This window comes from Macaca mulatta, chromosome 5, assembly GCF_049350105.2.
Source record: "Macaca mulatta isolate MMU2019108-1 chromosome 5, T2T-MMU8v2.0, whole genome shotgun sequence".
In the NCBI taxonomy this organism is placed as follows: domain Eukaryota; kingdom Metazoa; phylum Chordata; class Mammalia; order Primates; family Cercopithecidae; genus Macaca; species Macaca mulatta.
This window is the reverse complement of record NC_133410.1, coordinates 81,412,793-81,556,971: the sequence shown is the minus strand read 5'-3', so window position 1 is coordinate 81,556,971 and position 144,179 is coordinate 81,412,793. Positions and strand designations below refer to the sequence as shown.

The window sequence follows — 144,179 nt, the reverse complement described above, 5'->3', positions numbered from 1 at the left end:
TGAGTGTGGGGCTTTCACTCCTGTCTTGGCCACTCCTCAGGGTTATGTTTGCGGGGAGTAGCCTGAGGGATGAGGAAACATCTTCCCCTAGACAGAGAGCAGGCTTGCTGTGAAAGAGTTCTCCCTAAACTCAGTGATTCCTTGGCCATGACACAAATCTTTCTCATTCTGCTCCAGTCTATTTGGTGAACTTGATGAGGTTTACTGAAATACTTTGGCAGTTGATGTGTAGCATTTATCACTTTTCTTACTGTACGCAGCTTTAATCTGTAGTTGTGGTTGAGCCAGAACATGTACAAAGCCAGGTGGTTAATTATTTCTAGAAAGAACTAGTTGTTTATTGGCTTCCTGGCTCCAGACAATCTGATTCATGATTTAATATGACCACCTACAGACTAGTTGGAGGAAGATGAAGCACTATGAACTGTGCTTGCTTTTAAAGTTTGCAAGAGTTTTTGTTTATTTGTTTATGCCAGGGGTAGGCACTATTCCTCGAAAAGATTGTTTTAAGGTAGCAAAGTGGACAAAGGTCACGTGTTAGATGCAAGAAGGTATTTGGTAGGCTGACTACACCCACAGTCCCAGTTTTGTGGAATAAGCCACTGTACCAATACAATTATGTAAAACTGCTCTTTACCCTTAAGGAATGGTAAAACTCCCGGCAGACCCATTGATGAGACCACAGAGGATTGTAATAAAAGCCTTCCTCTGCTGTGCGACTGAGCCTTTGGGCACGTGTGTCATGCAGAAATTGGGGTTGTGTCAAAGTGTGGGTGAAAAGCCCAGGCAAGTACAGGACTTTGGTTGAAGCACTGGAACATGCCAAGTAAGGTATGCAGACTCAAGAGACTAAAGTGAAGTCAAGGGTGAGCTAGATACCACCAGGGACCTAGAATCCCCAGGAATCCTTACCCAATTCCTTTAACAATACAATGACAGGTGCATTTCCTTTCACCAAAGCATATAAAAGTTGGGTCAAAGCAACCACCTTCCAGTGGTGAAAATTGTCAGTATTTGGTAGCTCCTCCTCTACCGAAATTTTATGAAAATGTTTTAAGCAAAGAAAAAGACTGAGACTCAGGCATAGTAAACATTCTGCTGAGCCTTCAATTTTTTGGAACATGGAGATGCTTCCCATAAAATCACATAAAGTCATTAATAGGGTCAGGCGTGGTGGCTCACGCCTGGAATCCTAGCACTTTGGGAGGCTGAGGCAGGCAGATCACGAGGTCAGGAGATTGAGACCATCCTGGCTAACATAGTGAAGCCCTGTCTCTACTAAAAATACAAAAATTTAGCTGGTGTGGTGGCAGGTGCCTGTAGTCCCAGCTACTCGGGAGGCTGAGGCAGGAGAATGGCATGAACCCGGAGGTGGAGGTTGCAGTGAGCTGAGATTGCACCACTGCACTCCAGCCTGGGTGACAGAGTGAGACTCCATCTCAAAAAAAAAAAAATAAATAAAATAGAAAATAAAGTCATTAATAAAGGAGATTGAATGCATTTTTCTTCAGTCCTTTCTGAATTTGGACAGTCTGAGACCTCATTCCCATCACTAATATGTGTGTCCTTTCTAATATAGTATGTTGAAAAGCATTGTTTCTAAATGGTTTATCTGGAGCCAAAATTTATTTGTTGAATCCACAAATGTTGACTGAGCACCAGTATACTGTGTGCCAGGCATTGTCCCTAGCCCAGGAGATGCTGTAGCAACCAAGACAAATAAGATTTTTACCTTTATTGGGAAGACGAATAATATACAAGGAAACACTTCAAAAACCAATAATTCTGTAGATCATTTTAGGGGGTAGGAAGACAGTAAATGCCAAAACATGATAGAGAATGTTTTGAGGTGGGTGTGCTACTTTAGACAGGGTAAAATGGAAAGGTCTGTGTGCACAGGTGAGATTTAACCTGAGATCTTTATTACAATAAGAAACTGGTCTAGGAAATATGGACAGTGCATTCCATGCAGACGAAATGGCAAACATAAAGGCCCTGTAATGGCCCCAGCTGGGATGTTCCGGGGCAGAGAGAAGCCACTGTGGCTGAAGCGGTGAAACAAGGAGAATAGCAGGCTGGCAAGGCGGTGGTGGGGCAGGTCACATAGGGTGTTGTGGCCCCAGGAAGAAGCTGAGTTGAAAGATTTTCTACATGACAGCCACAAGATCTGGCTACCCAGTGGAAAGTTTTGCTTTGTAAAGAAAATGATATTTGTTTGTGAATGGGCATTGTAATGAGAATATACATGCCATAGTAAACTATGTACGTATTCAGGACAGTAAAGGAAGACAAAGTGTTTTAATATAAAAATGAGGATTACTTAATTGTTTTGAGACAATTACTGTCAGCTACAAGGATCAATAAGACAGGCAGTGCCAGTTTGAGGCTGGATAGGCAGTTATTGGGTAGATGTCCTTGCAGAAGTAGTTTTGGTGTGTAAGACTTTGATGGAAAGGTTGTGGTATTTGCAGAATCTTTTGTGATAGTTCTTGTTATCCGGCATTCATGCACAAAAACCCTGCATGCCTTCATGGCCTTCTCTGGCTCCATTTTGTCAGGGATTTTAACATAAGTGACTCCATTTTTATTTTGACAACTTTCACAATGGAAACTTGTGCGTGAAGGGCTGGCCTTTCCAGTTCAACTTGCAAAGTCCTTCACGCTGGATCTGTGTGCCATCTGCTGACAGGGAGTCTGTGGGAAGACAGTACTTCTTGAAAAGTGCAGCCTCCTGCATGCCCATGGAGTTCTTCAGTTTCATGGTTGCTCCTTTAGGGCCTACTGAGATTTGGGCATTCTCCTTTCTCATTCTTCTTCTTTTTTTTTTTTTTTGAGACAGTCTTACTCTGTTGCCCAGGCTGGAGTGCAGTGATGTGATCATAGTTCACTGCAGCCTCCAGCTCCTGGGCCAAGTGATCCTCTCACTTTAGTCTCCCAGTAGCTGGGATTACAGGCATGTGCCACCATGCCTGGCTAATTTTTTTTTTCTTTTTGTGTAGAGACAGTGTCAGAACATGTGTTGCCAAGGCTGGTCTCAAACTCCAGGGCTCAACTGATCCTCGTGCCTCTGCCTCCCAAAGCACTAGGATAACAGGTGAACCACCAACCACACCCAATCCTATTCTTTTGAAATAAATAATATGGCAGAGGTTCCGAGCTAGCAATGCTTTAATGAAGAGTAAAGAAAAGCAATCTGTGCATTCACAGTCAGAATTCACAATTTTTTAAAGGAAAACATTTCATATTTTGTGTGATGATAATCTTATTTTTATACAAAGGAATGCACATTTGCATTTCTTCCGGTGTGTTGAATTTTGCTCATGTATTGCAGTTTGTAACATTACATACTCAAAGATAAAATTTCCATAAGCTTTCATCTGTAGATTTAGACTGTCCAAAGTGGTTAGGCCTTCATAAACTAAATGTATATAAAAGCTGGTTCATGACTTTGTAAATTGATTTTTCTTCTACTGACTCACATAGGGCCATAGCCCACTATATTCTAGTAGTTTGGGATGTAATTTAACATCTATTATTTAGATATGTGGCCTAAACAACACATTGGCGTTACTTCTGCATAAATCTATATATTACTTTAAAATACAGACAAAAGTCTTGCATTCATATAGTCCCCACCTCCCTAGGCTCTCACTTTTACTTCCTCTCCTCCATCCTTCCCTTCCCAAACATGGAGTTGATCTCTCTGGGCAGCATACGTTTGTACTTTTGGTGTACAAGTTTGCCTTGGTGAGTCTTTCCGAAGGATTCTAAGCTCTTTGAGGGCAGGGCTGTATTGGTGCAGCCCCTACCTCCATTCTCTCTCAAACCTCACTCTCCTCTCATGGCTTGCATTGCATTTTGTGCAGTAGATGTGTTCGATTGAATTGAGTGGTGAATATTTTTCATGTGTGTGTGTACAATTGAGCAAGCCAATGTAGTGCTTATATTATTTTTTTTTAAATGCATCATGGAGTTAACTGAAAGTAATTCCTTCTAGGCCGCTGAATCAGCCAGAGTAAGAGTGGCTGCATTTTGAAGTTGTGGGGATGGTAGTGGTGGAAATTACAGCATGCAAGATTCTCAGGAAGCCTCATCTTTTGAAATTCTCCAAGCTTTTACATAATCCACACTCTCCCTGAAAGTGACTCTCTGTTTCTGTGCAAGAAAGCATTTTTGCAAGTATTTTGTATTTTCATGTTTTATTTTGTTTTTCCTTGGCAACTGCAGGCAGTACTGAATGCTCTGGGTTTTCTCCCCATTGGATTTGGGTGTGAGTGAATTTATACTTTTACTGTTTTGTAAATCATTGCCTAGGCTTTAACAGAGGCACTTTTGTAGGCAGGGGTGGTATGTGCTTAGCATCTCATGCAGAACATACCAGACATGTAATCACTTCTTTGCTGCAGTGGATATAACTCAGCAATATTCACTTTCCTCCACCCTAGCTGGAACTGCAGAACCTTTCTGCACATTACATAGAAGGCTTTTTAGTTCATTTTATTTGAATACTAAAGTAGTATTGCCAGATAAAATACATTTCACCCAGTTGGATCTGAATTTCAAATAAACAATAAATAATACATTAGTATAAATAGTCTCCAAATATTACATGGGAAATACTGAAATACTAAAAAAGTATTTATCATTTATCTGAAATGCAAACTCAACCGGGCATTCTGTGTTTTTATTTGGTAAATCTGGCAGCCCTAATTAAAATCACAGTTGCAGTCAGCACTGCTGGCTGATATTCTCCCTCAGTAAATGGGAAGAAAATGTTTGATGGAACATGCTGGGTTGAAACTGTCTTTAGCAGGAACAATTTCAGAACAAACACACTACAGCTACTTTTTAAAAAGGCAGTTGAAGGCCATTTTTTGCTGTTACTGCTCTTGTGAATGTAGAGATTCCCTGCTGCTGGCTGCAGGGTATGCCCAGGTAAACTCAAGGGAACGACTGTGTGGGAAAGGCATTGTGTGGAACTGGAAAGGGTGAACTGCAGGGAATGGTGGAGAAAGAAGGAGGATTGGGAAGTGCTCATCTTTGAAGCTGGCTATGTAGAGTCAATCTCAGATGTCAGAAAGATGAAAATTCAGGCTGGAACTGTGAACAGCACAGGCCTAAATACAACTGCATGATAACACCCACACATGGTGAAGGGAGCAGTTAGGCCATCAGATATGGCATTGCCGCTACAGGCAGCCAGTTCTCTTGGAAAGGAGTGTCACAGCAAGATGTTACAGCAAGTTACATGTGTACAGATGTACAGCAAGTGTTACAGCAAGATGCTGTAACATTGTGGATAGAATGTTTTCTAACTCCTGAGTGGCAGGGCTTGCCTATTAAGTGGGCAAGCCAGCAGGAGACAAACAGCAGGAGTGATAGATGCAAGGATAAAGATTGTCCTTATTGATGGGAGACATCTAAGGTAAATTCTGGTTGGAAACAAGAACTAGCTGGGTGACCTTGGGCCCATACATTTACTAATCGGTGCTTGGGTTTCCTCATCTACAGAATAGGTTGGTCAGAACGGTGGGCTCTTGCAAGTCTCATTTCATTATACAACTGGAAACTGCTCCAGATTGGAACAGCACTTCTTCACCATCAGTTCAGTTACCTACTTTAATCATAAGAAAGAGCAGAATGACAAGTTTGGGGGAAAAAAGGGGAGGGGGGTAAGATTTGTTATTCCCTGCATAATTCTCAACATTTCTCATCTTCCAGCATCAGAAGCTCATTCTCAGTGGCTGAAGGATGTGTGGATGACATTCAGGGAATTTGGTAAACATGAATGAATTGATGCTGAGGGAAAAGAAAAGATGTACCTATGGTGGTTTTGGTGTTTACAAGGTGTCCATAGATAATATTGTTTCAGATGGAAGATATTTGTGACACAGTATGCATATTTCCCTATGTTTCTGAATTTTATGGACACCTTGTATAACTACTTGATTTCATGTATATATATGTGTGTGTGTGTGTGTGTATACAGATATATTTTTATATATTTATATTTATATAAATAATTTCTTGTTCAGAGACAGAAAAATATAATTAGAGAGACATAGAAAGAGAGGAGGCACATATGGCAGAAATGTTAGTGAATGTCAAAATAGTCAATGAAGGTATAGCTTTAGGTTTTCCAGAGGTGTATTCAGGTAACTACTATTTATATGGTCATAAAATTGAATTTGTATGCAAAATCAGCCTTTAAATCAATGAGCTAAAATAAATGACTGCAATATTAAGGACAAGTATAGAGAAAGATGACTTTACATGAATTCAAATAATTTATGGAAAATAGCTAGTATTAATAAAATGTTCTCCTTTCCAATAATAGACACTTAAGGAATAATTTTTGTTGTTTTTGTGGTTCATTTTGGAACTTTATATCTTATTTGAAAAGCATTTCTAATTCCTACACCAAAATCTAGGCAACGTTGTAGGGATCATTGGGTCCCATTCCTCTCAGCTACATCTGCATGGAGTGAGTCACAGTGCTCAACCTAGAATCAGTTAAGGCTCTGCTAATTCTCCTTGTTTATTAGCTAAAACCTTGCTGCTTTTCATGAAAACTAAGTTTGATGAGATAATTTGCCAGATCAGGATTATTTGAAATTTGGCCTTTCATTGAGTTCTGTTTTATATGTGATACTGTAATGTAGAGGGCAGGATAAATGTGCAAAATGTGATCCTTGCTCTCAGTGACCTTGCCGTCTAGATACTGGAGGACACAGGTGACACTAGTCCGAGGACTGAAGTTTTAGTTCCAGAGATGAAATTGGAAACAGGTTGTTTATCCTCTCCTTTCCCTCCCTCCCTGGCTACCTCCTTCCTTCCTTCCTTCCCTCCTTCCCTCCTTCCCTCCTTCCTTCCTTCCCTCCCTCCTTCCTTCCTTTCTTCCCTCTTTCTTCTCCTTCCTTCCTTTCTTCCCTCTCTCCTTTTCTCCTTCTTTCCCTCCTTCCTTCCTTTTCTTTCTTTTTTTTTTTGAAGCAGGATTTCACTCTGTCATGCAGGCTGGAGTGTAGTGGCGTGATCTCAACTCACTATAACCTTCATTTCCTGGGCTCAAGCTATCCTCCCACCTCAGCCTCCTGAGTATCTGGGACTACAAGTATGCACCACTGAGCCTGGGTAATTTTCATAGTTTTTGTAGAGACGGGGTTTTGCAATGTTGCCCAGGCTGGTCTCAAATTCCTGGACTCAAGGGATCCACCCGCCTCAGCCTCACAAACTGCTGGGATTACAGGCATGAGCCACCACGCCTGGCCAGGTTCTTTTTTCTCTAAAAGAGTGGACCTTTATACTACCCCACAAAGAATGAGTAAAACCCAGCAAGTTTCAATGCCATAATTCTAGGCTTTTCAGACAGAGCATAGTAGAGTATTCGCAAAGAAGGGAAGGTATTCTATGGTGTGTCTGTACCACCATGGCACACATTTACCTATGTAACAATCCTGCATGTTCTGCACTTGTGTCACAGAACTAAAAGCAAAACAAAACAAAACAAAACAAAAAAGGAAGAAGAAGAAGGAAAGGGAGAAGGAGTTGTTCTAATAACTTGAGACTTCCAAGCATTAGCAGTGGGACCCAGTGCACATCCTGTTGCCTTGAGCTACTCTGCAGAGAAAGCAGAGAGCCCTGTCTATTTGCAGGGTCAGTGGTGTAGTCCTGGCTAAAATCAAGAGAAACCAGGTTTCAAGGCCTGGGTGGCCCCAGCATAATAGCACACCTACCTATAAAAATACAAGGCAGGAAGTCAAATTCACTCTTACATTTCAAACATAACATTAGGGCCTAAATTTAAACTACTATTGTTTTCCAGTTGCAAACTTTTTTTACTTATTTATTTTTTATAACAGTATTTATTTATTTATTTATTTTAATTAATTAATTAATTAATTTAAATTTTATTTTAAGTTCCAGGGTGCATGTGCAGGATGCACATAGGTTTGTTACATAGGTAAATGTGTGCAATGGTGCTTTGCTGCACCTATCAACCCATCACCTAGGTATTAATCCCAGAATGCATTAGCTATTTTTCTTGATGCTCTCCCTCTTGCCACCTCCCCACTTCCACAGGGCCCAGTGTGTGTTGTTCCTCACCCTGTGTCCATGTGTTCTCATTTTTCAGCTTCCACTTATAAGTGAGAACATGTGGTGTTTGGTTTTCTGTTCCTGTGCTAGTTTGCTGAGGATAATGGCTTCTGGCTCCATCCATGACCCTGCAAAGGACATGATCTCATTCCTTTTTATGACTGCATAGTATTCCAGGGTGTATATGTGCCACATTTCTTTATCCAGTCTATCATTGATGAGTATTTAGGTTGGTTCTATGTCTTTGCTATTGTGAGTAGTGCTGCAATGAACATATGCGTGCATGTATCTTTATAATAGAATGATTTATATTCCTTTGGGTATATACCCAGTAATGAGATTGCTGGTTCAAATGGTATTCCTGGTTCTAGGTCTTTGAGGAATTGCCACACTGTCTTTCACAATGGTTGAACTAATTTACATTCCCACCAACAGTGTAAAAGCATTCCTATTTCTCCACAGGCTCTCCAGCAACTGTTGTTTCTTGATCTTTTAATAATTGTTATTCTGACTGGCATGAGTTGATATCTCATTGTGGTTTTGATTTGCATTTCTCTAATGATCAGTGATGTTGAGCTTTTTTTCATGTGTTTGTTGGCCCCATGAATGTTTTCTTTTCAGAAGTGTCTGTTCATATGCTTTCCCTACTTTTTAATGGGGTTGTTTTTTTTGCTTGTAAATTTGTTTAAGTTCCTTGTAGACTCTGGATATTAGACTTTTGTCAGATGGATAGATTGCAAAAATTTTCTCCCATTCTGTATGTTGTCTGTTTGTTCTGATGATAGTTTCTTTTGCTGTACAGAAGTTCTTTAGTTTAATTCGGTCCCATTTGTCAATTTTTGCTTTTGCTACAATCGTTTTTGACGTTTTCATCCTAAAATCTTTGAATGTGGCTATGTCCTGAATGGCATTACCTAGATTTTCTTCTAGGGTTTTTATAGTTTTGGGCTTTATATCTAAGTCTTAAATCCATCTTGAGTTAATTTTTGTATAAGGTATGAGGAAGGGGTCTAGTTTCAATATCCTGCATATGGCTAGCCAGTTTTCCCAGCACCATTTATTAAATAGGGAATCCTTTCCCCATTGCTTGTTTTTGTCAGGTTTGTTGATCAGATGGTTGTCTGTGTGCAGTTTTATTTTTCAGTTCTCTATTCTGTTCTGTTGGTCTAGGCATCTGTTTTTGTAGCAGTACCATGCTGTTTTAGTTACAGTAGCCTTGTAGTGTAGTTTGAAGTTGGGTAGCATGATGCCTCCAGCTTTTGTTCTTTTTGCTTAGGATTGTCTTGGCTATATGGGCTCTTTTATGGTTCCATATGAATTTTAAAATAGTTTTTTCTGATTCTGTGAAGGATGCCAATGGTAGTTCAGTTGGAATAACATTGAATCTATAAATTACTTTAGGCAGTATGGTCATTTTCACAATATTGATTCTTCCTATCCTTGAGCCTGGTATGTTTTTCTATTTGTGTCCTCCCTGATTTCCTTGAGCAGTGGTTTGTAGTTCTCCTTGAACAGGTCCTTCATTTCCCTTGTTAGCTGTATTCCCAAGTATATTATTCTTTTTTTTTTTCTTTTTTTTTTGAGATGAAGTCTCGCTCTGTTGCCCCGGCTGGAGTGCAGTGGCACAATCTCGGCTCACTGAGACCTCCGCCTCCCAGGTTCAAGCGATTTTCCAGTCTCAGCCTCCCAAGTAGCTGGGACTACAGGCGCACGCCTCCATCCCTGGCAAATTTTTTTTTTTTTTGTATTTTTAGTAGAGATGGAGTTTCACCGTGTTCCACAGGCTGGGTTTGAACTGCTGAGCTCAGGCAATCCACCCGCCCTGCCCTCCCAAAGTGCTAGGATTACAGGTGTGAACCACCATACCCAGCCTATTTTATTCTTTTTGTAGCAATTGTACATAGGAGTTCATTTGTGATTTGGCTGTCTGCTTGCCTGTTGTTGGTGTATAGGAATGCTAGCAATTTTTGTACACTTATTTTATATCCTGAGATTTTGCTGAAGTTGCTTATCAACTTAAAAAGCTTTTGTGCTGAGATGATGGGGTTTTCTAGATATAAGATCATGTCATATGCAAACAAATATAATTTGACTTCCTCTCTACCTATTTGAATATGCTTTCTTTCTTTCTCTTGACTGATTGCCCTGGCCAGAAGTTCCAATACTATGTTGTATAGGAGTGGTGTGAGAGGGCATCCTTGTATTGTGCCTGTTTTCAAAAGTTATGTTTTCAGTGTTTGCCCATTCAGTATGATGTTGGCTATGGGTTTGTCATAAATAGCTCTTATTATTTTGAGGTATGTTCCTTCAATATCTAGTTTATTGAGAGTTTTTAACATGAAGAGATGTTGAATTTTATTGAAGGCCTTTTCTGTGTCTATTGATATAATCATGTGGTTTTTATCTTTAGTTCTGTTTATGTGATGAATTACTTTTATTGACATGTTTATGTTGAACCAGCCTTGCATCCTGGGCATGAAGCCAACTTTACTGTGGTGGATACATTTTTTGATGTGCTGCTGGGTTCGGTTTGCCAGTACTTTATTGAGGATTTTTGCAACAGTGTTCATCAAGGATATTGGCCTGAAGTTTTCTTTTTTGTTGTATCTCTGCCAAGTTCTAGTATTAGGATGATACTGGCCTCATAAAATATGTTAGGGAGGAGTCCCTCCTTTTCAGTTGTTTGCAATAGTTTCAGAAGAAATGGTACCAGCTCCTCTATGTACCTCTGATAGAATTCAGCTGTAAATCTGTCTGGTCTTGGGATTTTTTTGATTGGTAGGCTATTTATTACCGCCTCAATTTCAGAACTTATTATTGGTCTATTCAGTGATTCAGCTTCTTCCTGGTTCAGTCTTGGGAAGGTGTGTTTGTCCAGGAATTTATCCATTTCTTCTAGGCTTATTAGTTTATTTGTATAGAGGTGTGTATAGTATTCTCTGATGGTTGTTTGTATTTCTGTAGGGTCAGTGGTGATATACCCTTTATCATTTTTTATTGTATCTATTTGATTCTTCTCTCTTTTCTTTATTAGTCTAGCTAACAGTCTATCTATTTTATTATTATTTTTTTTTTTTCAAAACAAAAACAGCCCCTGGATCTGTTGATTTTTTTTTTTGAAGGGTTTTTAATGTCTGTATTTCCTGCAGTTCAGCTCTGATCTTGGTTGTTTCTTGTCTTCTGCCACCTTTGGGGTTTGTTTGCTCTTGGTTCTCTAGTTCTTTTAGTTGTGATGTTAGGATGTCGATTTGAGATCTTTCTAGATTTTTGATGTGAGCCTTTAGTGTTATAAATTTCCCTCTTAACACTACTTTAGCTGTGTCTCAGGGGTTCTGGTACATTATCTCTTCTAATTAGTTTGAAAGAAGTTCTTGATTATTTCTGCCTTAATTTCACTATTTCCCAGGAATTATTCAAGAGCAGGTTGTTCAATTTCCATGTAGTTGTGTGGTTTTGAGTGAATTTCTTAATCTTGAGTTCTAATTTGATGTACTGTGGTCTGAGAGACTGTTTGTTATGATTTCAGTTATTTTGCTTTTGCTGAGGAGTGTTTTACTTCCAATTATGTGATCAATTTTAGAGTAAGTGCCATGTGGTGTCAAGGAGAATGTATGTTCTGTTGTTTGGGGGTGGAGAGTTTGGTAGGTATCTGTTAGGTCCACTTGATCCAGAGCTGAGTTCAAGTCCTGGATATCTTTGTTAATTTTCTGTCTCGATGATCTGTCTACTGACAGTGGGGTGTTAAAGTCTCCCAATGTTATGGTGGAGAGTCTATATCTCTTTGTAGGTCTCTAAGAATTTGTTTTATGAATCTGGTTGCTCCTGTATTGGTTGCATATATATTTAGGATAGTTAGCACTTCTTATTGAACTAAACCCTTTACCCATTATATAAAGGCATTATGTAATGCTCTTCTTTGTCTTTTTTTTATCTTTGTTGAGTTAAAGTCTGTTTTGTCAGAAATTGGGATTTGCAACCCCTGCTTTTTTCTGCTTTCCATTTGCTTGGTAAATTTTCCTTTATTCCTTTATTTTGAGCCTGTGTGTGTCTTTGTATGTGAGATGGGTCTCTCTAATATAGCACACCAAGGGGTCTTGACTGTTTATTCACCTTGCCATTCTGCTGTTTTTTAATTGGGGCATTTATCCCATTTACATTTAAAGTTAATATTGTTATATGTGAATTTGATCCTGTCATCATGATGCTAGCTGGCTATTCTGCAGACTTATGTGGTTGTTTCATAGTGTGATTGATCTGTGTACATCAGTGTGTTTTTGTAGTGGCTGGTAATGGTTTTTCCTTTCCATATTTAGTGCTTCCTTCAGAAGCTCTTGCAAGGCAGGCCTGCTGGTGATGAATTCCCTCAGCATTTGCTTGTCTGAAAAGGATCTTATTTCTCCATCACTTATGAAGCTTGGTTTGGCCAGGTATAAAATTCTGGGTTGGAAATTTTTTTCTTTAAAAATGTTGGACATTGGCCCCCAATCTCTTCTGGCTTGTGGGGTTTCTGCAGACAGATCCACTGTTAGTCTGATGGGCTTCCTTTTGTGGGTGACCTGGCCTTTCTCTCTGACTGCCCTTAACATTTTTTCCTTCATTTTGACATTGGAGAATCTGATGATTATTTGTCTTCAGGCTAATTTTTCTCATGGAGTATCTTACTGGGGTTCTCTGGATTTCCTGAATTTGAATGTTGGCCTGTCTTGCCAGATTGGGGAAGTTCTGGATAATATCCTGAAGTATGTTTATCAACTTGGTTCTGTTCTCTCTGTCTCTTTGAGGTACCCCAATAAGTCATAGGTTCAGTCTTTTTACATAATCCCATAGTTCTTGAGGGTTTGGTTTGTTCCTTTTCATTCTTTTTTCTCTAATCTTGTCTGCCTGCCTTACTTCAGCAAAATTGTCTTCAAGGCTGAGATTCTTTCCTCCACTTGGTCTGTCCAGCTATTGATACTTGTGGTTGCACTGTGATTTTATTGTGTTGTGTTTTTCAGCTCCATCAGGTCATTTGTGTTTCTCTCTAAACTGGTTATTCTGATTAAGAGCTCCTGTAACGTTTTATCATCGTTCTTAGCTTCTTTGGATTGGATTAGAACAAGCTCCTTTTGTCCAGCAAAGTTCATTATTACCCACCTTCTGAAGCCTACTTCTGTCAATTCATCCATCTCAGCTTCAGCCCAGTTCTGTGCCCTAGCTGGAGAGGTGTTGTGATCATTTGAAGGAGAAAAGGCACTCTGGCCTTTTGAGTTTTCAGCAGTTTTGCATTGATTCTTTCTCATCTTTGTGAGCTTATCTTTGAAGCTGCTGACCTTTGGATGGGGTTTGTGTGGGATCTTTTTTGTTGATGTTATTGATGTTATTGCTTTCTGTTGTTTGCTTGTTTTTCTTTTAACAGTCAGGCCCCTCTTCTGTAGGGCTACTGTGGTTTGCTGGAGGTCCATTCCAGACTCTATTTTTCTGGGTCCTTCCCACACTTGAAGATGTCACCAGAGGTGGCTACAGAACAGCAAAGATGGCTGCCTGCTCCTTTTTCTGGGATCTTCATCCCAGAGGTGCACTGACCTGATGCCGTGGGAATGCTCTTGTACAAGGTTTCTGACAACCTCTGTTGTGGGGTCTCACCCAGTCAGGAGGCACAGGATCAGGGACCCGCTTAATGAAGCACTCTGGCTGTCCCTTGGCAGAGTGGGTGCACTGCGTTGGGGGCAAATGCCCCTCGTCCAGACTGCCTGGACTCTTCAGAGCCACCAGGCAGGAAAGACTACGTCCACTGAACCATGGAGAATGTGGCCACCCCTCCCTGCAAAGGGCTCCATCCCAAGGAGGTCAGAGTTCTGTCCTTAAACCCCTGGCTGCAGTTGCTGAAATTCACACAGGGAGGCCCAGTCTGGTGAGGAGGGATGGATCTGGTTCCCACCTAAAGAAGCAATCTGGTCACGATCTGCCATAGCCGCTGTACTGTGGGGAATTCTTCCCAGTCCAAACTGCCCAGTCTCCCTGGTACCTGCAGGGAAAATTGCCGACTGGAGCTGCAGTGATGGCTGCAGCCCCTCTGCTCCGGGAATTCAGTCATCTTAGGCAGTCTCCAGCCTGCTGCCTAGAGTCTGCATAGCTATGTTCTTGGGACCCAAGGTCGTGGTGACGTGGGCTCATAAGGGGATCTCTTGATCCACAGGTTGCACAGATCAGTGGAGAAAGTGTGGTTTCCCAGGCAAGGTAGCACCATCGCTCACCCCTCCTCTTGGCTGGGAGCGGGAGCTTCCCTCTTCCCTGTGCAGGTCCTCGGTGGGCTGTCACTCCACTCCACCCTGCTTTTCCTCGCTCTGCATGGGTCCCACCAACCACCTAGTCAGTCTCAGTGAGAGAACCTGGATATCTCATTTGAAGGCACAGGATTCATTAGCCATTTCGTTCTTTTCCTGTTTACTTTTAATTTAGAAATAAACATTGTACATTTTTATCACATGCAGCATTATATTTTGAAATATATACATTGTGGAATAGCTAAATGAAGTTAATTAACATATGCAATACTTCACATACTTATCATTTTTTTTTGTGGTGAGAACATGTAAAATCTATTCTCTCCGCAATTTTCAAAACTACAATACATTGTTGTTAACTATAGTCACCGTGTTGTGCAATATATCTCTTGAATTTTGTTCTCTAATCTAACTGAAATTTGTATCCTTTGACCAAGGTCTCCTTCACCCTACAACCACCCCATTCCCCAATCCATGCTAACCACCATTCTACTCTCTATTATGAATTCAACTTTTCTATGAGTTTTGGGTCTTATATGTAAGTCTTCAACTTTTTGGGATTCCACATACAAGTGAGATCATATAATATTTCCCCTTCTGTGCCTGGCTTGTTTAGCATCATGTCCTCCAGGTTCATCCATGTTGTCCCAAATGACAGGATTTTCTTCTTTTTATAGTATGAATAGTATTCTATGTTGTATTTTCTTTATCCACTCATTCATTGATGAATACTCAGGTTGATTCCATATCTTGGCTATTGTGAACAATGCCACAGTGAACATGGGAGTGCAGATATTTCTTCAACATATTGGTTTCATTTCCTTTGGATGTGTACCTAGTAGTGCGATTGCTGGATCACATGGTAATTCTATTTTTTATATTTTGAAAAACCTCCATACTATTTTCCTTAATGGCTCTACTAATTTACGTTCCCACCAACAGTGTAAAAGGGTTCTCTTTTCTTCACATCTGCTCCAATGTTTGTTATCTTTCACTTTTTTATAACAGCCATTTTAACTTGTGTGAGGTGATAGCTTTTAATTTGGATTTCTCTGCTGATGAGCAATGCCGAGCATTTTTTCATAGACCTGTTAGCCATTTGTATGTCCTCTTTTGGGAAATGTCTATTCACATTTTTTGTCCATTTAAAAAATTGGGTTATTTGCTTTCTTGCTATTGAGTTGTTTCAGCTCCTTACCTATTTTGTTTATGAATCCATATTGTATTTTCTGCAAGTTGTTTATTCACTCTTGATTGTTTCCCTTGCTGTGTAGAAGCTTTTTAATTTGATATAATCTAATCTGTCTCTTTTTGCTTTAGTTGACAGTGCTTTTTGGGTCATATTAAAAAAATCACTGTCAAGATCAATGTCATGACGTTTTTCCTCTATATTTTCTTATAGTAGTTTTATAGTTTGGGGGTCTTATATCTAAGTCTTTAATATGTTTTGAGTTGATTTTTGTATATGGTAGGAGATAAGGGTCTAATTCATTCTTCTATAAGTGACTATCTGATTGTCCCAACACTATTTATTGAAGAGACTGTCATTTGCCCACTGTGTTTTCTTGGCATCTTTGTTGAAAATCAACTAACCATAAATGTGTGCATTTATTTCTGGGCTCTATTCTGCTCCATTGGCCCATATGTCTGTTTTTATGCTAGTACCACATTATTACTATTATTATTATTTCTCAAGATTGCTTTGACTATTCAGAGTTATTTGTGAGTCCATCACATTTTAGGATTGTTTTCTGTTTCTGTGAAAAATGTCCTTGGAATTTTGATACGGATTCCATTGACTGTAAATTGATTTGAGTAGTATGGACATTTTAACAATATTAATTCTTCTAGTCCATGAATATGGAATATCTTGAGACCATGAACAGGGTCTCTCTCTGTCACCCAGGCTGGGTTGGAGTGGTGGGATTGCCCCTCACTATAACCTTGTACTCCTGGACTTAAATAATCCTCCCACCTCAGCCTCCTGAGTATCTAGGACTACAGATGCATGCCACCATGCCTGGCTAATGAAGTCATCTTTTAAAATAAAATGTCTGGCATACAGGCTGGAACGTATGGGACAATTGGAGCAAGTTGGCAATCTCTGTCTTCATGTGGTTTCTCCACGTGACTAAATTGGGCTTCCTCATATATGGTGGACTTAGGGCCTGGTGACTGGCTTCATCCAGAATGAGCATTTCAAGACACCCGGGTGGAAGCTGCAAAGCTTCTTATGACAATCTCAGAAGTGCTGAAGTATCACTTTCTCTGAACTCTATTGGTTAAAGCAGTAACAGGTCATTCCTCACAGAAATAGAAAAAAAAATTAAAAATTAATATCGAAACCACAAAAAGACCTTGAATAGCCAAAGAAATCCTGGACAAAAATAATAAAGTTGGAAGCATCACACTAGCTCACTTCAAAAAAGTGACTACAAAAAAGCTTTGTAGTCAAAACTATAATAGTCAAAACATCATAATACAATCATAAAAGCAGACACATAAGCCAGTAGAACAGAATAGAAAACCAAGAAATAAACCTACATATGTACAACCAACTGATTTGAGACAGAAGGGCCAAGAACATTCACTGGGGAAAGGAAAACCTCTTCAATAAATGATGCTGGGAAAACTGGATATTTATATGCAGAAAAATGAAGCTAGCCCTCTATCTCTCACCATATATGAAAATTAACCCAAAATGGGTTAAGAATTAAATGACTACAAGACTTAAATGACTAGAAGAATGACTAGAAGAATTAAATGATTAGAAGAAAACATAGGAGAAATGCTTCAGAACATTGGCCTAGGCAAAGATTTCATGGAGAATATCTCAAAAACACAGGCAACAAAAGCAAAAATAGACAAATGAGATTATAACAAACTAAAAACCTTCTGCAAAGCAAAGGAAACAATCAACAGAGTGAATAGACAACTTGCAGAATGGGAGAAAATGCCTGCAAACTATTCATCCAACAAGGGATTAATATTTAGAATACACAAGGAACTCCAACAGCTCAAGAGCAAAACAACAAATAACATGATTAAAAGTGGGCAAATGAGCTGAATAGACGTCTTTAGAAATAAGAAATACAAATGGCTAACAGATATATAAAAAATACTCAACATCACTAATCATCAAGGAAATGCAAATCAAAGCCACAATGAGATATCATCTCATTCCAGTAACAATGGCTGATATCAAAAACACAAAAATAACAAATAATAGCAAGGATGTGGAGAAAGGGAAACTCTTATACACTGTTGATGGGAATATAAATTAGTACAGCCATTATGGACAGCAGTTGTAGAGGTGCCTCACAAAACTAAAATTAAGCTGAGTGCAGTGGTGTGTGCCCATAGTCTCAGTTACTCTGGAGGCCAAGGTGGGAAAATAGTTTGAGACCTTCAAGTTGGCAGTGTGCAATGATCATGTGTGTGAATAGCCAATGCATTCCACCCTTGAGTCATGTGGCAACATAGTGAGAACCAATTCTTTAGAAAAATAACAAATAAAAAATAGAACTACAATATGATCCAGCAATCTCACTACTGGGTATATATCCAAAGGAAAGGAAATCAGTATGTTGAAGACATAGCTATACTTCCATGTTTATTAAAGCAGCGTTCACAATAACCAAGGTATGGAATCAACCTACATGTCCATCAACAGATGGATAAAGAAATTATGGGGACTGGGTGTGGTGGTTCATGCTATAATCCCAGTATTCTGAGAGATTGAGGCAGGAGAATCACTTGAGGCCAGGAATCCAAGATCAGCCTGGGCAAAAAGTGAGACCCCATCTCTTCAAAAAGGTTTAAAAAATTAGCCAGGCCTGGTGGCATGATGTACTTGTAGTCCCAGCTACTTGGGAGGCTAAGCCTGGAGGATGGCTTGAGGCTAGGAGTTTGAGGCTGCAGTGAGCTATGATCATGCCACTGCACTGTAAAAAAAAAAAGAAGTGAAAAGAAATTGTGGTACATATACACAATGGAATGTTATTTAGCCAGAAAAAATAACAAAAATGTCATTCATGGCAACATGGATGAGCTCGGAGGACATTGTGTTAAGTGAAATAATTCAAGCACACAAAAAAGATAAATACCACATGTTCTCACTCATATATGGAAGCTAAAATATTTGATTCATTGAAGTAGAGAGTAGAATGGTGGTTCCTAGAAGTTGGGAAGGGTAGAGGATAGTGAGGGAATAGCTAAAGGTTGGTTAATGGAGGAAGAAGCTCTAATGTTCTATAGCACTATAGGAGGACTATAATTAACAACAATTTTATTTATTTATTTATTTTATTATGTAAATTAAGCCATTTATCATAGACTAGTAATGTCTCAAATTGTGGAGCTTCTATTGGTCTTCCAATTTCTTCAGTATTCTGATGGCAACTTTACCATGACAGTAGAAGTGGTGTTATAGGTCCGGGCACCACCAGCTACCATTTCCATGCAGGAACCACTGTGCCAGGTTCCCACAGTTTGTCTCTTTATCTTGATTTTGCCACAGAAGGAGCAAGTGTCCTTGGCATGCTGGTAAATTAAAATTTTCTTCACTATTTTCTGGAGGGAGGTACCATAGTGGGTCCTGTATTTATTGATAATTCTGACTTTCTTATTAGCTTTAATCATTTCACCACCAACTGGGTCTGAGCCCAGACAGCAACAACAATTTATTGTATATTTTCAAATAGCTAGAAGAGCAGATATTGAATATTCCCAAAACAACAACAAAAAATGTTTGAGATGACAGATATGTTAATTACCCTGATTTGATCATTGCACATTGTATACATGTATTGAAATATCACCCTGTACCCCATAAGTAATTATTATGTCAATTAAAATTAATAATAAAAGGGAAAAAAGCAGTCATAGGTCAGCTAAGATTGGAGGTGAAAGAATAACCTCCACCTCTCAATGTACCTTGTATGGTCAAAGACAGAGGTAATTCATGATTTCACAAATTCATGTGTTTCTAGAATATGATTAGTTCATATGTGTAGAGAGACTGATGTCTATGTAACCGAGAAGTCATGTTTGATCAGATCAGGTTTCTCCTGGGCAAGGGGAACCAGAAGAGCAGGAACAGAATCACAATTTTCAGCAGGAAAGGGAAAACACCACATCTCAGCTGCTGTTCTGGGACCAGGATTCTTTTAGCTGCATTTTAAGAAAATGAAAAATGACTGCCAGCACGAGGCTCTCTGGGGAGGCCCCCAGTGGTGTCCCAGCCTTGTGCCACTCTTGCTTGGTGCCTGTGCCCTGGGAGCTTCTGGCTTCGAGTTCCTTCAGTGTGCATTGTTCCAGCACCCCCAGCTCTGCTCTCACAAACCTGTGGTCAGTGTTTCCTCTCACTGGCTTAGGTGAATTTTTAGTCTCTACAGTTGTAGTCTCTAGCCATGCCCAGCTGCCTATCTGGAGCATCCAACCTACCAAGGATTGTTTTTCTTAGTGTTCTGGTTACAAAGTTGACTACATGTGGAGTGGTTTTCCCCACTTCATGTATCCCATAAGCTCGTGACTTTTAGTGTTGATTTTGCAGAATGTGAGGCTTTTCAGTAATGTAAATTTTATATGATAGCAGAAAAGTCTGAACTATTTATTCACCATTCATATAAAGCACCAGCCCTTGGAGAGAAGCTGCTTCCATTCTTGGGGTAATATTCTAGACTGGTTTGGAACATTTTTTGCCACAAAGAAATGATGCTTTAGAAATCCTGGAGAAAGGTATCAAAACCAACTTAAAGGAGAATCCTATTGGCCAAGTTCTGATAATTTAAGTATACAAAATAAAATAATTATAGTTAATTAAAATATGTTGGGTCATGAAAAGCCAGAGTCAACAGTATTTAAAGAAAAATGAGAGCTTTCTTTTAAAATAACACATGATATACTTGGATAGCATTTCTTCAAATGAGCAAAGATGTTATTAACTTTTAGTTGTATGAATAGTTCAGTATTGTAGATACACACATACACACACAAACACACACACACACACAAGTGGACAAAATACATGTCAGCCAAAGACTAAAAAGATTTTATGCCCAGATATGGGACGTCCTTGTTCATTATGGCAACTGAGATACATTCATCATATGCTGAATTATTAAGACAATCTGCAAAGCCTTAAAATTCACCAACACTTCCATATCACCTAGAAATTATAGGTAGCAGTAAAACATTAAGGTAGGAATTTGAAAAAAATAAACTGGCTAAGATATTTGCAGAAACTAGACTCAGACAGAGGTCTTGTCCTCAAGCTGTCATGAACATGAGATTATCAGGCAACAGAAAGATGGGACTCGTCCCCTTACTCTTGAGTGGACAGGCTCATGAAAGCACTTGCTTTCTTAAGCCTGTGGCCTGCCACTTACATTTATTTGATGGCATATTAATCTAGTGTAAAGCACTAATCAAATTCATCAAACCTTTTCACTCATAAGATGTAAGAACCCTTTCTCCCCCTTCTACATTTATCTCCCTTGGATCTGAAGGTACTCAAATAAAACATGTATCCTTGAGTGGAGTGGATTTTGTCTTTTAAACAGACAACTACATGGACATCTGCTTGCTGGCATTTATTTGCTGTTTTGTGATTCTAGCAGCTATTCCTGGTTACTCTTGGTTACTCCCTTGATTTTTTCCCCTTGTTGTGCATGGTCACCAAAAAGAACTGGACAAAGACTTCCCAGGAAGAAAGAGAGAATCTCAGGCCTCACACCCTGGACCACTGTAGAGGGATAGGGAAAAATTTTGTCCATCTAATCCCAAAATGACTTTATGGAACCTGAAGGGTTTTTAGGGAGGAACATTGAAAAGACAATTCATGTATGGCATTTGCTGCTCTTCAAGGAGAATAAGGTTTTAATGTTTCATATTTTGGGTTTGTGCCCAAAGGACCAAGACATATAATGGTTTTAGGAACATGTAAAGGTAAATTATACCAGAGATTTTCAAAAAGTATTTCTTGGACTAAAATATGCTGATGCAGAATTGTTAGGCTCATAAAAACGTGTTTGAGTTACTCTGATAAAGAAAAGGAAAGGGGGAATATGTTTTAATGAAAAAATTAAAAAGGAATATGTTTTAAAAGTCACTTATGTAATAACTAGAGACATAATTGAGACAAGTGAAACTAAAACAGAGGGGAAAACTGGGGTAAAGGGACTCTATAGAACTTAGGTAAAGTTTGAGGCAATTTGAGAGCAGAGTCCAAGGGTGAGACATTTTAAAAATCAGAAAGTGGAAGGCTTCAAATATCACTCACATCAAGTAATTTTAGCCAAGCTTATGGCAGGCATAGTGACAAGGATTTTTAAAATTTGTTTTTGCAAGAAACAAGAGGCTTGCTGAGAAATCTGCAACACCTACACTATAAACTGTGACATTTATGCCACACTACCAGATGCTTCTTTTGGAAGTCTAAACAAAACAAACAAAAATAGTGGATGCTGTATATTCCTTTTTTCTCTGTGTTGATGAAATAGGAAGTAATTTTTCACTTTATGAAATACCTGCCAGCTCTGAGATGACTTTATGGACTCCACATTGGGAGTGAACTCTTTGCAAAACTGAATTTCACCTGAGTTGGAAGTTGGCCAATAGAAGAGTCTCTAGCAGATCTCAGTAAAGTCATGTGAAGCCTTGTTTCTTTTATAATACACAAAACGGTACAGTGGAGATCCCAGGGAAGAAGGAAGTGATAGATACTACTTGGGTGGAATGAGGTGAGAAAAACTCATGGAGGAAATAATCCACAAACAGCTTATTCAAAGAAGAGCCTCTAACCATGCCCAGCTGCCTATCTGGAGCATCCAAACTACCAAGGATTGTTTTTCTTAGTGTTCTGGTTACAAAGTTGACTACATGTTGAGTGGTTTTCCCCACTTCATGTACCCCATTTGCCAGGCAGATGAGATGGGACTTGGTGGGGAGGCCAGAGGTACCACCCAGAAAGCAGGCAGCAATATAGGCCAAGACATAGTCGAATGATATATATAGTCTGGTGAGTTTGTAACTGTAAGCAGTTATACTTGGTGCACCGGCTTGAACTTTGGATGTTAGGAATGGGGCAAAGCACCATGAAATACAATCTGGGTGGTAAGCAGGGACAGATGCTAGATGTCCTTGTACACTGCACTAAAGTTTGCTCTTTCATTTATTTAATGAATGCATGTATTAAGGACCTACTCAGTTCCAAGTCTTGGGGAGACAGACACAATTTTTTTGTTTGTGTGGCACTTACAGTATTAAAGGGGCAGACAGACATTAAACCTAATTAAACTAATTATTTATTTTTACTTGTGATAAGCTCTCATGTAGGGAGGCCAATGCTGTGTAATGACAGAATTTGTAACAGGGAAATCTAACTTAGTGTGGGGTCTGAGATGTCCTCCCTGAGGAGACAACAATATGGCAGACACCTAAGTGGGAATGTGTCAGCTAAAGGAGTGCTTGTTTGTGAAAAAGTGCTTTGGGCGGAGCAACATGGACAGGAACGGGGAGATGGACAGGCATGTGTATAACCAAGTACCCCCTCTTTTCTAAGAGAAAAAGAATGGATTATGTTTTATTTTTTTCCTTCTTTCCTCTTCCCCCTTTTCCCTTGTTCCTCACTTCTTAGCTCTTTATAAATGAAATTATAACCTTTACCTTCCCTTCACCAGACACTTCCTACAGAGAAAACTTATCTATTAGCTTGGTGCCAAGGTAATCTGGCAAAAGTAATGGCAAAAACTGCAATTACTTTTGCACCAATCTAATAACTATGCACCAGAGAGGGAATTCTCCCACCAAGAGATGGCCTCAAGAGACAACAGTCAATTTACAACCTGAAGTGTTCTCGCAACAGAGCTCTCTCTCACCTGGAGTGGATCTCAAGACGGTGGCCACCTTACAACCTAGCTCTGCCCACGATGGTGCCAGCTTGGTATATACAGCACCAAAGTGAGTCATGCAGACCCTACACCTGCTTGCTCCCTCTCCTGCATGCCATTCATGCCAAGTCCCTGCTTAAAAGCCTCTGCTTTCTGCCCCAAAAGTGAAGCGATATCCTTAAAGGCAGGAATCTGTACTTCTTCCCCTAAGCTATGCTTTGGAATTAAGTCACTTTCTTTATGTCAGACTCAATCTTGTTAATTGGACTCTGCAGGTGGTGAGTGACTGAACCTCTTTCAGTTACATGTGGAGATTTAGGGAAACAAAAAAAACTATAGTCAATGGATGGTCTCTACTCAGGGAAGCCACATAATCATATTTGCATTTTAGAAACCACCCCCTGGCTGCAGTGTGAGGAATAGTAAACAGATGTAGGGCGGGAGGTGTGATGGTTAATTTTTATGTGCCTACTTGATGGGTAAGTGATGCCCAGATGGCTGGTAAAACATGGCTTCTGGGTGTGTCAGTGAAGGTGTTTCTGGAAGAGATTAGCATTTGAGTCAGCAGCCGAATAAAGATTGCTCTCACCTATGTGGGCAGGCAGCACCCAATCCATTGAGGGCCTAAACAGAACAAAAAGGTGGAGAAAAGAGGGCTTTGCTCTGTCTTCTTGAGCTGAGACATTATCTCCTCCTGCTCTTAGACATCAGCACTCCTGGTTCTCAGACATTTGGACTTAGACTGCAACTCACAACACTGGCTCTCCTGGTTCTCAAGTCTTTGGGCTTAAACTGGAACTCTACCATTGGCTTTCCTGGGCCTTGATCTTAGAGACAACAGATTGTGGAACCTCTCAGCCTCCATAATTACATGAGCCAATTCTTCATAATAAGTATTTTTCTATCTGTATGTATCCTATTGATTCGTTTCTCTGGAGAATAATGACTAATACAGAAAATACAGAAAGCACTGTTACGATAGATCTCAGAGTGTCAAGGTGAAAGCTTGTCAAGGCAAAAGCTGTGGCAATGTGGACAGAGAGGATGGGATACGTTTGGAAGGTACTTAGGAGCTAGAATTGGCTGTAGTTAGTGACTAATGAGTTAGATAAGGGAAAGGAGGAGAGAGACATCAAAAGAATGACTCAAATTTCTGGAAGGAGCAGCCGGGTAGCTAGTGAGATGAGAACACAGAGGATCAGATTCTGTGAGTGGGGAGGGTTAGGGAGAGCTGACGGGTTTCGTTTTGTATACACTTAGTTTGAGGTGCCCATGGAGATAGCTAATAGACAACTGGATGTGAGTGTAAAGCTCCAGAAAGATTTCAAAGCTAAGAGTTATAGAAAGGGGAAATATCAACACTTAGCTAGTGGTTGAAGCCATGATGATTGATAGCTCACATGGAGAAAGTGAACTGAGTGAAAAGACCAGAGGACCAAAGACCAAGCCCTGAGAAACACACATATTTATGAGGTTAGTATAAGAAGAGGGGTCAGAAAAGGAGCCTGAGAAAGAATCACAGAGAGCCAGAAAAATTAGGAGGAAGTGTGCACTGGATATTCTGTTTGCCCCTCCAAATCCACTATCCTTCTCCATCCTGCTCTGTGGCCTGGAAGGCTGATTGCTGTGGACCACATCAATGCCTCTCTTGTCCTCTGGCTTCAAGAGTTCAGCCACTTGGGGTCATGGCCAGGAGATTGGAGAGTGAGAAGAGAAAGGCTGGGGTGATCACCTTCTGGCTTCCTTCTGCTGTAAATGGATTGTTACTGGCTATGGTCTGCCAAAGACCAGGGCTCCTGCTAGGCAACCTCATGGTTGCAACTTTGCCTTATCTCTACAGGTCTAAGGGTGTCAAGGCTGTCCCCTGCTGCTAGCCTATAGGTCCATCACCTTCCCTTGCTAGTTTACCTTAATCCTAGATCTTTGCAAATGATTCCTTCATTAAACTCTCTTCAGTCATCCCTGTTTCTTGTCATCTGTGTACTCCTGAGACCTCATCTTTACAGAGATGTATCACAAAAGCCACTGAAAATGAGTTTCAAGGTGGGAGTAGTCAACGGTGGTCAAAGAAGGAGCCTATACTTCTTCCTTAAGCTAAGCTTTGGGGAATGCTGAAGAGGTTTTCCTTGGTGAAGACTGAAGGGCCCATTGTATGTGGCAACTGGAGGTTGTTGGTGACCTTTACTGGCACAGGTCAAAAGAAAAGTGAGCCAAAGTCAGGCTGCAGTGTGCTGAAGAGGCCATGGCGAGTTGCTGACCATCACTTTGAGACACCTAGCTATGAGAGAAGAAGGTGGCATTTTGAGGGAGCAGCAGGGTGGCATTTTCTTTTAGTATCCAAGGGACTTGAGCAGGCTTATCCTGTGGGAAGAATACATTAGATAGGGGGAGGTTGGAAGAGCATGCAAGAGAAACATGAATGGACCCATGACCTTGGGTCATGAGAGGACACGAATGAGGGTAGGTGTGCACATAAGAAGTGCACATAGCTATGGAGTAGGTGAGTGAGGAGCTTCTTCCTAAATATTCTCAGTGAAAATTCAAGGACAGTGAAAGTTCAAAATAGCAATTGGGGAGAAATTGATAAGGGGCCCAGAAAAGGTCTAAAGGGTTTGCTGAAATAAATAAATGATTAATGTTACATGACATAAACCAGAATGTAGAATGTGCAGTTGAGTGACAATGTGATGAGATGAAGTCGGAAAGGTAGGGTGTGTCTAGATTATGGAATTTGGTTTTTATACAGGCAGTGGGAGTCATCAAAAATTTTTGAGCAGGATCATGATGGGTTAGATATAAGATTATTTAGGGGTGAATGAGGGTCAAGGAGAAGTACTAAAGGTCACAATAATCTAGGTAATAGACAAGGGATGTGCTTTATTTGGGGATTGAGAGCACATGTAACAAAGTTAAGAGTCATTGAGGAGTTAGATCTGGTTGGACTAGTGATGATGCCAACAGGTGGACTAGGGGGCTCTTAAGGCCCTTCCACAGAACCCCAACACCTTCAACCTTAGTCTACCCTAAATAAATATACACTGTAAGTAAAAACAGTGTGTTTTCTATGCAAACAATGGTTTAACACAAATTGGAGGCTAGCCCTCCTCCATATTATCAAGCCTAAATGTCCACCTGTATAGACATTCAGGAACTTCCACCACACAGAGCTTAGAGGCTGCTCAGATATAGAAAATGAAAAGGAGACAGATAAGTCAGAAATTTTAACTGGGTTTACTGGGTGGATGTTATGATACTGTTGACCAAGAAAGGGAATATGAGAGATTATATTTGTGAAAGAAAAAGATGAATTTGGCCAGACACAGTGGCTTATGCCTGTAATCCCTGCACTTTGACAGGCTGAAGCAGGAGGACTGCTTGAGCCCCAGAGTTCAAGACTAGTCTGGGCAATATAGGGAGATTTTGAGTCTATTACTATTTTGTATAAAAAAACAACAATGAATTTTAGATGCTCAGATGACCTATATGAATTTGGGCAACTAGGGTTAAGAATGCGAGTCTGGAGCTTGGGAGGGAGGTAGGACTTGCCATGCAGGTCTGGCGTATCTGTGTAGAGCCGGTTGCTACACAGTGAGGTTCAAGGAGAAAGGAATCATAAAGAAAGACTAGGAATAAACAAACACCCTTGAGGAGTGCTGTCTTTAAGAGGGCAAGCAGAGGGGGGATATCAAGAAGGAAGATGAGAAAATATTGTGAAGCAGAGGATGAACAGAAGGACACAGCTCATGATGGCTAGAGTGTAGCAAGTCATGCCAAGGAAGGGCTAGGCAAGGATATGCCAGAGAATCTTTTTCTTTATAGAAATCATCAATTCTTTTCTTGAAAATTGATTTTTTAATTTACACTTCGTTCTAAAAAGTGGTCCCACTTCTCTTTTAACATAACTTATTTAAAAACATTTATAATTACTCAGGATTTTCTCAATTTTGCAGTTTCATGATCAGCCTCCAAAAAGTTGTGCTAGTGTGTGTTCAGAATTCATTAAAATCTATCCAGCATTTCCACTTAAGTGCTTCAATATGTATGAAAAAATGTCACTTGAATTCTCTTTGATGATAAAGTTGAACATCCTTGTCTTTGTCATCCTAAAGCTGTTCTTTTCAGAGAGCCAAATCCCATCAGATTGCTCCACGTCTGTATTTGAGAAGGAAAGTTAGAATCATTTTGTCTAACTGCAACAGATTATCTTCTGAATATTTATCCCAATCTATTGATGAAGTGCTCCTGTGTTCTTAGTGAACTGGTTTCATTTGGGAGCTCTTATAATAATGGTGCATGGTTCTTGGAATGATCTCAAAATATTCCCCTCTTTCTCTTTCACACTGAAGAGCAGGTTCATCCCCACAGGATGTTAACAAGTGTGTTTAGCTTATAACCCTTCTAGAATCATCCTCCTCAAGTGGGCCCACAAAACCCTCATTTGCATCAGTGTCCACCTGGTTGGAATTCATGTTGTCTCCTTCAGGATCTTGTTGTGAAGGTTTTAGTTTTCCCCTGCCATGATCATTAAAGGAATATTGTTTAGAGCTGTGAATATTTCCTTAATGAAAGTTTCTTATTTTAAAATGTCTGAGTCTCTTTCATGGAAGGCAGCCTTATCAGGATCTGAGGGAACTTCAGCAGAACATGGTGGTGTTTGTTGTAAAACATCCACATTAGAAAATTCTAAGTCTCTAAGTGAGCAATGCCATTCTGCTGCCTTGGATTGAAAAGCTGTGTCATAATTATAAGTAAACATGCCCGGAATCTTATCCCCTCAGTGACTATTCCCCAGTGACCTGGGCCAGGGTGATGGGCCCTCAGATCTGTCAGTGTCAGAGGCATTTTCCAGATAAGTCTTGTACACACCAGAGTCTGGAGTGGAAATGAGAGATTTTTCAAAGTGATCTTCCTGATTCTTGCATTTCCCTGCAATTGTTTGGAAGGTGACATTGTCCTCAAGACTGTCTATAGCCGTCACATTGTCCTTGCTTGCCCCTGAGCTCTCGTCCTGCAGGGGCTCCTCGTCAGGTGCTGCCTCTTCAGTCTTGCTCCTCGCACCTTCTGAACTTATGGAGCTCAGAGTGAACAGAGACCCCTCATCAGAGTCACAGTCACTCTCCAACTCACAGCAAGTGTCAGAAAGAGTGGATTTCTGCACTGGTTCCTTGTTAGCAGGAGTGATATCCAGGCCACCATCCCATCTTGGAGGAAAGACTGATGGATCCATGTCTCTTGGGTCACCGTGTGGAACCTCGCTGTAGTGGGCTGAAAGTGCTCCCTCAGCACTTGCCCCCGAGAGCCTTGGCTGCTGTATGCTCAGCAAATCAATGGATGAACTCACTTGCCTTTCCTTAGAAAATTCCATCTGCAAGTCCCAAAGTGACTGTTCGGTGCCCCCTCTTTCCTTACTGTCTCCAATCCTCTGTGCTTCTGCATGTGTTAGCATTTTACAGAGGGAAGCTGTCATTTCTCCGGAGAGGGACGGGTCTAATTCATTGGAATCATAACAGCTTGAGCCAGAGACAGCATGAGAGGAGCCAGAGACAGCACGAGACGTGCCAGCTACAGAAGAGACGCCCACTGAATGTGCACTGAGAGACTCTTCCTGGGCCACAGTTTCATAAGTCCGTTCTCCAAGAACATCATTCCTATGGATGTGATCCTGTGTTGCTGACATTAGTTCATGGTTACCAGCATGTGGGTGTCTCTGGAGAATGGAATAGACTGCACTATCATTTCCACTTCCTGTCCCGGTGTTGTCCCTGCACTGTCCTGAGCTCTGCGGACTGCCAGGATCCTTCCTGCTGCTTCCCAGAGTTCTATCAGGAATTATGGTGGCATGTGAGTGTGGCTGTGTCGCCCAGAAAGGGGTCTGGTTCTTGTAGAGGCTTAGATGAGGAAATGCTTGGCGCAGATGGGACTCTGGGTGTGGTGTGTGCCCCACAGCTTGGATGTCATCGTAAAAGCCCTCGTTTGAACACGCGTTGTCCAGGCTAGGGCTTTTGTTCTGGCACTTTTGTTGCCACAGTCTGTCAACATAAGGCCTTGTGAAAGCCCCCAGACAGAAGGCGACAAGGAATGTGATGAACACTGACAGGCACACTGCCAGAGCCAGGTCCTGGGGAGCGTCCTCCTTTCTGCCGGCAGCCTGCACATCGCGGGTGCTTCTAACACTCCTTGGCAGCCATCTCTGCTTCTCCCTGAGACCAGAGCTGGTCCTTGCCTTCTTCCCCAGAGTGGAAACACCCATGTGCCTTCCTCCCTGGGGCCTCTCTGCTTTGCTCCTTATGAGGCTTTTCACGGGATGCAGATGAATGGGAGGAAGGCTGGTTTCCCTGGAAATCCTGCTCTGGGGAGTACCCCCATTGGCCTCCTCACTCCCTGAAAGTGGGATTAAAAAAATACACATTAAGCAAACATTGAAATAAGATTGCAGGGGCTTTTCTTCTTTCTTTTTTTCAGAATTGGGGTCTCTGTCACCCAGCATGGAGAGGGGTGGCACAATCATAACTCACCGAAGCCTCAGACTCCTGGGCTCAAGCGATCCTCCTACTTCAGCCCCCAGAGTAGCTGGGACTACAGGTGTGTGCCACCACGCCTGGGCTGCTTTTTTTTTATTTTCCATTTTACAGAGACAAGGGTTGTAACTACGTTGCCAAGGCTGGTCTCAAACTCTTGGCATCAAGCGATTCTTGTCCCTTGGCCTCCTGAACAGCTGGGACTACAGGTGTGAGCCACTGCCCCCAGCTCCAGATTCTAGGGGTTTCAGAAGCTTCTGTGAGTCCTCCTCAGTCCTTATCTAGCTACAAGTTAAAGTGTACATTACATCACGATCAGCAGTTTAAAAATATTATTCATTCATTTGTTTTTGTTTAATGCCAACAGCATGTTTATGGTTGTATGCATTTATACATGGCCATCAGGCTGAGGTCTGTTGCTGAGAGGTCCTGGAGGTTGTATGTACCTTAGGCTTCCTGCCTCACTGCTGCCTGTGGGAGGAAGAAGCCAGACTAGAGGGACAGCCACATGTACATGGCTTCTCCTTCCTCCATAATCTTACCTACTCCATGTACTAGTAAACAGCAAAAATATTCCGTTTTCTTTATTGGTTCCTGACATTTTGCTCTCTACCCTCAGAATGTCAGTTGTGGAGTGAAACAAATGTAGCTGATGACATTAAGACTTCTCTCTGATCTTCATGAACTTCCTCTAAACCTGGTAGGCATGGCCATGTTCCTACTTGAATGGCAGTCCTGAATAGAACAGAATCTATGACTCATTTTTTTTCATGGACTTTTTTTTTTCTATATATGAGGTTGAGATTTAGCCAAGGTAGTTAATGTAAAAAAAAGCTTCCCAGAATGTTCAACCCCAGCAACATATTCCAGCACTTTGGGAGAGGGGCAAGGAACAAATTAAAGGAAAATATGCTTTTGTAATATGTGTGTGTGTTTTGTGTATGTAGAGGATCACACCTTTAGAATGTTAGCAAACATCTAAAATAATTATGTTTCTAATTTTAAAAGTTCTTTCTTTAATAGGTTATTTGTTAGGAATTTGGATAAAACTGTGACATTAAATTTTACTCAATTTTTAATTCTTGTCTAATGCCAACAGCCTGTCTAGGGTTCTTGAGAATAAAGTTTGGTGTGTCAGAACAAAACTCTCTTCTAGTGGAATTCCTCCTTTTGACCAAATCCAATTGATGCTAAGTGAGTTGAACTGTGTTTCTTTGACCACATGAAGAAAATAATTGATGAACTGAGGAAAACAGTTATTTGGCACCAGTGATTTTTCTATGACACAGACTGACTAATGCCAAGGATCAGCACTTTTGCTTTCAGGGGGACTGTCATTATTTCAAATGAGACTAAAATGTTTATGTGCATTTTTCAGTATAAACGGAGCCTTTCAGAGAGATGTTACTGACTTACCTATACACCTGTTGCAAATGACATTCCACGTTTTCCTCCAGGATTCAGAAATAAAATTTTGAAAGACTGTCACACTATCATCACACTGCCAGTGATTATCAGCCAAGTCAACCACTAGATGGGGAAATTCTAAAGCTATGATCATCATTGGTAGGATGGTGGACAGATCATTGTTGCTGAGGTCTATGACCTGTTTGAGAAGAAAGAAGTTTAGGATGGTCTGTGGATAAAGACATTTAGAGATAAAATAAATGAGTTACAGAAAAATACTGTTTATGTCTCTGTGGAGGCAATATGGATTTGACACTGGTTTACAAGTCACGGAATAGTGGGTTTTAAGTCTCTGTTCTACCCCTAAAAAGTTTACAAGTCTTGACAAATTGTTTACTTTCTATAAGCCTCCCTCCCAGGGTTGCTAGAAGCATTAAATGTATGTGAAAGCTTTAAGTATCATGCCTATATTTGATGCTTAATGATTTTCTCTTCCTTCTTTCCTGAGTGTAATTTGTATTGTTAAATAAAACCTAGATGCTCATGTTATCAAGGTCTAGAATTGGATACCAGGTCAAGAATTTCTAGAACTACACCAATCTTGAAAGCAGCAGAAAATACTGGATGATGAAAATGTAGAACACAGAACTGTGGTTGACCAGAAATCTTATTTATTTATTTTTTCTGGTAGAGATGAAATCTCACTATGTTGCTTAATTGGACTCAAATTCCTGGGCTCAAGTAATCCTCCCAAGGCCTTGGCCTCCCAAAATGCTGGAATTACAGGCATGCACCTGGCCTCAAAGAGAGGTCTTTTGAATCAAATATTATCTCAAGAGTAGTAATACATTTCTCTGCATCCGTGGCTATTCAGTACATGCAGTATGACTAATTTTTCTAGTCTGATCAGAAATCAAGGGGAAAGGGGAACAAGAAGGATCCAGTGTCTCTAGAAACAGAAAGCAGGATCTGTAGACGTTGGACATGACAGGAGCATGACATAGCAGGGAAAGCACAGTTAGGAGGAGCTTTAGCTGCCATTTGCAGAGCCCTGCTGGGTCCCAGATATGCCAGTAGGTACTTCACATACATGACCTCTGATCTTAACAATTTCTTCATTTTCACCTATTATACAGAGGAAGAAGCCAGGTTAAGTCACACAGTATATCCTACATAGACCCTAGCACCTAGTACACAGCAGGTACTGTGTAAACAACAGAAAGGAAGGAAGGAAGGAATGAAATGGTAGAGCTGAGATCTGACCTGGCTTCACAGTTGTGTGCCTTCCACTGCAGAACATACCCTCTTGGAGTCTGAGCCCCTGCAGCACTTGAGTGAAGGAAGGGCTGCGTTGAGGAGGCCTGGGGCAGAGGCACCAGAGTGGCTCATGAGGTTTGGGGAGAGGCAGGTGGTTATTAGGAGAAGAGAAAATCATAAAAATGAAAATACAGTCCTTGCTTTCAAAAAAGAGGATGATGAATAAAAGCTAGAAAGGCTGACTGTTATCAAGGCCAATTGTTTTATAGACACCTGGGAAAAATCAGCACTTACGTTTTGGGTTATGTAAATTCCTAAAGAAGGGCTTGTTCAAGCAAATAATCAAACAATGCCACAAACAAGACCATTACATACAGAATCACAATTTTTTTTGTGAATTTGGGTAGTAAGCGTGAATTTTCCATTAATGAATAGCCAAGCGGTGTTGACTCTCAAAAGAAGGTTGCCAGAAATTGGAGGTAGGAGACTGTGGGATTGGAAAGAAAAAATATTTGGCTTTAGCCTCATCTTGGTGAGGATCAGTAGCTTTCTTATATATCGCTTGACAACAGATTGAAATATTCTGATGTTTTTCAGGTAATTATTTTCTTTTAAGTGCATGTCTGCATTATTTTTTGTCCTAGCATCTTATTATATTACAAATAATGGAACCAAAAGCAAAACTGGAGGGAGGATAGAAAAATTAATAAAATGACTCAGGAGGAACAATTTCTGAGAGAGGAGTAAAACAGAATGGTACAATTTGGCTAAAGAAATACCCATCTACCAGCATTTGAAAGGGGTATACATTAAGGAAAGATTGGGAGAAACATATATAATATTGCTTCACAAATCACTGCATTTAAGAATGGGATAAGATTAGGAAAAGAAGTGCTAATTTGAAATGTCAGTGAAACTTATTTCATCCATCAAAGCATGGTGATGAATTTATGCTTGAAAAATCTATCTGGCTTCTGAAAAGATTTCCACATGGGAAATCACATAGAATAGTGCAAGTATTAAATTCATTGCCCAGAAGAAAACAACATCCATTTTGATATTCAGCATTTTTGGTACCAAATATGTTCATCATGTTCCAAAACCAGTTTTTAGAGATATTGCCAAACGTGCAGAAGGGATATTAGAGGAGAAGAAATGGTATGATTCTAGGGCAGTTACAGTGCATTGAGAATTACAGCTGTATATAAAACATCCTCGAGGTTGATTTTTAGTCTGGCTGTGGCATCCATTACCTGTGAGCTGCAAAAGACTCATAGAGCACAATAAAATGCACAGGAAATACAACAGATGAAGGGCAAATTACATATACAAGGAGTATACAATATACTACCAATTAACTACCAAATTAGGTGGACCTTTCCATCTGTCCTCATGACTACTGTAGCAGACAGACTCTAGGATGGTCTCCAATGATCCTGCCTCCTTGGTGATCAGGCCCTTGAGTACTCTCCTCCCCTTGGGTGCAGGCAGGACCAGTGATTTGTTTCTAACAAACAGACTATGGAAAACAATGGAATGCCACTTCCATGATGACATTTATGAAGAATTATAACGTTCTTGCTAGCAGACTCTCTCCCTCACTGGCTCTGAAACAAGCTGCCACATTGTGAACCGCCCTATGGAGAGGCCCACATGGCATAGGACTGAAGGCAGGCTTTGTCCAACAACCAGCAAGAAATTGAGCCCTTACTCCAGCAGCCCACAAGGAACTGAACCCTGCCGACGGCCACATGAACTTGGAAGAGAATCCTTTTCTAGCTGGGCTTTTCAGTTAGATGCTAGCCTTTGCCAGTGCTTTGATTGCAGCCTCTTGAGAGACCCTTAAGTGGAGACCCCAGGCAAGCCATGCCTGGATTCCTGTCTCATAGAAATTGTGAGATAATCTATGTGTGTGGTTTTAAGTTCGTAAGTTTGTAGTAATGTATTATGCAGCAATAGATAACTAATACTTCTATCCATGTCCATCACCAATTTATTCATTCCTTTGTTTATTTGATAAGTATTTTAAAATATGTGTTAGGTACCAGGCATATGCTAAGCATGGGAAAAGAAAACAGATACGATGTATGTCCTCAAAGAGCTTACCATAGGGTAGAAGGGTGTGAGGGCACAGGCATTAACAACTAACCATACCTAAAACTAAGTAATTTCAGCTGGGACAAGTGCAATGAGAGGAAATGTATAGCATATTATAAGTGTTTAGGAAGGGGAATTAATTTAATCTGGAGGCCCAGGGAAGGCCTCCATGAGGAAATAATATTTTAGCAAAACTGACAGGATTAACAGAAGTTGGCTCCAGGCAAAGGACCAGCAAGTGGGGAGGAGTTGAAGTGAAAACAGAGGCAGGAGTGCAGACAGCCAGGGAAGAGGCTTGAAAGGAGACTGGAGAGGCAGTCAGGGGTCAGGTCCTTGCAGTGAAATCTTGGAAGGGTTTTAACCAAGAAGTGGCAGAATCAGATTTCTATGTTAAAAGAGCAGGAGACAGTGGCCATTTTAAAATTTCTATACACAGACTACATTTATAAAGTGCTTACTGTATTCTAAGCACTGCTCTAAGCACTGTATATGTATTAAAACAATTCTCACAAAACTCTGAGAGGAACTAAATTATCTTCATTTTTCAGAAGAGAAAAGTGAAACACAGAGAGATTTGATAACTTGCTTAAGATACTGTGGCTGGAAAGTGGCTGAGGTTAAGTTTAAGTGCAGGCAGCTGGCTCAAGGCCACACTCCCCATCACTGCTTCACTAGTCTCCCTTCTGCAGAAGAGGGATTCCAGGAGCCATTCTGGTTGGAAGTGGGGAGTTGGAGGCTTATCTTGCAGCTATGCCTGAATAGCACTTTGCAGAACACTGGGAAAACCTGTTTTCTATGTTGGCCTTGCTTAATATGATAGCCACACCAATAGATGACTAACACACCTATCCATGTCCATCAGCCACTTATTCATTCCTTTGTTCATTTAACAAGTATTTAAACATATGTATCAGGTACCAGGCGTATGCTAAGCACTGGAAAACAAAACACATATCATATATGTACTCAAAGAGCTTAAATGTGGCTATCGAGCAATTAAAACAGGGGTGGTCCAAACTGGGATGTATGGTAAGTGCAAAATATCCACCAGGTTTTGAAGACTTACTATGAAAAGGGGATATGGGGGGGTGCACCCAAGATGGCCGAATAGGAACAGCTCCAGCCTGCAGCTCCCAGCGTGAGTGACACAGAAGACGGGTGATTTCTGCATTTTCAACTGAAGTACCGGGTTCATCTCACTGGGGCATGTCAGACAGTTGGCACTGCTCTGCGGCTGCAGCCCGACCAGCGAGAGCTGAAGCAGTGCGAGGCATCGCCTCACCTGGGAAGTGCAAGGGGGAAGGGAATTCCTTTTCCTAGCCAAAGGAAATTGAGACACACAACACCTGGAAAATCGGGTAACTCCCACCCTAATACTGTGCTTTACCAAGGGTCTTAGCAAACGGCACACCAGGAGATTATATCCCACACCTGGCAGGGAGGGTCCCACGCCCACAGGGCCTCCCTCATTGCTAGCACAGCAGTCTGAGATCTAACTGCAAGGCGGCACCGAGGCTGGAGGAGGGGTGCCCACCATTGCTGAGGCTTAAGTAGGTAAACAAAGCCACTAGGAAGCTCGAATTGGGTGGAGCCCACCACAGCTCAAGAAGGCTGGCCTGCCTCTGTAGACTCCTCCTCTGGGGACAGGTCATAGCTAAACAAAAAGCAGCAGAAACCTCGGCAGAGGTAAATGCCCCTGTCTGACAGCTTTGAAGAGAGCAGTGGATCTCCCAGCATGGAGGTTGAGATCTGAGAATGGACAGACTGTCTGCTCAAGTGGGTCCCTGACCCCTGAGTAGCCTAACTGGGAGACATCCCCCACTAGGTGCAGACCAACACCTCACATCTCACACAGTGGGGTACACCCCTGAGACGAAGCTTCCAGAGCAAGAATCAGACAGCAACACTCACTATTCAGCAATATTCTATCTTCTGCAGCCTCCGCTGTTGCTACCCAGGCAAACAGGGTCTGGAGTGGATCTCAAGCAAACTCCAACAGACCTACAGCTGAGGGTCCTGATTGTCAGAAGTAAAACTAACAAACAGAAAGGACACCCACACCAAAACCCCATCAGTACGTCACCATCATCAAAGACCAAAGGCAGATAAAACCACAAAGATGGGGAAAAAGCAGTGCAGAAAAGCTGGAAATTCAAAAAATCAGAGTGCATCTCCGCCTCCAAAGGAATGCAGCTCATCGCCAGCAACAGAACAAAGCTGGATGGAGAATGACTTTGACAAGTTGAGAGAAGAAGGCTTCAGTCAATAAAACTTCTCAGAGCTAAAGGAGGAACTATGTAACCAGTGCAAAGAAACTAAAAACCTTGAAAAAAGATTTGACCAATGGCTAACTAGAATAACCAATGTAGAGAAGTCCTTAAAACAATTGATAGAGATGAAAAACATAACACGAGAACTATGTGACAAATGCACAAGCTTCAGTAACCGACTCGAGCAACTGGAAGAAAGAGTATCAGCGATTGAAGATCAAATGAATGAAATGAAGTGAGAAGAGAAGTGTAGAGAAAAAAGAGTAAAAAGAAATGAACAAAGTCTCCAAAAAATATGGGATTATGTGCAAAGACCAAATCTATGTCTGATTGGGGTGCCTGAAAGTGACGGGGACAATGGAACCAAGTTGGAAAACATTCTGCAGGATATCATCCAGGAGAACTTCCCCAACCTAGTAAGGCAGGCCAACATTCAAATCCAGGAAATACAGAGAACGCCACAAAGATACTCCTCGAGAAGAGCAACTCCAAGACACATAATTGTCAGATTCACCAAAGTTGAAATAAAGGAAAAAATATTAAGGGCAGCCAGAGAGAAAGGTCGGGTTACCCACAAAGGGAAGCCCATCAGACTGACAGCAGAACTCTCGGCAGAAACTCTCCAAGCCAGAAGAGAGTGGGTGCCGATATTCAACATTCTTAAAGAAAAGAATTTTAAACCCAGAATTTCATCTCCAGCCAAACTAAGTTTCATAAGTGAAGGAGAAAAAATCCTTTACAGACAAGCAAATGCTTAGAGATTTTGTCACCACCAGGCCGGCCCTACAAGAGATCCTGAAGGAAGCACTAAACATGGAAAGGAACAACACATACCAGCCATTGCAAAAACATGTCGAAATGTACAGTTCATTGATGCTAGGAAGAAACTGCATCAACGAGCGAGCAAAGTAACCAGCTAATATCATAATGACAGGATCATGTTCACATATAACAATATTAATCTTAAATATAAATGGACTAAATGATCCAATTAAAAGACACAGGCTGGCAAATTGGATAAAGAGTCAAGACCCATCAGTTTGCTGTATTCAGGAGACCCATCTCACATGCAGAGACACACATAGACTCAAAATAAAGGGATGGAGGAAGATCTACCAAGCAAATGGAGAATAAAAAAAAGCAGGGGTTGCAATCCTAGTCTCTGATAAAACAGACTTTAAACCATCAAAGATCAAAAGAGACAAAGAAGGCCATTACATAATGGTAAAGGGATTAATTCATCAGGAAGAGCTACCTATCCTAAATATATATGCATACAATACAGGAGCACCCAGATTCATAAAGCAAGTCCTTAGAGACTTACAAAGAGACTTAGACTCCCATATAATAATAATGGGAGACTTTAACACCCCACTGTCAACATTAGATAGATCAATGAGAGAGAAAGTCAACAAGGATATCCAGGAATTGAACTCAACTCTGCACCAAGTGGACCTAATAGACTACTACAGAACTCTCCACCCCAAATCAACAGAATATACATTCTTCTCAGCACCACATTGCATTTATTCCAAAATTGACCACAGTTGGAAGTAAAGCACTCCTCCGCAAATGTAAAAGAACAGAAATTATAACAAACTGTCTCTCAGACCACAGTGCAATCAAACTAGAACTCAGCGCTAAGAAACTCAATCAAAACTGCTCAACTACATGGAAACTGAATAACCTGTTCCTGAATGACTACTGGGTACATAATGAAATGAAGGCAGAAATAAAGATGTTCTTTGAAACCAATGAGAACAAAGATACAACATACCAGAATCTCTGGGACACATTTAAAGCAGTGTGTAGAGGGAAATTTATAGCACTAAATGCCCACAAGAGAAAGCTGGAAAGATCTAAAATTGACACCCTAACATCACAGTTAAAAGAACTAGAGAAGCAAGAACAAACACATTCAAAAGCTAGCAGAAGGCAAAAAATAACTAAGATCGCAGCAGAACTGAAGGAGATAGAGACACAAAAAACCCTCCAAAAAATCAATGAATCCAGGCACTGGTGTTTTGAAAAGATCAACAAAATTGATAGACCCCTAGCAAGACTAATAAAAAGAAAAGAGAGAAGAATCAAATAGACGCAATAAAAAATGATAAAGGGGATATCGCCACCGACCCCACAGAAATACAAACTACCATCAGAGAATACTATAAACACCTCTACGCAAATAAACTAGAAAATCTAGAAGAAATGGATAATTTCCTGGACACTTACACTCTCCCAAGACTAAACCAGGAAGAAGTTGAATCCCTGAATGGACCTATAGCAGGCTCTGAAATTGAGGCAATAATTGATAGCCTACCAATGAAAAAAAATCCAGGACGAGACGGATTCACAGCTGAATTCCACCAGAGATACAAAGAGGAGTTGGTACCATTCCTTCTGAAACTATTCCAATCAATAGAAAAAGAGGGAATCCTCCCTAACTCATTTTACGAGGCTGACAGCATCCTGATACCAAAGCCTGACAGAAATACAGCAAAAAAAGAGAATTTTAGACCAATATCCCTGATGAACATCAATGCAAAAATCCTCATTAAAATACTGGCAAACCGAATCCAGCAGCACTTCAAAAAGCTTATCCACCACGATCAAGTGGGCTTCATCCCTGGGATGCAAGGCTGGGTCAATATATGCAAATCAGTAAATGTAATTCACCATATAAACAGAACTAAAGAGAAAAACCACATGATTATCTCAATAGATGCAGAAAAGGCCTTTGACAAAATTCAACATCCCTTCATGCTAAAAATTCTCAATAAATTCGGTATTGATGGAACGTATCTCAAAATAATAAGAGCTATTTATGACAAACCCACAGCCAATATCATACTGAATGGGCAAAAACTGGAAGCATTCCCTTTGAAAACTGGCGTAAGACAGGGATGCCCTCTCTCACCACTCCTATTCAACATAGTGTTGGAAGTTCTGGCTAGGGCAATCAGGCAAGAGAAAGAAATCAAGGGTATTCAGTTAGGAAAAGAGGAAGTCAAATTGTCCCTGTTTGCAGATGACATGATTGTATATTTAGAAAACCCCATTGTCTCAGCCCAAAATCTCCTTAAGCTGATAAGCAGCTTCAGCAAAGTCTAAGGATACACAATTAATGTGCAAAAATCACAAGCATTCTTATACACCAGTAACAGAGAAACAGAGAGCCAAATCATGAATGAACTCCCATTCACAATTGCTTCAAAGAGAATAAAATACCTAGGAATCCAACTTACAAGGGATGTAAAGGACCTCTTCAAGGAGAACTACAAACCACTGCTCACTGAAATAGAGGAGGACACAAACAAATGGAAGAACATACCATGCTCTTAGATAGGAAGAATCAATATTGTGAAAATGGCCACACTGCCCAAGGTAATTTATAGATTCAATGCCATCCCCATTAAGCTACCAATGACTTTCTTCACAGAATTGGAAAAAACTGCTTTAAAGTTCATATGGAACCAAAAAAGAGCCCGCATTACCAAGACAATCCTAAGCCAAAAGAACAAAGCTGGAGGCATCACGCTACCTGACTTCAAACTGTACTACAAGTCTACGGTAACCAAAACAGCATGCTACTGGTACCAAAACAGAGATATAGACGAATGAAACAGAACAGAGCCCTCAGAAATAATACCACACATCTACAGCCATCCGATCTTTGACAAACCTGACAAAAACAAGAAAAGGGGAAAGGATTCCCTATTTAATAAATGGTGCTGGGTAAATTGGCTAGCCATAAGTAGAAAGCTGAAACTGGATCCTTTCCTTACTCCTTATACGAAAATTAATTCAAGATCTATTAGAGACCTAAAACCATAAAAACCCTAGAATAAAACCTAGGTAACACCATTCAGGACATAGGCATGGGCAAGGACTTCATGTCCAAAACACCAAAAGCAACGGCAACAAAAGTCAAAATTGACAAATGGGATCTAATTAAACTAAAGAGCTTCTGCACAGCAAAAGAAACTACCATCAGAGTGAACAGGCAACCTACAGAATGGGAGAAAATTTTTGCAATCTACTCATCTGACAAAGGGCTAATACCCAGAACCTATGAAGAACTCAATCAAATTTACAAGAAAACAACAAACAACCCCATCAAAAAGTGGGCAAAGGACATGAATAGACACTTTTCAAAAGAAGACATTCATACAGCCAACAGACATGTGAAAAAATGCTCATCATCACTGGCCATCAGAGAAATGCAAATCAAAACCACAATGAGATATCATCTCACACCAGTTAGAATGGCAATCATTAAAAAATCAGGAAACAACAGGTGCTGGAGAGGATGTGGAGAAATAGGAACACTTTTACACTGTTGGTGGGACTGTAAACTGTTAAACCATTGTGGAAAACAGTATGGCGATTCCTCAAGGATCTAGAACTAGAAATACCATTTAACCCAGCCATCCCATTACTGGGGATATACCCAAAGGATTATAAGTCATGCTGCTATAAAGACACATGCACACATATGTTTATCGTGGCACTATTCACAATAACAAAGACTTGGAATCAACCCAAATGCCCATCAGTGACAGACTGGATTAAGAAAATGTGGCACATATACACCATGGAATACTATGCAGCCATAAAAAAGGATGAGTTCCTGTCCTTTGTAGGGACATGGATGCAGCTGGAAACCATTAGTCTCAGCAAACTATCACAAGAACAGAAAACCAAACACCGCATGTTCTCACTCATAGGTGGGAATTGAACCATGAGATCACTTGGACACAGGAAGGGGAACATCACACACTGGGTCCTATTGTGGAGAGGCGGGGAAGGGGGAGGGATAGCATTAAGAGATATATCTAATGTAAATGACGAATTAATGGATGCAGCACACCAACATGGCACATGTATACATATGTAACAAACGTGCACGTTGTGCACATGTACCGTAGAACTTAAAGTGTAATTAAAAAAAGGGGGATATAAAATATTTCATTAATAATTTCTATATTGATGACATGTAAAATATAATATTCGGTAAATAACACCACTAAGATGAAATTCACTTGTGTATTTTAACTTTTTCAGTCTAGCTACTAACATTTAAAACATTTCACTCTAGCTACTAACATCTAACATTTAAAATTGCATGTGTGGCTCACATTCTATGTTTCTATTGAATGATGCTGGCCTATATAAAGAATGGGAGTTGTGGTGGAGGTTATGGAGATGGAGGACTAAAGACTCTTCCAGACCATCTCGTAGTGCTACACTGCAGGCCACTCCGGTGTTGCTAAAGGACCACTGAGAGGAGATTTTACAACATTCTCCCAAAGGGAAGGGTGTGGAGAAAAGTGCTTGGAGGAGAAGGGGCTGAAGCTGCCAGACCTAGAACAGGGCTTCAGGAGTTCCTTAACGCTTACAGCTATTGGCACCTTGGGAGATTAACTGCAATGCGCCAGAGACAGGAACTATGGGGCCAAAATGTGACATAAATCTCCCCAATATGGGTTTGGACATTTAGAACTACATGTGGCACATGTGTTATACAAGTAGGGAAATATTATCATTATCATTTTTATTGTTTTGTGTCCAATTTTGAAATGGAAGCAACAGGGTCACTGGGTTTCAGAGGCCCATCTAGTCCTGGGTCGTTGACATCTTAGCATCAGCCAGGTTGGTTTACAGGGGCCTCCCCAAGCGTTCCATATTGCATAAGACCCCTGAGACCTTTCACCAATCTTGTAGCTTAGGGAGACAGCCTTACTAATAACTAAGATTTAATTTCTTGCCAACTGGTAAGTGGAATGTAGGAGTTGGATATAATTTGACTTAGAAAAATAATGTGTGTGGCCGGGCGCGGTGGCTCACGCCTGTAATCCCAGCACTTTGGGAGGCCGAGGCGGGCGGATCACAAGGTCAGGAGATCGAGACCACGGTGAAACCCCGTCTCTACTAAAAATACAAAAAAAAATTAGCCGGGCGCGGTTGTGGGCGCCTGTAGTCCCAGCTACTCGGGAGGCTGAGGCAGGAGAATGGCGTGAACCCGGGAGGCGGAGCTTGCAATGAGCCGAGATCGCGCCACTGCACTCCAGCCTGGGCGACAGAGCCAGACTCCGTCTCAAAAAAAAAAAAAAAAAAAAAAAAAAAAAAAAGAAAGAAAAATAATGTGTCAATTCTTGCTGTTGAGTATTATGTTGGAGTAAAATTCATGTCCCTTATTGTGGCCTTTGATTTTTGAGGCAAGAAAGAGACTTGAGCTCTTTAAGGGATCTTAAAATAGACTAACAGTTTTTGATTAATAGCCAGTACTACTGGACATGAAGAAACTCTTCAACAGAAATATGCTTCTAATGTAATTGCCCATGTGTCTTCCTTATTCAAATATTATAAAAATGATTTTAGAACCTGTAATTTTTTGAGGTCCTTGAAGGCTTGTGGGTGAATTTTGAATATCTTGTTGCTCTTTAAATAGAGATTCTCCAGTTGCAGGCAGTTGTGAAAATCAGACCACCCTATTTGCAATATCCCATTGAATGACAGATCCAAACTCTGCAATGACTTCAGTTTCCACAGTCCTGTTAAAATGAAAAAGTAAGTTAAAATCTAAACTGGTGAAATTTACTGCAGCACTGTTTGTAATGTTGAAAAATTGGAGACAACATTAAGAGTTCTCAACTGAGGTATTGCTAAACAAAGTATAGTATATTAATACTATGAAATAATATGTAATCTCAAAGGATAATGAGACAGATCAACATGTAAACTGACTGAACAGGAAGAAAAAAGTTAAGTACAGAATAGTATAGAGTATAAGTCCAATGTCCTTGGGAAAAAGAGCCATATGCAAACACATACATAGATTTTGAGTGAGCAAGAAAAGGCCTGGCAGGAGATAAACTCAACTACTAGTAGTTACACTTAGGACTAGGATGATTGAGGGAAGTGAAGAGGGATAAGAAAAGAAACGTTGTTTTGAACACTTTTGAATTCTTTCTTTCAATGAGCATGTACTACTTTTAAAATAAGAGAATCACTTCTTCTCCAAGAAAACACCAAATGGCAGATGACGCCGGTGCAGCGGGGGGGTGGCCCGGAGGCCCTGGTGGCCCTGGGGTGGGGAAGGGCGGTGGCTTCCGCAGAGGTTTCGTCAGTGGCATCCGGGGCTGGGGTCCCGGCTGTGGACGGGGTCCGGGCCGAGGCAGCTGAGCTCGCAGAGGCAAGGCCAAGGATAAGGAGTGGATGCCCATCACCAAGCTGGGCCGCTTGGTCAAGGACATGAAGATCAAGTCCCTGGAGGAGATCTACCTCTTCTCCCTGCCCATTAAGGAATCTGAGATCATTGACTTTTTCTTGGGGGCTTCTCTCAAAGATGAGGTTTTGAAGATTATGCCGGTGCAGAAGAAGACCCGTGCTGGCCAGCCCACCAGGTTCAAGGCCTTTGTTGCTATAGGGGACTACAATGGCCACGTCGGCCTGGGTGTTAAGTGCTCTAAGGAGGTGGCCACCGCCATCCGTGGGGCCATGATCCTAGCCAAACTCTCCATTGTCCCCATGCGCAGAGGCTACTGGGGGAACAAGATTGGCAAGCCCCACACCATCCCTTGCAAGGTGACAGGCCGCTGTGGCTCTGTGCTGGTGCGCCTCATCCCTGCATCCAGGGGCACTGGCATCCTCTCAGTGCCTGTGCCCAAGAAGCTGCTCATGATGGCTGGTATAGATGACTGCTACACCTCAGCCCAGGGCTGCACTGCCACCCTGGGCAACTTCGCCAAGGCTATGTTTGATGCCATCTCTAAGACCTACAGCTACCTGACCCCTGACCTCTGGAAGGAGACTGTGTTTACCAAGTCTCCCTATCAGGAATTCACTGACCACCTTGTCAAGACCCACACCAGAGTCTCCGTGCAGCAGACCCAGGCTCCAGCTGTGGCTACAACATAGGGTTTTTTATACAAGAAAAATAAAGTGCATTAAGCCTGAAAAAAAAATAAGAGAATCAGTTAAAAATATAACCTTGATTGAAAGATATGAAAAATATTTATTTGACTGAACTATATAGTAAAACTAAATAATCTTGCTAAACAATAGAGGAAAAAAGTTGTTTTGATGCTTTATTTACATGGATAAATTCTTCCAGTTTTAAGATTTTTCTTATTCTATTTTTTTCTGAGGCAGAGTGTCACTCTGTCACCCAGGCTGGAGTGCGGTGGCACAATCCCCACTCATTGCAACTTCCACCTTCCAGGTTCAAGTGAGTCTTCTGCCTCAGCCTCCCGAGTAACTGGGATTACAAGTACCTGCCACCATGCCAGGCTAATTTCTTTTTTTGTATTTTTGGTAGAGACGGGGTTTTATCATGTTTGTCAGGCTGGTCTTGAACTCCTGACCTCAAGTGATCCACCGCCTTGGCCTCCCAAAATACTGGGATTACAGGCATGAGCCACCACACCCAGCTGTCTTATGCTATTTTGTAGCCATGTCCTTTCTTGTAGCTACTTATTGTTGACATTATGACTATTTCCTAGGCATTCTTGTGTTTTCCAAAGGTAGTAAGTTATAGCTAGATTTTGTTTTCCAGCAAAATAATCAAATTGAATTTTGGTCTCTGCCTTTGTATTTCACTTGATTTCAGAGAGTAATCAGGAGGTCCATTTGGCACTGAAAATAAATAAAGGTTCAGAAGGAGGTGCTAGTCATAGCTGTCTTTCAAATTTCATTTCCCATATGGGTTTCAGAAGGAAATGTTTGCATTTTTACATTTCCTTCTGCTCTGTTCTTGCATGTAGCCTGTGTCTTTAATCAACAGAACAAGATCAGGTTGGTTCAATTACAGGAGGCTTTATTCCTTGCCTACTGTCTGCAAGCTACTTATTGTAAGATTGATTATACAGGGAGATGACTTAATTGAAATGGCTGCATCATCAAGATTGTCATACGTTCATTTAATTGTATACATGCTAAGCAAGAGATCATCAGGACAATGAATCGATCAAAACATTATGGGCAAGGCAGTCAGTGCTGAGGACAAGCATGGACAACATGGAATCTTTACTCTTAAAAGAGTTTAATCTGATCCAATGATAAGACATAAACTCAAGGTAAAGTTATTAGTTATACAGAGTAGTTCATCACATGGACCGTCCGACCATAAAATTAATTTTTATTTGTTTGTTTGCCTATCAGATGATCAAGTCCTCTCAGGGCAGAATTCACATCTTTGAACTTTTGCAATGCTTGGTGGAATATAGTATACATTCAATAGGCCAGAGGCCACCATGTCTGGCTTGCATAGAGATTTAAAAATCATTGTACTGACATTAAAAATTCAATAAAAATTTGCATTTCTGGCTTCTCTTAAGAAAACTGGAAGTTCTAATTGGCACAAGATGACATTTGGCTGGAGCTGAATGAAGGCTGCCTGCTGTCGACGAGGGTATGAGCTTATAGAAGATTATCATTTCTTTGTACTCATGTCTCTGTCAAAAACAAGAAAACAGACTGGGCACAGTGGATGATGCCTGTAATCCCAGCACTTCGGAGGCTGAGGCGGGTGAATCACTTGAGGTCAGGAGTTCAAGACCAGCCTGGGCAATGTGGTGAAACCCTGTCTCTACTAAAAATACAAAAATTAGCCAGTGTGGTAGTGTTTGAGTCTAGGAGGCAGAGGTTGCAGTGAGTCAAGATCCATACCACTGTACTCCAGCTAGGGCAACAGAGTGAGACTCCGTCTCAAAAACAAACAAACAAAAAACAACAACAACGACAATGACAAAAAAAACAGGAAAACAAAGGATAGGCCAAGAAGACTTTTTTTTTTTTTTTTTAAATGGGAGAGAAGTAAGACATATTCAGCTTATTCTGGTAAAAAATATTTCCATATTGGTTTGGAAATGACCATTGCCGAAGTCCCTGTGCACTACCCTGCTGCCCTGAGCACTTACTTCAGTCTATCTTCTCCTTGCCCCCGGTCCAGCTGCACCTGGCTCCAGCACTACAGCCAGGAGGCATCCAACTGTGGAGCCCAGGCTGAAGGCCAGTTGTTAAATATTTTGAACATAACCTCTGGAGAAAAATGTTTCTTTGTGCATAGAAGCATATTCCTACATCTTTTAATATGCAAGCATATGGGTCTGTCAGAAAAAAATGCAAAATAAGACACCAATATGAAAGAAGCTACAGCGTTCTTAACATTTTCATGATACCTGCCTGGCCTATATAGGGATGCAAACTCATGATTCCTAAAATATCTCAGTGCTTAATTGAATTGAGTAAGTGCCCTAGGAGCTCAGTGGAGGCAGCGATCATGCCTAGCTTTAAAGTGATGGAAGAAATTATTTTTAAACTCCTAATTGTGTACTCTTTATGCTCTAAACATTTCACAAACATCTCCTTTTAGCCTTCACAAAGCCTGAGGAGTTATCAATATTTTACAAACGAAAAAAAATTAGGTTCAGCAAAGTTAAGAACTTTCTCAACAACACCATGGTGGGTGGAGCTGGAATCAAAACCCAGATCTCTTAACCATTACCCTTAACCACGCCCATCTTTTATTAACTAAAAACAAACAAAAACAAACAACCCTCCCTCAAAGCCACAAAAGGGTGGTCTGGGTCATGGAGTACATAATGAAATTGCCAGATGTATTGGGGGTTGCTTAGTTAATCTGCTTGTGTCACGGAGTAATAGGGTGCTGGAGAGGAACTTAAGAGACTGAAGTTTATTCCACCTTTATTTGTGAGTTTTTGTTTGGTTTTGTTTTGAGACAGGATCTTGCTCTGTCACCAGGCTGAAGTGCCATGGCACAATCATAGCTTACTGTAACCTCGAGCTCCTGGGCTCAAGCGATTCTCTCGCCTCAGCCTTCAGAGTAGCTTGGACTACAGGTGTATGCCACTATGTCTGGCTATTATTTTTTTCTTTTAATTTTTCGTAGAGATAGAATCTCACCATGTTACCCAGGCTGGTCTCAAACTTCTGGCCTCAAGCAATCCTCCCACTTTGGCCTCCCAAAGTGTTGGGATTACAGGTGTGAACCACTGCTCTCAGCCCTGTTTGTGACTTTTGATGTGAGCCAAAGAAAATCACTTAAGGCCTCCATGCTTATTACATTCCTTAAAAATGGTTTTTCATAGCTGGAATTGAGACATGTCTTTGATTACTATGATCTTCAAGCTTTTGGAGTTCAGTGGAAGCCAGGTCCATTAGTTTGGATGATTGTTCATCAAATATTCATTGTCCTGTGGGCCAAATACACTTCCCCATCCCACTGAGTTGAGTTTGGCCATGTAATTTGCTTTGGCCAAAGGAATGGCAGCAGAGGTGGTGTGAGCAAAGATCTGAAACACGCTTATGTGGCAGGGCTTGCTTTCTTGGTTTCTGCTAGTGTCATTAAAATAACATGGCCTGGTAGCCTGCTGGTCCAAATGAGGGCCTTGTGGAACAGACTGGGACCCATGTGTAACTTTCAAGATAATAGGGATGAGCCCTTGAGGGATAACAACTAAGTATATTAGAGTAGGGTTAGAGCTCTTGACTGTCATTTTTTTTTTTTTTTTTTTTTTTAATGTATAGAATCGAAGTTGTTTAGTGAGATCTGGCGGGAGTTCTACTAGCCTCAGGTGACTATGTGTGAATTATGCTGGATTAAGTTCTGTTAAGTTCTGACACTATCTCGTGAATGGGCTGATGCTAGGATGAAGATGAAGACAGAATCTGTTTGATAGGCTAGAATCGAAGATGGCTTCCCAACTCTGGTCTGCAGAAAATTCAGGGCATGATACCTAGCTGGCCCTGACTAGTGGGGATGAGATGCTCTGATATCAAGTTTTCAGGAAAAGAGCTCCTGATTAAATAATTTGACCTGGGTGAATTCCAGCGATCCGCTGCGGACATTATTATAATCTCCACACAACAAAGTAAATTTCAGTTGGATTATAAGTATAATATGCCTGAAAAATCTTCTCTGACAATTTTGCCATCCATGGAGTTAAGGCACATATAAATAAAATATTGGTGTAGTTGCACATGGGGAAAGCTGTTTTTGAAGATTAAAAAAAAGAAATTATGAAGGAAAATATTAGTACATTTGATTGCCAAAAATTTAAATTGAGTGTATATCAGGAACACTATAAAAAGAATAAAGATAAGGATGAGAGTAGATTTCTTATTGGAAATAATGCAAATTCAAAATAATGGAGCAACATTTAAACAAACTGAAAATCTTTAAAAAGGTCAGCCTAGAATTCCTTATTGAGTAAAAATATACTTGAAAAACAAAGGCAAATAAAGACCTTTTCAATAAAGATTTGAAAGCATTCATCAGGAGAAGACCTAGACTAGAAAAAATGTTCAAGGAAGTCCTTTAGAAGAACAATGAAACCAGATAGAAGTCCGGATATAAGAAAGGAACAAAGAGCTCCAGAAATGTATGTACATTAATTTAAATATTTTTTCTTATATTTAAGTTTCTTTAAAAGCAACAGTGAGAAGCAAAGATAGTAAAAACATATTGTGGAAATTATAACATATATAGGGGTAAAATGTAGGACAATACTTGCACAAAGGACAGAAGAGGGGAAAAAATGGGAGAACGCCATTGTAAGGTTCTTATGTTACAGGCAAGTAGTATAATACCAAATAAAAATAGACTGTGATCTTAAGATATATATTGGAAACCCCAAAGCTAGAACTGTAGGATATCCATAGATTATTGGATATTCATAACACACTTCTAAATAACCCATGGTACAAAGAAAAATCAAAATAGAAATAAAGTATTTTGACTCAACTAAAAATGAAGACATCACATATCAAAATTTGTGGGATGTAGCTAAACCATTTTTAGAGGGAAATTACTAATTTATTATTAAATTGCACTAAATGCCTATTAAAGAAGAAATGCCTCAAGTCATTGACTTCAGCTTCTCCTTTAAGAAACTTGCAAGAATGAATGAAATTGAAAGTAAGCAGAAGAAAGGAAACAATAAAGACCAGAGAAGAAATAAAGTAGAAAATGTAAAAATAATAGAGAAAAATCAATAAAACCAAAAGCTGGTTCTTTAACAACAATAAAATTGATTTAAAAAGACTTCTAGTCAGGCTGATCAGAAAAGATAAGATATAAATTATCAGTATCAATAATAAGAGAGATGGCATTACTACAGAGTCTATAGATATTAAAAGGATAATGAAACATTGTGAACAGCTTTATGCTAATAAACTACCAATACTCACTCAAAAAGCAATAATGTGAATACCCCTGCATCTATTAATGAAAGTAAACTTGTAATTAAATATCTTCCATGAAAAAAACTCCTGTTCAGATAGCTTCACTGGGGAATTCTATGACACATTTATGGAAGAAATAAAGCCAATTCTAAACAAACACTTCCAGAAGACGGAAGAGGAATAAATATCTCCCAACTCATTTTATGAGGCCCACATTACTCTAATACCAAAACTAGATATCAACAATATAGCAAAAGAAAATAATAACCCAATATTCCTCATGAACACAGATGTAAAATTTCTTAAAATTTTAGCAAATTGAATCTAAAATATATAAAAAAAGATAATAAATCATGACAAAATAGAATTCATCCCAGGAATGCAAAGTTGATTTAATATTAGAAAACACAATTCTCCAAATTAACAGACTGAAAAAAACCCCATATGATCATCTCAATGGATCCAGAAAAGGTCCTGGGCAAACTGGGAATAGAGAGAATTTCATTAACCTGCATACAGCATTTATGAAAGATCTAGCAGCTTTATTTTTAATAGCTAAAAAGACAACCTAAGTGTCCATCAACAGATAAATGAATCCTCAAGATGGAATTCTACATAGCAATGAAAAGGAATGAACTTTTTCCCCACAGTTCACAGAAGTTTTTCTTTCTGTCTTATTTTTAAAAATAATGTCAACTTTTATTTGAGAGTACATGTGCAGGTTTGTTACATAGGTATATTGCCTGATGCTGCCAGGTAGTGAGCATAGTACTCAATAGGTAGATTTTCAGCTTTAGTCTCCCTCCTCCCACACTCCTCCTCCTTCTAGTGGTCCCCAGTGTCTATTGTTCCCATCTTTATGTCTGTTTGAACCCAATATTTAGTTCCCATTTATAAGTGAGAATATATGGTACTTGGCTTTCTGTTCCTTCATTACTTTGCTTAGGATAATGGCCTGTAGCTACATCCATGTTGCTGCAAAGGACATGCTTTCCTTCTTCTTTAGAGTTCTGTAGGAGTCCATGATGTATATGTACCACATTTTCTTTATCCAATCCACTGTTGATGGGCACCTAGGTTGATTCCATGTAATTGCTATTGTGATTGGTGCTCTGATGAACATATGAGTGCATGTGTCTTTTTTGTAGAATGATTTATTTTTCCTTTGCATATACACCCATTAAGGGGTGTGCTAGGTCAAACTGTAATTCTGTTTTTAGTAGGAATGAACTTTTAATATACACAATGACATGGATAAGTCTCAAGATAATTGTGCTGAAAAAATAAGTTAGACCAAAAATAAAAGCATATATTGTATAATGCCTTTTATATAAAATTATAGAAATGCAAGTGAATCTATAACGAAACAGAAAGATCAGTCGTTACCTGGGTTGGGGAGAAGGGATGGGTGGAAAAGATAGATTACAAAGGGGGATGAGGAAGCTTTTGGGGTAACAGTTCATTATCTTGACAGTGGTGATGGTTTCATGAGTCAATGTAGTTCAGAGAGTCAGAGGACAGATCAGAAAGTGCTCAGAAAAAGGAAGAGCAGGGGCTTCCAATATTATGCAGACCTATATTAATATCAACAGAGGCACCAAGACTGTTGGCAAATACTCTAAACATCTGAAGACAGAGAATGAGAATCCCCTTTAATTATCTATTGTGCCTGAAATCAAGGAAGTTACCATTATAGTAAAGACCAGGGCGAGAAATACAGAATTAAAGACTCAGGACAATCAAGTGGCACTAAAGAGGAACTAACACTTTTGAACACCTGTCGTGTGCCAGGCACTATGAGAGATGTTTTACATGTATCATCACTCTATGTGTTAGTCTTGATATACACTGTCTCTAACCCTCACACCAACCCTATACATATAATTATTCCTAGTTAAAGATAAGGACCAGGAAGCTTTTTTAGGTTAAGTGACTTGTTTAAGGTCAATAAACAAGTAAATAGAGTAATATAAGATGTGTAAAAGAATTATAAGAGTAAATAGGCTGAGGATGGTGGTTGATGCCTGTAATCCCAGCACTTCGGGAGGCTGAGGCAGGTGGATCACTTGAGGTCAGGAGTTCAAAACCAGCCTGGCCAACATGGTGAAACTCCATCTTTACTAAAAATACAAAAAAAAAAAAAAAAAGTTAGGTGTGGTGGCAGGCGCCCGTAATCCCAGCTACATGGAAAGCTAAGGCAGGAGAATCTCTTGAACCCAGGAGGCGGAAGTTGTAGTGAGCTGCAACCATGCCATTGCACTCCAGCCTGGGTGACAAGAGTGAGACTCCGTCTAAAAAAAGAAAAAAAAAATTAGTAAATAAAAAGAATGGGAACTGAATATACCCAAGCATGTGGGGAGAGGGTGATTTTGATTTTGAATGCAGTTATTAGAGAATCCTCTTATTTAACTCCCCTCATAATATCAAGCCGAGATTTTCCAAGAGGAAGGTACATTTCTTCTGGAGATGAGAATAAAGACCAGGAAGTTCAGTTACTCCTCCTGGATGAAAACTTTTCCTTTACTTTCAATTTTAGATAATTAAGATTTTTTTTTTTTTAAGGGAACTGGTTTGGTCCTTCAGATAACCTGGTTTGTTTAGGGTGTCTCAAGATGGAGTCGGAAAATTTAAGAAAACTCTTTCATGGTACTTGATTGCACTTCTCAATGGGAAAATGTGTTCTTTTAATATTTTTGCTTGGTGAGCCAATGTTCAGAGGGTAGTCAAATGAGTGAAAGAGGCTGTATGGTGCATTCATGGCTGGGGCTTGAACATCAGGGGTAGATTTTATGTTTCAAGAGAGGAGAGTTGAATGCCGGGAGGAAAATATAGAGGTACTTTGTGGAAAGGGAATTATTTATTGAACTGCCTTCTAAAGATTACAAAGGCCACAGTAGGCAGGAATTTTATTAGCCTTTGCATTTAAGTGGCCAGAGGCAGTTTTATTATTTCCAAGAAATGATCTATCAGAAAAAAAAGGCCATAGAAAGGATACTCGGACATTACACTTAGTAAATACACCCTCTGTACTATGAACTTCTTAAGTGCTCTCCCAAGTGTGATAACCTGATCACATAAAACAACAATATTCAGGGATTGTGGCTTTTAGTCCAAAGAGCAGTAAGAATTGGAATAGAGTCTAGAATGGTCCTGGGTAAGATATTTGATTCATTAGGTCAGATCTTACTGTGGTCAAATTATGTAGGTGAGCCAAAGGCCTTGCCTTCTTAGTTTAGTGTCTTACATGCTTTTTGTTTCTTTAGAACCTGAATTAGTTGTCAGTACATTGCTTATTGATAATTCCATAATCCAGTAGCAATCAGGATGAAATCTTTAATTTTCTATGAATAAAGGAACATAATATACTTTACTTTTTAATAATACATTGTATTTTTTTTTTTTTTTTTTAATTCCACCAGTTTCAAATGTTAGGTACTATTTCATCTTATTTCTAACACATTTATCTCTTGGGTTCTGGAACTTAGTTGGTTAATGTGAGGCTGCTACATTTGGTCTATCAACCTAACTGGAATCCCAACAAGATGTTGTTCCTGCTACATTTCCAGTTACTCTGTGAGCACTCCAAAAATACCGCTTGATGAAGGTAAGACAGATTAACCAGAGACTGATCCCATTGTTTTCATGTTTTAAAACTAGTTTTTCAATTATTGATGCTATACTCCAAAAATATGGGAGGAAGGTGGAAACATTATTAAGATTAAATTCGTGGTTGGCTTCTGTTTTATAAATTGCATTGGCCAGCACCTCTTCTGGGCGTTTTCCCAACATGAAGCTTATTGATGACACCACAACTGACTCTGAAGACAGGGTTAGTTCATGTGATATCTCGCCCTTACAAAAGTGGGCTTTCCTGAGTGAAAGAAACTTTTCATTGGTTCTAGAAATAGTCCCCATTTTAAAATATGTGGTACATAGTTATGAAGGTTGCTTGACTGTTGCTTTCTGAGATGTCCCTAATTTATTATTATTATTTTAGATGAATGCAAGTGCCTATATAGTCAGACACAAATAATTATCTGCTCATGAATTATAGTGGGCTACTACTGCAATAATTGTTTAACATTTTAAAAAATAACTTGACGCCGGGCACGGTGGCTCATGCCTCTAATCCCAGCACTTTGGTACGCTGAGGCCTGCGGATCACCTGAGATCAGGAGTTTGAGACCAGGCTGACCAACATGGAGGAGCCCCTCTCTCCTAAAAATACAAAATTAGCCACATGTGGTGGCACATGCCGGTAATCCCAGGTGCTTGCGAGGCTGAGGCAAAAGAATCGCTTGAACCCGGGAGGTGGAGGTTGCAGGGAGCCGAGATCATGCCATTGCTCTCCAGCATGGGCAACAAGAGTGAAACTGCATCTCAAAAAACAAAAACAAACTTGAGATTTAGACAAAAATTAATTATTTGTTTCTAAATATACTGTTATTCTCAATTTATGACAAGAGAATAATAAAAACTAGTATTTCCAAGATAAATCTTCAGACAAGATTCTGAAGTACTTTTCACATATTTAAATTATGACAGTTTATTATGCCAAATTCCATGTTAAGTTAGGTCTTTGAGATACATTTTTTCATTTGATCCTCACAATGATCCAATGAGTAAATCTTATCTTATCCAGATGTCACCTATAAATAGACTTAGAGTGAAGAATTAAAGAACAAAGAAATAGGCCAAAAATAGGGTATGCCCTAGGCAGCATCTCTCTCTTACCAGCAGTTCCCTTCAAAATGAGATTTCAAAGTCAGAGCAACCCAGCCATAGTCACAGAATCATAAAATAGGAAAAGTTGTTAGAGGAGACTCAACCTAGTGAAAACTAATATGATGATTATGGGAAAATAATTTAAATAACAAAATACTATAGATAAAAGGACTCTGAATTATATCCAATCAGACTCATGCCTTATACTGAACTTCCAACATTTATATCTTTTCATTCATCTCTCTATGACTTCATTTGCTAGAATTTTAATAGAATTGCAGATATAGAATTTGCTCACTTCACTTCTTTTTTCCCCCTTCTCTTCAAGTTGAACATTTTTCTTGATCTTTTGGGAGGCAATAGCTTAACTCAAAAAAAGATGGATCTGTATCTGCATTTATAGGGATATTTGGTCTTTAAGTGGAACTGTATTAGTCCTAATCCCCAGTTAGCTCAGGGGAATTCATTTGCCTTAAGGAGAGAAACTCAGCACTTCCCTATTTACTCTTGTGGTGGGATCATATTTTGACCTGTTAATCTCTTACCTTCCTATATTTTCCTCTTGCTCTTTCTCTCCATTCACACAGAGACTAGGCTCCACGTTCATTGTCCCAGGGAAGGCACATGGCAAGGCAGAAAGTAGCTGAGTCTACAAGTCTTTCTGGCTTTCGTTATCCAAAACCCTAAACCTTTAGAAGAAAGTGTTTGCCAGACAGAGGGTTTTGAAGAAAAAAAAAAAACGGAGAAGAAATTTTCTCCAAACTGAAGAGACTGAAAAGAAATATTCTCTGGCTAGCAGGGGTAAGGAACATTCACACCTTGATGACTTGTTACGAGTATACGACTCTTGAGCTGGGTACAAATCCGGGCAAAGGCAGAGGAAAGCTGATGAAAGACTGATGTTAAGTATCCCTACGACTCCCCCTAATGGGGGCTCAGAATCAGAAATTATGTTACTACAGACAATAGAAGGTTATATCTCTAGTACACTTAAGTTTGTGGATTGAGATTCACATCTACCATACCAGTTAAAAATTTTTGTTATATTACATGTCTATATGTAGCTATAATGACGTCCATCAAAAAACAAAACCTGGAAATAACCTAGTGCTTGATTAAACCAGTTATGATATATGCATATATAAAAACTATTCAACTATTTGAAATATTTGTGAGGTGGCTTAATTATATAAAGATATTAAAATATTCTACGATATGAAAATACAAATAAGAAATATGGACAGTATGATCCAATTTTAAAAGAAAAAGGTACAAATAGGCATAAATAATAAACTAGAAGAATATATATAACATGAGTGACTTTAATTTTTCCCTTTAAATTTTTCTTCAGTTGTTAAATGTTCTATAAGTAACAGGTATTCTTCTTGTAATAAAAACAATACAATAAAAATCATAAAATAAAATGCATTTCATTTACACTGAAAATATGACACACTACTTTTATGGAGAAGGTCAGGGACAGAAGACTCCAACCCTTCTCAAACAATTCTGCTGACATGGTGACTGTAATAATTCCTATACCTGCTAGGCTATTATTGCCAAAATGATGCTTAAAACAAAGCTGGAGAAAGAGCATGAAAATAAAAACATGAAATGTCAGAACTGGATAATAAGAAAAACCAAATATGCGCAACTTGGAATGGAGAAAGAGAACAATATCCTTATACATTTTTTTGTATAATGTCTTATATAAAGTAGGTGCTTAGCAAAGAGTGAATGAGCCTGGAAACAAACAAGGAAAGGACATTAATTGTCTAGCACTCTGGAATATAAAAAGGGCAAAGGAAGTTTTGCTTTATTAACTTGATATATTTTCTAAAGAAAACATTGGTGTTTACTGTTAAGGGTCTCCAACATGGAGACTATTGAATGTCAGATGAGAATTTATGATAATAGGAGGCTATCTGGAGTACCCTGTTAGAAACTAGGATAAGGAATTCTGATTTTGACTTGATAACCAGAAGATTTACATACCAATATATAATATTAGGATACTTCTGCTGTACTTTTGGAGGACAACTAGATAGACTGAGGCAAAATGTACTCAAAGAAGAAAAATATTATGAATATGACATTTAATTTGAATTGCATTACATATTAAATATATTTGAACTAGTTATTGCTCAGTGCTTTTCTATATTAACAAATATATGATAACCAAAGTAGGTAACTTAGAATCACTCATTATTATTTAGCACTTACATACTTCTTAGTGTCTCGATAACTGCACATAACATTAATGTCAGATATACTAATGGGAGACTAAATTTCATTAGCTGTAAATTCCAGACACTATAACTTCCAATGCCACTAAGAAACTTTATTATACATACTCTGATCAAATTGCTTTACTTTCGGCTGTGTCCTTGAAGCTGAAAACAAATGTGGAATTCTTATGAACATGAAACACCTCCACGTAAGCATTGTTTCTCTGCCTAGTTAAAATTGTACTCACCCTTGGGAGTGTCACTGAGTTTATTTCTTTGAAGAATGAGCACCTTCAGCAATGGAAACCTATTTCTGAAGCTGCTTCTGTGGCGTTTCACCCATGAGGACTTAGGACTGAGTAGATCCAAGGAGAGGGAGTGGATGGCATTGTTGCTGAGGTTTAACACTTCCAAAGCATGTAAGTATGCAAAAGGGCTTAAGGTTATTTTTGATATGAGATTGTTACTGAGGTCCAGATGTTTTATTTTCCACTCTTCTTTTTTCATGTGAAACTGTAAGATAACTCTAAAGAAACTGAAACTTACATCCACAGTGGCTGCTGTTTGTGGTATGTCCACAGGTATATCATGCTTTCCGGTAAAAGAACAATTTGTCAGAACATATTCATTCCATTGGCATTCAGAATTGAATAAAATATTACTTTTTCTTGATGCATTTGTCATTATTCCAGTAAAATAAAGACCTATAACTATGGTAATGACTCTGAAACAGAGGTTTTTCATAATGCCTGGAAAAAGGAAAATGAATTGACTTATTCACAATAATATAAAAAAACTAACAGCAAATAAGCAGAAATTTTAATTTTCAATTTAAGATTTAGGAAAGTTATCCTGGTTGCTAATTTAAGCGAATGTTTGATTTCTTACTGGGGCATGAAAATGTAGCTACCAAAATGACACAGCCATAGTATAAAATTACATTTATGTCACATTTTAAAGAAAGGACTCCCCTGATTTTTCAGAAAATACATATTCACTTAGGCCTTACCTCTGCATCTGCTTTTCCAGTATTGTTCACTCTGCAGTGTGCTTTGGGATGAATGAAACCTTACCAAGATTAAAGACTTCCCTGTTTCCTTGCAGGCCATTAATACAGAGCAAAGTCTACTATGCTTATCTACAACATCGTAATCAACCATGTGGTTTATTACATAAATGACAACCAGTTACACTAAACCATGACCCTCCATAACTCTACGACTAAAAAGTTCAACTCACAAAAGAGGCTCTTATTTTTCATAACTAGAAGAATTACAAGCTTTGCTGTGTGGCTTTTGTGACTTTTCAAATCATTATGAAATCATTTAGATATATACAACATAATGTTATCAAATACATGTTCTGGCTCTGAACCATGAAGATGTAATAAGATACAGAAACACTGAGTATCTTTTGTACCAAAAATTTTTGAGAAGAAATTGAAAGTTTTTATAAAAGAAGTGTGTTACAATTCCTGAATGTATCATAAAAGTAATTTTAAAAATGGGTAATTTTTGTGATGTTTTAAACTAAATTCCACTTAAAAACCACTGTGTACAAATAATCCATTAATGAGTATATGAGTTTCCAAGAAATCATGCCTTCCTCTGTTCTAATGGCACTCAGTTTAGTTTTCATCACTGCAGCAGTCTGAAACACTAAAATGACTTAACTGGGTTTCTTGCCTCTGCCTCTTGACTTTTCCTCTTCGTGATCCATCCTAGGTGACTCCAAAGGATTATTTTCCTACAATAATGTTTTCCCTATATTATTTCGCCTATAGTCCAAATCCCTCAGGTTGGTATTCAAAGCCTGTGTTATCTAGGTAAACTTATGACCTAGCTTGATAAGTTCATGTGGAGCCACTAAAAGATGTGGCTTGTGCAAAGAATGATCTATGCATATCGCATGCTGAAATTCACTTTCAATTCATTCCCAGTTCCAAGTTCAATGCCTTTTCCTCTGAGCCATAGTCTTGAGATGGAGTTTCGCTCTTGTTGCCCAGACTGGAGTGCAATGGCACCATCTCGGCTCACCACAACCTCTGCCTCCCGGGTTCAAGCAATTCTCCTGCCTCAGCCTCCCGAGTAGCTGGGATTACAGGCATGTGCCACCACACCCGGCTAATTTGTATTTTTAGTAGAGATGAGGTTTCTCCACGTTGGTCAGGCTGGTCTCGAACTCCTGACCTCAGGTGATCTACCCACCTTGGCCTCCCAAGGTGCTGGGATTACAGGCGTGAGCCACGGCACCCGGCCAGCCACAGTCTTAAGTATCCTTCCAGGCTCACCTCACATCCTATGTCTTGGTCATTTTTCCTGCTTTAGCCTCCATATTTGTCTATTTTTACAGAAATCTTTCAGTAAACACTGAAGGAATGGATACATATTAGTAACATTCAGCATTGAGATTGTTTTGCTTTGTATCTGTTCTGAACTCCTAAAAAAGAGAACATTATCTATCTATCTATTTATCTATCTAATGTTTTATATTTTTAATAGTCTGCAGTCTGTCACTGGGTTATGCTGTTTCTGTGTAAATGAATGCATGGAGTGAAGTGAATGAAATTTACAATATAACTTTAAAACTTTTGTTTCATACAAGGTCAATCCTCCCATATTTTCAAGGGCATTTGAATTCAGGTACACATGGCCATGAACAGCAAAGGTGCCCTACAGCATGGAGGAGTGATTTATTTTTACAGTGTGCTTCTTATGCAATACTAGAAATTGAATGGATTTGCCCAGGAAGAAAGACATTTTTTCTACATTCAAAGCTGAGATCATTATATATACAACTGTGCACCAAGCTAATGTAACAAAATCAGCAACAAAAAAATATAGTCACCACTAACAGGTACATTACTTTGTAGTGTTGAAGAGAAAGACATGGTTGAAAAATACTTTTTCTTAAGTGGACATGAATTAAAATTGCCCTGTTTCTTTTTAAGCTGAAGAGATTTATACACGATAGGTTTGAGTTCAAAACAGCTAGACAAGGACAATCTTATATCTTAAAGTGAAAGGTGTTAATTTGTTAAAAAGTTATACTATTTATAAATTTATACGTATTAGGTAAGGAACCACTGTGAACTCCAGAAAAAGTTGCTTAGGAAACTGGAAACAATTAGGCAAAATGTAAATTTCAAAAGGGACATAGTCAAGCTGAAGTATGAGGAAGCAGTTAGAAATACTGGGCGTGTATATTTGTGTGTCAGCTAGTGAAAGACAGGAAGAAGGCAGCAGAAAAAGCAAAGTATTATAGAAAGGAAATGAAGAGTTCATTTACACATAAAAGAAAGAGGGTGGGAAAACTGAAGGAAAAAAGCAACAGAGGCGACTTCAGGTAAGGACGAGATCTGGAAAGTAATATTGCTTCTAAGACATACCTTTGTATCCTAAGTGGTTTTCAAATGGGTGGATTATCTGGATCAAGCCAGGTAGGGATTTAAGACCTGAACCTTTGAGGCTCCACCCATCCTGCCATCAAGGCTGCCCAGTGGCCAGCCCTCATCCTTTCATCTCCGGCTTTGGCCTCCTGCCATGGTGACAGTGTGCACTTTCCGCTAGGACACCAGGGAAGCACGACTGGAGAGAAGCCTTTTGCAATGCACAGAGGGGAGGGCATTCAAAACTGGGAATGTACAACTTTCTAACTTTGAGTTCTAGGAGTCCAGAGAGATTACATAAACACTGACCGTGTCCCATTCTCAAGTCATATTTAAATTCATCATGTTTGCATGACTAAATAGAAAACAGTTAATATATAACCATTAAATAACAGCAAACAATTTACAGAATTTTTATTGTAAACAGAAGTTCATAACTAGTTATTACAAACTGAATCAACTGAAACACAAGTTAGCAATGTGAAACACATTTATAGGCTTATTTTGGTATGGCATAATTGGTAATTTTTGCCCCCTCAATACTTTTAAGAAGACTGCTAAAATTTTCAGCATTTCAATGATCTCTTCTTTGTCAAGTTTAGCTCCATGACATTCTCATTACCTTAAAAAAAAACTCATTCAAATATAGGTAGAACTTCTACCTTTCATCATCAAAACTATCACACAAAATTTATTTTTTCACAATGCAAAAAGAAGATAAATGTATATTTTAAAACATTATCAGCAGACCCTGTTTTATGTTGTTTTTACATTTTTTCCGTCTGCCCATTATTCTCTAAGAAATCTTGCACTAATTTCATTTGCCCTCCTTGTCATTGCAGACCGCCTCTAGAATATTGTGGTAATTGAAACTGGCATGTACCTGCGCCCCCTCCCAGGGTCCTATCTTTGTCACTCACCTCCCCCATGGCTACTGCTTGTCATATCTGTGCTCAGTGCAGCGATGAGTGTACAGCTGGAAGAGGTGAAGTCAGCATTTCAGTTTACAGAAAAATACCATCTGGTGGACAGAATGAGTTGTTGAAGATTTACTGTGAACAAAAATAAGCCGGCTGGGCACGGTGGCTCATACCTGTAATCCCAGCACTTTGGGAGGCCAAGGTGGGTGGATCAAGAGGTCAAGAGATCGAGACCATTCTGGCCAACATGGTGAAACCCCATCTCTACTAAAAATACAAAAATTAGCCAGGCGTTGTGGCACACGCCTGTAGTCCCAGGTACTCGGGAGGCTGAGGCAGGAGAATCGCTTGAACCCGGGAGGCAGAGGTTGCAGGGAGCCAAGATTATAGCACTCCAGCCTGGCAACAGAGCGAGACTCTGTCTCAAAAAAAAAAAAAATAAATAAATAAATAATAAAAAAGCCATAAGTAAAATTGAGAGTTTGCCCCTGTTCTGCTTTCTAATAGATTTTCCAAGTCTACATTTCAGAGAAACAGCCAGGACTACTGTAAAGTATCCTAAAACGCTATGCCTGTTAACCATCATTTGTATAAAAACATCAAAATAGCCTCTCATGTCAAAAGCACTTCATGGAGATGTATCAAAAACACAAGTATTTCCCAAAAAAGAGTAAAAATAGATTATTTCATGAATTACATTTAATAAATAATATTTTGTAATATAGCGTTTTCTGGGTTTTATAAAAATATTTACTTAAACTTTTAAAAGAAATCTAAATAGAGCAGACAAGTAATGAATATGCAATTTATAGACCATCTGAATGAAAATTTCGGCAACTTTTTTGTTAATTCAGATATTAAATGATATTGAATATATTCAAATGAGTTCAAATATCACTACAACAACACTCAAGAGGTTATAAATCTCATTCTTTTCATTTAAAAACTGCACTCAATGTTAGGTAGTAAGTCAATCCAATTTCAGTACAATTTAATGACTTCATAATCTCTAAGGTATTTGATTTTTCTACCAGAGAGAAATGTGACAATATTGAATACAAATTGTTTTTTGTATTGGTTTTCTTATGTACACAATTCAAAGTGACCCTGATAGAATGCTGTTACACTTGACTGCAGGGTTGTGCCCATGCCACATCTCTACTGCCTATTTTACAGTAAACTCCTTTGGGGGCCCTGTCCCTGATCCTGTGGGAGTCTTAATAATACCAGAGAGTTCTTTTCCAATCAAATATATTAAAAATCAACTAGCTTGAGGGTTATAAATAATTACAATGAGATAGTAATATTAGGAGCAGAGATAAATTATTATCCTTATCTAAAAATTATGTGTATTATTTCCTGCATTAGCACTCTTTAATCCAGTGCTTCTGGACTTATTTTCAAGGCATGGTGTACTTACCAGGCCATGCCTGGCCCAAATAACTTGTTTGGGTCTATGGCCTCCCCACTTTCCACTGTGTTGCCCCGAGTGCTGAGGGTATAAACATCTTGGCAACTCTGTTATGTATTGTTAACTCCAGTGTGCCAAGGTCCATTGTTGGGAAACTGAGATAATTCACAAGTAGGTAAATTTGACCTCTGCATCATATAATATTTTGGAATTGGCCCAACATAGTTTAAAATCAGACAGTGATTGGTCCTTTCTGGGTCTGACATGAGGTTTTTTTTCTTTTTAAGTAGAGTAAGCATACCTGTTTTGTTTGACTCTCATCTTCTTATGTAAGTTTAAATTAACCTTTGTTCATCTTTCTAGAGTTTTAAATAATTAAAAAGTCAGTGCAGACAGTGAAAACAACATGGCATTTGGAATCAAGTACATCCAGGTTTGAATCACGCCTGAATTCCAATCCCATCTCTGCTACTTACTATGTGATGTTGGCCAAATTTCTTAACTTCTCTGAGCTTCAGTTTCTTAATGGGTAAAACCTGGATAATACCACCTACTTGCAGGGTTGTGGTAAGAATTGGGGATATAAACATGCAACGCCTAGGACAATCAATGCCTAGGATGTAGAAGATGCTCAATAAAAATAGTTATCATTATTATTTAAAAGTTAAAGCTGAGATGGTATTTTAATTTCTACCACATTGTGAACAATTGATAGTTATCATTATTTCAAATAAACATTATTTTACAAAATATTTTCTTCCTAGTGCAAAACTAAGGAACCATTGTTTCTATCTCACATATGTAAAGTTCTTTAATGACTTCACTTACATGTGAGAATATGGCTCAGGCTTAATGCACTAGAAATCCGCATCTTTCCTTTTAGAAGCCAAAAGGCAGAGCATGAAACATTGATTTAAATATCCTAAGTGGATCTATCCCCATTAGAGTTACCAAAGTATACTTACAGTGAGTCTAAACAGCTGCTTCAGCCTTTTAATCTTTAGAAAAGGGATAGTGGACTTTTAAAAACACTTCTTTAAACATGAATTTTCATTTGCTTCTCATAATTATTTTAGGGAACAATAAATATGAAGATCAGCGTAAATTAACAAAATGTATTAGAATTTAGGCTCTCTGAGAAGATTTTAACTATGTAGATCATAAAACAGATACAGCAATGCTATGCCATTAAAATAATTATGAGTTATTACAAACTCTGTAAAAATAATGATTTGCATGCATAAAAAAGTCAAGTCAAGATATAAACAAGTTGGTGACCTCTGGGGTTCTTCTAATGAGTGTTTCCACAGGGGTTGTCTGAGATTTGGCAGCCCATGTTCTGGCTGGTTACTTGCACCTTGAAGAGTGTCCCATCAGCACACACGCAGAGCTTGTATCGCACCCAGTCACCACTACCCAACTGGTCTGCACTGGAGGAACTGGGTAGGCGGGTGGTGCTGACCATCACAGATCCATTTAGGATGATACTGTTTTCCTATTAGGAGAATACTAATATGATTTATTTACCTCCATGAGTGGGTACAGAACAAAGTCAGTAAACAAAACTTACTGAAATATCAATGAGAAAAGAAGGCAGTAAGAAAGAGTAAAGACACAAACAAAAAAAGAGCAACAACAAAAAACAATATCAGGATTCAACAAGTGACTTCTTCGCTTCATATATCCATAATGTATGTAAATAAATCTGCAACATAATTTCTCTATTATTAGTTAAAATTACATCAAAATTCCTAGGTGCATAATAAAACTGATGTGGATAAAGTGTCAGATCATTTTCAGTTTTAAGTCCTAAGAGAACTATAACAAAGTTACTGATTGATAAGTTTGTGATCATGAGTACGAAAAGACTTTTCCTCCTTAAGGGAATTAATTTTAATTTCCAATGTTTTTGCAACACTGCAAATGAAGATTCAAACCATGTAATTTGAAGACCAGGCACTTCCAGTCTGGAGGTTCTTCACGCCCACTGTTCCAGAAACATTATTTTATTGTGGTTCCTTAAAATCCTTCTTGTTAGGGACTCTTAGGCCTCTCTTGCTTTCTCCCTTTCCTCCTTTCTTCTTTTCATTCACTCAACAAATAATTACTGAGTGCCTGCTCCTGCTACACGCCAGACACTATTCTAGGTGCTGGCGAATACAACAGTAAGTAAAATAGGCAAAGCCCAAGTTCTTATTGAGTTGATGTTTAATGAGGTAGGGGGAGACAATAAAAAAAATGAATAGTAAAACACATAAGACATCAGGTGGGATAAATCCTATGAGGAGAAATAAAGCAGGATAAGTAGAGAGAGAGTGAGCAGGTGGGGACTGAGTTTTACATAGGACTACCTGTGGTTTGATAAGGTCACATTCCAACAGAAACTAGAGGAAGTGAGGGAGGAAGCTGTCCAGGTAACTGGGGAAGGGTACTCCAAGCAGAAGTAACAGTGCCTGCAAAGGCCCCGACGTGAAGATGTGGCTGGATTCCAGGGACAGCTATGAGGTCAGTGTGAAAGAAGCACGGAGAGTGAGGGGGAACAACTGGTAGGAGATGAGTCAAAGAAATACCTGAGGATCAGACATGTAAGCAGGGAATAGTCTTTAGATTTTATTCCAGATTACATGGGAAGCTTTGGAGGATTCTAAATACAGAAATGACTTGATCTTTTTAAAATGGCCACTCTGGCTGTTGGGTAGAAAACAGACTGTGGGAGTGAATATTTGGAAGTAAGATCAGCTAGGAGGCTGTTCCAACCATCCAGGCAGGAAATGACAGCAGTTTACACCAGGGTGGTGATGGCGAGAGGTGGTGAGAAATAGCCAGACTCTGTATCTTCTGAAGGTGGAGCCAGAAGGCTTGCTATGGACTGATGGGTGTCATTTAATGGTACAGGAATACTGAAAGAAATGCATGCTTGTGGGTAATGGAGAATCTAAATTTTCAACTATTAAATTTGAGATGCCTATCAGATATCGAAATGGAGAATGTAAGTAGGCAGCGAGCAAGATATGTGACTCTTAGTTCAACGGGGAGGTTAAAGCACAATTCCAAATTTGGGAGGCATCAGCTTACAGAGGGTATTTAAAGCAAAGAAAGAAAATTGGTTATAAACAATGGAGATGGCTAATTGATTATGCAGTGGTAGGATATGGAATAGACAGCAATTCTTAAGTGACTAGTTTTCCAATTTGTTCCAATGCTGCCATCTTGTGGTCATTTAATTTTACTTTCTGTAAATTTTTTTTTTTTTTTTTTTTTTTTTTGAGACGGAGTTTTGCTCTTTTGCCCAGGCAATCTCCACTCACTGCAATCTCTGCCTTCCGGTTTCAAGCGATTCTCCTGCCTCAGCCTCCTGAGTAGCTGGGACTACAGGCACCTGCCACCACGCCCGGGTAATTTTTGTATTTTTAGTAGAGATGGGGTTTTGCCATGTTGGCCAGGCTGGTCTCGAATTCCTGATCTCGTGATCCACCTGACCCGGCCTCCTAAAGTGCTGGGATTACAGGTGTAAGCCATCGTGCCCAGACTAAATTGTTTCTTAAACAGCTTTTTCAAAAAAGCAGTTTAATTGATAAAATTATTTGTAATGATTGGCTTATACACTTTAAACTAACCACTGATATTAACAAAGTTATAAAGCTAATTATCTTTTTAATACTAGGTTCTTTTCCTTTAACAGTGAAGAAACTGATATGTGTATGTGTATATTTCAAAGTATTTAAATATTTGTCATATTAACTACAAGGTAGAATGGGACAAGAAGTGGCAGGTAGAAAAAAAAAAAAGGTGTGGTAAGTTGCTAATGGTCTCTATACAAATATCTTGCTTCTGTGACTTTCTACTGCTGAGAATAGCAGTCGTACTGTGGCTATTCTCCAACAGTGTTCTTAGAAGAATGGCTTCTTACACCACAATATACGTAAAAATTAACTTGGTAGGTAACTGAGTTTCTGGCAATAATTACATTTTATGTTCATCTTTACTATTTAGAGATGGGATTATGTGTTGTTGGGGGGGAAACTGCTTACGAAAGTAAAACAGCTACTTTTAAACAGTGTTTTTCCCAAGAACTATGAAATTGAAATTTTTTTAATAAGGAAGAACGATAAGTCCCTATGTTTAAGTTCCCTTTTGTCATGTAATGCTTAGTAAGACAAATTTAATTCGCTTTAGTTAAATAATATATTGTAGGTACCCAAAGCCATTTTGAATAAGTATACTTTGACCAGAATTGTGAGCCATTAAAAAGTTTTTGGACTTACAGCACATGAAATACCATAACTGTAGAAGTTCAGATATAATCTGTTAAGCACAAAGAAAATTCACTTTCAACAGCCACAATAAAGACAAAAACCTTTTTCCTTTACAATTAATAGATTAAAATAAATTTTTAATAAATATGTCTAAATAAAATAATTTTATACATTTGCTAATTGTTTTTTTTTTCACATCACTGGATATGAAACTCAGGAAGGGATCTGAAAAATCTTTAATTAAAAACAATAACTCCAAGGCATGAATATTTACTTTGATCTTCCAGAATTCTCTTTTAGAAGGTTTTTGGGTTTTTTTTTTTTTTTTTTTTTTTGCCTTCTAAAACAATACAAGCAATCACTATACAAGAAAAAAAAATACAGGCTACTAGAAATAAAAATAAAACAAATAATCTGTTATCTTGCTATCCATAACTAAATATTGTTGACATTTTGGCATACCCTGCCAGGTTTTTATAAACATACATATGTTTTGAAGAATGAAAATGTATTTCACGAACTGTTTTGTAACTTTCTTTTACTTCACAACCCACTTTGAACATATTTCCATGTCAAAAAATAGACAATTATATCATTTTCAATAATTGTGTACTATTCCACATATGGATTTATGTACCCAAGAACCTAATAATTCTTTTTTTTTAATTAATTTATTATTATTATACTTTAAGTTGTAGGGTACATGTGCATAACGTGCAGGTTTGTTACATATGTATACTTGTGCCTTGTTGGTGTGCTGCACCCATCAACTCGTCATTTACATCAGGTATAACTCCCAATGCAATCCCTCCCCCCGAACCTAATAATTCTCTTAAGCTCTTAAAAGAATACTCACCGCCTTTAACTCCATATTACCACCCATGTGAAATTCAATGGTTTTGCCCATAATGAATACTCCTTCATTTCCACGCACAATAGCACGCCCATCAACTTTTATATTTAAATCACTGGTAGCATTGCTGGTAATCTGAAAATTTAAAAAACAAGTACTAAAAAAAGTTTCTAAATTAATGTGAGAATTGTTATCAGAGGTAGAGAAACAGAAGTTTCAGTCATGAGACATGAAAGTCAGATGTTTCTATTAATGTTTTAGAGATGTGGAAATTGAGATAAAGATGACTTGATAATGATCACACAAGCTAGTTATTGACAAATCTAGAATTAATCCTTTCCAGTGTTCTGGAATATATTCTTTTATACTACTTTAAAACAGTACAACTCTCCATCCACTTTATAACTGTAGAGAGTAACTCTCTCCCATTAGTAAAGCAAAGCCAATAAATCATACCCTTTCAGTAGATGCTTTTTGAACATTTAAACTTTTCACTCCGCTTGGCAAGTGAAACTCATGAGTTTCATAGTCTGTGCTGAATAAGATATTTTGAGTCCTCGGGTCAAAAAACTGCATGCCGATGTCACTTGTAATAGAAGTTTTGTTGTTTTCTACACTGAGCTTTGTTGTTCCTTGCTGAAAAACAATCTTAAAAAAAAAAACAGTTAATTGTGAATATATTTTCAAAGAAGACTGCAAACAAAATTCCTGAACAATATATTTAAAAAATTACAAAAATTACAGAAATTTAAAAACCACAATAATAGGCTAACTTCAAATACTTTTAACTGTGTCTGTCTGTCCTCCCTCCATCCACTTGGAAGAAGAGTTCTTTAGAATGAAGGCTTATACGTTTATTTGCTTATTAGCTATGCAAAAATACATGAGTCATGGAGGAACATGGCCCAAGGACTAAGATAGGCAGGGGTGGTGGTAAGAATACCTCCTTGAGGTTTTATTCAGTTGAAAACTATGTTTTCAACTGTTGGCATGGGATGCCACTGACTAGATTGGCATATTCTCTTCCAGAGCCCCCAAAACTACAGAGTATTCTCACTGGGGAAAGTGCTTTCTTAATGGCTTCCTCATATGGAGAAGCAAATAGTAACCTATGTATTCTCATACTAATTACATCTGTCATAGAAAATGCTACCATTGAACAAAATCTCAAATATTAAGAAATCATCTAATTTTAACAGATTATAAAAGCAATAGTATTATTAAATATTAATATTTATGGATGTTTTAAACTGTATTCACTATATTCATACATTGATAGATATATTATAAATACACTAATTTTTCTAAGGGAAAATATCTCTTTCCAATAATCAATCTAGGTTTTTGCAAAGTATTTTTCTCTAATGCCCCTCTCCTGTTTGCATTTCTTTCAGTTAATGTGGCAACTTACAGGCTGGTTGTTGCCAGTGATGACCAAATTTTCATTTCGCCTTCCTCCTACTGTGCTTTTATAAAGAGGATGGATCACTCCCATGTCAGATACTTGCTTAAATCGAAGCAGGCCACTTTCATGAAACTCCATACTATCACAGCCATTTGGTCCAATGCGAATCACAGCCCAAATAACAAGTGTTATCTGAAAAAGAACACAAGTCCACTGTTGGTAGGCTGCATACATTTAATGTAATTGGAAAACAAACAGAAAATATTATCACCAAAACGTTAAAGACCTCCTAAAATGTTTAATCAGTGAGGTAAATATATCAATTAGTTTTCCACTTATAAACAAAACCAATTTTATTTTTATTAAGTTATTACATGCAAATAGCTAAAAGTCAAAATGTCCTAAAGGTCTATAATTTAAAAAGAATAGTTTCTTATTTTTTCTACGTTCTCCATATCTCATTCCCAAGAACAACCACTTTCAACAAATTTAGCTATTTCATCCAGAATTTATCTCCTTAGTTCTAAATATATATATTTCTTCTAAATATATGTTAGTTTTTCAATTATCATAATTTAGGTTTTATCTATTCATTTTCTATTTTAGCAGATGAGAAATTTAGCTCATTTATATCTCTTTTCTTTTCCAGCTCCAATCTCAAGTTTTAATTAAATCCAAGGTCATTATTTTCAGTATTACAACCATGTAAATATTGTTCATTACCAAACCAAATACTGTCCTATAATGGCAGTTTCTTTCCTGTACCTTGTCTCTCAGAGTTTAATACTTCGTTTTCCTTAGTTTCTTTAAAAATCTAATTAATCTCAAATCCTCCAATATTTCTGTAAAATCTCTCAATACAATATTCTGTAGGTCTGAGCCTCTCAGATAATGTATTAGTTCTATTTTTCTCTCTCGGGAAATCTTTCTGGAACCTTTATCTTTCTGGTTTGGTCTGTGTGGGCTGGACTGGTCTGTATGGGCCCCCTGCACAGCTGTAATCATAAACTTTCCCTTACTTTCATGCTGAACTTCCTTTTGTTCTTCTCCTGTGACAGACACCCAGTTTCCTATATCCTCGTCTTTCTTTTGGTAGAGCACATCCTCCAGTGGCTTCTCAGCAATGAATGTATGAGAAGTAAAAATTTTTGGAAAGTGTGCATGGCAAAAATATGTCTTCATAATTCTACACATTTGCTTGCTACACTGGCTAAGTTTACAGTTCTAGACGGAAAATTATTTTCTTCCTGAATTTTGAAAGTCATAGATTTATTGCCTTCCAGGTCCCAATGCTGCTTTTGGGAGGTCCTATTCCATTCTGATTTTGTATTCTTTATAGATAACCTGTTTTTTTTCCTCCTCTGGAAGATATTAGGATCTTTTCTTTATTACTGGTTTTCTTAAATTTCATAATAATGGCCTTGTGTCTTTTTATGCATTACACTGGACCCAGATGGTAGTTTTCAATCTGTTCTAGGAAATTTTCTTGATTTATGTATTTGATCATTTTCACCCCAGTGTTTTCTGTGCTCTTTCTGAAACACCCATTAATAGCATGTTAGAGCTCTGGAGTTGATTCCTTAATTTTGTTGAAATTTCTGGAAGAGTTTTTTTTTATCCTCTAATATCTTCTGTCTGTCTGTCTATCTATCTATCTATCTATCTGACTACTTATCCATCTTCCCACCCACCCATTCATCTCTGTGTGTGTGTGCGTGTGTGTGCGTGTGTGTGCGCATACACATTTCTATGAGTTATTAATTGTTCCTTTTGATTTTTGATTGTTTTGTTTTGTTTTGTTTTTTGGTAGAGACAGGGTCTCACTTTATCAGGCATGAGCCACTATGCCTGCCTTGGTCCTTTTAAAAGGCATGTTATTCTTGTTTCATTGATGCAGTATATTCTTATTTATCTGAAAATACTGAATTCAGGTTTGGTTTTTTGGTTTTTTTTTTTTTTTTTTTGGTAGTTTTTGTGGCATTTTCTCTATTCCATGAGTTTCTACTTTTCCCATGGTTTAGGTGTTTTCATCTCTATCATTTTTCAATTCTTCCCACTTTCCTCAAAAGTCTATTGATCCCTGGCTGAGTATTCATACTTTGCGATGAATTCATAGAAAATTCTTTGAGGGGTGGGGCTTGTGACTGACAGGTGTCATAAGAGGGATATCAGGTGGCTTTTTCACTGGGACTTGCCAAATGACAGTATCTTCAGATCTTTTTCCTACATGCATCAGGAATCCCAGAGAAGGCTCTTCTATCTCTTGCCTGGCTGCCAAGGAGCTGAAGGTGGAGGATGAGAATAGAGTGTGGGAAAGGAAGTCGCAGGACCGAGACTTCCCTGTTTCAGTATGGAAACCCAACCCCTACCCTCCAGTATCCTCAGGCAGAAAGAATCCTCTCTGGTCCAGTGTGTCCAGAGACATAGTAGTTTTGTGTGACATTAGGAGGGGTAGCTGTCTAACTGCTGGCTGGAAGGGAGAGGAGGCCTAGGGATCTCACAGCTTCTTATACAGATTTTTCAAATGACTTCTCTGTTTTCAGTTCTTGCCTCACTTCTGCTTTTCAAGGTACTGGAACTTCTAATTCCCAAGGCTTTTTAGGGTTTTACAAGGTACTTCCACCAACATCCCTTCCCCAACAAGCAGATTCTCCTCTCTGATAAGTTATCTGCCATTGTTCCTCCTACTTTGTATCTTCATATATTATGGTTTAGGATTTCAGTTGCTTCCCACTTTCTTCAAAGCTATTTCTGTTTCTTGACATTGTTACTTTGGAATGAGCTTTTTAGAGAAAAAGATAAAAATGTCTTTATGCTGCCATCTTGACCAGAAGTCTCCGATAAATTTATAAAATGAAATCCATTCAGAATTTGTGCTCCTAGTAAAAATGTACATATCTAATATGAAATTTATATAGGAAGAGGTCTTTCTGATTTGAGTGAAGAATTAAGACAGAAGTACTTTGGACATACATAAATACAAAAAGACTGCCTTGCATGCATTAGAAGTAGAAAATAACACAAAAAGAATCACTTTAAGACTGCTGCAGACTACGTTCATGATCTGAAAATATCTGTACAAGCACATGTGAGAGAGTTTCAAATTTAACCCCCAGATAGTGACAACTTCAGATTAAAAGGATTTCTTCATTAAAAAAGCAAACATCTTTGGAAAAGGCATCCTATCAGGTCCTCAGCACTTCAGTGCAAATCCGTCTACCAGATCCTTGCATCCTTTGACAACAGGGACTTAGGACTATAAAATATAACCTTTTACTGCCATCAAAGGGTTTAAAATTTTAAAATCCAGCTGAGGAGGCAACATTAAATGTAGGAAAAGTTAAATGAAAACAGAAAGGATTATATTTTTAAGGACATGTGAAAGCAATAAAATCATCTTGGCAAAGTTCTCTTCTATTGAGTTGATCCTATCCTTATTAAAAGCCTCATGCTCTTCCGACTGAGCTAGCTGGGAGCTACACAATTCTACCCTTGCTAAAAGTTAAGTCCATTAAAGGGATAAACTCATGCACATTTTTTTCTAAATGAAATTAATATGTGAAAATATTAGCACACTAGTTTTTTATAAAGTATTCATTAAAATTCAATAAGAGACAAGACGTATAGAAAAGGAGAAAATGAAGTCTATGATTTCACTATAAAGCAGATAAAAAATTCCCCATGGCAATTAAAAGGAGTATTCTGTACAATATACTCACAATTAAATTGATGACAGCCAGGATAAACAAGAGGATAATCACACAGATGGCTAAATTGCCCTTTCTTCCTCTCAACCCTGTTTTGTGGAGACGATCTTCATCAATCGGAATGTACCCAGCTTTAAAGTTACTGTTGTGCTCCTTATTGACATTCCTTCTCTCAACAGCCTTCTCACGCATGGACTTCTTTACAGGACCATTGGAACTTTGCTAAATATGAAATACAACATAATGGAACAGTTATACCCTCTCATTTTGTGCATCTATTAGGTGCAAATTCATACCTATAGCAAGCTGAACTGGTTACTGACACATTTTCCATGAATAAACTGCAAGTCACATTGAGTCACAGTTCCAACTAAGGGCGTAACTGTGCTTAGAGGAGAGTATAGAAGAAACTTCAAGGTCACTATCTGATAGTTTTCCTCTCTGCTTTCAACAGTCCCACTGTCAAAGTATACAGCTTGTTTCTGAGCAGAGTTGTTATACATAACCTATAGTGAGTAACTGCTTTTATTAATAATTTATTAATTTTTGTATATATAAATCTGGCCCTCCATATCCATGGGATCCATATCCATGGATTTAACCACTGTGGATCAAAAATATTTGTGGCCAGGCGCAGTGGCTCACGTTTGTAATCCCAGCACTTTGGGAGGCCGAGGCAGGTGGATCACAAGGTCAGGAGTTCAAGACCAGTCTGGCCAAGATGGTGAAACCCCATCTCTACTAAAAATACAAAAAAAATTTAGCCGGGCGTGGTGGCACGTGACTGTAATCCCAGCTACTCCAGAGGCTGAGGCAGAGAACTGCTTAAACCTGGAGGGGCGGAGGTTGCAGTGAGCCGAGATCGCGCCACTGCACTCCAGCCTGGGCAACAGAACAAGACTCCGTCTCAAAAAAAAAAAAAAAAAATTGGAAAAAAGGTGAATGGTTGCATTTGCATTTGTACTGAACATATGCAGACTTTTTTCTTGTCATTATTCCCTAAACAATACAGTATAACAACTGTTTACATAGTATTTACATTGTGTTCAGTGTTGTAAGTAATCTGTAGATGGATTTAAAGTATACAGGAGGATGTGCAGAGGTTACATGCAAAAACTACACCACTTTATATAAGGGACTTGCACATCAATGAATTTGGCTAACCTTTGGGGGTCCTGAGACCAATCCCCCACAGATTCTGAGGGACAATGGTATACATTTTCATTTATATGAAAATAAGACTGGGAAGGCTGACACAGCTTTTTACTTATGATTTCACTGACTAGAGCTCACATTACCCTAGATCAGTAGTTTTCAAATGCAGAATGGGGAGTCCTGGGAGGGTTCCATGAACCCCTTTGGGGATCTGTATTTTCAAAATAACAATAAAATAGTAACAGATATTGTTTGCTGTTTTTACTCTCCTAGGCCCATGAATGTAAAGGCTACATGACCAACGTGATGACATCATCACTCAATGGAATGTGTGCTTGTATAGCCCAGTACTTTAAACATTTCTCCGTTTTAACTTCTCCTATAGTGAATATCAATGAATATAATGCACATAAACCAAAGCTCTTTGGAATCCTCTGTTTTTTAAGATTGTAAAGAGAACCTGAGACCAAAATGATTTGAGAACCTCTAACCTAGACTATGGTTGAATGACATTTTGGGTAATAATCTTGAATATCAAGAGCACAAAAGAAGTGGGCAGAAATGGATACTGTCCTACCTATTTCTTAGAGCTCTGAGAAAATTCAGTTGTTGAATATGCGTGTATTAAGCACTTTATGCTTAAACACTAATTCCATAGATACGAATACAAAAGAGCTATAGGAAAGCGTCTTTATCCTCTATGTATTAACAGATATGATTTGTGTACATGTTAACATAAAATAGTTAACAATGCAATAAAGCCTGCTGTATGTTCAGGTGCCAAAATTAATAGTCTAGGCAATACACGCTGCAGAGTTCAAAGGGAGGAGAGACAGGATGACCTGGAGTTGTTAGGAAAATGGGGAGAAGTAGATGGGTCAGATATGGCAAGGCAGGGAAAAGAAAGTTGGAAAAGTAGGGCCAGGCCGTGAAGGTTCTTGGACAGCAGGGTACAAATTCTAGTCTTTATGTTCTATTTAATTGGGAGTCACTGGAGGTTTTTGAGCACAAATTCAGAATGTTAAATGTGCAGGCATTTGTAGGAGAGGGAAAAAACAGGAGTACCAGTAAGTAGGCTGCTGGGGATGTTGTAGTAATGGAGGATTAAGGTAAGAGGACCTAAACTAAAGTGGTATGAAAAAGGACAGATTAAGAAGATACTTTAAGAGAAGACCTAACTGAATTTGTAGTCAAGTTCCAAAAAAAAACCTCACTACGGGCTTCTGACAACCCTAATAGATGGGCAACTTAAAAGTGTTAGCCAGAGTTTGAATATAGGTCCGCATAAAAGACAGAAAGGACAAAATTCATCCCTCCCGAGACGTAGTCTTTACTCTTCTCTGCCAAACCATGCACATTACTGTCTTCATCTTGATGCATTTAACATTTATTGAATAGTTACTATAAGCCGGATGCTCCAAGCTACCAGGATGAACATAATGTCCACCCTCAAGGAGCTTAATTACAGGCCAGTCAGGTAGATGGACAAGGTCACTAACAGTTCACACAGCATGGCAAGTGCTGGAGTGGAGCAATGCACACAATACAGAAAGGGTACAGAAGAGGAATGCATCTCCACCTAGTAGGCAAGGGCATCAGGGAAAGGTTCTAAGAAAAGCTGAAGGTTGAGTTGACTCTTGAAGGATGGACAGGAGCTAACCAGGCAAGAGAGCTGAGAAGGTCATTCTAGGCAGAGGAAGAAGCATGGAGACTTCGAGAGGCAACCATCTCTGGGAGAACTAATTTTGGTCACTTTATGTGGATGGTGAGAAGGATAGGTGTAGGGAGAAGCAAGAAATACAGTAAGAGATGTGCTTAGGGGCCAGTAAGCGACATAAATACCATGACAAGAACAATGGACTTTATCCTGAAGGCAAAGGGGAACTACTGAAGAGTTAAAATAGGTTTCCTATACAATCAGATTTGCACTGTAGCAAAATCACTCCAAAAAGAGATGAACTGGAACTGAAGAGCCTAGAAATGAAGATATCAACAGCAAGTTTCTCTAAGAGTCCCAGTGAGGTACTGACTGAGGTTTGACTCTGAAGCTGAAGTCTGGGGAAAGGTGTTAAGAGGCAGAACTGTCAGGATCTGGTGATTGTTTGGATATGAGTGTGGCACAAAAGGGTCAAAGATGACTCCCAAATAGGACTGGCTATATAATTTGTGGGACCCTGGGGAAAAAGGAAATGTGGGGCTCACTGTTTAAATCTCAAGACCCGGACAGCAGAACATTAAACCAAGTGCAGGTCCTTCTCAGCTCCCTTAAACTGGCCTTGGTCCTAAGTTTCTGGCTAGGTTAAACAAGTTAATGGATGGTTGTAGTCTTTTTAATAGTAAGTATGACAGAGTCCAGTTTTGAACATTTTTGAGTTTGAGATCACTGTGGAAAATTCAGTTAAGTTCAGGGCTGGAGACGTAGTGCGTAAATTTGAAGTGGAGACTGAGAAATGGATCAGACTGCCCCACTTACGTGTAAAGCAAAAACAGAACCAGATGGAAAAAGAATTATCTGAAACAGAAGCCGATAACTTAGGCGGGAAATGAGGAAAGCCAAGGCACAATTCAAATCTCAACAACTCCAAGAAGTTTTGTCTCCTTTCAGTTTCACTCATTCTTCTACGTTTTATTTTACTGTTACAAATCTGCAGCCTGCCTATTGTCTTTAGCTGATTTTTCTGCATGTATTTGGCTGTATGACTTTAAGCTTCTGGAAGGCAGATTTTCCGTCTTTTATCTTCAGAATGAGCCCTCCAGTGACATTTATCTAATAGGTCTCTAAAAAGTTAATTATCTAAGAAAATGGTTCCAAAGGTCAAAACTTGACTCATTTTTTCAACAATGTTTTAGAATGAGACTTTTTCAAGAGAAACTACTATAATTGTTCAAAGGAAAAGTAAGTTAGGTAAGGGCGAAAGTGACTGAAAATTATTTGTATTATAATAAATCACCCTAGCGATTACATGTATGTATATATTAATACATACATATTTGTGCACGCACACACATATGCATGTACATGTATGCATACGGATAGCTAGATTTTGGGGGGATAAGAAGCCTTTTAAACCATTCTAAGTTACAAGTTTACAGCGCAGGTCAGGAAACCTTGGTTAAATAATTTTTAAAAGTGGACAGCAGATAGTTTTAGACTGGTGACTAAATCTTCAAAAACCAAAGCGGGAGGGGAAATCTGGGATGTCTGCATATTGGAGATGGCAGAAACAAAAAGCGGCTGCAAGCTGACACCCGGGCAACAGCTGACCCGTTTCTTGGCTAGTGTCAGGGGAGCCTTCTCGCTGGGGCTGAGGTTATTTTTATCCGAATCGCTGCTGGCGGCTGAACGGGGTACGTCCCTGAAACGTCCCAGCGCAGGCTTCCAGGCTGGCTCCACAGCCTCCAAGGCTCTCTGGACGGAGTCCCCTCCTCACCCAACCCGCCGAGGGTCAGCCAGGCCAGGCCGAGCCGAGGCCGAGGCCGCCGCTGGCTCCTTGTCCCCAGCTTGTGCCAGCATCCTCGGCGGGGGACAGCTCCTCCTGCCCCGCACCGATCGGCCCCGCCTAACCCAGATCCTGCGGCCCGCGCGCCCCGCACCCCCGGCCAGCCCTCCCGCGGGCCTAGCCGGCAGGACCCGGCCTCCCCAGCTCCTCCAGCCCCCGGCTGGGGCGGTGCTCACAGACCTGCTCGGCAGCCGCTGCCGCCGCCGCCGCCGCCATCTTCCCGCGCCCGCCGCCGCCGCGCTCCCTGCCGGGCCGTGCCCGCCCCTCTGCGACCGCACCCCGCGCGCCTGCGCCTGCGCCCTGGCGGTGGGACTCGGGGTACCCGCTGCTCACACCTTCTCCTCCCCAGCCCGCATCCCCGAAGATCCATATCCCGGCCCTGCGGGCTCAGGCTCCGCCGCGGCCCCTGTCCGTAGGACAATGGCCTTGGGCGCTTTGTATCGCGCAGGGGCCAGAAGGGGCCTATGGGGATTCTGCGCCACCTCGGGCCACCTGCAGATTCCTCAGAAAAGGCACCCTCAAAAACCGAGGACGCTTCTCCCCGTCCCCTTTGTTCCCCACCGCTGAAACCTGGGCACCATCCGGTGCCAAAGAGAGCTGTGACGCTCTCTTTGCTTCTCGGACCAAGGTCTCCTGGGCTAAGGTGGGAGGGGCCGATATCAAGACCACAAGTGGACGCGGACCGGCGTGTTGACTGCGTGGGCAGAAGTGAACAAGTGGTCACTTAGACAGCTGGAGTCTTGAAGACAGAGTCCTCAAGGAGGAAGTTGAATCACTTAGGGCTGCTTAACTTTGGAGGCCTGTGAAGTCTGATGTTTTTATCCTGCGATACTGGGGATGCAGTTTTCATTTAGTGTTGGAGATAGTGTTACCATGTATATCCTTGGGAACCTAATTGAACGGACATTTACCGAACACTGGGAAGCCACTCAGATGTACGAGTTACTTGGGTAGATATTCATTGTTCCCTGTTGCAGATATAATTCAATAATTATTTTAGCTGAAAAAAAAAATGCAGTGAAGTCAATAGCAACTGTTCCTCATGTAGCTGAATCACTTCTAATAAGCATCTTTGGGCCCTAGTACTGTCTAATTCAGTAGGAGTCAGTACCTAGCTGGTCATCAGTCTCTCTGCATTTCTTTTGTCCCGAATGCTGGAACCACTTGACTCATATTTCTAGACTCACTCCTCTCTGAGTCTGTGGGACAAATCTGCATTTTAGGCAGGAAAACTCTTAAGTTAAAGCCCAATGATGCAGGAGTCAGCAGTAAGGCTCTGTGTTAATATTCTGCCTGTGGTCTCATTGATCAATTTGCACAACTAGGCTCTTAACTGATTCTGAGTTCCTGTCTCCTAGTCCTTAATTCCTACGCTTTGCATTTTTCTCTCTGCTGGGAAAGTTCTTCTTTCCTGGCTCGCACACTCTTATTCATCCTTCAAGAATCTATTAAACATCGTATTTTCTGTAAAGGCTTCAGAGGCTCCCACAGATTTATTCCTTAACTCTGTGCCTAGCCTTTTGTAGCACTTCAGATTGCATTCTATTTTTATCTTGTCTACCTACTGACTTCATTCAAAAGATGGTGTGTTCTATCTGGAAGGTAGGTGTCTTACTCATCGTTCAATCTCCAATGTCTGGCACAGTAATTAAACTTAATAAATATCTTAGAAATCTTCCCAGTATCCCAATTTCTAAGCCCTGACTTGATTTTGCCAACCTCCCTCCCACTTAGGTGGTAAGACACCTGGTAGCCAATTTTCCTGAAACCAAATGCCCCTTTGGCTATCTGAACATCCCCTTCTCTTGGATTCTTTCCTCATTGCTGATGTCCATCTCTGACAGGACATCCCACTATTCTTAATGCCAATTTCTATTCTCTTTTAAAGAGATCCAATTTACTCACATGACCACATTTTAATGTGGGTTATTTTCAAATGTACTATTGTCAGCTTTTTTTCTCCCTGAAATAATGACATTTAAAGTCAACTATGTGCCTGGCAATGCCTCTTTTACAAATGAAGAAATCAAGACTTGTAGAGGTTAAATGGCTGACCATATTTTCAACTACTAAGGAGCCAGTATTGAATCTAGGTTCATCTGACTAGTCTTTGCTCTTTCTGCCATACATCACGGCCTTTAATTTTGCGCTTTTTTTTTTTTTTTTTTTTTTTTTTTGCCTTTTGCATGATATTAGCATTTGGAAGCACAAAACAGAGCTCCCCAGGGCTGGAGTATGAGTCAGATTATGAAGACACTTACACCTTTGTTCACTTTTCAGTGGTTTGAATAGTGCCCTGCAAAAAGACATATCCAAGTCCTAACCTCCAGTATCTGTGAATGTGGTGTTACTTTGAAACAAAGTCTTTGCAGATTGTTATAGAATGAATGTTTGTGTCTCCCCTGAATATTTCATATGTTGAAATCTTAGCCCCTAATGTGATGATATTAGGAGATAGGACCTTTAGACGCTGACTTAGTTCATTTTGTGCTTCTATAACAGACTATCTGAGAATGAGTAATTTATAAAGCACAAAAATTTATTTTCTCACAGTTCTGGAGGCTGAGAAGTACAAGCAGGTTCAGTTGTCTGACAAGGATCTGGTCTCTGTTTCCAGGATGTTACCTTGAACACCTTGTCATCCTGAGGGGAGGAATGCCATGTCCTCACATGGCAGAAGGGAGATAATGGGTGAAAAAAGACAAAACTCCATCAAGCCCTTTTGTAATGGCATTAATCTATTCATGAGGGCCAAGCCCCCATGACCTAAACACTTCCCAGAAGGCAACACCTCCCAATGCTGTTGCATTGGAGATTAAATTTCCAAACATGAATTTTTGGGGACACATTCACATTACAGAAGGAAGTGATAGGTGATTAGCTATGTTCTCATGAATGGGATTAGTGCCTTTATAAAATAGATCCAAGAGGATGGGTTTGTTCCTTCCACGATGTGAGGACACAGTGACATCTATCAATCAGGAAACAGGCCTTCACCAGACACTAAATCTCTAAGCATGTTGATCTTGGAGGTCCCAACCTCCAAAGCTGTGAGAAATAAATCTCTGTTGTTTATAAGCCACCTAGTCCATATTCTGTTATAGCAGCCCAAATGGACTAAGTCAGATGTTATTAAGGATCTTGAGATCACTGTGAATTTAGGATGAGCCCTTATCCTTATCCTTATAAGAGGGCAGGACGGCAACATACACAAAGGTGATATGAACATAGAAGCAAAGATTGGAGTGATCACTGTACTAGGCAAGGAATACCAATAATTGCCAACTGCTACCAGAAGCTAAGAAAGAGGGATGGAGCAGATATACCCTTAGAGCCTCCAGAAGGCTCTGATTTCTTCCTTCTAACCTCCGGAACTGTAAGACAACAAATATCTGTTGTTTAAAGCCACCAAGTTTGTGTGTTACAAATACACACTTCAAGCCCAAGAACTCAAAATCTTTCTTCCCAGTCTAGTCCCCCTATGTTCCCTTAGTGAATGATATCACCATCTAGTCAGACACCTCAAAGTAGTTCTACACTATTTCTAGAATGATCTTTCTAAAATACAAATCTGATCATGTCACTCCTCACCCTCAAGCTTATCATACTCCAAATAAAATTTAAGCTCCTTATATTAGTGCATAAGGCCCTTCACCAAAAGTATAGAACCTTTTGGTCCTTCTGCCCCTTGTTAGCCTTGTTTCCTGCACGTCCCACAAATACATCCAACTACAGAGGAGTCAGAGAATCAGAGACAAAGTAATCTATCCCTTTATCCATGTGCAATATTTGCAGCCCCCATCTAGTTGCCTGAGCTCATCAAGTTCTTAATGGCTCAGTTCCTTTGCTTATGTGGCTCTTTCTCCTTTTAATCTAGCTGTTCTCTACTTGTCCACTAAAACTCAGATCAAGGGATATCTCTTCTGAAAAGCCTTTCTTAAACCTTCTCCCAGTCATACATTTCTGATTTGTGTGCCCCTCTCTGTGATCCCCAAGCATGCTGCTATTGTCACATCACACTATACTGAAATTTATGTATTTGTCCATCTGTTTTACTTATCTGTGAATTCATGCCTCTCCAGATTCTTCCCATTTTTCAGGACGAACCTCAGTCCTATCTCCTCCTGACAATCACAGCCTGTCCTTATTGCTCTTTCCTTTTAACTTTTCACTAATTTGCTGTAACACCCCATTTAATACTTAATGCAGTATCTCATTACTTTACTTTTCATGATATACAGTTTGCTTCTGATTAGACTGAGTTCCTTACAAAGCAGAGGCAATGTGTTATTATTTTCCATGTTGCTCTAAGTCCTGAACACATTAAGAACCAAGTACATAATACATACTTAATAACTCTGATGGATATTAAATTAATTTTTTCTACTGGGTAAAAAATATTACTAGCATCTAAGTATTTCTGATGTCGGTATCTAATACTCACCATACCGTAACCCAGAGAAGGCCACTAGACTAAGTCTCATCTCTTTATCTTCTATGTGCTCTTTCTGGGTCCAGTTCTGCCCCTTCCATACTTAACCTCTGTGACCTCCAATGTGATATAAAAGAGACCCAATCATACAGTTTTTCTGTTTACAGCCCTTTGCTGCCTCCCCACTGCCTATGAAATAAAGATCAATTCCTTTAGCCTGATATATAAGTTGAAACCAGGACTATCTTTGCAGTCTTGTCTCTGATTCCCTGACTACTCTGTAGTTACATTGGACTACTATTTGTCATTTTCTGCCCCTCCATTCAATTTCATGCCCCTTTGCTATGATTCCTCCTGTTTCAATTTGCTCTTCTCTTCTTGGTGAACGTCTCTCCATCTTTCCAAAACAGGATCTAAACATCACCTTTCTATGACTTTCCCTGATCCTTTTTCAGAAGATGGGAAAGGAGGCAAAGGAGGAGTCATTGTTTCCGCAGAACATTTATCTACTCTAACTGATCACATTGAACTATGATTGTTTTTCTCTCTCTTGAATAGATTATGAGATCCTAGGGAGCAGAGACTGAGCTTAATTCTACCCATGCTTAAGGCAGATGGTTGTGTCACACTAGAAATCCAGTAAATGTTTATTAAAAGTGCTGAAAAGGATCTATTTTAACATTACTCATCCTAGGGATTGTCTCATGCTATCCCATATCCCTCTCCCGATGTGCTTAAGGACATCTTGCAAGGTGGACCATACCCACTGTGTCTCTGCAATAGCTTAATGTGTCCTGAGCTCCTCCTCTGGGGATTTTCACAGAACCATGACCTTGCCATTGCATTTAGCTAGCAGAGCTGAAAAGATGGAGGGTGAGGACGCCTTCTTTTCTGAAAAACCTGTGATGTAAACCTGGGTTGCGATAGGAAAAATAGTTTTCAGCTCTCTAAAATCACACTACATCTACCTTGGGTTTTTTCTCCTTCTAATCTGTATTTGTTGCAAATGTTTTATAGTTTATTTAGGTGCTAAGGTGATACACTTGTGATATATTTAAAATTTCCTCTTGTTTTTATAGTTTAATCAATAGTGCACATGAAATAATTGTACAAAAAAATTCTGAACTGCTGCTCTGAGTGGGTAGTGCTTGATATGACACAGGAAACAGCATTCTTGCTTCTGTCAGTGGGGTAACCTGCCTCCCGCTCGGTTCCCAATAAATTCATTTGTTCTCCAAGGGGTGTTTTTTAGAAAATATTTCCTTTCCCTTAATGTGTCAGAGAAAAGGACAAAACAGAACTCCTGAAAGGAGAACACAGAGCACTCAGGTTAGAAAACACTTAGTGGACAAAGAAGTGTTTTGCTACCTACAAGAACGAAGTGCCTCTGAGCACGAAGGGCCTAAGCATTACCTTGGATAAACATTGCATTTAAAGGCAACTTTATGCAAGTGGGTCAGCAAAGACTAAAAGATTTTCTTCAAATAGTAATACAGGCCCTGATCCAAAGACACAAAATCCAAACACAGACAGCAAAAGGACAAGAATACCATGGCTCAGCCAGGAAAGGATGAGGAGTGCTTACAAGAGCATCCAAGCCAAACATAGGTTGTTCTTATCAGTCCCTTGGCTAAGGGTTAGCAACTGTCCTTAGGAAGACTAGAAATTAAGATGAAAATCCTACTGCATAATATAATCCCCTGTAATTTATTGCATATATTTATGTTTGGTGTAGTGTGAACTAAATATACATAGCTCTCACTTCAGCTCAGTTCAGGCAGTGGATTCAGCCTATCTTTTGTTGGCTTCTTAAAATACCCAGTTAAAAATCTTTTAAGCTGGCTGATGTAGGTAAAAATCCAGGGTAGACAAAATTAAAATCTATTCCAAGGCTGGGCATGGTGGCTTACGCCTGTAATCCCAGCACTTTGGGAGGCTGAGGCGGGCCAGTCACTTGAGGTCATGAGTTTGAGACCAGCCTGACCGACATGGAGAAACCCCATTTCTACTAAAAATGTAGTTAGCCGGGCGTGATGGTGCATGCCTGTAATCCCAGCTACTCGGGAGGCTGAGGCAGGAGAATCGCATGAACCCAGGAGGTGGAGGTTGAAGTGAGCCAAGATGATGCCATTGCACCCCAGCCTGGGCAACAAGAGTGAAACTCTGTCTCAAAAACAAACAAACAAACAAACAAACAAAAACCCTGTTCCATCTAGATACTCAACACATTACCCTTTCTAGAACAAATCACTCCTGGCTAAATAGTATATTATGACACCGTAAGAAACACCAATTGGCTGTTAAAATTGCCTTCTATCTCAGTGGATTATGACATCAGATACAAAGCAGCCAATCGCATCCTTTCCTTTCCATTCCGTTTCCTTTTCCTTCCTCCTTTCCTCCTCCTGGCCCCCAACTTGTTTCTTCTTTCTTATGTGCCAGTTGCTGTGCTGAGGATATAAAGCTAAATAAGCTTCTCTCCTTTTCTTCATGAAACTCAAAAGCTTAGATAGGAAGTAAATAAATATAATATAGCATGATAATTACAAGAATATTAACATGTCCAAAAGTTAGAGAGAGAAAGCATAAAGGAGAAAGTGATGAGCTCTGAGGGTTTGAGGTAATTAGGAAAGGTTTATCAGTTTAAGCTAGGTTTAAATTTATTAAAAATGCAACTATAGAGAAATTCCTTGTTTATTGACTGGAGGTTAGAAATAGTAGTTATTCTAGCAAGCTTGCAGAATAAATTTTACTAAAAAAGGGTGCCCAGCTTTTGGTGATTGTCTAATGCGCTCAAAATCAAGGCTTGACCTAAAGTGAACTGTCAACCAAAAATTGAAACAAAGAGCAAGATTTGCTCAATCATGAACCTAATCAGTATGGCAAAACAGTATTAAAGACTGTTAGAACTGCAGGGGATCTTGCAGCTCATCTAGTCCATATTACTCATTTTATAGATGAAAAAAAATGTCTCCTAGTGATTAAAGATTTATATAAAGTCATAAGAATTCACTAATTGGCAGAGTGTGAGATAAACCAACAGTGTTCATGTTTTGAGTTTGCTGTTCTTTCAACTTCTCCTAAAATTGTTTAATTAGTAATATCCTAAAATAATCAAATTGGGACAAAATTTGAGCATCAAAATATTCCCCAAAGAGAATCATTACTTATCTGGTATTTTCTGTCATATGTGAAAAAAAGGAGACTTATCAACATTTATTTATTTATTTATTTATTTATTTATTCATTTATTTGAGACAAAGTCTCGCTCTGTCACCCAGGCCAGAGTGCAATGGCGCCATCTTGGCTTACTATAACCTCTGCCTCCTGGGTTCAAGTGATTCTCATGCCTCAGTCTCCCGAGTAGCTGGGACTACAGATGTGCACCACCTAATTTTTACATTTTTAGTAGAGATAGGGTTTTGCCACGTTGGCCAGGCTGGTTTCAAACTGCTGGCCTCAAGTAATCTGCCTGCCTTACCCTCCCAAAGTGCTGAGATTACAGGCATGAGCCACCACTCCCGACCAAGGCTTATCAACTTTTAAAATAGAATCGCAGTCATATTGACTACATGCTTATAATTTAAAACACATGGACTCTTTAATCAGAAATATAAGCTATTTGCACTCCAGGCTTTTGCTCTGTCTTAAATTGATTGCTATTTAGCACCCACCCATCAAAAGCTCTGCAGAGGGGACCATCATTAAGGGCACTTATGAAGACATCCACTTATTCCAACAGGTATGCAAATTCTAAGCTTGTATCAGATGACATCACCTGAGAACTAAAAATGGGGTGTCAATTACTTGGCCTGCTCTTTGATGCTCTTTCTAGCATTACTCTAGTAATGCTTTCTAGCATTTCTCTCTAGTAATGCTCTCTAGCATTTCTAGTAATGCTCTTTCTAGCATTACTCCTTCAGCATTGATCAAAGATGGTTTCACAAAACAATAATATCAAGATTTTTTCTATATATTTTTAAAAAAGGTTTATTAAGATATCTTTCATCTAGGTTGTCCAATACTCTTTGGAAATGAGCAAATACATTTTACATTGGTACCCAGAAAATGTGTTTTCATTGAAAGAGCTCGTATGTATACTTTAAACATCAATCATTATCATAAAACTCATTTTCCTTTCTGCTTTGCCTTCCACTAAGCCCAGAAAGAAATATGAAATGTGGCTTTTAGTACATGGGCATACATTTTGGGCATATTTGCTTTTTCCTCTAAAAAATATTACTAATCTGACAGTATTTTCAAGTGTCTTGCTATCAGCCATCTCAGACACTTTTTTTGGAAGTACTGGGGTAGGGAGGGTAAATAATGAATAAACATGTGAAACATTTCCTGTATTTTGATCATCAGGAGAAAGACCAATGCTTCTTATCATAAACACAAGTTCCTGCTATACACAACACATCTCTTGAATTCTAGTGAAGCCAGGATGTACATTAAATGACTGCAAGCCTTAAAGGTCTTGAATCTAATTGTGAAGCTGGGGCATATGTAGAGATAAATATCAGGGAGCATATGCTAAGGTGATTTCAAAGATCCGTTCTATCTTAAGACACTGTAAGTCTAATTATTAAATGAGCAATACAGACATTTAGTCAAAGCATGTTCTGTTTTGAGGCAGCTGCTTAAATATTGATATTTTAGCCGACATTTTTCTTTCTGAGGGTGGTAAAATTTTGGGGTAACTGTATTAGTCCATTTTCATGCTGCTGATAAAGATATATCCAAGACTAGGCAATTTTAAAAAGAAAGAGGTTTAATGGACTTACAGTTCCACATGGCTGGGGAGGCCTCGCAATCCTGGCAGAAGGCAAGGAGGAGCAAGTCACATCTTACATGGATGGCAGCAGGCAGAGAGAGCTTGTGCAGGAAAATTCCCCTTTTTTAAAAACCACCAGATCTTGGGAGACTTATTCACTATCATGAGAACAGCATGGGAAAGACCTGCATCCATGGTTCAATTACCTCCCACCGGGTCCCTCCCATAGCACATGGAAATTCAAGATGAGATTTGGGCAGGGACACAGCCAAACCATTTCATTGCGCCCCTGACCCCTCCTAAATCTCATGTTCTCACATTTCAAAAGCAATCATGTCTTCCCAACAGTCCCCCAAAGTCTTAACTCATTTCAGCATTAACTCAAAAGTCCACAGTCCAAAGAAGGACTAGACAAGGCAAGTCACTTCTACCTATGAGCCTTTAAAATCAAAAGCAAGTTACACGTTGTGCACATGTACCCTAGAACTTAAAGTATAATAAAAAATAAAATCAAAAGCAAGTTATTTACTTCCTAGGTACAAAGGGGGTACAGGCATTGGGTCAATACAGGCATTCCAAATGGAAGAAATTGGCCAAAACAAAGGGGCTACAGGCCTCATACAAGTCTGAAATCCAGTCGGATAGTCAAATTTTTTTTAATTTTTTTAATTTTTAAATTTTTTTTTCTTTTTGAGACAGAGTCTTGCTCTGTTGCCCAGGCTGGAATGCAGTGATGTCATCACGGCTCACTGCAACCTCCATCTCCCCGGTTCAAGTGATTCTCCTGCCTCAGCCTCCCAAGTAGCTGGGATTACAGGCACCCACCACCACACTCAGCTAATTTTTGTATTTTTAGTAAAGACAGGGTTTTGCCATGTTGGCCAGGGTGGTTTCAAACTCCTGACCTCAGGTGACCTGCCTGCCTCGGCCTCCCAAAGTGCTGGATTACAGGTGTGAGCCACTGCATCCTGCCAGTCAAATCTTAAAGCTCCAAAATGATCTCCTTTGACCCCATGTCTCACATCCAGGTCATGCTGATGCAAGAGTTGGGTTCCCATGGTCTTGGGCAGCTCTGCCCCTGTGGCTTTGTAGGGTACAGCCTCCCTCCGGGCTGCCTTTACAGGCCAGTGTTGAGTGTCTGTGGCTTTTCCAGGCACACAGTACAAGCTTTCAGTGGATATAGCATTCTAGGGTCTGGACGACGGAGGCTTCTCACAGCTCCACTAGGCAGTGCCACAGTAGGGACTCTTTGTGGGGGTTCGCCCCCACATTACCCTTCTGCACTGCCCTAGCAGAGGTTCTCCATGAGGGCCCCACCCCTACAGCAAACTTTTGCCTGGGCATCCAGGTGTTTCCATACATCTTCTGATATCTAGGCAGAGGTTCCCAAACCTCAACCCTTGACTTCTGTGCACTCACAGGCTCAATACCACATGAAAGCTCTGAAGGCTTGAGGCTTATACTCTCTGAAGCCATGGCCAGAGCTCTACATTGGCCCCTTTCAGCCATGGCTGGAGTGGCTGGGATGCAGGGCATCAAGTCCCTAGGCTGCACTGGAGACATGCCCTGGAGATATTTTCCCCATTGTCTTGGGGGTTAACATTTGGCTCCTTGTTACTTATGCAAATTTCTGTGGCCCGCTTGAATTTCTCCTATGAAAATGGGATTTTCTTTTCTATTGCGTTGTCAGGCTGCAAATTTTCTGAACTTTTATGCTCTGCTTCCCTGACAAAACGGAATGCCTTTAATAGCACCCAAGTTACCTCTTGAATGCTTTGCTGACTTACAAATTTCTTCTGCCAGATACCCTAAATTATCTCTCTCAAGTTCAAAGTTCCACAAATCTCTAGATCAGGGGCAAAATGCTGCCAGTCTCTTTGCTAAAACATAAAAGGAGTAACCTTTGCTCCAGTTCCCAACAAGCTCCTCATCTCCACCCACCTCAGCCTGGATTTCATTGTCCATATCATTATCAGCATTTTGGTCAAAGCCATTTGACAAGACTCTAGGGAGTTCCAAACTTTCCCACATTTTCCTGTCTTCTTCGGAGTCCTCCAAACTGTTCCAACCTCTGCCTGTTACTCAGTTCCAAAAATACTTCCACATTTTTGGGTATCTTTTCAGTGGAGTCCAACTCCCCATAAGAATTTACTGTATTAGTTGGTTTACGTGCTGCTGATAAAGACATGCACGAGACTGGGCAATTCACAAAAGAAAGAGGTTTAACGGACTTACAGTTCCACCCAGCTAGGGAGACCTCACAATCACGGCAGGAGGAAAGGAGGAGCAAGTCACATCTTATATGGGTGGCAGCTAGCTTGTGCAGGGAACATTCCCTTTTTCGAAACCACCAGATCTTGTGAGACTTACTCACTATCACAAGAACAGTACAGGAAAGACCTGACTCCATGATTCAATAACCTCTCGCTGGACCCCTCCTACAACACGTGGGAATCCCAGATGAGATTTTGACAAGGACTCAGCCAAACTATATTAGTAACTGTTTTGTGTAACTTTTTTCTGAATAAGCTATCATAGAAACAATTCATGTTCATGGTAGGAACTTGAAAAAAATCAGAAAAATATAAAAGAGCAATTAAAATAACCCACAATTGTACCTTGGGTTCACATTGTGCAGTTTAACACAGTATATACAATTTAGTGTTCTGCCTTTTTCGTTATAGTGAAAATTTCTAGATAGTATATATTCTACAATAACAAGATTTTTATTGTGCAACATTTCATTGAATGATGTGCTCAACCATTGCCCTATTGTTGGAGGTTTAGATTTTTTACAACTAGTTTTCTTTATTAAATATAAACTAATACTAATCTACATTCCTAATAATAGCGAACATAGGTCAGTATTAGTTTATATTTAATAAACAGCAATTACTACAGCAATTTCTACAGCATAGGCCCAGCATTGTACTAAATACTTTACATGAATTATCTTACTAAGTTTCATAATAATCCTATGAAAGAATTATTTTCCTTTTACAGATGATGAAACCAAGGATTACAGGCGAATTAAGGTGCTCACAGCAAGAAAAAATACTTTACGTCTAATTTATCTGACACAAATGTTCCAATATGATTTTTTTATGAATAAGTAAATGGGACTGTTCAAAGATTCCAAATGCCTATTGAAATATGTAATTATTAGGTCCAAATTGAGAAATTTGAGGCTTTTCTCAATTCATTATATACATATATGTGTATATGTATGTTATATACATATATGAAGTTGTTTAATGAATATTTAGTTGTTTTGTTGAGGGGGTATTTTTAACATTAGAAATTATTATTCTACTCCGATCAAATAACATGTTACCCTTATAACATATACCCTTACTATACCGTTATAGTCCTTATTTTGTGGTCTACAGAAAATAGTAGGAACACAGGCTCCAAAACTGAGCCTTTCATTTCCATTAGCAGATAGTAAAACCACTGTAATCAAGAGAAATAAAAAACAAGAGGTGGTGAAAATTCTTGATTTTACAATACTTGAATATATGCAGTGTTCACAGATTTTCAAGTACCTACAGAGATGAAACTAAGTTAAACTAGCTAGCTAACCAGCTGAGGCTCTGCTCCCCACCGCTGTTTTAAAGAATGGATAGGAATGGTTTACAATCAGCACATTTTTTGATGGTATATAAAAGAGCTTGCTTCGAAAGAGCTTAAAGATGGTCGAAATGGTTTCCTAAGTAGTTGAATCCATTTCTGTAGCAGAATACACACTTTTGAAATACTGCCAAACTAGGTCAAGAAAGTCCCAATTAGAGAATTCGGCATGAAATGAAGCTTTAGAGTGCTCAATGACTCTTTAAAAAAATAATAATAATACGAAAATATACACTTTTAGTATTATTATCCAAACCTGAGGGATTAACTTTAATTTGTGAACATCCTGGACCTAAACTCTATTGACTTGGGTACCCAGTGGGTCAAGGAACAAAGCAAAAGCTAGAAGTAGGAAGTACTGAAATTTTAGTTACAAGTTTCATACAGGTAAACCCAAGGCGCTACAAATGAATAATTAAAGGAATGAAACGAGAAAGAATAAAGGAGCCAAAGAGATGATCTCCTGAGACAGCCTTGCCCCAAACTTCTATGACGACTTAACTGCTGCTTTTCTGGACACGCGTGGGCACCCAGAACCCCCGAATGGGGAGGAATGCTCTAGGTGCCCTGCTGCCCTCCAGCCCGTGCGACGGCGCGTCTCAGTCCAGCCCGGGCGGGGGGGCGCGCGGCTGTCACCCAGGGCGGGGCGGCGCGGGCGTTGCCACGATGCGGGCCGCGCGCGTCCCTGGCAGCCAACGCGTCCACGTCAAGGTTTGTTTAATAATCGCCAGGGTATTTATGGCCGGGCTCAGGCGGCTGCTGGGGAGCCAGGAGACTGCGCGGGGCGGCGGATGAGGGGCTGTGGCTGCGGCCCAGGGCACCTCCCCCCCGGCTTCCCGAACCCGGCCCGGTCCGACCCGAGGGGGAGGATGGAAACACCTGCCGCGTTCTGAGCCACCCACAAGAGAACACCCTTCCCGCCATATCACCCCACGGTCCTGCGGAGGCCACCGCCTGGTCCCCCCACGTCTCCATCACGCAGCGTGGGGCCGTGCGGTATAGTGAGCGATGGCGGAAAATCTGAAAAGACTGGTCTCAAACGAAGCTTTACGAACGTTGCAGGAAAAGCTAGACTCCTGGCTGAAGGAGTACAACGTGAGTCTGGGTAAAAAACCCCCGGGGCTCGCCCTCCCGTAGGTTCCAGCACAGCCCTCGTCGGGGATTTCTTAGGGCTGGAGTTGGTGGCCACTTTGCAAAGCCTCCGAGGTTGTGATTCCTAACCAGGACCTCAGCCTTCGACCGGGATCGCTGGGGAAGGAAGGACATGTGTGTACGTGCCCTTGTCTCCCAGCTTAGCGAGGCGGCGCGCGGGTGGCGCGGCCTGCGGAGCGCGGCACTAGGCTGCGGAGAGATTGGAGAGTGCGTCCAATCTGTGGTAACTAAGGACGCCGGCGACCTAGCAACGGGGAAGCCCTGTGGTCTGCGACTGGTTTGGTCACGCCGGCCACTCTTTCCAATCCCCCTCGCCAGCGCAATCCACACCGCCTCCTTCCCCAACCCCGAATTATTTTTTACTACAACCCTCTCCTGCCCAGGGTTTGTATCAGAATGGATTTGTATAAACACACACCCAGTAGTTATTTACCCAGAAATACGCGAAACGGACACTTGTTAACGTTGCGGGTTTCACTTGCATGCTGGTGGGCCTGGCAATTGAGGCACAGTTCCAACACCAGGGCGGATTCAGGCCTTTTTCCAGGCATTTGTGAGAAGCCAGTATTCTGTCACCAAACCCATGAGCACTTTTCAAATCTCATTAATCCCTACCCGCACCCTGGCTCCCCATAATTCCCTCTTCCCCCCAAACAGAACTCTTCAGTGTTGAATTTGCTTTACATTCGGTCGGTCCGTCTTAATATAAATAGGGATTTCCCCTCTTACATAGTAAATGGAGGGGTCGGCAAAAAGAACTGTGGACCGGAAATTAGCCCCCTCCCCCCCTTGTTTCTACATTTGGCTCTGCATAGAACTAGCTGAATGACGGTGTCAAATTAGTTTACTTCTCTGGGTCTTAGTACCTCATCTATGGAATAGCAGAGATTGGTCTAGATGGTATGTAAATTTTCTGTTCAGATTTTAATTTTTTGAGCCTAGATTAGCTTGTTTCTGAGATCCTGCCTGTTATGAGGTCCTTAGGCTTCCCCATTCACCCTTTAACCAGTGCTCCTGAAGTGGAGGGGAGCTCAAAGAGCAGCTACAGCTTTCTCCTTAGCCTTCCTTTCTAGTGTTTCCTGTTCAATCTCTTTGCTCCCTTTTAAAGAACCAGCACTGACCATTCCTTCTCCATTAAGAATTCTGGAAAGTTAAAATGACCTCTTTATCATAAAAGACTTGGGTTCCCCCCAACTAATTTTAAAAGTACCTACTACCTAGTCTCAGGAGGTTGAGAATAAGAAATCCTAACATGTATACAGTATTTACCCCCCCTTTTTTTTTGCCCAGTGGCCTAACCAAACTCTGAATTTTAAAAAACATGTTGTTTGTCACAATGTTTATTACAAATAGCTCTAGTATTTGTCTGGAACTAATAAACAATTACTTTAGAAACTCCCTGTAAGTAATGAGAAGTGCCTTCATTTATTACATTTTCCTGTCTTGATAACATCCCATTCTCTGCTGTCATTAAAACCATTTCCATCCAGCTGTTCCCTTCATCTCTCCACAGTAGAGACTGTACTCACAACCACGAGTTTTTTTTATACCTTGTGGCCACTCCCCAGGTTCCATCATTTCTCTTGAGTTTGCAGGCATCTTTATCACATTGGAATGTTGACACCTGTATTCTTCCCCCTCCACTCCTGCTTCATCTCTTACAAGTATACTGATGAATCTTATTTCTATAGGATATGTTCCCATCTGAGCTCTCACTTCTCCAGCTGCCCATTGGTCATCTTTCAATAGTGAATGCTATTGAAATGCTCAAAATGCTCAAAGTCAAATCTGTTCAAAATGGAATTTAGCCTTTTCATGCCCCAACTACAGGCCTCCTTTCTAAGTAGTCTTAGTAGTCATTACTAAGTCTAAGTAGTCATTATGTACTCCACTCCCTTTTCACCATCATAGTCTGTTGGTTCTAACTTCAAAGTTCATACAGAATCTAAACACTTTTCACCAACCCCACTGCTACCACCCTTCTCCATCCTTGATCATCTTTCACCTGGATTATTACAAAAGTAACAACCCAAAGAGACTCTTCTAAATGTCAAGTCAGATCAAGTTACTCTTTTTGCAAGACACTCCAAATTTCCTATTTCAGTCAGAAGAAGCCAAAGCTCTTACAATGACCTTCAAAGTCCTACACAATTGTGCCCCTTTAAGCTCTTTAACCTTATCTGTTACTTTCTCCCTTGCTCAGCCCGCTCCAGCAGTACCAGCCTTCTTGCTTGTCCTACAGCAGTGCTGTCCAATAGAACTTTCTATGATGATGGACAGGTTCTATATCTGCATTGTGCAATATGGTAACTATTGGGCACTTGAAATGTGGCAAGTGCACACTGAAGAACATAATTTTTAATTTGACTTAAGTCCAATTTAAATTCAGATAGCCACATGTAGCTCATGGCTACTGTCTCAGAAAGCACAGTTCTAGAGATGCCAGACATGCTTCTGCTTCAGGGCATTTTGCACTCATTGTTTTCTCTGCCTGGAAAACTTTTCCCCTGTTGATATTTGAGTGAGATAGGAACATCCTCATTTTCTTTGGAGAGCTTTATTTCTTAGAAAGGTTAACAACCTGCAGGCTGCGACGTAGACAGGAATTAATGCTGAATGGGTTGGCCATGTGTATACATATTCAACAGGTTATAGGAGGAGCTATGAATATTCATGAAGGGGGAACTCTCACATGCACAGTAAGCAAACACGCATGTTACATTCATCCTATATTCATTTTGGGGTAGAGGCTTAACATTTAAATGTATTACAATTAGGCCCTATACATCAAAGGTGGAGGCAGGGACATGAAGGAACTTAGTGTGCAGCCTCTGCGGATCGACCAGAACCAGCCTATTGTCCATGGTCTCTTATCAGCAGAAAGTTACTGAAATCAGTAACTTATCCAGTCGAAGTTGCAGTTATGGACTGTGGAACAGGGGAGGGGATCAGTTGGTCAGAGTCTGGTAGTCAGTGAGTTGCAATTGTTTTAACATTGTTTATCTCAAGGCCAGTGCTTGCTTAGCTGCTAGATAAAAAGAAAAAACCTTTTGACAGTTAGAACATAGTTGATTCTTTATGTGTAGGGGTATGTGACTTAATGCTTGCCTGGCATGGCCTTAGGTCTTTATCTTATTGCTGCAAAGAGTCTGTTACATTAGTCTTAAGATCTCTATTTTAACAGTAGCTTCATGCAGTCCAGAAAATGTTGCCTCTAACAGAACTAGCAGTATTATTACAGCAATCATGGTAACAAAAGGAGGCTCTTAGCCCATATCTGTGTCACAGGGGTTAGTAGCTTTAAAAGAACATGTCTTTATGTTAATAATGTTGGTGGTTATATTCCTGAATATTTTATTCTTTTCTGTTAACTCTTGATTTCCTATCTGCGCAAAGCCATTAGAATGTGTTTGAAGTTTACTTATTTCAGTTTTACACTTATAACATGGAAAGTTCTTATTCATTTCCCTGCCTTCATTCATGCCCACTTCCAATCCAACTTTGATTCAGCTGTTTGAGGCATCATTTTTATGGCTCTCATTGCCAATACTAGTGATTCTCAACACAGGCAAGGCATTGTCCCCTAGAACATTGTTTTTAAAACTTACCTATAGGACTCAATGCATTTTACTTCACAATATAGCACACATAAACTCTTATACATATAAACTCAAGTTCCACTGATAATTACCTTTACTCATTATGGTGTGTTTTTCTATTTTCTTTTTAGTATTATTTGCTGTTTGAGACTCACTAAATTGATTTTGTTACCCACTAATGCTGTGGTTATCAATCTTCATTGCACATAGGAATTATCCAGAAAGCTTTTATATTTCCAAAGACCAGGTCCCACATGAGAGCAATTAAATCCATTTCTAGGAGTGGGAGCCCACAAAGCTCCTCAAGCAAAGGCTTTCCTGAAACTTCATGGCCCTTACCAGCTTCTCTTTTGAGTTTTACCTCTGAAATCTGGACGAATTTTCTTATAGTAAATAGCATGTGTTTTTGCATTTATTTTCATGTTTATCTTAGACTATAAATTCCTCCAGGGCAGGAGACATTGTGTCCCTAGCATCCAGTGCATAGTGGCCTCTCCATAAAATTTCTTCAGAGTATAAATGCATGAATAAGCCATGCCCTTCTGCTTCTTGAAACCATCTCCTTCTTCGGCCTCCTTATTCTTCTTCATCTTGCTTCCTGGGTGTCCTCTTATTTCTGACTGCTCTTATTTTGTTTTTTATCCAGTGGCTCTTCTTACTTAGAGCACTTCTGACACAGCAAAATTGCCCCTCGCTCTGCCCTCAGCCCTCTCCTCACTCTTTTCTCTCCCTAGTAATCTCATCTGTGCATGTGGCTTCTGCGCCCTCCCACTTGCTGAAGCCTTCCAAAGCCACTCCTCCCAGTCCTGTCTCTCTTCTAAGCTCCAGACTTACTTTCCATCTGCTTTGGGGAAAGCATTGTTGTTGAGAGCTCAGCTGCAGTGCTGGAGGCTGCAGGAATGGGTCTGCACTATTGTCTCTTCAAATTACTTAATTTGTTTTTCCTTAGTGATGAATTTTGGATGATGATGGCATCCCATTTGTAGGATTGTTCTGAGGATTAAATGGAGCCACGTATATAAAGTTCTTAGCACAGGGTCTGGCTGGCATAGAGTAGGTAATTAGATCAGTAATTATTAGGTACTGCTACTGGACATTCCATCTGAAGGTCCTGCAGTCCCCCTCACTTGTTCAAACCCAAACTCAGGATCATCCCTCTCATACCTCTTACTCATTTCAAAACTCCCTGACCTTCTTAGGTAATGCTGAAATCAGCAGGAACTTTACTGGCACAGGTGTAATTTGGGGCTAGGAAAGACCTTTGGGAGACCCTTATGTCTACAGCCTCCAGCATCTCTCAGCTAGATGGTTATATCCATCTACCTCCCCACCAGACTCACTCTCCAACCCAAACTCTATCTGGTCTGCTTTTGCCAGAGAGATTTTTGTAACATGCAAAGGAAATATGAGCATGTCATACCCGCCTTCCTCTGTTGCATCCTTAAACATTTTGATGATGGAATGAAGCCCAAGACCCTTAATGTGGCCAGTCAAGTCTTTCAACTCTGGACCCTGTGCTCACTTTCCCCTGATATGCCTTGGTACCTTCTGTTTCTCCTCTTCAATTGCCCTTCCCTCTTACCCTTCACCCCTCACTAGAGGTTATTTTGCTACTCCTATAGCTTGTTATCCACTTAACAAGTGCTTAACAAGCACTTAACATAAACTCTAAGGTAATTATTTATCCCCTATGTGCCTCTTGTTCTCCATCTCACTTCCCTGTCTAATTAGTTCACTGACTGAAGACAACTTTTTTTTTTTTTTTTTTTTTTTTTTTTTTTTTTTTTAATATAGCTTTGTTTCCTGAGCTTTGTTTCCAGGGCCTTACATATAATAGGAACTCAATGATTTATGAATGGATAAATCTGGAGAGTCTGTGCTTTGGAGACAGTATAATTAGTCCATATCTTTGCTCTGTTTGTCTTGTGTGAGTATGTGGGTATGTGTTTACTTGAATAATGTGACCCTATTGCAACTTGATTATCTTGTGCAATGCTTTGTGTTTAGAAGTTGCAGCATGTTGTAACATGTCTTCGGAAGCGGAACTGTGTGACACAGGATATTCTCTCCTGTTATTTAAGTTGTGTTTAAAAACTCATTTGACCAGCATTCCTCTGGGTACCCAGTATGTACCAGGCTCTAGGCAAGGCATAGGAACAGATAGTAATGATACCACAATAATACTTCTAATTATTGTGTACCTCTTTTACACTGGACTCTGCTCATGTGATCAACTACCTCCTAAACAGGAGGAAACAGAGCCTCATATTTAAATGTCTTTTCTAAGGGAATGCAGCTGATAAGTTGAGAACCAGGTTTGAACAAAGGTCTACCTTATTCCTAAGCCACTGACTCCTTTCAGTACTGCATGCCACCTCATAGGTGCCAATTGATAAACACTTTCTGTGTCTGAGATGCTGGACATATATTATTTTGATTTAATTCTAATGCTCCACAAGGCATTATTATCCCCATTGCATGGGAGAAGAATGGGCTCAGAGAGGTTAAGTAACTTGTGCAGGGTCACACAGAACTGTAGCGCAGCAGAGCTGGGATACTCAGGTTTGCTTGACTCCCAAGCTCATTCTCCATCCACTTAACACATGGAATGATCTTGCCAGAGGGCAAAAGGCTTGTAAGTAGGTAATTGAAGTTCAGTGTAATAAGTGCAGGTATAAAATGGCCACGGCAAGGAGTGCTGAATTGAGGAAGAAATGGAGATAGCTGTTCAGGCTATGGGTTTTAAATGCTCTATCATGTCAACATTACGCTGTTAAATCATTCCTTCATCAACTGCTGTTCGGACCCTTCAATTTGCTAGGATACTAGTGGCAACAGATACAAACATGAGCAAAGCAAGATCGTTTTTAAAAAGAACTCAGGCCGGGCGCGGTGGCTCAAGCCTGTAATCCCAGCACTTTGGGAGGCCACGACAGGTGGATCACGAGGTCAGGAGATCGAGACCATCCTGGCTAACACGGTGAAACCCCGTCTCTACTAAAAAATACAAAAAACTAGCCGGGCGAGGTGGTGGGCGCCTGTAGTCCCAGCCACTCGGGAGGCTGAGGCAGGAGAATGGCGTAAACCCGGGAGGCGGAGCTTGCAGTGAGCTGAGATCACGCCACTGCACTCCAGCCTGGGCGACAGAGCGAGACTCCGTCTCAAAAAAAAAAAAAAAAAGAAAAAGAAAAAAGAAAAAAAGAACTCATGATCTTTTTGGGAGGAGAGATTAGATGGACGAGATGGAGAAAAAATGACTACAGGAGAAATCAGTGCTACAACAGAATTAGTTACCAGGTACCATTTACCAAGCATGGAAAGTAAACCAGCTGCCCTCTCAGTTACAAGTCCATCCCATCCAAACTCCATGCCAGGGGTGAAAGGCTCTCCAGGTCAACCAGGTCAACCTACCCTGCCAAACTCTCTGACTTTCTGTGCCTCTGCCACATTGACATATTCAAGGTTGCTAAACTTGTTCCTGCCACAGAACCTTTGTCCTTGCTGTTCCCACTGCCTGGCATGCTCTTTCCCTAGTGCTGTGCTTCCCTGAATCTTATAACCCAGGAATACTCAAGGGTCCCCTCCACAGAGAAGCCTTCCCTGGATGCCCTCCCCATTCACTCTTGGTCGCATCATCCAATCCTCCCTCTACTCCCAGCATGAAGCATAATCTAAAAGTCAGTATAGATAGTTTACTAGTTAAGAGCATGGGCTGTGGAAGCTGGGCTGCTGGGGTCCAATCTCAGCTCTGATAATTTACTAGCTGGGTAGCCATGAACCAGTTACTTAACCTCTCTGTGCCTCAGCTTTCTCATCTGAAATGGGAATGATAATAGTTCTTCTAACTCCTAGTGTACTAGTGCAAAAATTAGCTGAGTTTATGTAAAGCGCTAATAGAGCCTGGCATATAGGAGAGATATGATAAATACAAAGTGAGTTAATCATCTCATTTACATGCATCCATCCAACGTATAATGAGTCTGAATACAGGGACACTGTAGAATCCAGGGTTGGGAATACAACAACCAACAGGACAGGCCTGTCCTCAAGGAGCTTCCTGCCTGTCTGAACCATTTCCTTGGTTGATGCAGATGTGCATTTGACTTGTAAACTTTTGCCTAGAGATTATCTCAACTTTTCTCTTACTCCTAATTTCTATCCTCCTTGTACCCTGCTTTCTGTTCTGGGATTTGTTGTGTCCAGGAGGCATCAAGGACCAATGCCTTATTGCGCCCTGAGGTGACACATAAATTGATGCATTTTTACAACCACGTGATGTTTGTTGCTTGTAGTTGTATTCCTTCTTCTAATGCTGGAGTCAGTTAGAGGTTTGGCTTATGATGAAATGGAAATGGTAGAATCTTTCAAAGAAGTGAGGAAAGCAGATTAATAGCCAAAAGGTTCACTTCTTTGCCTCCTTGTGTTCTGTTCTCATTGCTTAGAATGTTGCACAACCACTGGAACCACCTCCTTTTCCAAGTCTGGCTAATTTCATCTTGGACTAGGTTTCACTTCCTTTGGAAGCCTTCCCAGACTTTCCAAGACAGTGGACTATTGGGTAGAGCTTGCACTCATCTGTGTAGTTAGACTTATTATTCTGCTGCAAAGTAACTGGCTATTCATCTGTCTGCCCCACAAGTCTGCAAGTGCCAAGTCCCTTATATCCTAAACCCAGCAATACCTTCTTGCTGTTAAGAAGTCATGTTCTCTATGCACATACAGTATATACGAATTGAATTTATGTAGAGGACAGGAACCAATAAAGCAGGTAAATTAGGCAGTGATTTGTATTGTCTGACAACAGGTCCATTTAGCTTTTAAATGTATTTTTGTAGGGTTTTACTGAGTAGGATTATTGCTATAAAAAACAACTTCCAGATCTCAGTGGCTTAACACACACAAACCAACTTTCTCAACTATGTGATAATTCAATGCAAGCATTCAGTCAGCAACCTTGCAAATCTTGTGGCTCCACCATCCCTTATGCCCTCAGCATCCTCTCTTGGCTCTTCTGCATTCAGTTGACAAAGGGGAAAAGAAAAAAAAATCATTCAAGAGGTTCCCTTCTGGGCCAGGCCCCGGGCATACATCACTTCCCATCCAGTTAACCAGAATTCAGTTACATGGCCACACGAACTGCTAGGGAAACTGGGAAATGTGGTCTACGGGAGATAAGTTTCGATGACCACACAGCAGTCCTGCTACCAGAGCATACCAGAGCCAGACAGCTCTTGGGTCAAGTGAGACCCTGGTCTGCCTTCAGTGGGTCCCAGAGTGAAGAAATTACCCTGGTTATCTACTGTTTTGTCCTTGCAGACAAACACGTGTGATCAAAATCTAAACCACTGCCTTGAACTCATTGAGCAAGTTGCCAAGGTGCAGGGACAACTCTTTGGGATCCTCACAACAGCAGCCCAAGAAGGTGAGAATGGCCTGGTAATTTCCCATCCAGTTCTGCCTGCCTTTCTCTCCTTTCTTGGTGCTTTTTTGTGTTCTTTGACTGTTGATGCAGTTGTGTTTCTCTCCCTGACCTGATGTGTGTATTCTTTTAGGAGGACATAACGATGGTGTGGAAACAATCAAGTCACGCCTTTTGCCTTGGCTGGAGGCTTCCTTTACTGCTGCTTCCATGGGAAAACCTGTTGACAGCAAGGTCCCCTCTCTGCAGGTAGGGATGCTGAAGGATAACCCTTGACTTTCTGAACAGTGAGATAAAACAAATCAGAAACCTCCAAGAGAAGAAGAGGACTTAATTCTGGTAGACTGACAGAGTGTCACAATTTGTGAGAGTTATTGGTGGTTTTCATGGGGACGGTGTTAGTTTTTGAACAGGTGGAGATCAGACTAGAAAGAGAGCACATACCTTGCTTAAGGCATCCACATCATTACATCTGGGCAACCAAAACATTAGTTACTTTACTTTTAAACATTTATATGGATTTACCTATAACCCTTTCTAAAACAGAAGCATTTAGAAAACATTTAGTCTGTTCTGAGAAAACCAAACATCACATGTTCTCACTCATAAGTGAGAGTTGAACAATGAGAATACATGGACACGGGGAGGGGAACAACACAGCAGGGCCTGTCGGGGAATTGCAGGGGTGAGGGGAGAGAAAGCATTAGGACAAACATCTAATGCATGTGGGGCTTAAAACCTAGGTGACAGGTTGATAGGTGCAGCAAACCACCATGGCACACATATATCTATGTAAAAATCCTGCACATTCTGCATGTGTGTCCCAGAACCTAAAGTAAAAAAATAAAAAATAGTAATAATAACAAAAAGAAAGCATTTAGTCTGTTCTGAGCAAGAACCTTATAAGACAGTGGCTGAAGGATCCCTGCTTGGAGATCACTGAGCAGAAAACCAGTTCCTCTTTTATGGCCCTGGAGTAGGTATCTAAACATTTATGTCTCAATTTTCTTATTTGCTGAATGGAGACAATGGTTTTGCTGATCTAATAGGGTCATTTGTGAGAATTAAATGTGATAAGCACAGTAAACAAGCTGCATAGGGTCTGACATGTGTTAAGTACTTTATAGACTTCAGTTATCATTAAGTAATTTTTTTCCCTGACAATGTTTGGATGCTTCTCAGATTTTTATCCTCTGTGTGGGCATTATTCTAGGTATAAAGATGTAGAATGATGTTTCAAAGTCTTTTTGGAAATTGAGGTATAATTTATATTCAGTGAAATCCATAGATTGCTGTTTTGACAAATACGTATACCTGTGTAAATTCACATCTCTATTGGAATATCAGACATCTCCATCACTCCAGAGCATTTCTTGCACCTTCCCCAGGGCAACCATCTTCTGATTTTTATCACTCTAGATTAATTTTGCCTGCACTAGAACTTCATGTGCACTCTTTTGAGATGGACTGTTTTTTTTTTTTTTAAATTCATCAATGTCATTTTATATATTCAGACTGTTTTTTGTTTTTTTGGTGTGCCTTTCCAGAACACGTTTGACAGGGAGAGACGTAAAGATCCCAGTCCTCGGGATCGGGACATGCAACAGTTAGACTCTAATTTGAACTCAACCCGGAGTCAACTCAACCAGGTTCAAGACGAGTAAGAGGAATGCAAGTTATCTTTTTCCAAAAAGAATTGTTTTCAATTAAGTTTTAAATTCGAAAGGAGAATAATAGCTCATGTAAAATGTGGGCATTTGTAAATAAGTAATATGATTGTGTGTGTGTCTGTGTGCATGTGTGTATGACAGTGAGAGAGAGAGAGAGAGAGTTTAGAGTCAGTGTCTGTGGATTTGGGGACAGGATATATTATGATACCTGGTCCCCTGGTTCCTTCTTTGGAGTTCCTTCTTCATAAGCACATCATCAGCCCATATTGACAAACAGGTAAAGATTGTTAGACAAAAATCTACCTTTTGGGAGAAAAATTTTAAAAGAGATGCAAAAGGGAAAGAATAAAATAGAGTGAACAATTAGGCAAAGAGGAAAATTAAGAGAAAGACAGCAAAAGTCAAATGAAGCAGGCTGCATCTATCTGTCCATTATACTCATTTAAGGGTGTATGTGTGCCTCTCTGAATCCCAAAGAGTCAGAGTCTTTTAAGAAAGGAAGAATTCAAGATTTTGCAATAATTATTAGGTATAAGAATGTATTTTTAAAAAGTTAAGCAATTCCAGGCAACAATAGATGTCAGATGCATGCTGTGGACAGAGCCAGGGTAGCAAACTTAGGGAATCACCACAAAACAAATTGTAGACTTTGAGTTTGTACTTGAGGCGGGTAGACAAATATGTATGAAACTGTGTTTGACATACCTAACAAAAATCCATCAATGGGAATTTCTCCTACCACAGCATTGCTTCATTGCTGACATCAATGGGACAGAAAGGAAGTCTTTTTTTTTCCTTTAATTAATAACTAGTTAAGGCTTGGGATGGAATAATGTGTGGTACTCTGCCTTGTTCTCTGATGACATTTACATTTTTCTAAGGAAAAATATCTGTATTGATTTAGTTTTGCCTGATTATAAAAATAATACAATTTTCTTTTTCAAAATGCATACAACAAATAAAAATTGATGAAAATCACCTGTTTTCTTGTCCCCATTAACATTTTGGTATATTTTACTCCAGACATTTTTTCTTTGTGCCTGCACCTCCACACACACCCATTCATATTTCCAACTGGAATCATAATCAATGAGCAGTTATATACCTGAAGCAGTCAACATTTATAATTGTAATATGCAAAAAGCATACAATCTGTAATTTATTTCAACTAATGTGAGCTTATTTTGAAGGATCCTTCAATAAGCCACTTCAAGGTCACACAGTCATTTTTGGTTTATCGTAGTCCATTTTCTGTAAACATTCAGCTCATTCCAAATGCAAACATGCATTAAGAGCTGTGTTTACCCTCTCATGGGGTCTCCCTTCCCCTCATCCTTTCTAGGGAAGGGATGCTTGTATACTCTCCTGGTGACGGACAAGAAGAGTTTTTGGTCTTGTACTGCCCTCTGGGTTCTTGCTGGCCTTAATTTCTTGTAGGCACTAGTGTCTCGTGCTGATGGGTCCTGAGTTGTGCATGTCTTGTCTGGGAAGGTCTCCTGGGACATTAGCTAGCAATTGCTGCAGATGACCCTACGTTTTCCTCTAGTTGTGAGGCAGGGCATCAAAACTTTACTGGTTCTTGATGGCTGTCAGCACTAGTAGGGGCCAGGGTTTCCCACTTTTCTTTCTTGTTTCAGTGACACTGTTGTTACCTACAAGGGGCACCATGGATCAAGAAATTTAATGCATGCTTTAAAAAAACTTTTCATTTGAAAATAATTTCAAACACAGCAAATCCGCTAGAATAGTACTAAAAATTTCCATATGCCCTTTCATATGCCTTTTGCCCTATTTGCTTTATCACGTGTGTGTTCCTTCTCTCTCTATATATATATTTTCTCTACCAACCATTAGAAAGTTGCATACATGAAGATGCTTGCTGCTTTTCCCTGGATTTCTTAGTTTTTATTTTTGTTTTTAATTTTTTATTATACTTTTTCAACGTGCAGATTTGTTACATATGTATACATGTACCATGTTGGTGTGCTGTACCCACTAACTCATCATTTACATTAGGTATATCTCCTAATGCTATCCCTCCCCACTCCCCATACCCCATGACAGGCCCCGGTGTGTGATGTTCCCCATTCTGTGTCCAAGTGTTCTCATTGTTCAATTCCCACTGCAGTGTTTGGTTTTCTGTTCTTGCGATAGTTTGCTGAGAATGATGGTTTCCAGCTGCATCCATGTCCCTACAAAGGACATGAACTCATCCTTTTTTATGGCTGCATAGTATTCCATGGTGTATATGTGCCACATTTTCTTAATCCAGTCTGTCGTTGATGGACATTTGGGTTAGTTCCAAGTCTTTGCCATTGTGAATAATGCCGCAATAAACATACGTGTGCATGTCTTTATAACAGCATGATTTATAGTTCTTTGGATATATACGCAGTAATGGGATGGCTGAGTCAAATGGTATTTCTAGTTCTAGATCCTTGAGGAATCGCCACACTGTTTTCTACAATGGATGAACTAGTTTACAGTCCCACCAACAGTAAAAAGTGTTCCCATTTCTCCACATCCTCTCCAGCACCTGTTGTTTCCTGACTTTTTATTGATTGCCATTCTAACTGGTGTGAGATGGTATCTCATTGTGGTTTTGATTTGCATTTCTCTGGTATCTCATTGTGGTTTTGATTTGCATCGCTAGTGATGATGAGCATTTTTTCATGTGTCTGTTGGCTGCATAAATGTCTTCTTTTGAGAAGTGTCTGTTCATATCTTTTGCCCATTTTTTGGTGGTTTTTTTTTTTTTCTTGTAAGTTGGATTCCTAGGTGTTTTATTCTCTTGGAAGTAATTGTGAATGGGAGTTCATTCATGATTTGGCTCTCTGTTTGTCTGTTATTGGTGTATAAGAATGCTTGTGATTTTTGTACATTGATTTTGTATCCTGAGACCTTATTGAAGTTACTTATCAGCTTAAGGAGATTTGGGTCTGAGATGATGGGGTTTTCTAAATATACAATCATGTCATCTGCAAACAGGGACAATTTGACTTCCTCTTTTCCTAATTGAATATCCTTTATTTCTTTCTCTTGCCTGATTGTCCTGGCCAGAACTTCCAAATTATGTTAAATAGGAGTGGTGAGGAAGGGCATCCCTGTCTTGTGCCAGTTTTCAAGGGCAATGCTTCCAGTTTTTGCCCATTCAGTATGATATTGGCTGTGGGTTTGTCATAAATAGTTTTTATTATTTTGAGATACATTCCATCAATACCAAATTTATTGAGAGTTTTTAGCATGAAGGGATGTTGAATTTTGTCAAAGGCCTTTTCTGTATCTATTGAGATAATCATGTGGTTTTTGTCTTTGGTTCTGCTTATATGCTGGATTACGTTTATTGATTTGCATATATTCACACAGCTTTGCATCCCAGGGATGAAGCCCACTTGATCATGGTGGATAAGCTTTTTGAGGTGCTGCTGGATTCAGTTTGCCAGTACTTTATTGAGGATTTTTGCATCGATGTTCATCAGGGATATTGGTCTAAAATTCTCTTTTTTTGTTGTGTCTCTGCCAGGCTTTGGTATCAGGATGATGTTGGCCTCATGAAATGAGTTAGGGAGGATTCCCTCTTTTTCTATTGATTGGAATGGTTTCAGAAGGAATGGTACCAGCTCCTCCTTGTACCTCTGGTAGAATTCGGCTGTGAATCCGTCTGGTCCTGGACTTTTTTTGGTTGGTAGGCTATTAATTATTGCCTCACTTTCAGAGCCTGCTATTGGTCTATTCAGGGATTCAACTACTTCCTGGTTTAGTCTTGGGAGAGTGTATGTGTCCAGGAATTTATGCATTTCTTCTAGGTTTTCTAGTTTATTTGCATAGAAGTGTTTATAGTATTCTCTGATGGTAGTTTGTACTTCTGTGGGGTCTCCCAGTTAGGCTACTCGGGGGTCAGGGACCCACTTGAGCAGGCAGTCTGTCTGTTCTCAGATCTCAAACTCAGTGCTGGGAGAACTACTACTCTCTTCAAACCTCAGTTGGAAATGCAGAAATCACCCATCTTCTGTGTTGCTCACGCTGGGAGCTGGAGGCTGGAGCTGTTCCTATTCAGCCATCTTGGAACCCTTTATTTTTATTTTTATGTTATTTCAATAGATTTTGGAGAACAAGTGGTATTTGGTTACATGGATAAATTCTTTGGTGGTGATTTCTGAGATTTTGGTGCAGCTGTCACCTGAGCAGTATACAGTACAGCCATTGTGTAGTCTTTTATCCCTCACCCTCCTCCTTTCTTTCCCTCCAAGTCCCCAAAGTCCATTATATCATTCTTATGCCTTTGCATCCTCATAGCTTAACTCCCACTTATAAGTGAGAATATATGACATTTGGTTTTCCATTCCTGAGTTACTTCACTTAGAATAATGGCCTCCAGCTCCATCCAAGTTGCTGCAAAGGCCATTATTTCATTTCATTGTATGGCTGACTAGTACTTCATGGTATATATATACCACATTTTCTTTATCCCCCCATTGGTTGATGGGCACTTACGTTGGTTCCATATCTCTGCAACTGTGAATTGTACTGCTATAAACATACATGTGCATGTGTCTTTTTCATAAGATGGCTTCTTTTTCTTTGGGTAGGTATGCAGTAGTGGGATGGCTGTATCAAATTGTAGTTCTACTTTTAGTTCTTTAAGAAATCTCCACACTGCTTTCAATAGTGGTTGTACTAGTTTACATTCCCACCAGCAGCATAAAAGTTTTCCCTTTTCTCCACATTTACTCCAACAGCTATTGTGTTTTGATTTTGTAATTACAACAATTCTTGCAGGAGTAAGATGATATCGCATTATGATTTTAACTTGCGTTTCCCTGGTAATCAGTGATGTTGAGCATTTTTTTCATATGTATATTGGCTGTTTGTATATCTTCTTTTGAGAATTGTCTATTCATGTCCTTTGCCCACTTTTTAATGGGATTAATTGGTTTTTTTTCTTGCTGACTTTTTTTGACTTCATTGTAGATACTGGATATTAGCCCTTTGTCGAATGCATAGTTTGTGAATATTTTCTCCCATTATGTGGGTTGTCTGTTTACTCTGCTAAGCAGAAATTTGTTTTTGTTTCTTTGTTTCTTCTGCTGTGCAGAAGTTTCTTAGTTTAATTAGGTCTCATTTTATTTATTTTGTTTTTTGTTGCATTTGCTTTTGGGTTTTTAGGCATGAATTCTTTGCCTAAACCAATATCTAAAAGAGTTTCTGATGTTATCTTCTAGAACGTTTGTGGTTTCAGCTCTTAGATATAAGTCTTTGATCCATCTTGAGTTGATTTTTGCATAAGGTGAGAGGTGAGGATCCAGTTTCATTCTTCTACATGTGGTTTGCCAGTTTTCCAAACACCATTTGTTGAATAGGGTGTCTTTTCTCCACTTTGTTTAGTTTTAACCCACCTGTGATTCTTATTCTGTTTTTAAATTTAAAGTATCACTAAAAGAATTTGTTCTCCACATTCTGTGGTAGCCAATTCTCTCTTCCCTCCCTTACTGTGCCTACTTGTCTCTTAAGCCAGGGTGCTGCCCCTCTATGGAATGAATGGGCCACCCAAAGTGGTTCCCTATGTCTAACCTGTGGAGACTGGATTGGTTCTGATTTAGTCCCAAAATGCAAATTCCAATAATTATGGACAAATGGCCACACGTCTGCACAGGTTTGATGAACCCTCAGGCAAGGGAAGACTTCTAGATTTTATGCCTGGATTTTGGTTAGGAATCTTGCTTTTCCTACTCTCCTATATCTAAAGTATCAGAATGTCCAATTGAATCTATCTCCTATACTTTCACACCTGCCCTTTTCTATTCCACCACCTTTGCCATGGTTCAATCCTCTGATATCTTTTTCCTGAACCAATTGCTTCCTTCTAACTGGCTTCCCCACTTCCATTCTTGGTCAACCACCATCCATTTTCCACTTAGCAAATATATATATACATACATATATATATATATATCATTCTTTTTTTTTTTTTTCTGTTTTTGTTTTGAGACAGAGTCTCGCTCTGTCACCCAGGCTGGGGTGCAGTGGTGCGATCTCGGCTCACTGCAAGCTCTGCCTTCCAGGTTCACGCCATTCTCCTGCCTTAGCCTTCTGAATAGCTGGGACTACAGGTGCCCGCCACCACACCTGGCTAGTTTTTTGTATTTTTAGTAGAGATGGCATTTCACCGTGTTAGCCAGGATGGTCTCGAACTCCTGGCCTCATGATCCGCCCGCCTTGGCTTCCCAAAGTGCTGGGATTACAGGCGTGAGCCACGGCACCCAGTCATATCAAATCATCCTTCTGATTAAAAGCTGTTAGTCTGCTCCTTTTTCAAATATTATATTTTATTTTAAGTTCCCGGATACACGTGCAGGATGTGCAGGTTTCTTATATGGGTAAACATGTACCACGGTGGTTTGCTGCACAGATTAACTCATCACCTAGGTATTAAGCCCCACATGCATTAGCTATTTATCCTGATGCTCTCCCTTCTCCCAGCCCCCAACAGGCCCCAGTATATATAGTTCCCCTCCCTGTGTCCTTGTGTTCTCATTGTTCAGCTCCCACTTATGAGTGAGAACATGTAGTGTTTGGTTTTCTGTTTCTGCGTTAGTTTACCGAAGATAATGGCTTCTAGTTTCATCTATTTCCATGCAAAGGACATAATCTTATTCTTTTTTTGGCTACATAGTATTCCATGGTGCGTATGTACCACATTTTCTTTATTCGGTCTATCATTGATGGGCATTTGGGCTGATTCCATGTCTTTGCTATTGTGAACAGTGCTGCAATAAACATACATAAGCATGTATCTATAATATAATTATTTATATTCCTTTGGGTATATACCCAGTAATGGGATTGCTGGGTCAAATGGTATTTCGGTTCTAGATCCTTGAGGAATCACCACACTGTCTTCCACAATGGTTGAACTAATTTACATTTCCACTAACAGTGTGAAAAATTTCCTATTTCTCTGCAGCCTCGCCAGCATCTGTTGTTTCTTGACTTTTTAATAATTGCCATTCTGACTGGCATGAGATGGTATCTCATTGTGGTTTGATTTACATTTCTCTAATAATCAGTGATGTTGAGCTTATTTTTATATGTTTGTTGGTCGCATAAATGTCTTGAGAAGTGTCTGTTCATGTTCTTTGCCCACTTTTTGATGGGGTTGTTTGTTTTTCTCTTATAAGTTTAAGTGGTCTCTTCTCTTTATACTTAGAAAAAATTCTAAATTTCTCACCAGGGCTCTCATAGCAGCCCTACTGATCTGGCTGTATTTCTGCCCCAGTGTCATCTGTCACTTTCTCCTGACCCAGTCTACTATCTACTTTCTCACCTTGAGGCCTTTGCCTGTGCTCTTCCATTGCCTGAAAGAACTTTCCAGTCTTCCACTGGCTCTTTGCATGCCTGGTCTTTATTATCTTACAAGTCTCAGCTTAAATGTGCCTTTCTCAGAGTCCTTCTGTGACCACCATACATTGAAAGGTCTTTCTTCTCTCTAATTCTCTTTCACGGTGATCTGCTTTTCTCATAATAGCACTTATGAGAAAAGTTAGAGAGTGAAGTCACAACTGGGAACTTAAAAAAATAAACTTGCTTGTATATATATGATCTATCTCCCCAACTAACCTGGAAGATCCAGAGGGTTACTGTCTTGCATTGCTTTCTTGACACTGTTGTATCTCCAGTACTGAGCATCATGCCTAGCTCACAGTAAGTACTCAATAATCTGCTCAATGAATGGATACACAACAAAATATTTAAATAGAATGTCAGCCTGATTAAAACAATTCTTAGCATATGAATGTACTTTTCTTTCTTCTCTTTGCATGATATCCAAACACATGAAATTAGCATGTATGTTTGCTTGTATGTGCATCCGCTTGTGTGTGTTAGGAGAAAAATACCCAAGTTCTTAATTCTTGCTTGTATTTTCCTCCTTTTCTTGATCCATTTTCTACAGTTTCTTTTCTCTTGATAAAAATGCTCATTTTCACATATTTACTTTTAAAAACTTGTTATCTCTTTATATTTGAATTAGATCATACTAGTTTCCTTTCAATCTCCAATAGTCATATTATGAAGTTAATGCTATTTTTTGCTTTCTTTTCATCTTTAGATATTTCATTCCTTCATTCCTTTCTCATTAAAAAAATATACCTTGTGACAGGCACTGTTTAGGTGCTGGGGGTAGAGATGAATAAAATAAAATTATTGCTCTCAAATAGTTTATAGTGTGAATGCAATGAGGTAAATGTGAGTGGGGCGCCGAGAAGGGGAAACAAACTTTGCTTGGTAGAGTTGGGGATAGTATGTGGAAGACTCTTGCTGAATGCGCATTTATTAGAGGAGGAAGCAGGTAGGGGATTGAATTTTGGATGTCTGGTTAAGATCTGTGGGATTGACAGGGATGCTGTTAGCACGTTATTTCTCAGGCTGCTCCACTCTCAAAGTGAAAATCCCAGTGTTTTGCCCTCCACTGTTCTTCCATCTAGAGGGAAGGATAAAGGCTGATGTGAGTTTGGAAGGCAACTGCACTACCTTAGCCTCAGGACAAGTGCTATGATCTCTCTGGCAGAGTCAGAGAAGTCAAGAAGACTTTGTCAACTCAAGTCTCACTGTTCTGGGGTAACCTCATTGAGGACCATTGGTCTTTATTCAACATCATCTATCTCACTTCCATTTTTTTTTTGGAGACATGCTCTTACTTTGCCACCCAGGCTGGAGTGCAGTAGCACAATCAAAGCTCACTGAAGCTTCAAACTCCTAGTCTGAAGAGATTCTCCCACCTCAGCCTCCTGAGTAGCTGGGACTACAGGCACACACCACCACACCTGGCTTTATTTATTTATTTATTTATTTATGGAGACAGGGTCTCACTGTGTTGCACAGGCTGGTCTTGAACTCCTGAGTTCAAGAGATTCTCCTGCCTTGGCTTCCCAAAGTGTTGGAATTACAGACATGAGCTACTGCACCCAGACCCACTTATTTTTTAAATTAGATAGACCTAAATAATATGATTTATTATGATTTGTCTACCATGAAGAGGATTTGAAACTGATAATGACAGAGATACAGTGAAAACTCAGAGAATTTGTGTTCAATAAGTAGTAGAAGTCAGAGGCAGGAAGACATGAAGTACCTGATTGTCAAGGGTCATTGTGAGGACTTTATAGGTGGGCACATAATTTTTTTAAATATTGAGGAAGTCTGCAGCTCCACAGTGCAAAGCAATAAAAATTGATGTTGGTATATTGTAGAAAAATGGAGATTTTGTAGAGAAAGCCAACCTGGGGCTTTGATGTAATTAGAGCAGATGAATTAGGAGGGTGAGAAGGAGAAATTGAACAAGTTTCTTTGTCCTTTATATTCTAATACTAATAGTCTTTTGGGGGTAGTAGCTCTGTAATTTCCCAGTGTTTGACATTGAGCAAAGGATGTTACCATGTTTTAGCATACAAGTCCACCACAATTTTTGCAATATTACCTGATTGAATGCAGATGTCTTTTAACTTGATCTTGTTTATGTTGAACTATGTCATATACCAGAAGTTCCTAAGTGAGCCTCTGCCTTGATTTAGAAAGTCTGCCAATTTTGAAAAATCTATCTTTAGTTACTGATTTCTCTTACAGTCTGGCTGAAACTGAAAAGAATCTTGAAGAAACCAAGAACAGATCGGCCATATCCCTGTTGGCTGCAGAGGAGGAAATAAATCAGCTAAAAAAGCAGTAAGAAAAAAATGACAGGATTATTGCAGCCTAAATCATTGAATTTAGCTTTTTTGGTGCTCCATTACAACATGAAAGAATCTGTTCACCACCAGAGAGAAAATGCAGAAATATTTTTATTAATTATACATATATATTTACTACAAAAATATTACTTATCTACTATAGAAAACTTCCAAAGTACAACATAGTATAAAGGAATACAGAAACCCTTCCATAACTCCAGAGCCAGTGACTGTTAACATTTTGCATTCCTTCCAATTAATATATTAATAATAGAGTTAAGACTACAGAATAAAGTATATAAGTATACAATTTTGGATCCTAACTTTTCACCTGACATTGTTTTCCTCTGTCACTAAGAAAAAATACTGCAGAAGTTAGTTTTAAATAGGTTCATTATGTTCCATCATTTGGGGATTGAATATTTACTTGTATACTAATTTTCAACATTGAAAATAATATTGGGATAATTTTTGTGGAAAAATCTCAGTTGAGCCATCTGATTATTCCTTATAGATAAAATTCTAGAAGGGGAAAATAAGCATTGATCTTTTAGGGTTATATCTCCCTGGATCTTAATTTTGATCCCCCCCTCCCAAAAGAATAAGTGGGAGGTGTATTTTACACACACACACACACACCCCTTTTGATTATCTTCACACGTGTTCCAGTGGTTCTGATTTCATCAGGAACACCCATAAATCTTAGCTAGGAACACTGTTCTAATTTCTACTTCTGTCTTCCCCTTCCTCATCATTTTAATCTCTAATTTCCTATTTGTTAAACCTTCTCAAATCCATCGATCATATTACTCATCAATTACCTATAGCACCAATTCTGTTCTTTACTGTTTGTATTGCAGCTTTTCATTCCATTACATCTTTAGCTTCTTTGCATCCTTCTTAATCCTACTTTCTTATCTTCTTAATCTTACCTTTTCATCATACACCCTTGTCATTTTCATCACAGCATGTTCTCTTCTTCTGGCTTTTGCTTTTGTTTTATGGTGGCCACGCCTCTTTGTAGCTTGATGAGGATGCCAATTTTATTTCTAAAGATTTTTTTTTGTTTGCTACATTATTTTCATAGGTTCATACTTCTAGCTAGTTTTGTGGATGTTATTCAGTTCCCATTATAGTTTTCTCTCATATTCCAACTATTCAGAGAATCAAAGATTCTAATTAATATTAAATATTCCAATTAATGTGTTACAAATATAGTTGAGACTATTCAGAGAATCAAAGAACTAGTGAGGGTAGGAGATTATATTGTAGAACTGCTTCCTGCGTAGCTTTTGGAGGTCAAATGTTTTCAGCGTGCAGTTAAGATCTGTCCCATACTGCCCAACATGGGACAGTATGACTATAAGTCCAGTGTTTTTGCTACAGGATCTGTATGAGTGTCCTTTCTTTAGGAATTTTTCCCCATGCAAGCTGCAGACATAGAGTGGCATCCTGATCCTGGGAGTTCTGCTCCTTGCTAATTTGTTCATTCACATGTATTTCCACCAGTTTCCCAATGCAATAATGGCAGGCTGAGTAGAATAGCCTCTGTTGGTAAGCATGCCAATTGCTGCTTATTACCTTTCCTTCCTTCCTTCACTCCCTCCCCTCTCCTCTCTTCCCTTCCTCTGCCCTCTCTCTTTGCTGTTCAGGCTTAAAACTCTTCAAGCTCAGGAGGATGCCCGCCACAGACACACAGATCAGAGGAGCTCAGAGAATAGGCGGTCAGAGCCTCGGAGCTCTGAGGAGCGGAGGTGTGAGCAGTGGAGTTCACTCAAGCGGAATGCAGACCAGCGGGACACAGAAGTCACATCCGATTATAAGAAACAGCTCCGAAACCTAAAGGAGGAAATAGCTGTTCTGTCTGCTGAGAAAAGTGCACTCCAAGGAAGGTCAGACAAACTCTCAAATATCTAATTTAGGCTCTTTTTGCTAAGTTAAGGGATCGGGGAGGGGAAAATAAGTAAAATGATAAAATGATACCCTGAATCAAAACCTCAGCAATCTGGCAAGCTTTCAATTGTAAAGGGATTGTTTTCTTAACTGCCCCCCTTCCAGAGAGAGAAAATACCTCCTGAGTTGCCAGCATTTGGACACTAATTAACTTTGGGCTGAGAGATATGGAGAAGGAAAATTCTTTTTTTTTTTTTTTTTTTTTTTTTGAGACAGAGTCCTGCTCTGTTGACCAGGCTGGAGTGCAGTGGCATGATCTCGGCTCACTGCAACCTTTGCCTCCTGGGTTCAAGTGATTCTCCTGCCTCAACCTCCTGAGTAGCTGAGATTACAGAGACACACCACCATGCTCGGTTAATTTTGTTCTTACTTTTAGTAGAGATGGGGGTTCACCATGTTGGCCAGGCTGGTCTCGAACTCTTGGCCTCAGGTGATCTGCCTGCCTCCACCTCCCAAAGTGCTGGGATTACAGGCGTGAGCCACCATGCCCGGTTGTAAGGAAAGTTCTTTGACTTGAAACCAGAATTGTGCGGGCCTATGGTGCAAGAGGTGGTACCCTCATGGAAAAACTGTTCTGTAATATGAGGGTCATTTTCTCTGAGGCCTGGGAGTCCTCCCTTCAGGGATACTGTCCATTTTACTGCAGGGTATTTCCCTTTTGTATCTGACTTTGATGGGATGTGTAGGTGAAGTGTTCTTGTGAAATTCCTTTCTACTTATGGACAGATGTTAAGACAGGCCATCAAGATAGTGTTAAGTAAGGACAAAGGAGATGTTCCTCTGGAGTCTCTGCATTTTCCTTATTCTTTTTAACAACCCCCCTCAAGCCCCTAATGTGTTCTGCTCCAGGCTGTGAAAGTCCCTATTCCCATTCTCTAAATGTCACCACAGTCTTTAATTTTGAGGAATCATTCTGTCAGTGTTGTGTTTGTGCCAACTTGTATTGACTCCCAAGAATGAATTATGTGCCTGTTTGACATGGTGGTAGTATTTACACCACGGGAATTGGCAAACACCATAAGTGAGTCTCACCCTACCCAACCCAACCTCCCTGGCTGTTGTACTCAGTTTTGCATTACCTTTTGCCAGATAGTTTCTTCTGTAAAACCTCCCTTTTTGGAGACCCATTTACTTCGGGCTAGCTAGTCTGATAATTTACTTCATACTTGAGGGCAATATAACTTTTTATAGATACAGTAGTTTATAATATACCTAGTACTTCCACATGTATTTGCTCATCTGACCTTCTAATCCCCACCTCCACCCTAAAATAGGGCAAAAGTTATGTATCTGAAAACTGGGAATTCCAGCTACATAGGAGGTTGTCATGGGGAAGATTGCTTGAGCCCAGGAATTCTAGACAAGCCTGGGCAATGTGGCAAGAACTCATCTCTAAAAAGAGTTAAAAAATAAATAAATTAGCTGGGTATGCCTGTGGTCCTAGATCCTCTGGAGGCTGAGGCAGGAGGAACTCTTTAGCCCAGGAGTTCAAAGCTGCAGTGAGCTATGATTGAGCTAAGGGATTTTTGGAAACCAATCAGTAAAGGTTTTGGCCCAGTTTTGGTTACTTTGGGAGAGTGTGTTTAACCATTTGGCTTGTTCGAAAATTTCTTGGACATGAGTTTCCACTTTTCTAGACACATTAATGTAGATCAACAGGTTTTACTGATGACAGCACCTTGCTCAGCTAGGAGATAATCTAGAGCTCGTCTATTTCAAAAACCATTCCTGCTAGTGAGCCTAAAGACCTTTCTAGCAGCGATAGACTTGCACCAGTATTTGCTAAGACCAGTATTTGCCAGTATTTCAAGGGAGGTGGTAAGTTTCCGTGATGTGATTTCATGGTAAGTAAAACTTCCCCAAGGGGCAAGAGTTGTGATAGTTCCCACAACTCTGGCCACAGTAAATCCTAGGGCCCTTTTTCTTCTAGAATGGGATTCTAGATTGGAAATTATGTTCAAGACAATGATTTGGGTGGGAGCTATTGTACCCAGAGTACAAACACCATAATGAAAAGAATCATGAAGATGGAATAAAGCCAAAGATTAAAAAGAGTTTAAATAATTTTTAGCAGTGCCACAAAGCCATAAGAGCCCAGGAGGGGCAGCCAGGTAATATGGTGTGGTTGGTTTCATTAAAATGTTGGAAACAAAGGAAAGGGGCCTCTTGACAGTTTTTGAGAGGCTCCACAGGAGAGGAAAAGTCATGTTAATGTCCCAACTGGTTGGGTGGGTGGGGGGCGCAGCGGTGGTGTTCAAAACCAGGGAAGTGTATATGCAATGGATAGGATATAAGTGACATGATGGTTATTTCCCACATTGGTTTTATCATTCTAGTAACATACATGAGTGGTATTAGGAGTGCAAGGGATGGTGTATACTGGAGGCCTTACTATATTCGTTTGTTTGAAAGGCTTAAAAATGGGCAGTGATGAGATAGATTCAGAGTTTTGTTGTAAGAGCCTAAGGCCTCAAATGGGTTAATGTTACCCACAGGAGTATCCCAGGGTGTACATCCCAAAGTAGCATTACAATTAAAGAAGTTCCAATGATATTGTAAGTATGGATGGTGGGGGAAGTAATAAGATTACACAAAGGTGGAGATGTTTCCCATTTTACCAGCATAGAGAGAAATGGTTAGGGTAGGAAGGTGTGTTAAAAATCTTACTCAGCCACAATTAGATTTACCCAAAGCTCATCCACAGAAATGGAAAAGATAGGGGCCTGGAAGGACTGAAGGCCCCACCAGTCATCTAGAGGATGACTTTCAGAGGCTTGATTATAATCCAGGAATAGAGTTAGAGGTGCATGTCCTTCCCCTTGTCCTTGTTCTGCAGAATCCCCTTGTCAGGTATGTTGGTGAGGTTGTGGCTATTATGGCTTAGGAGAAAGAAGTGCCCCTCTGTCACGAGGAAGGGAGGGACACTCACTTTTCTAATGATGCTCTTGTTTGCAAGGAGAATAGGGTCCTCATTGTAACCTGGAGGTGGCTTGTAACCTGGAGGTTTTGGACATTTTCTACTCTAGTGTCCTGGATTTCTGCAGCGATGACAGACCCCTGTTCTGTTAGTGTTATGGGGATGAGCCTTGGGATTATTGGCTAATGAAAAAGAATGTGCCAATGCTGTCACCATGTAATGAGTGTGGTGCTGGCACTTTTCCTCCTCCAATGGAACTGTTTTTATTTTAGATATTTCCTCCTGATTATTGAAAATCTTAAAGGCTATGTTTAATAAAGTAAGAAAGGGAGTTTGTGGGCCTTGTTCTAAGTTTTAGAGTTTTTGTCTGATGTCTGGGGAGGTCTGACTTAAAAAATATATGGCCAGAATGGATAGGCCCTTAGGGATTGGGGGGTCAAAACTTGTGTATTTATGCATGTCTTCCACCAGTGTAGCCTGGAAAAGGATGGGACTCTCAGATGGCTCCTGGGTGATTTCTTGTAATTTAGAAAAATTAACAGGTTTTACTACTGCCTTTTTCATTTCTTCCAACAAAAAAGAGATCATATAATCTCATCTGCCCTTGCCTCTGTTTGGGCCGGCATCAGTGGCCTGGTATTGCCAATTGGGTTCTGTGTTGGGGACAGCTTCTGCCCCAGCTTTAGCATTGTTAGGATTATGAACATGAGCTTCATCTGCCCAAGCTTGACCATATGCGTGACCTTTCTTCACGGGAACAGCAAGTAGTTAATACCACAAATATGTCTTGCTAGGTTCAATCAAAGGCAATAGTCAAAACCCGAAATTCTTGAATGAACTTAGAGGGATCCTGGCTAAATGAACCCAAACTTGGATTAAATTTGTGAAAGATCAGACATTGGAAAAGGGACATGAACTTGGATTGCTCCTAAATCTCCATTAGCCACCTCACAGACAGGCAAAACATTTTGAGATTTTCCGAGGACTCTGTACCAGTGTTATATGTAACTCCTGTGTGAGTATCTGAGAGGGATAAAGTATCTGGACATGGGGGTGATTGATTAGGGGATGGAGCAGATGGGGAGAGTATAGGCGAAGCATGAGCAGGCTGAGGACAGCGTGATAGGCAAAAGGGTCAGACACCAGAATCAAGGAGGGAGGAAGTTCCTTGAAAGGATACATGAAAATTTTTATGTAATTTTGAGGTTTTGGATAAAGCCAGAAAGACCTGAACATATGGGACCTCTGAATCCCTTTTGAGGTTCTGGTAAAATGAGTCTAGATGTAAAATAATATTGTGATGCAAAGTTCCATTAATAGGTCAATTAGATTTATTAGGGACTACAAAAGAAAATTATATGCTTCTTTTTGAGAGTTTATAGGTCAAAATGGGACTGATTTTTAAGAATGCATGCATTCTGGAGATGTATAGAAATTCTAGTTACTTATAAATTTTTGGGAAAGAAGTCTGGTACCAGATGCTGGAGTCAGATGATAGGGAAGTCTAATCACTTCTGAATTACTCAGATAAGGAGTTTTGCCTTCCGATGGTCGGATTGATTGGCCACCAGGTGATCTTTGCTTTACTCAAGAAGTAAATCAAAGGGTTTCCCTGGCTGATTCTGGCTCACCAACAGGTCCTCCAGGAGCCGGTCTCCCAGCCCTGCCCCTCGCAGCCGTAGCTGCAGCCGCAGCCGATCTGCCAGCCCCTCCACGGCTGTCAAGGTCAGGAGCCCGTCCCCAAACCGCTCCAAGCTGTCCAATGTGGCGCGCAAGGCTGCCCTCTTGTCCCGCTTCAGCGATTCTTATTCCCAGGCCCGCCTGGACGCGCAGTGCCTGCTGCGGCGCTGCATCGACAAGGCTGAGACCGTTCAGCGGATCATCTACATCGCCACAGTGGTATGTGACGCCTGCGGGACCCCCGGCTCCTTGGGGCAGCGCGGAGACAAGTTTGGTAACGTGAATGGAACAACATACAAAGACTAGTGGATCCTGAGGTCACAGAAGCGGGGGAGATTCCAGTCCCCCCATCTGTCTCCTTCCTTCTTTTTCATCCTCCTTCCCTTTCTTCCTCCTTTCCTTTCTTTCTTTCCTTCCTTCCTTCCTTCCTTCCTTCCTTCCTTCCTTCCTTCCTTCCTTCCTTCCTTCCTTCCTTCCTTCCCTCCCTCTTTCCTTCCTTCCTCCCTCCCTCTTTCCTTCCTCCCTCCCTCTTTCCTTCCTTCCTCCCGCCCTCCTTTCTTTCCTTCCTCTTTCTCTCTTCCCATCTCTCTCCCTCTCTCCTTCCTGCCCTCCCTTCTTTCCCTCCCTCTCTCCATCTCTTCCTCCTTCTTTCCTTCCTTTCTCCCTTCTTCCTCCATTGTTTCTTTCCTCTCCTTCCTTCCTTCCTTCCTTCCTTCCTTCCTTCCTTCCTTCTTCCTTCCTTCCTTCCCTTTCATTACAAATAGTTGGGGGGTGAATCATTTTCACAATCGATAACTATACATATATATATGAATAGTTATATAATATTTATTTAGTTAGTTATATTGACCGGGCATTTGTTTAAGAAGTATCCATAAATGCCGGACTATCTCAAATGGGTTTATAAAAAGTTGATTTGCACTGTACCTTTTGTCTAATATGGGCATATTAGACACAGTGGATATATTATTGCTAATGGCTGTCATTTGGTTTCCTTTAGTTCTTAAAAAAAATTAGAAGGTTGTGATTGCGTTAACACTTCTGTTTATTTAATTAAGAGTAGTTATTAAAACTGCTAACATATCAGCTATTTGAGTATGGCAAATTTTAAAAGTGCATACATGTATTCTTCCAAAACAAATGTTTGTTTTATGGGTTAATGCCATACAAAGATACTGAGAGTTCATGAGGAGAATTGTTAAATATTAAGAAACAAAACAAAACATTAGTATGAGAACAGAATTATCAGAAATACTGAATTTTATCCTGTGTTTATTCATTTAAATCAGGGGTTAGCAAACCATGATCTATGGACCATATCTGGACCTGGCTCATATTTCTAAGAGAAATGCTACTGTAAGAATGTAAGAATGTTTTTAGATTTTTAAATGGTTGTAAAAAAAAGACAGAAACTGTATGTAGTTCAACATGCATACAATATTTGCTATCTGGCTCCTTATAGAAAAATGTTTGCCATCCCCTGGTTTATATAATTAAGAACCACTTACTAAGTTAGTTAAAGCTCTATCAATGTACAGGCCACGTCTTCTGTGCATAACTGAATTTTCCCAATGCTTACCACACCATAGGCATTTAATAAATATTTGTTGAATTAAAATATGCCAGGAAACATGTCTGAGTCTGGGTATGTGTTTATAACATGAACACTAGACTGATAATTTTCTCTTATTTCTTGACCAGTAATGTGATATTGGCATGGGCTCATAGCAGGGGATTTATTTCCTTCAATTTCCACACTGTCCTGTTTCCTGTACTCAGAATTTCTAGAACAATGGTCAACTGTCTTGATGTTAGTGAGCATGGATTATTATATGTTTATGTACTTTTCAAAATTAGAGATGTATTTTCTTCCAGATTAAAAATGTTTTTGATCAACTGTGTTTAGTTATCAGAAGATCAATATGATGTTGAAGCTTGGATTCTTTCTAATTCCTTGCTTTGGATCTCTTCATTTACCTCTTTTCACCAAAAAATTTGCTGCATTTTTATGTGCAGGAGGCATTCCATGTAGCAAAAATGGCATTCAGACATTTCAAGATCCGTGTGAGAAAATCATTGACACCATCTTACGTGGGGTCGAATGACTTTGAGAATGCTGTCTCGGATTATGTCATTTGTCATCTTGATCTGTATGATTCTCAAAGCAGTGTCAATGTAAGTGTTGGGTCTCTTATTAGGACTGGGTTACTTCTGCTGCTGCTATTTATATTGAGTACTAATAACTCAGAAATCCAGCCAATATTACATATTCTATGTAATGACAAAGAAGAAAGGAACAACATTCAATTTACTTGGTAGCACCTGCCATTATTGACTGTTTCTTCCTTAAAAATATTATGGGGAAAAATTGTCTGAGTTTCTTTAGATAGGCTGTTATGGTCAGGAGATGGAATATCATAATACTTGAGAGCAAGGATTTTGGGAAAAGTAAGTATGGATTTGCTTCCTGACTGTGACACTTACTAGCTGTGTGATCTTACACATTTACTTAATCTCTGTGTGCTTTAGTTTTCTAATCTTTCAGTGGGAGTAAAAATGTTCATTACCCCTAGAGTCACTGAGAACATTAAATGAAAGAAAGTAGGCAATTTGCTTAGCACAAGACTTGGCACATAGTTAACACTCAGTAAAAGCAAACTATTATAATGATTGTTACGGATTATGAACAATTCAGAGTTCTGTGTTGGCACATCGTACCCTTGCCCAGAATAGAAAAATAAGGCAATGATAAATAAAAGCCACAGAAGGTTTTCTTCCTTGCTTTTTTAGGACTCTCTTGGCTTTTACTGTGTCGTTTCTACTCTGTGTCCTCTTTCCTCCTTCCCTGTGAATGGGTGGCAACATCTTTCTCCTTTTAGCACATGCACTGTTTCTCTGCTTTAACTTGTTTTGGCTCACATTCTCTTTTCCCACCTCCCATCAGTCCTAATATTCTTAGGATGTTAGAGTGTTTTTGTCACGAGCTGATAACAAAGTGATGCCATCTTTTGTTTTTCAGGATGTGATCCGAGCCATGAATGTCAATCCCAAGATTTCATTCCCTCCTGTCGTCGACTTTTGCCTTCTCAGTGACTTCATCCAGGAGATATGTTGCATTGCCTTTGCAATGCAGGCCTTAGAACCACCCCTAGATATTGCATATGGGGCAGATGGAGAAGTTTTTAATGATTGCAAGTAAGAGACAGAGGAGCAGAAGCTAAGGGATTCATCATGAGTACACTGTCTTGTCTGTTTCCTGAGAACAATTTAGGGAAAAGAACTCTGGGTGGAGAAATTAACAGACACTACCTGATTTCCAGGCCCTACCATATACTTCTCTGTATTCCAGGGCAGGACCCACTCCTGGAGTTATTTTCCATTGAACATAACGTATTGGTCTTTGGGGGAGAACTAGTGAGGACTTGGAGCCTATCTAGAACATTTTTTAAAAGATGCTCTATAAATACAAATATGCATTACTTTCTATTGGTTTTTATTGCATTACTCAGCCCAGGATTCTCAAAGTATGATGTGTGGATCACCTGCATCAGAATTACTCAAGGTACTTGTTAAAAATACACATTCCTGGATTACATATCCTGATGTTTTATGCAGTAGGTCTAAGATGGGGCTCAGGAATCTGCAATTTAACAACCACCCAGGTGTTCTGTATGCACACTAATGTTTGAAAATTAATGCTCTTGACTCCATTGTCTAGGACCAATAGATTGCTACCAGCTTTTACAAGAGAAATATTCCCTTATAAATTAAAAGACATTAAACTAATTTAAAACATTGTATTGTGATTTCTTGAGATCACAGGATATAGCTGGAGATTATCTGGGAAGAAATCAAGCTAGTGGTTAAGAACACAGGCTCTGGCCTCAAGCTGCTTAGGTTCAAATTTCAGCTCCACCACCTATTAGCTGTATAATGTTAGGCATGCCACCTAATTTTTCTATTTCTTACTTTCTTCTCTATCCAATGGGGGAAATAATGATGCCTACTTCCTAGGGTCGTAGAAGGTTAGTTGAGATAATTCAGACAAAGCTCTTAGGATGCTGTGCATGAAGCATGAAGTGGGTGCCCAGGAAATATTCACTCTGGGTTTTTGTTCAGGTTGTAAAGTTATGCCCAGCATTCCTGCAAGTTTGCTGATGAGGGAGGATGGATAGTACCACTCAGAATCATTCACTTTCTTTCACTTATGCAAATCACAACAATAATGAACTTTCCAATTGCCTTATAGCATGTCATATTTTCTTGCCATTGCCCTGCTTCTAGTTTCTCCAACATGGATCAACTCATGGAAGAGTTGATATTAGGACATTACACTGCAGTTGGGTCTTTTTGGTTCCCTTACAGGGCACATTATCTTCATTTGTCTCCTTTATTCCTTTCTCCTTTAGAGGATTGATAGTTCCACTCAGAATCATTCAACTTTTTAGTTTAAGGATTCTGCACATGTCAAAGACTTCTGTAGGGTCTCTTGCTGACATGCCTTTAACCAGAGGGAATGTGCAGCTTCTAGGGCATTCTCTGGCCTGTGTGCCTGGACATCTGTGCAGCTGGAATTGGATTTTCTAACAATGATTGGATTTGGTTCTACTTCTAGAACTTCACAGAACAAGGCTAACCCTTTTTCACCCTGGCAGCCTTTTGTGCATTTGAAAGCAATTACTCAAATCCTCCTCCTTCTGGCCTCAGGACTTCCGGTTTTCTTCATATGAAGTAGGTTTAGGACTTCTTGACAAATAGATTCATTGTCTTGGTCTGTGCACCTTTTAAAGAAAGTGAACTGACCAGCCTAGAGGGACTAACACCCTTTTTATTCTTATTCTCCATTAATTCAGCTAACTTGCAGTAGTTTTCTCTTTCTTTCTTTTTTTAGCTTTCTGACAGTGTTTATTCATTTTGAGTACTACTGAAATCTGCTGTATTTTTACTTGTACTGTGACTAAACCATATGTCTCCTCTATTTGTGCAAATACTTTTTAGACTCAATTATAGGACCTCATATGTATTTACATTTTATTTTATCTTATTAAATTCAGCTTATTGTTCCAGCTTGCTGAGCTGTTTTTAATGTCTTTTTTTTTTTTTTAGCTAACCACCTGCATCTTTGAGCATGTTTTCTATATTTCATACAACTTATTCATAAACATGATAACTTATCACAATATTGAGAGAGAGCCCTCAGCATCTTCCTTCGGGTTTCTGTTAATCCATTAGTTACCCCTCTTTGGATATGATCATTTAATTAGTTTCCAATCCACCTACTTAAGTTAATCATCCTCCTATATTTCTTTTATTTTGTCCAGAAAGACAACATGAAAAATTCTATGGGAAGCCTGATGGGACTTCAGTAAGTCCCCTGAATTGCAACTCTTGTAATCCTGAGAAGAGAAGGAAAACAATTAGTTTGACATGATTTGGTCTTAGTGCATCCATGCTGGGTCCCAGTTATCATTACTTCCTGTTCTAAGAGGCCACAAACATTCTTTAATAACAGAATTTGTTCTATATTTACTCGGATCTGAGCATAATACAAAATGAAAATTCACACTGATGTTTTCCCCTAGATATGCTCCATAATTGCTTAACTTCTCTTTCTTGTTTTGTGTATTGAAAACAGATACCGCCGCAGCTACGACTCGGATTTCACGGCTCCCTTAGTCCTCTATCACGTGTGGCCTGCTCTCATGGAGAATGACTGTGTCATCATGAAGGGAGAAGCTGTCACCAGGAGAGGGGCTTTTGTACGGTGGCCTTGCATAGTGACAGTTCATCCCAAGTGTTTGATTCACAAGTTCGAGAACATTTATAAACCCAGAGATTCTATAAAAGAAGTTTATAAAAAGTTGATAAGATTTCATACAAAGGAGAGGATGGAGATGATCTCGAAAAGAACTGATTCTTTTCTTTGATTTTTCCATAATTCTGCATAATTTCCTAGAAGTAATTTCTTTACTTCTTGTTTTATTTAGAAGATGGAATCAGTCATGTTTACCTCCTCCATCTTAGAATTACTATGATATTTTAAAAACAAAGCCCTTTGAAGTTATCTTGTAGGAGGATTTCCATAATCCTAAGCATTTAAAATCAATTAACTTTCAGGAAGTGATTTGCCAAATTTTTAGTGACAATTCTCTATTTTGAGAAACTGTTAATGTGCCCTGTTTTTCTCTCCTTGGTATGATGTGTATGGAGCGGGGGGATGGAGACAAAGAGAGCAGAGGAGGTGGGAGAGAGGAATGAATCAGTTTGAGAAGGTTGCTTCCTATATCCACTGGCTATAGAACGTTTTGAACCTACAGAATATTAAATACTTGAACAGCCTTTAAAATGGAGTCTTAGGTTCCATATGTGAGCCTGTGGGTGTGTACGTGTTGTAGTGGGGATTGGGTGATGGAACTGGTGGTGCTTGGATATTCTGCATAGTTTATGTTATGTAGTTTTACTCCTGCCTTTCCTAGAAAGAGTTAAGTGAAGCCCCTTAGTCCAGAATGATGTACCATCGCACAGCTGGCTGATCTCTGTTCCTGTTCTCCTTGAACTGAAAAATAGGGGAAGTGCTTTACAGCAGCTTTCATACATACAGTGGAGAAGGGGAATATTTTATTTTAAAAGAACTTAAGAAAAGGGTTTTTGTAGCTTAAAAATCCCATTACAGTGAATACTATCTTAAAATGTTTTGTTCCATAAATGTTGAGCCCTTAGCTGGGTGCAGTGGCCCACACCTGTAATCCTAGCACTTTGGGAAGCCAAGGCAGGAGGATTGTTTGAGGAGTTTGAGACAAGCCTGGGCAACATAGCAAGACCTCATCTCTACAAAAAATAAACAAATTAGCTGGGCATGGTGGTGCATACCTGTAGTACCAGCTACTTGGGAGGCCGAAGAGGGAGGATTTTTTGAGCTGGAGAGGTTGAGGCTGTGTGAGCCATGATTGTGCCACTGCACTCCAGCTTAGGTGACAGAGTCAGATCCTGTCTTTTTTTTTTTTTTTTTTTTTTTTTGAGATGGAATCTCGTTCTGTTGCCCAGGCTGGAGTGCAGTGACATGATCTCAGCTCACTGCAACCTCCACCTCCGGGGTTCAAGCGATTCTCCTGCCTCAGCCTCCTAAGTAGCTGGGATTACAGGCGCATACCACCACACCCAGCTAATTTTCATATTTTTAGTAAAGACGAGGTTTCACCATGTTGGTCAGGCTGGTCTCAAACTCCTGACCTCATGATCCACCCACCTTAGCCTCGTGAAGTGCTGGGATCAAAGGCATGAGCCACAACACCTGGCCTGAGATCCCGTCAAAAAAAAAAAAAAAAGGTCGAGCCCATAGAAATATATATTGGGTTTTATTGACCTGACAGCTACACATGTTCTACAATAAAACATACTTCTTGCTCCTACAGCAGTCACTCTCTGTTAAGAAGATCTTGTCTGCAGTGCAGTTTGGAAAGGAGGGAAAAGAAATACCCGCTATTCTTATGTTTTACATCAAATAGCAATTGCCTTTTAACTTCCTTCTTCTCTCCCATCAAGCTTATCATGAACATTTGTCCAAGCTTAAACCCTAAAACAAAATAATAGGAAGTTCTTCCTAAAACAAAGAATTTGGAAAAGAAAGGGGTTGAACTAAGGGAAATTTTAAGGATTTTACCAGTAAAATCTCATTTTAGTGAATATAGCTTTCTCCTTATTCATTTAGTTAGAAAACAGATAGGCAGTAGTGGTGTTTCATTCATTCATCCAATGATATTTATTTATTCAATAGTTATTTATGACCCAAACACTGTATTTATATGCTAGAGATTTAGCAATAAATAAAACATATACAAATCTCTACCCACATGGAGCTTACATTCTCCAGCACTAACAAACTCCTATGTAATTTCCAATAGCTTACTCACAAAAACATTCTACTGGAATCAAATACCAGAGTATCCCAAGGTTCATTGTAATGGGATTCTATTTAAAAAGTACCCTGAAGTTACTGCCACATATTGGGCAGCAATAAGAAGTGAAAGGAGTGTAGCTTGTGCAGATGATCAGTAATGGGCAAGTGTAATCATATCAGTAAGATTCTTACTCTGTGGGATATGCATGTTGTTTTAAGCCATGACAGTTTTCACAAACTCCTGACTATGTCTCTCTCTTTCTGTCTCTTTTTTAAGTGGAATTCGGTGCGATCTCTAAGTCGATGTCGAAGCAGGAGTTTAAGTCCCATTTGCCCCCGTAGCCAAATTGGTTTAAGCACGGTACATATCTATCTAATCATTTTTACACAAAATTCGTCTATGGTTGGCATTTTTTGTTTTTGTTTTTGCTTCAGCAGTACAAAAGAGATGATTATAAGTCTACAGGTGGAAAGAGAACCTGTTGCAATAATGCTAGCTCCAAACTGATTTTTATATTACTGTAGGCGAAAGAATTTATTATTCTAGAAAGAAGTAGAGGTAGTTTTATCTTTCTTTCTTAGTTCAAGGAATAGTAGATTTTATGTATTTCATAGTTTTATTTTTATCTTTGGATGAAATGGGCTATTAGATATCAGATAGTGGACTAAAGAGTGAATGGGATACCTTGGTCAACTGATCTTGGAACAAGTCCCTGGTTCCTCTAGAAATTTGTGTATGAGTTTGGAGAAATTGCTCAGATGGTCTGGATTTCAATACCTTATAAATGGCATTGCAGGTATTAATATATCTTCAACTTCAAATTAGAAAAAATAAGGTTTTTTGTGTGTATTAGTTTTTGGAAAGATTGCTAATACTTCTGTTAAAGAACAAAAGAACAGCAAAAACATCATGAAAACTATGAAGATAACATCCCTAAAAACATGATTATGGGCTGAGTAGGGTCGCCCACACCTGTAACTCTAGCACTTTCACAGGCTGAGGTGGGAGGATTGTTTGAGCCCAGGAGTTTGAGACCAGCTATGGCAACATGGGGAAACATCGTCCCTACAAAACAAAACAAAAATCCTCCCCAAAATTAGCTGGGCATAACAAAAAACTCCCCCGCAAATTAGCCAGGTATGGTGGCATGTACCTGTAGTCCCAGCTACTTCGGAGGCTGAGCTGGGAGGATCACCTGATCCCAGGGAGGTCGAGGCTGCAGTGAGCTGTGATTGTACCACATTGCACTCTAGCCTGGGTGAGAGAGTGAGACCCTGTCTTAAACAAAACAAAACAACCCCCCTCAAAACAATTTAAAAAATTATGATGCACCACTATTAATTTATTCAACACATATTTAGTCAGTGCCTTTTGAATACAGGGTTAGAACAAGACATGTGGGCAACAGGAAGGCTAACAATGTGCTGTTCCCCAAATAATAATTATTTAAATATTTGTTCAACCTTGTTTTAGAGAGAGTAGTAGAGAAGGAGAATCACATTAGGCAACCCTACATACTTTTCTGAAACTGCTTCTAGCATGCAGCTGTAGCCCCAACGTTGCAAAACTTCCTCAGCAAAACAAAAACAAAACCAAAAACTCCACAGTTGATGAGACTCAGCTTCCTTACTGACTTTTTTCTTTTTTTTATACTTTTAAGTTCTGGGTTATATGTGAAGAACATGCAGTTTTGTTACATAGGTATACACGTGCCCTGGTGGCTTGCTGTACCCATCAAACCGTCGCCTACATTAGGTATTTCTCCTAATGTTATCCCTCCCCTAGACCCCTACTCCCCGACAGGCCCCAGTGTGTGATGTTCCCCTCCCTGTGTCCATGTGTTCTCATTGTTCAACTCCCACTTATGAGTGAGAACAAGCAGTGTTTGGTTTTCTGATCTTGTGATAGTTTGCTGAGAATGATGGTTTCCAGCTTCATCCATGTCCCTGCAAAGGACATAAACTCATACTTTTTATGGCTGCATAGTATTCTGTGGTGTATATGTCCCACATTTTCTTAATCCATTCTATCATTGATGGATATTTTGGGTTGGTTTCAAGTCTTTGTTTTTGTGAGTAGTGCCGCAATAAATGTATGGGTTCATGTGTCTTTACAGTAGAATGATTTATGATCATTTAGGTGTATGCCCAGTAATGGGATTGCTGGGTCAAATGGTATTTCTAGTTCCAGATCCTTGAGGAATTGCCACAATCTCTTCCACAATGGTTGAACTAATTTATACTCCCACCAACAGTGTAAAAGCGTTCCTATTTTCCCACAACCTCTCCAGGATGTATTGTTTCCTGACTTTTTAATGATTGCCATTCTAACTGGCGTGAGATGGTATCTCATTGTGGTTTTGATGTGCATTTCTCTAATGATCAGTGATGATGAGCTTGTTTTTCATATGTCTGTTGGCTGCATAAATGTCTTCTTTGGAGAAGTGTCTGTTCATATCCTTCACGCACTTTTTGATGGGGTTGGTTTTTTCCTTGTAAATTTGTTTAAGTTCTTTGTAGATCCTGGATATTAGCTCTTTGTCAGATGGAGAGACTGCAAACATTTCCTCCCATTCTGTAGGTTGCCTGTTCACTCTAATGATAGTTTCTTTTGCTGTGCAAAGGCTCTTTAGTTTATTAGATCCCATTTGTTAATTTTGGCTTTGCCCATGCCTATGTCCTGAAGGGTATTGTCCAGGTTTTCTTCTAGGATTTTTGTGGTCCTAGGTCTTACATTTAAGTGTTTGGTCCATCTTTAGTTGATTTTGGTAAAAGGTATAAGGAAGGGGTCCAGTTTCGGTTTTCTGCATATGGCTAACCAGTTTTCACGACACCATTTATTAAATAGGGAATCTTTTCCCCATTGCTTTTTTTTTGTCAGGTTTGTCAAAGATCAGATGGTTGTAGCTGTGAGGTTTTATTTCTGAGGCCTTTGTTCTGTTCCATTGGTCTATATATCTGTTTTGGTGCAAGTACCATGCTTGGTTACTATAGCCTTGTAGTACAGTTTGAAGTTGAGTAGCATGATGCCTCCAGCTTTGTTCTTCTTGCCCAGGATTTTCTTGGCTAGGAGGGCTCTTTTTTGGTTCCATCTGAAATTTAAAGTAGTTTTTTCCAATTATGTGAAGAAAGTCAGTGGTAGCTTGATGGGGATAGCATTGAATCTATAAATTACTTTGGACAGTATGGCCATTTTCACGATATTGACTCTTCCTATCCATGAGCATGGAATGTTTTTCCATTTGTTTGTGTCCTCTCTGATTTCCTTAAGCAGTGGTTGGTAGTTCTTCTTGAAGAGGTCTTTCACATCCCTTGTAAGTTGTATTTCTAGGTATTTTATTCTCTTAGTAGCAATTGTGAAAGTGAGTTCACTCATGATTTGGCTCTCTGTTTGTCTGTTATTGGTGTATAGGAATGCTTGTGATTTTTACTCATTGATTTTGTATCCTGAGACTTTGCTGAAGTTGCTTATCAGGTTAAGGAGGTTTTGGGCTGAGATGATGGGGTTTTCTAAATATACAATCATGTCATCTGCAAACAGAGACAATTTGACTTCCTCTTTTCCTAATTGAATACCCTTTATTTCTTTCTCTTGCCTGATTGCCCTGGCCAGAACTTCCAACACTATGTTGAATAGTAGTGGTGAGAGAAGGCATCCTTGTCTTGTGCCGGTTTTCAAAGGGAGTGCTTCCAGTTTTTACCATTCAGCATGATATTGACTGTGGGTTTGTCATAAATAGCTCTTATTATTTTGAGATATGTTCCATAGATACCTAGTTTATTGAGAGTTTTTAGCATGAAGGGGTGTTGAATTTTATCGAAGGTCTTTTCTGCATCTATTGAGATAATCATGTGGGTTTTGTCATTGGTTCTGTTTATGTGATGGATTACGTTTATTGATTTGCATATGTTGAACCAGCCTTGCATCCCAGGAATGAGGCCAGCTTGATCATGGTGGATAAGGTTTTGATGTGCTGCTGGATTCGGTTTGCCAGTATTTTATTGTGGATTTTCGCATCGACGTTCATCATATTGGCCTGAAATTTTCTTTTTTTGTTGTGTCTCTTTCAGGTTTTGGTATCAGGATGATGCTGGCCTCATAAAACGAGTTAGGGAGGATTCCCTCTTTTTCTATTGTTTGGAATAGTTTCAGAAGGAATGGTACCAGCTCCTCTTTGTACCTCTGCTGTGAATCCATCTGGTCCTGGACTTTTTTTGGTTGGTAGGCTATTAATTAGTGCCTCACTTTCAGAACTTGTTATTGGTCTATTTAGGGATTCAACTTCTTTCTGGCTTAGACTTGGGAGGGTGTATGTGTCCAAGAATTTATCCATTTCTTCTAGAATTTCTAGTTTATTTGTGAAGAGGAGTTTATAGTATTCTCTAATGGTAGTTTGTATTTCTGTGGGATCAGTGATGATATCCCCTTTATCATTTTTTATTGCATCTATTTGATTCTTCTCTCTTTTCTTCTTTATTAGTCTGGCTAGCAGTATATCTATTTTGTTGATTAAAAAAAAACAGCTCCTGGATTCATTGATTTTTTGAAGAGTTTTTCATGTCTCTGTGTCCTTCAGTTCTACTCTGATCTTACTTGTTTCATGTCTTCACGAAGTTCTTGTGCTGTGTTCAGCTCCATCAAGTCATTTATGTTCTTTTCTACATTGATTATTCTAGTTAGCAATTCGTCTAACCTTTTATCAAGATTCTTAGCTTCCTTGCATTGGGTTAGAACGTGCTCCTTTAGCTTGGAGTTGTTTGTTATTACCCACATTCTGAAGCCTGCTTCTGTCAGTTCATCAAATTCATTCTCCATCCAGTTTTATTCCCTTGCTGGCGGGGAGTTGTGATCCTTTGGAGGAAGAAAGGCATTCTGGTTTTTGGAATTTTCAGCCTTTTGCACTGGTTTTTCTCCATCTTTGTGGATTTATCTACCTTTGGTCTTTGATATTGGTGACCTTTGGATGGAGCCTTTGAGTGGACGTACTAATCCTTTCTGTTTGTTTCTTTGCCTTTTAACACTCAGGTCCCTCTGCTGTCAGCCTGCTGGAGTTTGCTGGAGGCCCACTTCTGACCCTCTTTGCCTGGGTATCACCAGCAGAGGTTGCAGAGCAGCAAAGATTGCTGCCTGTTCTTTCCTCTAGAAGCTTCGATCTAGAGAGGCATCTGCCAGATGCCAGCCATAGCTCTCCTGTATGAGGTGTCTGTTGGCCCCAGTTGGGAGGTGTCTCCCAGTCAGTATACACAGGAGTCAGGGCTCCACTTGAGAAGGCAGACTGACCCTTAGCAGAGCTCAAATGCTGTGCTGGGAGGTTCCTTGCTCTCTTCAGAGTCATCAGGCAGGGATGCTTAAGTCTGCTATAAGCCCCTGACTAGGGCTGCTGCCTTTTTTACAGAGATGTCCTGTCCAAAGAGGAGCAATCTGCCAGTCTGACCACAGCAGCCTTGCTGAACTGCAGTGTGCTCCACCCAGTTTGAACGTCCCAGCAGCTTTGTTTACACTATGTCCATAAAACCGTCTACTCTAGTCTCAGCAATGGCGGACACCCCTCCCCCCACCAAGCTTGACTGTCCCAGGTGGATCTCAGATTGCTGCTGTGCTGGCAGCCAGAATTTCAAGCCAGTGGATCTTAGTTTCCTGGGCTCGGTGGGGGTGGGACCCGCTGAGCCAGACCCCTTGGCTCCCTCGCTTCATCGCCCCCTTTCCAGGGGAGTAAATGGTTCTGTCCCCCTGGTGTGCCAGACGCCACTGGAGTATGAAAAACAAACAAACAAACAAAAGCCCCTGCAGCTAGTTTGGTGTCTGCCCAATTGGCTGCCCGGTTTTGTGCTTGAAACCCAGGGCCCTGGTGAGGTAGTCACTGGAGAAAATCGCCTGGTTTGCGGGTTGCGAAGACCGTGGGACAAGCGCAGTATCTGTGCCCGAGTTCCTCAGGCTCAGACCCTGAGGCTTCCCTTGGGTAGGGGGAGTATTCCCTGGCCTTTTGCACTTCCCAGGTGAGGCGACGCCCCACCATGCTTCGGCTCGCCCTCCGCGGCTACACCCTCGGTCCAACCAGTCCCAATGAAATGAACTGGGTACCTCAGTTGGAAATGCAGAAATCACTTGCCTTCTGTGTTGATCTCGCTGGGTGCTGCAGACCAGTGTTATTCCTATTTGGCCATCTTGAATCTCCTCCCCCTTACTGACTTTAATGAGCATCTGTAGTGACTCCCCCATGCTCCTTATCATACATCCTTTCTGGATCTGATGGATGCTAGATTTGGGAGGGACACAAAAATGGCAAAAACATGTTATCTTCTCTGAATAGACCTTAATATAGGAAGATCACGAGATTGTGTCTTTTGCAGGAACATGGATGGAGCTGGAGGTCATTATCTTTAGCAAACTAACACAGGAACAGAAAACAAAATACCTTTCTCACTTATAAGTTGTGAGAGTTGATGAGTAACTCTAAATGATGAGAACACATGTACACAAAGAGGGAACAGCAGACACTGGGGCCCACCAGAGAGTGGATGGTGGGAGGAGGGAGAGGATCGGGAAAAATAACTAATCAGTACTAGGCTTAATATTTGGATGATGAAAATCTTTCCAAAAATCCCCCATGGCAAGGTTTTACCAATATAACAAACCTGCAGATGTACCCCTAAACTTAAAAAGAAAAATAAAGTATAGGAAAGAGAAAGATTATTATGATTTAAACAGATTAGCTGAATGTGATACAGTCAACAAATCAATACATCCATACTATGATACAATATGATAGTCAATAAAAGAAGCAGAAAGGGCTAGAGTCATTAGATGAGATAGAGATTCCTCCCAGATTTGATCATGAAGAAGGCATTCATGGGGGAGGTAGTATTTAATTTGGTGTTTTAGAATGCATGGCTTTCAATGGGCTAGGAAATTGGGAAGGAATATTCAGGTGAAGAAAATGACCTAAAAAATGATAGGCAAATGGAAAAGTCATGCATCTAACACAATCCTTTTGCTCTTGGAGATTTCATATAGCTTCATTATCCTTTTTCATGAGTAAGTATTTATGGTAAGTAAAAGCAAAACAATAGTGCAGTTAGTGGACTGTTAAATAAAAAGGAAACCTTGGGAGCGTGATACTGAGAGAACCACAATTCCCCATTCTAAGGGGAAATGGCATATCAGAAGAAAATACCATTAGATACTTATTGTGCAATAGCCATGGCAAATTCTAACTCCAAAATCCCATTGAAAGGCTTATTCATAGGCAATGTCCTCTGTGAGAATCCCTTATACCTTCTCTTTCTTATGTTGTGCTCAGAAAGAACACATTAATTTAAACTTTAGATGAGAATAAAATCTAATTTCAAAGGTGTGACTGCAGCCAACTTTCTATCTGTTTCCATCATCCCCTTGCCACAACAAAACTGGGTATACCTGAAAAATAAAATACAAATATTTTTGGTTAGTCAGGTTTATTTTTGCTTATGTGGGGTCTTGATTCATTCAGAATGGATTCCATCTTTATCAGCATCTATTTATCTAGAGTCTTTGAAAGCTCAGAGGAAGGATGATGCTTGTAGCCACTTACTCCTGATCGGCTATGTCAGAGACTTGTGGTTCCAGTGCAGTACCTTCTACTTAGTGAAAGTAAAGATGAGATTTGAAAGATGATGATTTTCTGGTTGCCTGGTGACCCTTCTTAATAGAGCAGAGTTTATGACTTATAATTTTTATAAAGGATCTTCCAGAGATTATATCATCATTTTAGCTTTAATTTGTGAGATTTGACTTCAGTATGGCTGCTCTTAGGCCAATGAACCCAGCTTTTAACTAATAATATAATTTAAACCAAATTGAGTGTTCACATACTTCAGAAGTCTAAAAAGAATTACAATAGTCAACCTTAGGGTGAAAAATCATAGTGCTAAAGTGCCTCAGAGCAAGCTATTTGGTTGGTTTTAGGGGAAAAAAATATGCCAAAAGAATTAATCTTTTGAGCTCTATCTACTGTGTAATTCACATTATTCTTTTACGTTTTCCAGATGTCTCGAAGTCGGAGTCCTTCTCCAATAAGATGTGGATTGCCAAGTAAGTGGGATTAGTTCAGATGGATCAAATTTTCTGCTTTTTAATACTCCTTCTAGTACTTAGCACTGAGCAGCAAAATGAATGTTTTGCTTCCTAGGGAGCATCTTTTTCTTGCTCCTCACACCTTTCATGTCTGGGCCTCTGGCTGATAGTACCTTGGCAGGACCCATGGGTCATGTAGAAGGAGCTTCCAACCAAGAGGCTTCATTGCCATAAACCTAGATTAACTGCCTCTTTCATTTAGGTGCTTCCAAAAGAAAATTGAAGAAAGTGACCATAATAATGAACTGTTTATTTTTCTCCCTAGGATTTTAAAACCACCAGACCTGCTCCTTTGCCCCAGTGTGTGGAAACAGCTGCCTTCTCCGGTGCCTCCATCTGCCTTCTGTGTCTGCCTCAGACGTCACTTAAGATAATGTCAAAAGACAATTCTGTGTATCGCTCCACACAGAGAGTTAAATGTTTTGGCTTGACACATGTGTAACTTTAGATATATTGCATTCTATTTTATTTTATAGATACTAATTCCATTAATTTCATAAAAATGATTGTATAGGCATTTAGGATCATATTCATTCGAAGCAAAGTCCATTACAAAGGGTCAGGATTTCCATCCCAAAACACTAGGCTCTTTTATGGGAACTATGTGAACTGAAGTGGAAAGCGTTTACCATGCTGAGGCTAAAAGAAAAGATGAATCATTTTAGTTTGTAGATGGATCATTAAGTGTAATTGTTGGTATCAGCTTTAGCTCAAAACCAGTATTAAGTGTTTCAGTTTCCTTTTAAGGTTTGGAAGAGAGCCCTAATCTCAGGTTGGGGAGCTCATGTTAGTAGCAGTGACTTAAGGCTAAGTGTAGAAGATAATTTAAGATATATTTTCTTTATATATTAGCCCACTAATTATATTTATTAGTTGTCTTGTTTTTCTGTTCTGATTTTGAGAGTGCCCAATTTGGTTTAGTTGAGCAATGAATGTCAAAGCTACTTAGTTGAGAAAATTTCCTCGTTCCATAAATGTAGAACAGTGATTTGATTAGAAGCCAGCATTGAGATAAATGTTGATTACCTCATGCATATCTCCTGGGAATATTTCAAACTGTTTTAATGCGTGTGTTATATATAAAAGTTTCTTGGGACATGCTCTTCATCTGTTCTACCTAGTTATTTGCAAATTCAGACCTGTTGAACTCTATCTGATGAAAACTATTTAAACTCAAGGCCCAAACTAGGGGCAGCATTTACTGATATTAGATTGAGTATATATCCCTTGACTTCTTCATTGTCAAATACTTTTGAAACTTCACGTTCAAAATGAGAATAGAATGCTGCTTTCTTGCAATAAGTAATGTTCTTTCTGCCTTTTTTCACTTTTAAGCCAGCCTTAAACACAAGCCTCACAAACATCTACTTTCTCCATATACCTTTGAGAGAGACATTGAATTGGCCTCAGCTCAGTTTTGCATAAGCTCAGTGCCAGAACCAGTACCTGATGCTTTTCAGGTGAAAACAAAACAAACAGCTTATCTAAAGCACCTTACCCCAGTGCTGGAGGTTTGTGGGGCCTCTTCAGTGCCTGCCCCTTGAGTCTAATGGTCACCACCTCATTCTGAAGTATGAGTTGAATTTTTTGCCCTCTTTGCATATTTACATAGTCATCACTTTGAAGCAATGCAGTGTGCTGGAAGGAGCACTATCTGCCTAGGTAACTACTAGTCATGACTTGGTCATCAGCTTGCTTTGTGGCATTGAACAAGTTACTTCACTTCTCCGAGTCTTGTTTTTATCATAGGGTGAGGAGGTTGGATACTATTAGTGCCAATCTTAACCCTACAGACTCAATGTTCCCTTTTATAACAAGTGTTTTATTCTGAATATGAAATGAAAATCAAAGTTAATATAATCATTTTTGTGCACATATAATTTTAAGCAATGAACATAGTACCCTAACTATAATATAAAGCAGAAAAAGAAGGCAATTTTTAATAAAATAAAATGTATTTCAATAAAAAAGCTTGTGTATAACCACTCTGGAAGAAAAAATTAAGTCATTAGATGGCTGAACCTGAGTGTAGAGCCACCAGCTACAAATGAAGAAAAATGTGTGTATTGGCAACAGAAAATCATGGTGTTGTCATTGGATGTGACTTTCTGAAGTGGTGGGAAACTCTTGCTGACATTTTAAACAAGAAAAACTTATAGTCTTGCCCTGATTTACACAGTGGTCGCATTTCTGGAAATTTCAAGTATATATTAAAACCATGAAACAGTTACTGTGTGTTATATGTTAAAAGGTCCTCACTAATATCTCACTAAGTAATGAGAATGCCTACATACCAGATTTTTTTTTCAGGAGCCAAGCACATATTCCGACTTGGAAAAAGGCACAGGTAGCTCACTTTATTTGCTTTCTACCCTGCCTGGCCACTTGCTGTTTCTTAAGTTTCTAATTTGAGCTGTAACTACACAAGGAAAGCTAAATAGTCTGGAAAATTTTTGGAAAGAATCCACAGAGCCAAAGGAGACTGACTGACCTATACTCATTTTATCTGGGGATGTACCTTACCCTTAGAGACTTCAAAAAATGAAAAGCTCTTATTTTGTAACCTGGGTAAATGTTAGTTTCTATTTTCGGCTTAACATCTAATAATAACATTTAAAAAGTGCTTTTGTAACTATTAGTTATTTGCAATAAAATGCTTTCCTTCCACACTCCCAAGTTCAATGATGTCCTTTACCCATCTATAATCTCTGTATTCATCCATTTTCACACTGCTATAAAGAGCTACTTAGACTGAGTAATTTATAAAGAAAGAGGTTTTTTAATTGACTCATAATGCCACACGGCTGGGAAGCCTCAGGAAACTTACAGTCATGGCATAAGGTAAAGGAGAAACAAGTGCCTTCTTCACAAGGTGGCAGGAGAGAGAGGCAAGGAGGGAACTGCCAAGCACTTTTAAACCATCATATCTTGTGAGAACTCACTATCACGAGAACAGCATGGGGGAAACTGCCCCCATGATCCAGTCACCTCCCACCAGGTCCCTCCCTCGACACATGGAGATTACAATTTGAGATGAGATTTGGATAGGGATACAGAACCAAACCATATCAATGTCTGTGGCCCAAACCAGGACCATAAATTCATTCAGAAATACTTACTGCACTCTGCTCTGAGGAAGACCATGGGATTGCTGCAATTCCATATTGTAGCCTTAATTGCTAGCTATATTTTATTCACAGCTCATTATCATGTTCAAGACACTTTCTCTGAGTAGTGTTTTACCATTTTTGTGGAGCTTTCACTTACATTATTTCACTTACCACAGCAATCTAAGTGTGTCAACTTTATATGTAAAGAACCTGTTCATCCAATACACTATTCAGTCTTGTTCCAAGACTGACTTTTATTTCAGAATGAGATTCTATCCTGTTCTTTTTGTTTCTTCATGACATACAGTATCAGTTTTTCTATTTATTGATTGTTCATTTATTCATTCATAATCTTATTGAATACCTCCTCTGTGCTACCCATAATATACACTTCCAGGGATATAGTGGTGGACAAGGCTCTGGTTTTTATGGAGTTTTATGTCATGTCCAGTTGCATTCCTTGATGATTTTTGTGTCATAGAGAGCAGATATGATGGAAGAAATAAATAAAATAAAAGTATAGCAAAATTAAAAGAGAAAATGTTATACATCAGTTGAAGGATTTAAATACATGAATTTATGGAGCAAATACCTGTACATAAAAAACTTTGAAAGGTAATAGTAGAAAAATAGTACGATGAAGTACAAAATAGAGTGTAACTCAATTATGTCAGCCACAGGTGAATTACTCAGTCCTTTAACAAAGATTTATTAAGCCTATAATCCTAGGATCATTAATAATAAAATGAGTGTAGGGAGAAGGACAGGCTCATAAGATCAATTCTTGCACCTCCCATGACCAGAGCTGGGTGCTCCACCTGCTGTATTCCTAAGTAAATGCAATTTGCAGGTCATTCTAATTTCCTTTTAAGTACTCCACAAATCCTTCATGAGGTGAATTGCTGCCAATAGCATTCTATAACGTTTGGGTTGAGTGGAAGATTTCTTAGTAGTATTGCTTTGAATAATTTCATGCCTATAATTAAAGGCAAGGTGCTGTGGAGCTTTTTAAGCAACTAATGTTACACACCACATGAAGTCATTGAAACATGAGCCCAGGAGCCCCTATAGGTAAGTGACATTCAGTATATGCCACTTAAATACCAAAACAGTGAAGTGCATTGGCCTTACTTAATACAGCATGGGCAGAGTCCTTAAAAATAAAGCAGGAGCTAATTTTCTTATTTCAAAATGAAATGCATTGGGACAATTTTACTCTTGAAAAACTGCCTACTGGGTGTCAGCATGAACATCGTACTTTCTATAGTATTATTGACAACTGCCTATCAACACCAAGCAGCTATCTCTATTCTTTGCTGGGTAAGCAATAAATGAATGTAATAAATGGTTATGTTACAGGTTTATTTCAATGTAGTTTAAGCCATAATTTTGGAGATACAGTGGAAATAAGTGTATTAAAATGTGGGATAAAATATGTCTTACAAAACTATTTAGTAATTGTCATTTGATGAATCAGACACTTCAACAATTGATTTCTGTGAATAGGACACTTCAACAATTGATTTCTGGGGTTGGGATGCTGAAGATTGAGTGGGACATTTTCCTCCTACTTATTTCTGTTTTCTTAGGCCAGGGAACAGGTTTCAGAACCATGTCTTTAGAATAATAGACTTAGGATTGGCCCAGCTCCGTGGGTCACACGTTTGAAGTTGGAATGGAAAAACGTTATTTGTTCATTCATCATTCATTCATTTAAGAAGCACTTGCTGGTGCTTTATTAAGTAGTGTTCCAAGTACTGCATTAGACTCTGAGGATAGGATGGTGAGAAAGACTTTCAGTTATGGAGAGAGTGCTCTCAGCACTCCTTGGCAGTGTGTACCTATGGGATAGATCTGTGATCTTTATGAAAGATGGGGCAGTGGTTGTTAATGACATCTTGTTTGGGAGATAATAGTAAGTCCATGATGTTGATAGAGGGTTGAATCAATCTTTCCTGGCACTGTCACCTGGAAGCCCAGACTTAGCAATGTGTAATAACTCATTCAGGCTTCAAACAGGAGGTTTCCCTGCCCAGTGTAACATACAGTGAGAATGGATCTGAGAAAATCCAGATGCTGCCTAAGTAAGGTGTTGAAAATGCCAAGCAGGGCCCAAAGGCTGCACGCACCCTTAGGAATAAGGCTTTAGAACCAGAGAAGACACTGAGGTTGGAGAATCTACTTTCCACAGAATTACTTTCAGGAGCCCTGCCTAGGAAGGCCTCCCCACTCCACACTTTATTAGCAAATTCCTGACATTTCACTTTTAGAATTTTACTCAGACTGAAGAAGTTGAAGGATGTTAGAATGCAAATCACATAATTCAGAGCAGTAACCCCATAGCATGAATGAGGTTTTAGATTCTTCCTGAAAGTCATATGGGTAGAGGGAGCAATGCAGACTCATAGGGCCCTTAGTACATGATCAGGGTTGGCAGGTTGTGTAAGGAAAACTTTTTTTCTCTGAGTTGAATAGTCAACGGCACGAAACCACGTTTTGTCTATTCCACTGTTGTGTTTGGCATGAACACAGTCTTACTGGCCTGTGAGAGAGTTGTGGTTTTCTAAGGCAGCTTCACCTTAGAAATGGTTATTTTTGATCCAAGATCTATTTGTCTATACTATAGACTGTTGCTTATGACACCTCTTTGTTGCAAATCATTGACTTGCTCTGATGTGACTAACTTCTGTTTTTTCTTAGTTTGATTTGAAATTTCCTAACTGGAAAAAAAAGTTTGGGGAGGAGGCAGGGGAAAGAAAAATAAAACAAAAACTCCCTAATTTTATTTGATTGGAAAAATATATTTCTTCTAGATGTTCTAAGAATGATGGCATAACAATACTTTTTATTGATAATTTGGCAGAAAGCTTAGAATGTTCATAGGTTTCCCAAAATATCTTCTGAAAGGTACTAATAACTGGTAGTTAATCCAGCATTTACCATGTACCTGACATTGTGCCAAAACTTTACATTATTAAACTCATTTCACACAGGGAGAAGTTGAGGCTTAAGGTTATTATTATGTAATCTGCCCCAGGTCACATAGCTAGTAAATGTTGGAGGGAAGGTTCAAACCCAGGTTTCCTGATATTGAATCTACCCTCTTATCAATAACTCTATAGGATGTCAGTATGATTTAGAGTGAAAATGAGTCCTATGGTCAGACAGGCCTGGAAAACACTGAGGTAAGAGTGAGTTTAACAGGTCTTCTTCTAATCCTCTACTGTGCATGGGAATCTTTTAAGAAGAAGAATGTAATATGCAGCATTCTCCAAACTGATTTCACCAAGGAACCCCTTTCTTCATGAAGCTCTTGCCACTGTACTGTGCCAGAATATCTGTTTTAGAAAACGCTTCCTTGGGACCTGTTTCCTTCAAATTAAAGATGTTGCTGACCATTTGGAGTTATGCTTTATCGCCAGATAAACAGAGTTTTCACCCAAAAAATTATCTACTAAGTAAAAGGTCAACACCTTTTACAGAAATCTCTTTATATCTATGTTTTCCTTTCGTCTATTCTATCTTTCCCTTCTATTTTCTACACTCTTCTATCAACTGTATCATAAAATAAAATTCACTTGAGCCCTAATATTTATGTCAGTGTTGTTTTTCCTGTGTTTCTATTTTTCCTTAAGTCTCTTACCATGTTATACCTTTTCATCTTCACTTCTATTTTTCCTCCCTGCTTCTCTTATAAATTCTTTCCTTCTCATGGTTTCAGTTTTCCTAGTTAATCTCCTTGATGCAAATCCATTTATACTTCTTAAATACAGGTACCCATAAGCCAGGCACAGAAAGACAAAAATATCACATTCTCACTCATGGGGGAGTTAGAAAAAGTTGATCTCATGGAGGTAGAAAGTAGAATGATAGTTACTAGTAGCTGGGATGGGTGCGTGTCTTTTGGGGGGATTGTGGGGAGATAAAGAGAGGTGTGTTAATGGGTACAAACATACATGCAGATAGAAAGAATAAGTTCTAATGTTCAATAGCACATTAGGGTGACTACAGTTAATAACAACATATATTTCAAAATATCTAGAAGAGAGGGCTTGCGATGTTCCCAACACAACAAAATAATAAATGCTGAAGGTGACGGATATCCTAAATACTGTGACTTGATTATTACACATTCTATGCATGTAACAAAATATGATATGTACACCATAAATATGTAGAAATATTAGGCATCAAAAAATTTACGAAAAAATACAGACACCTAATCTTAAATGGAATTATGAACCAATGAAGGTAACAAATACATATTATTCAAAATTAGGACACACTAAATAGCATTTCATATGAATATTCTTTATATTACAATTCATGAATGTATTTTATGAACATTTCAAATTATCTTTCACATTTAAAAATATATGGATTATTAAAAAGTGACAAGTTTTAAGATGAATTACAGTTCCAATAAGTCTGAGCTTTGAATATACTTAGATCTTGAGCAACTTCAATGAAAATGTTGACTAGTATTTTCAAAGTTTGTTTGATGACGAAAATCACTTGGCTTGCTTATTAGAGGTAAACTCTTGGATCCCACCTCAAGCTTCCTGGATCAAAATCTCCAGGGACATCTGTATTTTCAATATCACTAGGCAAGTTTGAAAAACACTGGTCTGGACCATCCTTAATGCCCAACAAGGAGAATATTGCAAAAATAAATTATTGCATATATGATGGGGCAGCATCATATATGCAATAGATGGAAATTTCCAAATGGAAAATGATGTCTCCATTTAAAAGACTCTGAGAATATTAAGTTATTTGTTACAATCCAGAAATAGATAATTTACTGAAAATTCATGTGTATTTTTATCTGCATACGTGCAGATTAAAAATGGCTAATTATGGGCTATGCAATTAAATTTTCAATAAAAGGAGAAGGATGAGAAAGTATAGTAGTTCTTTCTTCACTAGAGGTTAAAATTTGCTTATCTTGTGGTTTATATTTGGACAGCTTGTTTGTTGAACTGACAAAATATGTTTTCTTACTAAACTTATAAGTCATTTCCTTCCATCTTACAGGTCTGTGTTCACTGTGTGTAATTGAGATTTGTAGTCACAGACTTAGAATAATGAGTCCATATTGGTCATTGTTTGATTAGTCATGGTCGTATGCCAAATAGAGCTAGATGTCACCTGGATGATTCAGATTTGGGAACATCTTTATAATTATTCATATGAGTCACTAGAGAAAAATCTAAAATGGAGTGACACTGGCATTCAAATATTAGGTCTCACAAGGTGGCTCAACTAAAATTTTCCCAAACACTGAATAGAAAAATTTGGCTGTTTCTGTTTACTTGGCAAAGTACCAAATGTTCCAAAGATAATACTGGAGTTGAACTTGTTGTAATTTCCATTCATGAAAATTGAAGTATTTTTCTTCTTTTCAAGTCTGGGTATAATTTCTTATCATTACAGTATCTTAGTGTTGACAAGTAGGTTCTGAAAATCTCCAGGAAAGGGCCAAATGTACCTCCACTTGGAGTGTGCCAGCATTTCAAATACATGGGCTAATAGATCTAAGAGATGCCTTGGTGGCAATGACAGATTTTCCTCTTTGTGTTTTCCTTGTCTGAATTAAACTTTTCTTCATCAAATAGCCAAAAGTGATAATGTAAGACAAAAATGACACTGATTACTGGAAACAAAAGTTGTACGATTTCTTGGGATGAGCTCTCCCTCTGTAACCAAACTTGATCCACAATTGGAGGAAAATCTAGGGACATAAATCAGTTCCCATCATTGATCCTATTAGGGTCTCTCTAGTTTACCTAGGCCTGGCATTTCCCTGGGAAATGTATGGAGTTAGCCACGAGATGGCAATGTTGCTTAGGAAATGAGAGGATACCAGCAGTTAGTAATAAGATTCAAATTGGGAAATAAATAGCAAGTCCTCAGATAAAATTTATAACTTAATTACTGGTCTTACTGCTCTCCATGAATTTGGATAATAAATTGATGGAAGGTGGCCCGGGATAAAATAAAAAGTGTGATAGAAAATGTGGAGTGTTAAATAACTATATATGTAATAAAGGATTTATGCATTTGATCCCATTAAGGCTCAGGAAGCAACTTTTCTGCTAGAACAATTTTTTTTGCTACTTAAAAAAAATCCCCTTATGCAACCCAATGCCATCATCTTGTCAACTTAGAGTTCTTATTGCAGTTTGTTAACAAATGTTTTGGATGTAGGTCTTTGCTCTAAAACATGGAAAAAAGGAGAAAATAATGGTTTCTTTCATTAGCCTCTATGATTTCCAAGATTTTCAAATGATTAATATTTTGCCTGGCCCAAACTCAGTTTCAGAAACTCTTAGGGTTATTTCAAGTAAGTATTTTAGTTTGCCCCTAAAAGATTAAACAATATTGCTAAGCAACTCTCAAAGAAATTGTAGGAACTCACCAGAGTGAAATTCCTAGGGTACTTGAAAGAGGTACAATTCCGTATGAAGGCAAAACAATTATAGAGTTAATAATAATGATTTTTTAAAAATCTCTGCAGAAAGAAATATTTCAACTCTATGTGGGTTTTATTGAAA

At 39.6% G+C, this 144,179-nt stretch overlaps 3 protein-coding genes and 2 pseudogenes across 8 annotated transcripts; 2 read left to right on the top strand and 3 right to left on the bottom strand.

Annotated features, from left to right (window-relative positions):
• Positions 1 to 18,643: 18,643 nt before the first annotated feature.
• Positions 18,644 to 19,140, bottom strand: LOC114678167 (large ribosomal subunit protein eL43 pseudogene; annotated as a pseudogene).
• Positions 19,141 to 27,080: 7,940 nt separating this feature from the next.
• Positions 27,081 to 60,483, bottom strand: LRRC66 (leucine rich repeat containing 66). 5 transcript variants are annotated; one of them, XM_078002671.1, is made up of 6 exons: positions 60,345 to 60,483; positions 57,205 to 57,705; positions 43,182 to 43,351; positions 35,594 to 35,809; positions 31,183 to 31,372; positions 27,081 to 29,629 (listed from the first exon to the last, which is right to left on the bottom strand). In XM_078002671.1, exons 2-6 carry the CDS (start codon positions 57,698 to 57,700, stop codon positions 28,023 to 28,025), a joined length of 2,679 nt encoding a protein of 892 aa, XP_077858797.1. In that variant the 5' UTR covers positions 57,701 to 57,705; positions 60,345 to 60,483; the 3' UTR covers positions 27,081 to 28,022. The 5 variants fall into 5 exon arrangements, with proteins under 5 accessions (XP_077858797.1, XP_077858796.1, XP_077858799.1 ...); XM_078002670.1 differs by lacking the exon at positions 60,345 to 60,483 and adding an exon at positions 57,966 to 58,222; XM_078002673.1 differs by lacking the exon at positions 35,594 to 35,809.
• LOC699246 (small ribosomal subunit protein uS5 pseudogene) lies at positions 43,703 to 44,848 on the top strand (annotated as a pseudogene).
• A 250-nt stretch (positions 60,484 to 60,733) lies between the features above and the next one.
• SGCB (sarcoglycan beta) lies at positions 60,734 to 118,849 on the bottom strand. Its single transcript, XM_015138713.3, has 7 exons — positions 118,846 to 118,849; positions 77,732 to 77,790; positions 72,909 to 73,118; positions 69,196 to 69,381; positions 68,241 to 68,432; positions 67,788 to 67,919; positions 60,734 to 64,170 (listed from the first exon to the last, which is right to left on the bottom strand). Exons 2-7 carry the CDS (start codon positions 77,765 to 77,767, stop codon positions 63,967 to 63,969), a joined length of 960 nt encoding a protein of 319 aa, XP_014994199.3. The 5' UTR covers positions 77,768 to 77,790; positions 118,846 to 118,849; the 3' UTR covers positions 60,734 to 63,966.
• SPATA18 (spermatogenesis associated 18) lies at positions 90,992 to 136,740 on the top strand. Of its 2 annotated transcripts, XM_001092813.5 has the most exons (13): positions 90,992 to 91,485; positions 100,458 to 100,563; positions 100,694 to 100,809; positions 102,108 to 102,220; positions 111,852 to 111,947; positions 113,605 to 113,844; positions 118,460 to 118,721; positions 120,519 to 120,677; positions 121,522 to 121,697; positions 124,138 to 124,261; positions 126,677 to 126,760; positions 134,425 to 134,470; positions 134,778 to 136,740. In XM_001092813.5, the coding sequence occupies exons 1-13, from the start codon at positions 91,399 to 91,401 to the stop codon at positions 134,783 to 134,785; spliced, it is 1,617 nt and encodes a 538-aa protein (XP_001092813.1). In that variant the 5' UTR covers positions 90,992 to 91,398; the 3' UTR covers positions 134,786 to 136,740. The 2 variants fall into 2 exon arrangements, with proteins under 2 accessions (XP_001092813.1, XP_077858801.1); XM_078002675.1 differs by lacking the exons at positions 126,677 to 126,760; positions 134,425 to 134,470; positions 134,778 to 136,740 and having other exon boundaries at positions 91,008 to 91,485; positions 124,138 to 124,846.
• Positions 136,741 to 144,179: the final 7,439 nt, after the last annotated feature.

Excerpts from the sequence above, each read along its gene's own strand:
- SPATA18 (XM_078002675.1), top strand. The coding sequence starts at position 91,399 with ATGGCGGAAAATCTGAAAAGACTGGTCTCAAACGAAGCTTTACGAACG. Across the intron at positions 100,810-102,107 it reads GCAAGGTCCCCTCTCTGCAG|AACACGTTTGACAGGGAGAG; the intron begins GTAGGGATGCTG and ends GTGCCTTTCCAG. Across the intron at positions 118,722-120,518 it reads TCATCTACATCGCCACAGTG|GAGGCATTCCATGTAGCAAA; the intron begins GTATGTGACGCC and ends TTTTATGTGCAG.
- SGCB (XM_015138713.3), bottom strand. The coding sequence starts at position 77,767 with ATGGCGGCGGCGGCGGCGGCAGCGGCTGCCGAGCAG. Across the intron at positions 73,119-77,731 it reads CGGCAGCGGCTGCCGAGCAG|CAAAGTTCCAATGGTCCTGT; the intron begins GTCTGTGAGCAC and ends TTTCATATTTAG. Across the intron at positions 64,171-67,787 it reads GTAATATGGAGTTAAAGGCG|GAAAACAGTATCATCCTAAA; the intron begins GTGAGTATTCTT and ends TTCTCCTAATAG.
- LRRC66 (XM_078002670.1), bottom strand. The coding sequence starts at position 58,116 with ATGGTTGATTACGATGTTGTAGATAAGCATAGTAGACTTTGCTCTGTA. Across the intron at positions 57,706-57,965 it reads CTGGAAAAGCAGATGCAGAG|GCATTATGAAAAACCTCTGT; the intron begins GTAAGGCCTAAG and ends TCCTTTTTCCAG. Across the intron at positions 35,810-43,181 it reads AGGACCTCAAAAAATTACAG|GTGAGGCGATGCCTCGCACT; the intron begins GTTCTAAAATCA and ends TGCACTTCCCAG.